General features: G+C 35.0%; 5 protein-coding genes, 1 long non-coding RNA gene and 2 pseudogenes across 8 annotated transcripts; 1 reads left to right on the forward strand and 7 right to left on the reverse strand.

Annotated features, from left to right (window-relative positions):
- Positions 1–16,898: 16,898 nt before the first annotated feature.
- On the forward strand, positions 16,899–21,835 carry LOC120212031 (probable 1-deoxy-D-xylulose-5-phosphate synthase, chloroplastic). 2 transcript variants are annotated; one of them, XM_039210466.1, is made up of 11 exons: positions 16,899–16,937; positions 17,033–17,217; positions 17,749–17,868; positions 17,947–18,111; positions 18,302–18,452; positions 18,564–18,832; positions 19,353–19,635; positions 20,079–20,377; positions 20,555–20,833; positions 20,998–21,282; positions 21,388–21,537. In XM_039210466.1, exons 2-11 carry the CDS (start codon positions 17,077–17,079, stop codon positions 21,535–21,537), a joined length of 2,142 nt encoding a protein of 713 aa, XP_039066397.1. In that variant the 5' UTR covers positions 16,899–16,937; positions 17,033–17,076. The 2 variants fall into 2 exon arrangements, with proteins under 2 accessions (XP_039066397.1, XP_039066398.1); XM_039210467.1 differs by lacking the exon at positions 16,899–16,937 and having other exon boundaries at positions 17,077–17,217; positions 21,388–21,835.
- Positions 21,836–23,901: 2,066 nt separating this feature from the next.
- LOC120212030 (pentatricopeptide repeat-containing protein At2g39230, mitochondrial-like) lies at positions 23,902–26,948 on the reverse strand. Its single transcript, XM_039210465.1, has one exon. The coding sequence runs from the start codon at positions 26,932–26,934 to the stop codon at positions 24,460–24,462; it is 2,475 nt and encodes an 824-aa protein (XP_039066396.1). The 5' UTR covers positions 26,935–26,948; the 3' UTR covers positions 23,902–24,459.
- A 4,570-nt stretch (positions 26,949–31,518) lies between these two features.
- On the reverse strand, positions 31,519–33,799 carry LOC120212001 (annotated as a pseudogene).
- A 1,839-nt stretch (positions 33,800–35,638) lies between these two features.
- On the reverse strand, positions 35,639–44,090 carry LOC120212032 (E3 ubiquitin-protein ligase BRE1-like 2). Of its 2 annotated transcripts, XM_039210469.1 has the most exons (19): positions 43,738–44,090; positions 42,675–42,836; positions 42,497–42,584; positions 42,136–42,366; positions 41,847–42,014; positions 41,417–41,610; positions 41,240–41,323; positions 41,009–41,128; positions 40,743–40,929; positions 40,493–40,653; positions 40,029–40,100; positions 39,746–39,822; positions 38,690–38,884; positions 37,530–37,602; positions 37,263–37,349; positions 36,998–37,135; positions 36,647–36,849; positions 36,013–36,175; positions 35,639–35,910 (listed from the first exon to the last, which is right to left on the reverse strand). In XM_039210469.1, the coding sequence occupies exons 1-19, from the start codon at positions 43,837–43,839 to the stop codon at positions 35,779–35,781; spliced, it is 2,637 nt and encodes an 878-aa protein (XP_039066400.1). In that variant the 5' UTR covers positions 43,840–44,090; the 3' UTR covers positions 35,639–35,778. The 2 variants fall into 2 exon arrangements, with proteins under 2 accessions (XP_039066400.1, XP_039066401.1); XM_039210470.1 differs by lacking the exons at positions 41,417–41,610; positions 41,847–42,014; positions 42,136–42,366; ... (1 more) ...; positions 42,675–42,836; positions 43,738–44,090 and having other exon boundaries at positions 40,743–40,921.
- Positions 44,091–45,332: 1,242 nt separating this feature from the next.
- Positions 45,333–90,314, reverse strand: LOC120212033 (callose synthase 3-like). The gene is made up of 42 exons (XM_039210471.1): positions 90,128–90,314; positions 89,258–89,358; positions 88,338–88,462; positions 88,133–88,226; positions 87,869–87,979; positions 87,661–87,777; positions 87,404–87,496; positions 86,125–86,216; positions 85,671–85,797; positions 77,657–77,794; positions 77,431–77,507; positions 77,277–77,364; positions 76,326–76,451; positions 76,129–76,243; positions 66,706–67,040; positions 66,570–66,622; positions 66,422–66,482; positions 66,057–66,138; positions 65,930–65,979; positions 65,751–65,837; positions 65,210–65,341; positions 65,024–65,118; positions 64,858–64,942; positions 64,620–64,780; positions 64,359–64,482; positions 64,162–64,262; positions 63,920–64,067; positions 63,451–63,602; positions 59,874–59,983; positions 59,668–59,793; positions 59,440–59,508; positions 59,093–59,279; positions 58,842–58,998; positions 50,355–50,474; positions 50,086–50,204; positions 49,764–49,847; positions 48,487–48,599; positions 48,169–48,398; positions 47,264–48,061; positions 47,129–47,179; positions 46,421–46,606; positions 45,333–45,581 (listed from the first exon to the last, which is right to left on the reverse strand). Exons 1-42 carry the CDS (start codon positions 90,312–90,314, stop codon positions 45,333–45,335), a joined length of 5,856 nt encoding a protein of 1,951 aa, XP_039066402.1.
- Positions 90,315–119,913: 29,599 nt separating this feature from the next.
- Positions 119,914–121,244, reverse strand: LOC120212012. The gene is made up of 2 exons (XM_039210451.1): positions 120,674–121,244; positions 119,914–120,611 (listed from the first exon to the last, which is right to left on the reverse strand). Exons 1-2 carry the CDS (start codon positions 121,242–121,244, stop codon positions 119,914–119,916), a joined length of 1,269 nt encoding a protein of 422 aa, XP_039066382.1.
- A 10,647-nt stretch (positions 121,245–131,891) lies between these two features.
- On the reverse strand, positions 131,892–134,570 carry LOC120212034 (annotated as a pseudogene).
- Positions 134,571–139,966: 5,396 nt separating this feature from the next.
- Positions 139,967–141,305, reverse strand: LOC120212019. The gene is made up of 2 exons (XR_005524652.1): positions 141,164–141,305; positions 139,967–140,668 (listed from the first exon to the last, which is right to left on the reverse strand). It is a non-coding gene; the product is annotated as an uncharacterized LOC120212019 (long non-coding RNA).
- Between the last annotated feature and the right edge of the window lie 2,874 nt (positions 141,306–144,179).

Here is a 144,179-nt window from a genome sequence, read left to right on the forward strand (position 1 = left end):
TCAATTAAGTCACTGTTTTTATTGAATAAAAATATTTTTTATTATTTCGGGTCGGTCGGATTTTTAAGTTATATATCGGGCCGGGTGAAAACTTGTTTTGGTCGGGTCTCGGGTGGAGGATTCTTTGTTCTCAGGTCGGGTCGAGTGGATCAAAAACCATGCCATGCCCATCCCTAAATGTATTCCAACAGGGTAGGGTTGTTCTTTTGACCTGTTGGCCTTACAAGTCTTTGAAATTTAATTTATAGGTAAACTAAGTATTTAATCCCCTAATTATTTCTTGTTTTGTTTTGGTCGCCTAATTATTTTTTTCTATAATTATATTTTTTTAATAGTCAGGTAATTACAAGGATAGGAAATGATCAAATTTTTTCTTAATCAGTAATAATGCACACACATTATGCAAATCCAGCTGTTTGAACTCATGATCTTAAGAGAATTAATACTCTTTGATTATTGTTGTCGTTTGATAGATTTTTTTTTTCTTTTAAAAAAATCATACTTGAACTTATTTTTTAAGTCGTTGAAAAATAAACAATTATCGACACATCAATATAACTATTAATTTTTACGGTAAAGTATATAAATTGTCCTCTGATTATAGGTCATTGTTTTATTGAGTCTCTTGACAATTAAAAATTACGACATATCCTCTGACTATTGGGTATTGTTTTGTTGAGCTTCTTGATTACTAAATGTTATAAAATGGTTATTCGACTATTTATATGTTTCAAACTCGTTATTTTACGTTAAAAAATTGATGACAGTTTGAGCATGATGTCGACTTGTTGACTGAGATATGATGATCGTTCGAGATTTTGAAATCAAATTTTTATCATATCAGATTCATCAGTTAATGTCTAGTTTAGATTATCGTTAATTATTTAATAAAAATGACGAGTTTGAAACATATGAATATTCGGATGATCATTTTTAACTTTTTATAGTTGAATGACTAAACAAACAATACCCTATAGTCAATGGATTATTTCGTAATTTTTAATAGTTGAGACTTAATAAAACAGTACCCTATAATCGAAAGATAATCTTATATATTTTACTCTAACTTTTAAATGAAACGAAAATATAAATTTAAATATAATTTTTAAAAAGAATAATTAAGCGATCAAAATGACTCTGTAAAAATAATTGAGCGACTAAATATGTAATTCATCTCGATTTATCGAGAGGGTTTGTTTTATGTTACAACGGAATCCATTTGTGCCGTTGCTTTATGTTTATGTTTTGGATTTAGCTTTGGGAGGGTTACTATTTGACCAAACTAACAGCCAAGCAAAAACATTGAATCATTCGTCCTTTGTTCATTAAGAACAACTTTTTTTAACGTCCCCCAAAAATGGATTTAATTGTTTTTCGATCCCTTTCTAATTTGTTCTATTTTTAAGATTCAATTGCTCTTAGTTTTAAAATTAAATTATGTTTTTATATATCATTTTGTATTTAAAATATATTTAGAAAATATAATAAAGTAACAATGATTGTAATCGGTTTAGCTGATTGAGATATTAGATTTATTAAATAAAATTAAAGATTCAAATTCTAATTATGAATAGAAAAAACCGTGTTCAAATGTTACACTTAGGATGGTTTTTTGTAGTATTTTACTAAAAAATAATCTATTAATAAATTAAATATCTATGATTAATTTAAAAATTAATAATAAAATTCTAATAGTTGCAACGATAATAAATTCATTTTACACAAATTTAACGTGATAGCGGGAATGGCAAATACACCCGTTGAGAATTGCCAACAAAAGAAAACCAACTTTAGGCCATTTTTTTTTGGTATAAAACTCTGGGCTATTATTATAAGGTTAATATAAAAATAAATATTTAAATTATACTTTTTTTAGTTAGGTATCTAAGTTTTTTTTATCGATTCAGGTGTCTAAAGTTTTTAATATTACACTTTTAGACGTCTTGACTGCAATGGTTGTTAAATTTACCGTTAAATGACACATGTTGTGCTCATGTAATTTTGAAAATTTTATTTTTTAAAAAAACTTTTAAAATATTGTATTTAAAAAAAATCTTAATTTCTCTAAAATTACAAAAAGAACCTATAAATACCTAAGATCCCTAACCCTAACCTTACCGTCAACATTTTCGACCACGACTATCGTTGCCTCCGCCATCCTTGGCATCTCCCTTGTCGTTCGTCATCTCCCTTGTTGTCACGAGCGCCTTCGAGGTCTTTTGGGTATCAAAATTTTATTTATTGGGTTTTGGCTTTGCTACTATCTTCATTGGTTGTCGTCAAGTTTATGAGTTTTGGGTCATCATGTTCAACTGCTCGACGGGTGAAGGTTCTTGTGGAGATTTGGTCGATGGAAGCGGCGACAACATGTATAGATATAGGGTTGAAATGAAGATTTTTAAATTTTTAGAGTTTTTTTTAGATTTGAGAAACTTTTGAGTTTTTTTAAATATAATAATTTTTTAAAAAACTAAAATTAATTTTTTAAAATTACCTATGCACAACATGTGTCACTTAACGATCATGACGGTCCAGACACCTAAAAGCATAACATTAAAAATATTAGGTACCTAAATTGACCGTAAAATAATTTAAACACCTAAATGAGAAAAAATGTATAGTTTGTACACTTATTTTTATACGAAGCTTTATTATAATTATAATTGATATTTTATTTTATTAAGGGTAAATTAAAACTTTTTGCCAATCAACTGTAACTCTATTTTTATTTAGTCACTCAACTTTAAAAATGTTCACTTTCATAAGTAATTTTTGAATTATTCATGTTTGGGTTATTTCTCTGTTCATGGCATAGCTTCTTTTTTAAAGAAAAATTATGAAGAGCTTCTAAAACTTTCTTTTTCACTTAATACCTATGCAATTTTCCTTAAATTTTAATTTTAAAGGATTTTGGTTCATTTTAGAGAAACATAATCTATAGAAAGCGGAAAAGAGAGAGAAAAAAGAGAGTTTTCTTGTGGTTAAAATGACGACAAAATAAAACCGAAGTGATAAATAATCATGATGATCGTGTCAAAATCTAAGTAGAGGGAGAAAAAAGAGAGAGAATAAAAAATAGGGAAATGAAGAAAAAAGTTTCCGTAGAAGTCCAAAATAATGTCATTTTGGTATAAATTTAACTTTTTTAAAATGATGTCATTTGAGTGTTATCTACCGTGTCATAATACTATTTTTGTTGAGTTAATCGATCGATGGAATCGGCCAAGAGGGAGTGAATTGGCAATTAAAATTTTGGTGGAAGCTTTTGCAGAAAATTGAAAGTAATTGCACAACGATTTAGAGTGGTTCGACTTTCTCAACCAAAGTCTACGTCCACTACCTTAGCTATCCACACTAAGGATTTTCCACAAATTCACTAATTTGTCTTTCTTTTGAGGACAAAGAGTAACCTTACAAATCCCTCAATAATTATACCCCAAATTCTTGAGAACACTCTCTCCCAAAGAGAACAATACAAATTTTGCAAACTTACAAGAAAATCCTCACAAGGCAAGATGTTTGCATAATTCTAGAACAAAGAAAGAACACTCAAGAATAATACAATTGAGCACAATAAGTGTTATTGAAATCAAAAAAGAATATTGAATGAAATAGGCTTGAAAATGCTCAAACTTAAGGTTTGATGCTTTCTCTTTTATTCTCTCTTGATTCTTGTTGATTGTTGTTTCTTGTTTTTGATCAATGACTTCTAAGCTTGTTTAAATACACCTTCAAATAATTTGAACGTTGGGGATGATTAGTGGAGTTAATATGTCGAGAATCGACTAAACCTAGCTCTGATACCATTAACTGTAACACCCCAACCCGTACCCAACCCGAATACGAGTCTGAGGTGTCACATTGACTTTTCAAACCTTGACACTTAAAGAAAAACCTCGAAAAATTTATGTAACACCCCCAACCCGTACCCGACCCGAATACGAGTCCGAGGTGTCACATTGACTTTTCAAACTTTGACTCTTGACAAAATTCAAAGAAAATTTAAAACTTTCATTAAAGTAAGAGCAGTTTAGTTACATAATTTGACCACAATAACCAAAATCGATCAGAGCATATTTAACTCAATCAATTAGTACATGCCAACTATATTCAAAATAACAAAAAATCATTTAACTCATCTATTTTCTGATCTGAAATCTTGTAAGGGAGATGTTGACATGTATTGCTCCTCACAGCTTCTATATTCACTTTCTGTAACCTGCGTGTGAAACACTCACACGCTAAGTCGATGACTTAGTGAGGCATAAAGAAAACACATCTAATGGAATTCATACCCACTAATCATGCATGACTGTTTTATGCTATCAAATTATACAACTCATTTACATATACATCAACATATATTCATGTATATTATGTAACAGATACCATAACCCCTATCACACATATATCATATCATGCAATTCATATCACACCTCATATACATATATCACATACATTGTTCTCATATCACCAACCTGTTTATCCTTACTAATTCCCTTGTCATTACTTCAATTCCGTCATATGAACATATAATGAATATAAACATATTATATATATTTTAATATGCCACAATACATTACTAATTTCTATAATCATATAATACATAAACGCATAGCATCTCATATCACCATGACATATATGCACTTCTACCATGTCACGAGAAATACACATATAATTATATCAAATTATGTTCTCTTTTCAAAGCCCATGTACACATGTGAGAACTATAGATATGCGAGTCTATAGAGGTTGTGCACTATGCTGTCACCACAGCTCGTATAATTGTACCGAAGTGCTACATAGAATTGCACCATAGTGCCGCGTAGAATTACACCGTAGTGCCATATAATAATGTCCATAAGGACCACATATCATTCCTTAAGAATCATATACATATACTAGGGATCAAGTATGTGTCTCACCAGACTTCACACATGTTCCAAAGAATACATATATGTCCCGAAGGACTACATATCATTCCTTAAGAATTATATACATATGCCAAGGATCAAGTATGTGTCTCACCAGCTTCACATATGTTCCAAAGAATACATATATGTCCCGAAGGACCGCGTAGACCTTCGACTCTTGGCATGCCAACTATACCCCTAGCTCTCATGACACATAACATGGGTATTAATATTTATGTTAACATACATTCACATATACACATAGTCATGTAGTTCTTTCACATAGCTCATCATCATATAAATCACATATCCCATATACATATAAACACATGGTTCACTTACGCGTAGAACATTTCCATATAATCGCATAGTCATATAATATTTCATATAACATATATTTTCTCTTTCATATATCTCATATCATGTATCATATCTTGTGATCATATAATCATGTTACTTATAATCACATAACTTCTACTCATAGGGTTCAACATCATTAAACTTAGTTCACTTTTTCATATTATCATACATTTATATACTCTTATATGTCCTATCAATAACCTATAAACTTACTCATATTCTCATATATATTATTTTAATATAATTTGTATAGTAATATTCTATAATTGTATCATATAATGATTTTACCCAAATACTCCTTTATAAAGTTTATATTACAGGTTCAATTAGTATCATTTTATCCTATAAATAATTTCCACTTATTTTATATCATTTTCCCTTTTTACTCACATAAACCATCTATTTATTTAGTTCAATTTCTTATGACTTCCACAATACTCTTTAATAAAACTTTGTAGCTCTTCACTTTAATACATAAACCATAGTTTCCTTTAATTTATCAATCTTCCCTATATAACTTATGTATCCTTATTTATGCCCTCGAATTTATACTATTCTCTTAGAGTCTCCTAACATTTCTCGTATAATCACTTATACCATATCATATAATAACTTATACTTGATTATCTTATTCTCTCATGCTCATTTCATTTCTTATGACTCTATCATATACTTATTCCATGTTCTTCCATTATTACATAATAAAGTTTTACATAAATCATATAGCATATACAAAGCATATCATTATCATTAGTAATGCATACATACAATCAATGTAATACATATAATCACATATAGTTATAACCAACACATAATCATGTCTATGACTTCATGCATATTACTCTAGGAAATAGACTCATCGCAAGTCTTATTTCCATTAAACACTACATGTCACTAGTATGCACTCACCTTGGCCTCACTAGTCAATTCCAATCTCTTATATTTCCCTTGATCGATCTTACTTGCCAAATGTTCAGGAATTGCTTTACGCGCAGAATCTACATAAATGTACATTTTGAGGCAATCATTAGATACCTGCACCTTGTAATTGGATACTAGCAACTTAAACGAACTTATTAAACCCATATTCATACTTTCCCTTTAGGGGGGAATCGGTTCCCTCCTGTGGGGGAATCGGTTCCCCTATGAGATTCTGGAATTTCTGGTTCGTTTGAGGGGGTATCGATTCCCCTTGAATGGGTACCGATTCCCCTAGCCCAGAAATCATATTTTCAACACGAAATTTACTTCATTTCATCTTAAACACTTCATATTTCAACCTCTTTTATATACTAAACTCAAACACACATACTTAAGCCCATTTGTACTCATTTAACCCATCTTAATTCTCAAAATCCTCTCCTCTTAATGAAATTCAATAATTATACTCAAATTTCAACATGTTCTAAATTCCTTTCTATCACTCCAAATCTCTTAATTCAACTATTGACAAGTCAAATTCAACTTAAAATTCAACTTATCAACTTTATTTCAAGATTTCATTCAAAAACTCAAAATCTTTAATCTCTCATAATTCCACCATCCTTTGTTTTTAAGATGATTAAGCTTTCCTTAAGCTTAATTATCATCCAATAATCATAACCAAATCCTAAATTCAGCTAAATATCAACTAACAAGAGATCTTACCTTTGCTTATGGCTTCACGGTGGAAAAGAAGAGAATGAAGAAAAGAAGTCTGGAACTCTATCATTTTCCCACGTTTTATAATACTCAAAAAGGGAAGATAAAAATCTTTCCCATGAAAAGACCATTTTGCCCCTTTAGTTCATCCATCTTTGCTATTTAATCCAATATTAAAATTCTTTACTTAAATCCCAAGACTTTTAATTTCACTTCTAAATTGAACACAAAACTTTCAAAATTTGCAATTTAGTCACTGACCCTGATTTGGGATGTTACAATTTAAAACTTGGTTAAAAACAAAATACTTTAATTTACATAAAAAAAGTTCACAAAATACAAACTCGACCAGAGTGTTCATAATTAACGACTTATTACATGCCAACACTCTATACACAATAAAATACATACTTTGTCGATTACTTCTGATATGATCTTCTAGTAATAATACGTCCTTGCCACTTCTATTCTTGCTCTTCACGTTTCTTGGTACCTACGTGTAAATCACTTACACGCTAAGTCATAGACTTAGTGAGGCAACAAATAAACATGTAACAGTAGATTCATGAAAATGCATTCTTACCATTTGATCATGATATTTCAATATGCATGGATATATTTCCTATGACATATAATCAAGTCATGCACACATGAAACTTACCTTTTGCATCACTTTCACTTTAATTTATATTTCAATTGTTGTTGTTGTTGCCCATGTATATTGAGAATAGAGGTATGTGAGTACATTGAGGTTGTGCACTAATGCTGTCACCACAGCTCGTATAAATTCCCTCATGGGGCACCGAACATTTGTTCAGTATTCGTCCCGAAGGACTGCTATATATGTCCCGTAGGACCACTACATCCCGAATGACTACAATACCCTCGACTCTTGGCATGCCAACTTATACTTATAGCTCTCGTATCATATACTATGGGCATTTATTATGAATATATTTCTCATCACTTGTTCTTTCTCTTCTGTCACATACCACATATGTGTAACCATATATTTCATATCATATCACATATTGCATATTCATATGTCATTTCATATATTCACATAGCTTATTTCATTTCACATTGGTCATATCTCATAGCATATATCACATATGCATATAATCATGTATATCATATCATATATCTTATGTTTCATGCTCTTATGTTTATGCATGTCATGTATTCATGTACATATAAGAATCACATATCAAATAACATTTTAGGAGTCACTTCTTACCGTAGTAACTCCATCATTGGCTCATCGCAAGCCAATGTTCGTTCAATAATATAAGTACAATTAAAATTGCACTCACCTTAGCCTTGTTTGATTTGAATCAATTCTAATCCTTTGATTATTCCAGAACTTGTTAGGCTCAATATCTACATAAATAAACATTTCAAAACAACTATCAAAAGCCTAACCTTAAACTTGATGTTAACAACTTAAGCCAGATTATTGAACCCAATTTCATTTTTCCTTTAGGGGGAATCGATTCCCCCCCAGGGGAATCGATACCCCCCGGACATTCTGGAATTTTTCGTCCAAGAGGGGGAATCGATTCCCATTCATAGGGTATCGGTTCCCTCTACCCAGAAATTGTATTTTAACCCCAAAAATCATCAATTCTTCACTTAATTCTTCTATTTAAACCCCTATCATGTCATTAAACTCAACTACCATTACTTAAACCAACTTATATCCATGAAAATCATCTATAACTTCAAAAATCCTATCCTTCATATGTAATTCAAGAATCATACTCAAATTTCAATATGTTTAAATACCATTCTAACACTTCATATTCCTTAATTAGCATGATGACAAGTCAAATTTAACTTCAAATTCAACTTATCAACTCTTTTCCATGATTTCATATAAAAACTCGTTTTCTTAAATCTCTTATAACTTCTTCATCTTTTGTTTTAGAACAAATTAAGCTTTCCTTAAGCTTAATTATCATCTAGTGATCATAACCCAACTTTTAAAACAACAAATAACCAAGAAATAGAAAACTCACCTTTGTTGTGGCTTTCTCTCGTATGGAAGAACAAAGAGGAGAAGAAGAGATATTCTTCTTATCCCTTTCACCCGTATATATCCTCAACATAATACAATTTAATCATTTAATGGTTAAATGACCATTTTGCCCTTTAATTCTTTTAATAATTACTAACAATCCTTCTAGATAAATCATTGAATTATCCAATTATTCTACTTTAATCACCAAATTCTAAAGTTTTACAATTTAGTCACTAACCCGTATTTTGGGGTGTTACAAATCTCTCCCCCTTAAGAAAATTCGTCCTCGAATTTTCATTGTATAAAGAGATGGGGATATTGAATCTTCATGTCCTCTTTGCGTTCCCACGTCGCTTCTTCCACCTTGTGATTTTTCCACAACACTTTGACTAATGGAATAGTGTTGTTCCTTAATTGCTTGACTTCGTGAGCCAATATTTGAATAGGTTCTTCCTCATAAGTCAAATCTGATTGAACTTTGATATCTTCGGTAGTCACAATATGATATGGATCGGATCGATATTTCCTAAGCCTGGAGACATGAAAGACGTTGTGGATTTTCTCCATTTCAGGTGGCAAAGTCAATTGATATGCCACTGATCCTACTCTCTTAACGATTTCATATGGTCCAATAAACCGAGGACTCAATTTTCCTTTACGTCCAAATCTCAATACTTTCTTCTACGGAGACACTTTCAAGAACACTTTATCTCCGATTTGAAACTCAATTTCTTTCCTTTTTAAATCAGCATAAGATTTATGTCTATCAGCTGCAGCTTTCAGATTATTCTGAATGTCTTGGACTTTCTCTTCCATTTCCTGAATCAACTCAGGACCAATAACTTCTCGATCTTTAAGTTCATACCAATTTAAGGGTGTACGACATCTTCTCCCATATAAAGCTTCATAGGGAGCCATTTTGATGCTTGACTGATAACTATTGTTGTATGCAAATTCAGCAAGTGGCAAATATTTTTCCACGATCCTTTAAATTCAATAACACAAGCTCTTAACATATCCTCCAAAATTTGGATAGTTCGCTCAGACTGACCATCTGTCTGAGGATGAGACGCTGTGCTAAAATTCAGTCTTGTACCCAATGATCCATGTAAAGACTTCCAAAATCGTGACGTGAATCTAGGATCCCGATCAGAAACTATGGAAACAGGTACACCATATAATCGTATAATCTCTCTGATATACAACTCAGCATATTTATCCATAGAGAAATCAGTTCGTACCGGAATAAAATGAGCTGACTTAGTCAACCTGTCTTCAATCACCCATATTGAATCTCTTTTGTTTGGAGTTAAAGGCAACCCCGTCACAAAATCCATTGTTACATTCTCCCATTTCCATAGAGGAATTGAAATTGATTGTAACAGTCCCGACGGAACCTGATGCTCAGCCTTAACTTGCGACAAATCAAACATTTTGATACAAATTCCGTAATGTCTTTCTTCATTCACAGCCACCAATATCGACTCTTGAGGTCCATATACATTTTGTTTCCTCCTGGATGCATCGTCAATGGACTACAGTGAGCTTCCATCAATAAATCATTCTTTAATTCATTAACATCTGGAATCATTAGCCTCCATTGATAATATAAGTTCCCATTAGTTTTCATCTCATAATATGTACATTCTCCATTCTTTATTTGCTGCAACTTCTTTGAACACTTTTCATCTTTAGCTTACAATTTTTAATTTGATCTAACCATGATGGTTGATAGTCAATTCCGCACAAATTGAACCATCTCCACCTAATGATAGTTTAGCATCCATAGCTCGTAAGGCTACAAACGTCTTCGGCTTAAGGCATCCGCTACCACATTTGCCTTTCCGGGATGGAAATCAATCACAACATCATAATCCTTGAGAAATTCCACCCATCTTCTCTATCTTAAATTTAACTCTTTCTGAGTCATCAAGTACTTTAAACTTTTGTGATCCGTATACAAGTAGCATTTTTCACCATACAAGTAGTGACGCCAGATCTTAAGAGCAAACACTATTGCAGCCATCTCCAGATCGTGTGTCGGATAATTCTTCTCATATGGTTTTAATTGTCTCGAAGCATAGGCCACCACCTTGCTTTCTTGCATTAATACATCCCAAGCCATTATGAGACGTATCACTATACACTACAAAGTCCTTGCCAGACTCAGGTTGGACTAACACTGGAGCTTCTATCAAAATCTTCTTTAATTTTTCAAAACTCTCTTGACATTCTTGAGTCCAAACAAATTTTACTTCCTTTTTCAACAGTTTAGTTAGGGGTAATGCTATGATCGAAAAGTTTTTAACGAACCTTCGATAATAACCAGCTAACCCCAGAAAACTTCAAACTTTTGTCACATTCTTTGGAACTTCCCACTCCAGAATAGCTTTAATCTTTTGAGAATCCACTCGAACTCCTTCTGCATAAATTACATGTCCAAGAAATGCCACTTCATTCAACCAGAATTCACATTTAGAGAATTTAGCATAAAGCTTCTTGTCTCATAAATTCTGCAAGACAATCCTCAAATGAGAACTATGCTCTTCCTCTGACTTTGAATATATTAAAATATCATCAATGAAACCACCATGAACTGATCCAAATAGGGTTGAAAAATTATGTTCATTAAATCCATGAAAGCAGCTGGTGCATTCGTAACTCCAAACGGCATTACAATAAACTCATAGTGACCATATCTTGTTCTAAACGCCGTCTTTGGAACATCTTTCTCTTGAATCTTTAATTGATGATAACCCGAACGTAAATCAATTTCTGAGAACACTGAAGCTCCCTTTACTTGATCAAATAAATCGTCAATTCGGGGAAGTGGATACTTGTTCTTGATGGTCACTTTATTGAGTTGTCTGTAGTCAATGCAGAGACGCATTGAACCATTCTTCTTCTTAACAAATAAAACTGGAGCTCCCCAAGGTGATACACTTGGTCTAATAAAACCTTTGTCCAACAATTCTTGTAATTGAATCTTTAATTCTTGCAACTCTTTTGGAGCCATCTTGTATGGTGCCATTGCAATGGGCGTTCTTCCCGACATTATCTCAATCTAAAATTCTACCTCTCTGTCCGGAGGTAAACCTGGCAATTCTGCAGGAAATACACCAGAGGAATTTCTTCAATCTCTTTGTCTTTGGCTCTTCCATCCAACACACTAGCAATGAACCCTTGACATCCTTGTAACAGTAACTTCTTTGCCGTCATCACTGAGATCACATTTGCCAATGGATTCCACCTTTCACTAAACACCACGATTTCTACCTCTTCTGGACTTCTCAACGTTACTCTTTTCAGTCTACAATCGACATTAGCATAATAACGATATAACCAATCCATTCCTAGTATCACTTCAAATTCTTCAAAAGGTAATTCCATCAAATTAGCAGGGAATTCAATTCCCTGAATTCGTATGGGACACCCTCGACTCACCATATTTACCCGAGTATTGTGTCCTAACGGATTCGTAACTATCACCTCATTGTTAGTAGCTTCTAATTGAATGTTCAATTCTCTCACTAACTTACTAGTAATGTATGAATATGTAGAACCCGTATCAATCAATACCATAACCCATTTATCAAACAACAGAAAGGTACATGTTATAATCTCCGAGTCATCCCGATCCTCATTGGTCCTGAGATTATACACTTGAGGAGTGGAACGTATCTTGTTGAGCACAGGACTTTGATTGATTTCTTCCTCTGCCTCTACCTCTTCCCCTTTGGCCTGTAGGAATAGACCTCTGCTGTGCAGATATCGACTACTCTAGGATAATCCCAAACAAAATGTCTGGTCTCCCCACATCTAAAGCAAGCTCCAGAAATCATTCTACATATCCCAGAATGATTCTTTCCACAATGTTGGCATTGTCTGTCTTGACTCTGGTTAAATCTCCCAGCTCCAGATCCTGTTGATTGAGTTTGTCTGCCTCTCATCGGATTTGATCCTCTAGCTGAGGATACCACTGATTCCGATCTAGCTTGAGGTCGAGAACCAGCATCTCTGCCTCTTTTTGACGGTGCGAAACTCGAAGAAGCACCCGTTCTCTTGACTGTTTGAGTCCTTGAATTTTCAAATATCTCATTATGAGCTCTTTCCAAAGCTTTGGCACGATTGACTACCTCTTGAAACGAGGATAGATTCAATACAATCAACATCTCCTTCAACCGAGGACGTAACCCCTCTACGAACCACTCACAAGCATCATTCTCAGTAGGAACAAGCTCGACAGCAAAGCGACTCAACTTATTGAATTCACACTCGTACTCATATACAGTGTGATTCCATTACTTCAGATTCATGAACTCTTGCTTCATTTGACGAACAAATTGATCTCTGATGTACTTATGTTTGAATTCTCCTAAAAACAATGACCAAGTTACTTGGGCGTTAGTCATCCTCAATGTAACATTGGTCCACCAGATCCTTGTTTGTCATCTCAACAAGGAAATTACTCCATCTAGCTTCTCAGCATCGGAACAATGAAGTCCCTTAAGCATGACCTTCACGTCATTAAGCCAAAGGTCCGCAGTAACATGACCTTCATCAACTTCCCCTCTAAACTTTGGAGCTCCTAATCCCTTCAACTCTTTCGCAACATTCATTTTTGGAGTGGAAGTAACAGGAGGTTGAAAACGCGTCAATACCGCGTCTAAAGTTCTAAAGAATACATCTTGATCATTCACATGCACTCCAGAGGGTGTCTGTTCTTCACTCTGCCTGGCCAGGGCAGGTGAATTAATGCTTTCAGCGGGTATATCATCTCCCACTTCATTTCTAGAACTACCTTGTCTGGACATCTATAAAAAATACAATCATATGGTTCTATTAGCACAACAGTATACTTAGTATTCCATCATATCAGAAGTTTTCACTATTTTGTTGGCATGTATACCTTATAAAACACTCAAGACTCCGGTTTATGTCGAGAATCGACTAAACCTGGCTCTGATACCATTAACTGTAACACCCCAACCCGTACCCAACCCGAATACGAGTCTGAGGTGTCATATTGACTTTTCAAACCTTGACACTTAAGAAAAACCCCAGGGAATTTAAAACTTGGTTTAAAACAAAATACTTTAATTTACATAAAAGAGTTCACAAAATACAAACTCGATCAGAGTTTCATAATTAACGACTTATTACATGCCAACACTCTATACACAACAAAATACATACTTTGTCGATTACTTCTGATCTGATCTTCTAGTAATAATATTGTCCTTGCCACTTCTATTCTTGCTCTTCACGTTTCTTGGTACCTACGTGTAAATCACTTACACGCTAAGTCATAGACTTAGTGAGGTAATAAATAAACATGTAACAGTAGATTCATGAAAATGCATTCTTACCATTTGATCATGATATTTCAATATGCATTGATATATTTCCTATGACATATATAATCAAGTCATGCACACATGAAACTTACCTTTTTGCATCATTTCACTTTAATTTATATTTCAATTGTTGTTGTCGTTGCCCATGTATATTATTGAGAATAGAGGTATGTGAGTACATTGAGGTTGTGCACTAATGTTGTCACCACAGCTCGTATAAATTCCCTCATGTGGCACCGAACATTTGTTCAGTATTCGTCCTGAATGACTGCTATATATGTCCGTAAGACCACTACGTCCCGAAGGACTACAATACCCTCAACTCTTGGCATGCCAACTATACCTATAGCTCTCGTATCATATACTATGGGCATTTATTATGAATATATTCTCATCACTTATTCTTTCTCTTCTGTCACATACCACATGTATGTGTAACCATATATTTCATATCATATCACATATTGCATATTCATATGCCATTTCATATATTCACATAGCTTATTCATTTCACATTGGTCATATCTCATAGCATATATCACATATGCATATAATCATGTATACATATCATATATCTTATGTTTCATGCTCTTATGTTTATGCATATCATGTATTCATGTACATATAAGAATCACATATCAAATAACATTTTAGGAGTCACTTCTTATCGTAGTAACTCCATCATTGGCTCATCGCAAGCCAATCTTCGTTCAATAATATAAGTATAATTAAAATTGCACTCACCTTAGCCTTGTTTGATTTGAATCAATTCTAATCCTTTGATTATTCCAGAACTTGTTTAAGCTCAATATCTACAAAATATAACATTTCAAAACAACTATCAGAAGCATAAACCTTAACTTGATGTTAACAACTTAAGCCAGATTATTGAACCCAATTTTTTTCCTCTAGGGGGAATCGATTCCCCTGAGGGGAATCGATACCCCCGGACATTCTGGAATTTTTCGTCCAAGAGGGGGAATCGATTCCCATTCATAGGGTATCGATTCCCTACCCATAAATTGTATTTTAACCCCGAAAATCATCAATTCTTCACTTAATTCTTCTATTTTAAACCCCTATCATGTCATTAAAACTCAACTACCATTACTTAAACCAACTATATCCATGAAAATCTATAACTTCAAAAATCCTATCCTTCATATGTAATTCAAGAATCATACTCAAATTTCAATATGTTCTAAATACCATTCTAACACTTCATATTCCTTAATTAGCATGATGGCAAGTCAAATTTAACTTCAAATTCAACTTATCAACTCTTAAATCTCTTATAACTTCTTCATCTTTTTGTTTTAGAACAAATTAAGCTTTCCTTAAGCTTAATTATCATCTAGTGATCATAACCCAACTTTTAAAACAACATATAACCAAGAAAATAGAAAACTCACCTTTGTTGTGGCTTTCTCTCGTATGGAAGAACAAAGAGGAGAAGAAGAGATATTCTTCTTATCTCTTTCCCCCGTATATATCCTCAACATAATACAATTTAATCATTTAATGATTAAATAACCATTTTGCCCTTTAATTCTTTTAATAATTACTAACAATCCTTCCAGATAAATTATTGAATTATCCAATTATTCTACTTTAATCACCAAATTCTAAAGTTTTACAATTTAGTCACTAACCCGTATTTTGGGGTGTTACAGTTGGACTCTCAGTGCATCGGTGCACTAAGAGTGCATCGATACATAAAACACATTCGATGTTTTGAAAAAACCTGAGTGCATCGATGCATGGTCTTGTGCATCGATGCATCAAATGCACTGAGTGCATCGATGCATGGTATGTGCATCGATGCATAAAATGCATTCGATGTTTGAAAATTAATTGGTGCATCGATGCATGGATTGGTGCATCACTTTGAAAATTTGATTTTAGGATTGATTTTGGTTCAAAATACTTTGTGAAAATTGTTTCAAAAATAGTTTAAGTATAAAACACAATTTTACACATTTAGTAAGGTTTGAAATTGATCTTGAAAGACTTAGAGTAATTAAATCGAATATACTTAGAAAATCATTTGTGAAATCTTAAAATTCATTTAATTTAATTTATTATATCAAAACATCAAAATGTTTTCAACATATTTACTATTTAATGACGAATTGATCAAAATTGGAATAATTTGAAATTTTAGTGATATAATTAATACGAATCAACTTATCTCATGGTTAAAGGAATCGTTGTTGTACCTAGAGGTCATGGGTTTGAGTTTCAGTGACTACAGTAGGGTAACTAAACGTTCATTGTGAAATGGTTGAGACTATTTAGAACAAATACTACTTTGTAATCACCTTAGTTTAATAAATAAAAGTGATAAAATTAGAATTTTTAAAATTTAATGACCAAAATAAGAGTGAAAAAAAGGTTGAATGATGAATTTTATAATTTAACCTCAATATAATATTACGTTTAAAAAATTAAAATTTTAGTGTACAGATCCCAATATGATTACAATTTTCCTATGCTAACGAATTTAATAAAAATGACATGGTCATAAGTTTTTGGTGGTCTCTCCTTCACAAATTTTCTTTAGGCGTTTTAGCCCCTACAATTCTCATTATTTTACAAGACTGACACTCTTGCAGTCGGTCTTTAATTTGTTCATCTTTTTCATAGGTTCCTGCAGATTGATTCTTTCCTCTCTGTTTCCTGGAACTAAGAGGTTCTATCAATTTTTTTTTTTTTTTTTTTTTAAATTCTATATTTTTCTTTGGATTTTACCGAATTACACTGAGTTGGGTCGTTGTTTTTCCTCATGGGTACTGCTCCAACTCAGTTCCCATCTGGAATCACTGCAAGTTTCCATGCCAAATTTGACAACAGAACTGAGTTATCAAGCTCCAGTTTCCCCTCCACTCTTAATCTTACGAAGCTTAGCATCCACGCCAGTTCCAAGGTATTATATTTTTTTGGTTTTTGAATCATATATTGGATTGTGTATTAATTATCATTTGTTTAATAGAGTCTTGCTTTCCTGCAAACTTTTTGGGATAATGCAATTATGGTTATTTTTGTGTTTGATGTTGTTTTCTTTCTGGATAAGCTTTGTACCTTATTAGAGGCTTAACACATTTTATTGGAAATGTTTATCCATGGATGAACTGGAGTGATTATTAGAAACTGTGGAGGGAATTGGAAATTTTTCTGGGTTGACTTTGTAATTAGAGTACTGAATTTTACAATCTTGTATTTATTAGTCAATGTACTGGGAAAAGCTAATAAAAAACCAGCTGTATTTTCATTTATTTTCGTTGAAAGACTCACCATTGGTAGTTCTTATGTAAGAAAATGCCAAGGAAACTTTAGCTTTATCTAGTTCTGACAAAAAAACCACTGTTTTTCTTCTTCCTATTTCAAGAGTGTATGTGCATTGAATCTAAATTTGCTATGTAGAAAAAGCCATTAATTTGATTTTTTTGAGGTGCAGGGATTGGTAAATAGAATAGGTTCTTTGCCTGATATTGATGATTTGTTTTGGGAGAAAGTGCCTACACCTATACTTGATGTGGTTGAAAGCCCCATTCACTTGAAAAGTTTGAGCATCAAGGTTTGTGCTCTGAGCCTTCCAATGCTTACGATCGATGCATATGGTTTAAGCATACTGAATGAAAGATTGGTTTTGCAGGAACTGAAATTGTTAGCGGACGAAATCCGTTCGGAGTTGTCTTCTACAATGTCAAAAACTCAGAAATCTTTCAAGGCCAGTTTGGCGGTAGTGGAACTGACGGTTGCATTACACTATGTCTTTCATGCTCCTGTCGACAAGATTTTGTGGGATGCTGGGGAACAGGTAACATTGTATTCCATGCAGTTCTTAACCTGCTCCTCTTTCTTAGTTTCTGTATAAAGATGCGTCTATATCTATCTTGATGAATGAATGATGACTGTGTTGAAGAAAGCGTGAATTGTGTATTTGCACCTCAATATTTTGATCTATGGTCTGCAGTTATTTCTTCTACTAATTTTTCTTTTCTTGGCAGACATATGCACATAAAATTCTTACAGGAAGGCGGTTCCTAATGCCTACATTGAGACAAAAGAATGGTCTTTCTGGCTATACTTCCCGAGCTGAGAGTGAATATGATCCTTTTGGGGCTGGGCATGGATGTAACAGTATATCTGCTGGACTTGGTAGTATTTCGTTGCCTATTGTCTGCCTATTATTTCTTTTAGCTTTTTATGGCATATTATTTTTATCTTCAGAATGAAACTTGGAAAACTGAGATTCCTGCTTTGCATTAGGTATGGCAGTGGCTCGGGATATTAAAGGCAAGCGAGAACGTGTAGTTACAGTCATTAACAACACCACAACTATGGCTGGTCAGGTCTATGAGGCCATGAGCAATGCTGGATATTTGGATTCAAATTTGGTTGTGATACTTAATGACAGCCGCCATTCTTTGCATCCAAAGATAGAAGAGGGCCCCAAGACATCTATCAATGCTCTATCGAGTACCCTTAGCAGGATCCAATCAAGTAAATCTTTTCGCAAGTTTAGAGAAGCTGCTAAGGTAACTTTTATGTAGCGGTCCTTCCTACATACTTGGGACTTGAGTAAAGTTAGAGGAAACCTCCTTTTTTTTTTGTCCCTTCCTGTTTGTAAGTGAATACTCAAAGATGCCTCACATTGAAAGTTGTCTCAAATGCAAGTGTATTTTCAATGTTACCGCTGGTACTGCCATTTTCGTTCATACATTTTCATAAAATCCATTTGGACGTAATGTACTCTATTCTATCACACAATCAATTATCAGTCTGTCTTTTGTTGGGGGTGATTGGAATTTGGAGTTCAGGAATTCGGAGAAAAGTGCCTGGATTTTAGAGTTAATAGATGTAGTAAGTAAATAAGGTGATTATAAAATAAATGTTTGGGTAGTTGAGGTCCTTGGACCGCATATTGGCAACAAAAGATTACGTGTTGGTAGTTCTTTCTTTGAAACTTCCATCGAGACAAGTTCAAAAAGGAAATCGTTATGCTCTGTTAAAGGAGTACATAATTTCCATGTAATAAATAAATCTTTATTTTTTCAGGATGTTACCAAAAAAATTGGTAAGGGAATGCATGAACTGGCAGCCAAAGTTGACGAGTATGCACGTGGTATGATGGGTCCACCTGGATCAACTCTCTTTGAAGAGCTTGGGCTGTATTATATAGGCCCTGTTGACGGACACAACACAGAAGATTTGATATGTGTTCTACAAGAAGTGGCATCACTGGATTCAATGGGTCCGGTGTTGGTTCATGTGATAACAGAGGAAAATCAAGGTTCAGGAGCTGACCAAAAGAGAGGGACAGTGGAGCAGCAGCAAGAAGGTATCCCTCCTTCTACATGTCCTTAAACCGTGCTTGTTACAAAAATTATTATCAATTCTGCTTCAATTAATGAGGCATAAAGCTAGTTTGGCTTAACTACAATTAATACATCTATTGTTGCCTACTATTTCTTTAATATGTTGATTACAGGCATAGATGGAAAACATATAATAATAAGGAACTTCTTTTTCTCTATGGTCGGTTTATTATCCATGTATTTTCATGTATCCTAGAGTGCATTCTCAAGGAGGCTCCCTTCTGTTTTATAACAGAATCGGGCGTTTGTCTTAATGCCCTGAGGAAAACAGCTCAGATCTGAAAATGACTAATATATGTGATTGATTTTTGTTTGCAAACCATTAATTTTTTCCATTCTCCTCAGGAAATTGCACATTGCATGTGTACTGCTAACCTCTCCTCACTACACTTGTATTTCCTTACAGGCTTAAGTCTAAATGGCATTTATGCTTTCTCAAATGGTGATAGTTGCCAAACTTACAGTGATTGCTTGGTGACGGCTTTGATTATGGAGGCAGAGAAAGACAAAGATATTGTAGTAGTTCATGCTGGAATGGAAATGGATCCATCACTTAAGTTATTTCGAGAACAATTTTCTGACAGGTTTTTCGATGTTGGAATGGCCGAGCAACATGCAGTTACATTTTCAGCTGGTTTAGCATGTGGAGGGTTAAAGCCATTTTGCATAATTCCTTCTGCCTTCCTGCAGAGAGCTTACGATCAGGTTCTCTCTCTTCCTCCCTCTCCGCATTCACGATCGTCAATTTTTTTTTCATAATGTAGTTCTTCCTCTTTTAACTGAGTACTCATTTATGTATGTGAAATCTGGTGTTAAGTGTTGCGCCATAAGACTGTTCTACTGCGCAGAAAGTAGATGTGGATAAAATTTTTATGCTTCCAGGTTGTCCATGATGTAGATCGGCAGAGTATTCCCGTGCGATTTGTCATTACGAGTGCAGGCTTGGTAGGATCTGATGGTCCTTTGCAGTGTGGTGCATTTGATATAACCTTCATGTCATGTTTACCAAACATGATTGTCATGGCAGCATCGGATGAGGATAAGCTGATGAACATGGTTACTACTGCTGCCCAGATTGATGATCGACCGGTTTGCTTTCGGTATCCAAGGGGTGCCCTAGTCATGAGAGATTATCCTATACGTGGTGGAAATGCTCTTGAGGTTATCATCCTTTAATGCCCTTTGTTTCTAATTTGTTGGCTCGCTTTTTTAGTTTTATTAATCGGAAAAAGGCTTTTAACTCTTTAGATGTTTTCATACGTGAATTCCAAATGCTAAAATTTTACGATACTGATTCGTTATATGAAATTTTGACCATAAACCAGATTGGAACAGGTAAAGTTCTTGTTGAGGGTAAAGATGTTGCTTTACTTGGGTATGGGGCAATGGTTCAAAACTGTCTAAAAGCTCAGGCCCTTCTTTCCAAACTCGGCATTAGTGTAACTGTTGCCGATGCAAGATTCTGCAAGCCTCTCGATATCAAGCTTCTCAGGCAGCTTTGTAGCAATCATGACATTCTGATAACCGTCGAGGAAGGTTCCGTTGGAGGATTTGGCTCCCACGTTGCCCAGTTCATTGCGCTTGATGGACAGCTCGATGGAAGACTCAAGGTAATATAATCATTTGCTAGTTAGATTTTGAGCATAGGGTTGGGGCGAATATTCTGTTAAATATTGCCTCGTAATACTGATGATTTACTGAAAGAATTTCAACAGTGGCGACCAATTGTATTGCCGGACAACTATATCGAGCATGCATCGCCCGGAGAACAGCTTGTTCTTGCCGGGCTAACCGGACATCACATTACTGCAACCGCATTAAGCCTTCTCGGACGTACCCGTGAAGCTTTACTACTAATGTGCTAGAATGTGGCCGGGTTCTTCTTTATCGGATTCTTGATATACCGGAGAGTGCTGGAGAACGCTTATATTGTTGCATTGATGATCCCTATACCGTGTATACTTCTCTTAATATGTTATAATGTGAATTGTCAAATTACCCCAACAGTGGAGTTGCATTGACGATACTTGTAGTTCAATCCTGACTCCGTCTGTGTCGATACCCTAGAACAAATATAGATACCAAAGGTTGAATATAGATATTAACCCATTGGTATCGATACCGACGAATCGTAAAGGTATCGATACAGATGATGGACTCAGGCGGGGGAGTATGGGGTAGTCGTCTTCAAAAAAATTTTAATTTTCTAAATATCTGGGATATTTCCGTTATATTTTTTTTATCAAAAGTTTATTTTCGTCTCCTTAAAATAAGTTTTTTTTCTAACATATATTATATTATAATTACATCAGTTTAATAAAATAAATCAAATTCATGTTATGAATCTGATTAAATTTTAAAGTATTGTATAAGCTTATATATATATATGATAGATTGGTTTTTTTTATTATGTCAAGTTTATTATAAAGTAATATTTGTTTTACATATAGATTCTCAATCATTTGTTAATAAACGTTTAATCACCCATGATGTAGTCGTTGATGTTCGAACTCGAGATCTCTAGAAATAACAATCATTCCTTTAACGATCGAGTTAATTTGATTTGTGCTATATGATGGATTGTTTATTTTTTATTGTTTATGGTTATTATCTTTAGCATTTTGTTGAAAGTATCTTAGCTACGTCTCCACACATGAATAATATGTAGTTCTCTATGCATGGTTATAGGTTAAAAACAAATTTATAAAATTTTAGAAGAATAAAATTATAAAAATTAAAAGGTATAAATAAATTATTAATAAAAAATATATTAAATTTTTTAAGAAATGACCAATCATTTCATCCCTTGTCTTCAATGGCAGAACAAAGTGAGAATAGTGGGGCCGTGGCTCCCCAAAATTTTAAAAAAAATAAAACTTACACTTAAATTTTTTTTTAAAATAATTTATTCTATTAAATTTTTGGAAATTCAAATTAAATTTTAAAATTTTGAAGGTTCTTAATTAAACTTCCTATATTTTTAAAAAAAAAAATCATTGAAGCTCTCAAAATTTTAAAAAATATAATTAGACCCTAATTTTTGTTTTAAAAAATGCAAACTAAAACCTTTTAACTTTTTTTTTTTAAATTGAACCTCTGAATTTTTTAAAATTTTAAGTTAACCTTCAAATTTTATCATCAAATTTCGTCACCGCTCGTCATAAAGGAAAAATCAAGAAAAAGTATGCTAAAATAACAATGACCTTGTGATTAGATGAGTATATGTTTAATTTGACCCAAATAGTAAGGATTCAATAATACCTTACTAAAATTCTAGGATGAATATATTGCCACGTTTACACTGGGGACCCTTCCAGAAGAAGATAGAAAGGAGACAATCATATAACCCAAACTAAATCTCAAGGCTTAGAGAAGAGAGAGGAGCCAAAATGTCGTCGTTTTTGAAGTCATTCCTCGATCCGAAGAAGAATCATTTGACACCGACTAATCCAGATCGGATATTGCAAAGGCGATGACAATCCTCCTAACCCAGTTTACTTCATTCGTAAATGTCAAGATTCGAACCCCGACCTTGCTTAAGAGACCTAATGTCTCATCCCACTAGACCAACTTATTTTTTGTTAAATACTATAAATTTTAATTACACGTGAAGAGAAATAGTATATATATAACAGACTCTATTATGTTTTATATTGACTATGCACATAGCTTTAAGAGATGTATTTAACCAAGAATAATGACAAAATTGACAAATTTAATAAATTTGTTTTGACGGTTATAAAACAAGAACATATAAGAGTGAAAAAAGAAATATAAAAATTATTGTTCGTTAATTTTTTTAATAAGATATTTTGAATGAGATAATTTTAAAAATTAAAAGAGACACATTTAATGGGACAGAGAAAATAAATGATTAGAGATAATCATTTAAGTTAGAACAAATCAATAATATAATATCATAAATTTTAATTACACGTGTGAAAAGGTATATGAAAATATATGGTTAGAGATAATCATTTAAACTAGAATCAATCAACATTACTTTATAAATAATTACATTTAAATTTAAACAAATATATTAGATTTAAATTTTATAAACTCGAATAAAAAATCGAATAAAATTTCAATGATAAAATGTTACTCTTAAACTTATTTAACTCGGATTTTTTTTACTCAACTCGATCCCCTACCCAGAATAATTATCAAATGCTTACCATCAAGCCATGCAGATTTCCCAAGTCGAATGTCTTACATTTACATAAAGCATGGAAGAGAAACTTTTAACACTGGATTCCAAATTTGGAGTTTAAAGCAAGGGCTAATGTACAGGGAACATAAGCTCACAAGCACTGCAGCTCAATCTTTTATCTTCCCTAGAGAATTCAGATCATATCTTTGCCTAACCATGGTGTTCATAGCCAAACTACACCCTCTTCTATCCATGGTGACATCAACCAGATATCAAAAGTAAACAGGAAAATAACAGGAGGATTTCCGGGCGGTACTCGCACACCGAAACCGAACATTTTATCTATGTAAGCAAGAAGGCAGGCGTAGAGAAAAAAAGTATCACTAGTCCACGGCATAATTAAACAAACTGATCGAGAAGAAAGAAGATGGACTTGTCAAAAGTTATTTTCAAGGGAAGGAATTATTACCATATCGTTTGAAGATTGCAGCTTATTATATAGATCTGATGTGACTCGACAACCTGGGAGGTTGATGTAGTCATACACAAACCTGGAGTTCCCTGTATGCTTCTTGTCAACAGTCTTCGAAATCCATCGAAATATAGAGCATTTCAATAGCAGAAATTTGTTGGCTAATTATGCGCATGAAACTCCAGAAGGCGTATTTTCACCCTTGACTTTTCCATTTATGAGTATATCATAAGTCATGTCGTCGGGTACAAGACCTCTGTCAAGCATTTCATTATGCAATCTTGAAGCCTCTTCGAGATTCCCTTCTCGGAAGTGTCCCACAATCAAAGAATTATATATAAGAACGTTAGGAGTAACGCCCTGTCGATCCATCTCTTTCAAAATCTTGTGAGCATTCTCGAGCTGCTCTTTCTTACAAAGACCATTTAACAGAACAGTATAAGTGACTATATCAGGCACAATACCCTTGGCAAGCATCTCTGAGTAAAGATCAGAGGCAAGAAGTAACTTACTCTCTCTCAGAAATCCATCAATTAGTGTGGTGTAAATATGTAGATCACAAGGAATTCCGTCACTTATCATTTTCTTGTGCAACTCATTAGCTGCTTCCATATTATTTACATTCCTAAACCCACTAATCATGCTGCCGTAAACAATTTCGTTAGGAGATAACCCGACTTGCTGGAGTTCGGAAAAAAGCTCACCTGCTCGGACCATGTCACGCTTCTTGCAAAACCCATCGATGAGGGCACTGAATGCAGGAACATCCAATTGAAGACCCTTGCTTTTCATCTCGTAATGCATTTTCAAGGCAAGATCCATGTTATCGCATTTGCATAATCCATTCACCATTGATGTATATGTGATAACATTGGGAGAAATTCCACTTTCACACATTTCTCTATAAACTCTCAAGGCAAAGTCCATGGCACCCTCTTTAACAAATCCATTGATAATGCTATTGTATGTCATACATGACGGGATAAAACCCTTTTGGACAAATATCTTCAATATATCCCTAGCCTCGCATGTACGACCGACTTTGCTCAAACCGTTGATGATTATATTGAATGTGTAGTCCGAAGGGGCAATATGCACACCCACCATTTCATAAAACACGTCTAATGCCCGTTCAGCGTCACCTTTACTGAAATGCCCATCAATTAACATCGAATAGGTGATGACATTAGGTTTAAAGCCCCGTTCAACCATCTCCGAAAATATAGTATGTGCCATATCCATGTCCCCCACTTTACAGTAGGCAAGTATCATGTTATTATAAGTAACATTACTTGGTACAAGGCCATTAGTCACCATTCTCTGCCATAAACCGCAAGCTTCTTTCACTTTACCATCCTTAGAGAAATGGTATAAGAAAATATTATATGTATAAACAGTGGCAATGCCGGACTCAACTGCCTCATCAAACAAACTCGATGCCTCATTTAGTGAATGGACTTCTAAGAACCCGCGAATCAAGGAATTCACATTGAAAACAGTAGGTTGTATACCCATGGTTTTCATTTCTTCATAGAGCTCATATGCCTTTTCAACAGTCCTATTCCTACAACACCATTCAATCAAAACTGTATAGGTAACCTTGTTAGGAGCAACCCCATCCTCCTTAATCTTATTGAACAAATCCAAAGCCCGATCGATATCACCTTGCTTGCAATACCCCTTCACTAAACTAGTCGCAACCACCACGTTCAATGGCATCCCAGAACTCAACATCTCATCCTTGAGCCTCAACGCCTCTGCCAACTTTCCCTGTTTTACGAAAGCCCCGATAACCGTTGTTAACGTACCCTCAGAAGGCAGCCATCCCCTTCCCTGCATTTCCCTCAATAACTCTCCAGCCATGTTCAAATCAGGTTTCTGACAAGCAGCGAGAATAGCAATACTATAAACCCCTGCATCAAGGTCTATCCCTTGAGCCTTCGCCTCCCTAAAGAATCCCTCAGCTTCCCATGGCTTCCCTTCTTTCAAAAAAGCACGAATCATCGCATACACCGTAAAAGAATCGCCTCTAGCTCCGATGGAAACCATCTTACCATACAACTCCCTAGCTTTATCCATCAAATTCCTCCTAAACAATGCTGTTAAAAGACTATTCATAAAGGGAATCCAAGGAACCACATCACGCTCAAGCATTCCATGAAAACAATCCACGGCATCATCAATCCTATTGACTCTAACATAACTGTTCAATAAGTAATTAAACGCTATCGAATTCAACTCGAAATTGAATCTTTTCGAGGTAACAACCAAATGATCTAAGAAAACAGAAGGAGCGGGCCCTGAACGGTCAGAACCGAAATTATCGTTAAGCAAATACTTAGCTTGTTTTTGGGTCTGTGAAGAACCAACCAAAATGTGAAGCAGAACACAAAAGACATCAATGCTTTCAACAAACCCTCCTTTCTTTTTGACGGAACGGAAGTAGTTCAAAGCCGATACGGGGTCGTTTTTGTGACATAGAAGAGCGTTTATCACATGGGTTTGGGTCAAGCTTGAATCTGAGGTGATTTTCTCAGTGGGAATTGGGGTTTGGGGCTGAGAGCATATGTGTTTGGGGATTGGGAAACGACGGAGAAAGAAAGGTGGAATGGATGAAGGAGTTTTTAATGGAGACTTCATTTGGCTCACCACACAACCGAACCAGAGCTTGATGAATAAACCCTGATTTTGAAAGGAAAAGACAGAAAAAAGGGTAATCTACACAAATGACCACTCATCTATGGGTTTGGTCTCTAAATGATCATCTTTTTTAAATTTATATCAATATGACCACTAAAATATTTAAATGATTTCAATATAGCAACATGCCGTCAACATTTAGAGAATGCGTTTAAGTGACAGCTAAAAAAAATTGGTATAAATAAGGTGCAGATCTTTGTAAAGTTATGTATTTACATCGTTGGCACCCTATTTTGTTTTCTTCTATTTTGGTCACTACTTGTATATGATTTGTTCCTTTTGATTTTCATTTAATGCAATTTGATATTGATTCTGTTTTTAATTTGTCTAATGCCTTAATTTAAGCATTAACTTTAAACTATTTTATTCTAGTAATATATTAAATTTATAGATTAAATTCCCTAGATTTTAGATTTAATCGCTTAGCCAATTCTCACACTTGTTATCAAGTTAATACATATGTTATATAACTTGTTCAGGTTTAGGTAAAAAAATAAAACTAAAATAACTTAATTGCATTTGAACCCAATATCAGTTAGTAACCAAGCAAAGCCTTAACCAATAGGCTAAATCTAATATTTAGGAATCAATTAAAATATTTTTTTATAGAAATAAAAATAAACGAGGACTTAAATCTAGGCCAATTGAGAACATGATAACACTTAAATTGCTAAAAATCTAATATATTTTTTATAATTAATTTAATATTTTAATATTTTTACAATTAAAATTATTAAAATTATATTTATTTATTCATGATTATATATATGAAATTATATTTAAAATTAAATTAAAAATCTATTTAACATACCCGAACTCACGAGCACAGTTTAAAATCAAAATATAAATTTATAATTTGAATATTAAACTATCTTTTAATGATTTCATATATATAATCATTAAAATCTTAAATCGATTATAAATAAATTATTAGATTTATTCTAATGATTTAAGTGTTGTCGTATTCTCAATTGGTCTATATGTATGTTCTTACTTATCCGTTTTTATCATTAACTATAATATAATATTTTTATATAATATTATAATTGATTCCTAAATACTCCCTCCGTTCCATAAAATCTGTCTCTTGTTGACATCTAAAAAGTCAAAAAATTTAAACTTTAGCCTTGATTATTTTAAATATTTTAAATAATTAAATTTTATAAAATATATATTTAAAAATACTTGATTGAAGGTTTTTAAAACATATTTTTATCAATTATAAATTTTAAATAATAATTAGTCAATTTTTTTAAAAAAAATGACCAGAAAAAAAATCAATAATGGACTACTTTTATGGAACATATGAAGTATTAGCTTTAGCTTAATTAAGGCTTGCTTGATTACTAATTCATTTTGGGTTCAAATCCAATTAAGTTATTTTAATTTTTTTCTACCTAAACTTGAAAAGTTATATAACATATGTATTATCTCAATAACAAGTGTGAGTATTAGCTAAGTGGTTATGGCATAAAAACAAAATCGGGATCAAATTGCATTAAATGATCATCCAAGGAAACAAATCAAATGCATATAGTGACCAAAATGGAATAAAACAAAGCAGGGTGTCAACGCCGTGAATACGTAACTTTACAAGGATTCATACCTTATTTATACCAATTTTGTTAAAACACTTCCGTTAAATGTTAACGGCATGTGGCTACATTGAAACCATTTAAATATTTCAGTGATCATATTGACACAAATTGAAAAAGGTGTCATTTCGAAGCCCCTGGGTTTAATGATCATTGAAAAACTCTATTGTTTAATTTATGTTTAATAAAAAAACAAGTCTTTAAATTATATCTTTTATTTATATTAGGTGTCTAACTTTCTTATTTGAAGTAGGTCTTAACCTTTTCAAAGTTATCATTTAAGGTATTTAAGGTTTTATTTTATTTGACCCATCAATGATCATTAAAAAAGGAAAATTCTACATCGTTCGAAGAGCACCGATGAACACCACTAATTTAATTCATAAAAATTTAAAATTCTAAAGGGCTCAACGTATAATTATAAATTAGGTGAAAAGTTATAGGTAAATTATTTAAAATAAAAGGTAAAATATACAAGTGACCACCTAACTATTAACTCTTTTTATTTTGACCACCGTTTTTTAAATTTAAACTCTTAAAAAATAATCCAAAACAATTAGATTTTACTTATAATGTCACAAATTTGGTAAAAATAAAGTTATAATACGTGGATAACTGACTAATAAAAAATAAATATTTTTAAACAAACGGTCTAAAAGTAATTACAAAATAAAATAAAACACCTAATTTAAACTCCTAAAATCATTGAAAGATATAATTTAAACACATGCATTTGTCACACTAATTATTTTACGTGTATCAATGTAAAATATAATATTTTAAGCTAAAAAAGCGAAGAACATGGAGACATGCAGGCACTTATCATCACCAAACATTGACATGTTTATTTTACTTTATTATTAGAAATTATAAAAGTCGATAAAGAAAAAAAGGAAAAATTGTACTGGATGGCATTAAATTTCTTCTCCAATTAACTACTTTGGTATATTTGATTTATTAAAATTAGGACCAAATTGATTGAATATATAAGTAATATTAATCAAATGTGTAATTATACCAAATATTTTAACTTCCACATTTGCTTTTCCGTTAAATATTAACATCAAGTGGTTTAATTGAATGCATTTAAATAGTTGAGTGGCATGATTGACAAAATTTTAAAATTGATGGTCAAAATAAAAAAAAGTGGCAATAGTTAGGTAGTCACGATATAATTTACCTTTTATTTTAAATAATTTACCCTTAAATTTTCAATTAATTTATAATTATACATTGATTCCTTTAGAATTTTAAATTTTTATAATTAAATTAATGATGCTCATCGTCGATCGTCGAGCGTTATAGAATCATCCCATTAAAATCATTGTTTGACACGTAATATTATTTGTTTTTACTATTAATTTTCTAAATAATATTTATGGACTACAATGATATATGTTGTATTTTACATTATAAATAATAATGTAATTTATATTCAGTTGAATGGCTTGATAATCATAAAGTCAAATATACGCAAGAGATAAATAGATAGATGCAAAAATTTATTGAATGGATCAATTTAAATGAATATAATAATTAAACAAAACAGTTACTACACTATGACACAAATATATTAACATTGTGAGTAAAGATTCATAACGAATGGCAATAGGGATTGGCACGAAACTGAACTCGACGGGTTTCGATCGGATTTTATCCAGGCGAATTTAAAAAAAATAGGTTCATGTCAAATTTTTTTAGAGATTATATTTGAAATGGGTCAGATCAGATTTCAGTTGAAAAGTATCCAACCCAACTCGATCCGAAAAAATATAATTTTATCTTATATATTTAAGGATAATTACAATAAAACTTCTCTCTCTATATATTTTTTTTCCAAGTAAATCTCTATTTTTTATTGAATAAAAGTAATATTTTTAATAAAAATATCATTTTGAGTATTTTTTTATTGAATAAAAGTAATATTTTTTTATAAATATATTATTTTGAGTCAAATTGAGTTTGAGTTTTATCTCAAAAAGGACAAATCGGGTGAAAGATGTATAATTTTAGAGTCTAGTTTAGGTCGGGTGAAAGGTATATAATTTTTCGGATCAAGTCGAGTCGACCAGAAACCCAACCGACTCATGCCCATCCCTAAATGACAATGACCCATGATCATATTTATTTTCACAAATGCAAATACATCAAGTATGAGTATACATCATTCATCCTTGACATTTATAAGATACAATTATAATCTTTAATTGAGTTATGATTACATATCTTCAATGCAACTATCATGAGTTACATACACATTAGTCTTCAATTTTCTACTCCGGTGTACAAAAAATCCAAATATCCGATTTTGTGCAAAAAATATCCGAAACCGGATTTGGGAAAAACCGATTTTTTTAAAACCAGATCGGATATTTTAAAACCGGATAGTATAACCGATTTGAGAAAAAATTGGACGACCGGATTTTTTACCGGTTTGAAAAAAAACCGGATAAAAAACCAGTTTTTTATCCAGAAAAAAAATCCGGTCTGGGGTTTAAAAATCCGATCTGGGGTTTAAAAATTGGATGACCGGATTTTTTACCGGATTAAAAACCGGTTTTTTAAAAAACCGATTTTTTTCAAACCGAAACCGGTTACTCCGGTTACATCATCCGTCTCTCCAAACCGGTTATGATCCGAACCGGTTTTTTTATAAACCGATTTTTTGGCTTAGTGAAAAAACCGGATCGATTTTTATCCGATCCGAATCGGATTTAAATCCGGCTATGTGCATCTCTACTCCTTACATCAGAGCATGCAAATCATACATAAATAGCTCTAAATTTACTCAAAATCAAAGATTATTTACTCAAAATTGAAGTAAATATATAATGAACCTCAAGTGATTTTAATCTATAATCAAATTTAATATTAATTCAACTTGGGTCTAATCCAATGCATTGTCTTGTTCAATCAAGCACATCTATGTTCTTACTTAGAAATCTATTTACTCCGATAGTCGAGACAAATTATTTCGTTCGTCGGATTTAGAAAACACAGGAAGCAACTTCCTTTCTTTGCAATTCAGTTCAATTAGAAACTCCCAACAATGTAGTTCTGGTTTAAACCCGGTTTCGGCCAATCCCGACATTGCCGTAACCGCATCGTTTACAAAGTCGGATTAACAGCTCATTCGATGTTGCATAATGCAGAAAACCCCCCCGCAACATCAGACCCAACAAGCTAGTTGCCTTCTCCATTTCATCATTTTGGCCCAATGCATTCAATACAATTCTGTAATTTGCTTTGTTCAAGTAAACACCCTCATTTGGCAGTTTCTCGAGCTGTCGAGCATCTGAAGCGCCTCTTCGAACCTACCTTCTCTGCATAATCCCCCAAGTAATACATTTAAAGTAACAATATCTGCTTGGCATTTATATTTCTTCATTTCCTTAAGCAACACCATCACCTCATCAATTCGACTTCCCTACAAAGCAATTAATCAATGTGGTATAACCAGTTGTATCAGGTTCAGAACGGAGTTCTTCATCTCAACAAAAAGCTCCTTGGCCTCTTGCCACCTTCCTCCATCACATAGCACCGGCAGTGTAGTTGAATAAATTAGGGCTGCATCCATTGTTCTTCATAAACTCCATTATCTTTCAGGCCTTCCTTTGCAACAGAAGCCATTAATTAACACGTTATAGGTTAGGGCATCGGGCAATATCTGATTCTTACCACTTTCGCAGAGACCACCCATCAAGGTTGAGTAGGTAATTGGTTTGGGATAAGAAACCCGGGACATTCCATCTCCTCTACGACCTCAAACGCAGATTCGAGATCTCCATTACTACAATGATGTTTAACTAAGATGTTAAAAATGCACGTGTTGGGTCTCAACCTGAGAGATTTCTTGGAGTTCAATAGAAAACCTCAGGCCAAATCAACCTGGTTTGATTCAATCAGGAGAGAAGTACAAATAGCTTTCAGAGAGGGCTTTTCACGAACAATGGGCTGAATTGCATTGAACATCTCAAGCACCCTATCATGTAAAGAAAACTTTGAGAGATGCTTCATGAGATTGAGGAATATACCTTCACGAAATCTACGAGTTTCATAAGTCATTTGACGAAGTAATGAGTCAATGGCCTGAAACTTCTTTGATTGTGCGAGCTTGTGAAGGATGGTTCCATAAGTGGCACTGTTATGACTAAAGCGTTTCTGCTCTGACACCCTGTTATTTCTAAAGCCCGTTGCGGATCTTTCTCACGTTTAATCAAGCTGATGGCAGTTTCGTCAGAGACAAATTTCGGTATCCTTTGAGACTCCATAGAGGCATGTGAGGTTTCCAGAGGAGGATCTGCTTTTCGAGAGTTGGCTTTTACGAATTGTAGAGGGGAGATCCATTGAAGTGAAGAGGACAAGGTTGAAGAGAAGTAGCACTGCTTATGGAAAGAAACTCTCACTGGATTCATGACAAAACGCTTCCACTTTACAGACTTCATCATCCAAAATCATTAGAAAAGAATCGACGATGAATCAATGCAGGCATAAAAGCACACCACCTTTCCAAAGTTTCATCTCGTTTTACACATTACAACAACAAGGAAAACCGCCGGCATCGGAAGTCACGCATATTTAGCTGCAATACAGTTGAAAAGATTAAACAAAACCCAAACGGTCAGCATAAGAAGCTTTCATTCTAGAGGTATAAATGGACACTCTTTAACAGATTTAAAAAAGTCATAAACGTAGTTATAAAGTAAATTAATGAACATCCAACTTCCATTATATCTAAGATGAAACGAGATTGACCTATCTGAACTCGGTACCTGATAGGTGATGCGAAGTCTCCGGCGCAACACTTCTCCTCTTGCTCGTTCACCTTCATCGGAAGACAAGGAAATCAGGCGGCGCATGCAATGGCTTTAGAAGGCTCCAGATACTCAACGGGTCGATTCTGGGCAGAAAACGCACCAATTAAGGCTCTCCAAGCTACAAACAGTGACAGAAGATTCACACCGATCCTCCGTGAGACAAGGACAATTCCTCCAATTTTTTCAGGGGTTTAAATTACTTCATCGGCTAGAAACCCCTGCTGCTCCATTCATCAGCTGTTCTTTACAAGTGCAAGATTCTGAGATGCTGAAGAATCTTTGCCGATTGATTTTCCTTTTCTTCTTTTGGGTTTCATCTTTGCAATGTTTTTGCTAATTTTGTTCTCGACAGTTGTTGCTATTAGATGGGTTCTGCTCCTTGTTTTCCCAGCACAAACGCCGCGTTATAGGGGTTTCCTAATAAATTTTAGGGTAAACTGTATTTTTATTTTGACTAAATAGAAAAATAAGTGATTGAATTTGGACTCGAAAAATATTTTAGTGTTTAAAAAAATTTCGTTAAAAATAGATGTTTAACGTTTTTATTGTTACATTTGTAGGTATCCGACATCAATCACCATTAAAAATCACTGTTAAGTAATACATGTTATGTTCTGAAAAATAAAAAAAATAATTTAAAAAAACCTAGATTACTTTTTTATTCTTAAAATCCTCAAACTTTTAAAAAATTCATTTTAATTACTTTATCATTGTCGGTCACCACCCACACGTCAATCGACTGTGGCCAGCCAACCACCCACACAAAAACCCATACTTTCGTAACCTATCGATCACGCAAAAAACTGTGTAATTAAAATTTTTTATTTTAGAATTCCAAAACCATAAAAATTCTTTAGATCAATCATAATAATTGATCATTTAATCAGATGTGGTGATCAGTCATTCGCCCTTTGGTCGGTCGACCGTGACAACTGGTCTTTAGCCGTGGCAGGTAATAGGGATAAGGTAGAAAAGGAAAAAGGTTGGGGGTACGCGATTGGTATTTTTTTTAATCTAAAATATTTTTAAAAATTTTAAAAATATCAAAACATGATACATGTCACATAACATAAATTTTTAACTGCACGTTCAAATATCTAAAATGCTAATAGAGTTTTAACGAAAAATTATTTAAATACTAATATTTTTAAAAATATAATTTAAACACTTATTTTTGTATTAATTTTTTAAATTATATATAATATTTAGTTTAAATTTTAATTTAATATTCCATCATTAAAAAATATAATTGTTAATGTGAAATTTTTAAATTTTTTAATAATGAGACATTTGTGTTGAATAAGACTGATAATGAGTTTGTGATGCAACATATAGTGAATTATGTGGAAACAAAATTATGAAAAATCAACAAATTCCCCCACTATCAAAATTAACCCCCAATATTTACTAGGACTAATAATGAGTGACATCGTACTCTCGAATTCTTCACCTTGAAAGCTTGATTAGAATACAATTTTGGTATAATATCAAAATTAACCCCCAATATTTACCAAGACAATCATTTTGGCATATATATTTTTGGAACATTTCGACCAGCGTTTGAAGGCCAAAATACTCTATCAAAATTAACCCCCCAATATTTACCAAGACAATCATTTTGGCATATATATTTTTGGAAAATTTCGACCAGCGTTTGAAGGCCAAAATACTCTAGGAAAAAAAAGAACAAAGGTCAAAATGACTACTCAATCAAATGTTGGGAACTTTTTTACCCTAAAAATAAAACATTAAGAGTCAAAATGTCTTAAAAAAAGGGAATAGGGTCCAGAATGAAACATCACTATACATGTCCTTGACACATGTACTTGGCAAAGCTAATGGTAGATAAAAAAATCACTCGATAAAAGTGAATGGAAAACTTTTCTTGTAAAAACTGTTGATGGTAAAACAATAACATGCCCCATGAATTGAATCAACCAAAATCGATTAGATATCCACATCATGTCTTCCTACAATGAAAATGTTTTAGTGCATGGTTGCTCAGCATAACATGAGCCTTCAACTAGCATGAAAATATAAGTTTGTTTTCACCTTATACCCCTGCCTGCACTACATGCTCGTTTGATTCTAACACTAAACACGACCTGTAAGAAAGTAGACAACCAACAGATCCAGAGTTCCAAAGGAACAATTTCCTGATGATTTACCTAGTTTGATTTCCATTTACAATTGACATACATGCCATACTATGCCGATCAAATTATTACCATATGAACAAGGAAAAAAGTAACATATTTATATCTATAACTATTAAGTTCGGGCCCAAAGGGGCACCCATGGTTTCCAGATGCTAACTCTGACTAACCTAAATCACAATCAAAATACAAGGGCCATGGGAGGGACAGACCTCTTCATATTTTTACAAACCGAACGTCATTCTGACCAAATGCGGTTCCACAGCCGGGGCATTTGCGGTGCCGCATCTCTAAATTCCTCTGTATACATGGATTGCAAAATAGGTGATAACATTTCACAATTACAACCTGCCCAATATGAAAAATAACACCACACCCATTAGTGCAATCTGAAAGGCCAAGGAAACAAACATATACAAGTAACAAATTATGCCAGCATAACACACTCACCTCCTTCGGCCGATCGAAACATACACCACATTTGAGAATATTCTTGCAATTCTTGATCTCATCCTGAAGCTTCTGTATTGCAGTCTCTCCAGTTTCAGAACTCAACTCGGCAACCTGACTATTCAATTCATTGAGCTCTTCCTCATGCTTCTTCCTCTCGCTTCTGGATTTAGAAAGGGGGAAAAACATTTCAACAGAGAGAGTTAATTTGAAGATCACCTAAATAATTTAATTAAAACATGAAAATAAAATAGGTATGTATTCTGCAAGGAAACACGTCTGAAGTCCTGAAGGATACATTACAATACAGGGAAAGCCTAAGATGAAACGTGCCAGCAAGAGCATAGGCTAAAGCATTGTTACTGTAGCAATTGTTGACCATTATGACGTCTCTAAGACTCTTGATGGCTATAACCTCTAAGGACCCCCAAAAAACATGGAAAATGTTACCCATGTTGTACCAATAACTCACAACCGAGTCCGAGTAACGTAGGAGCAGAACAATGCTTTTTGTAGTCGGATAACATACATATAAGCTTTTCATCTTCTAATTCCACCAAAACACAATACAAATGGGCAAGGAAAAAAATATAAGCCTGGGAAATCCACCAAAAACAGAGAAAAGAAAACTCACTGTTCCTTATCCAACTTTGATCGGAACTCATCCACCTTTCGCTGGAGCTGCTCATAGTCCTTCTCACAAGATGCTGCAGAAGATTTAAGCCATTTGAACTCCTTGTCAGCATCAGCTAACTCCGACTTTGCAGTTTCAAGGCTAATCATAAAATGTCTATCCTCTTCCGTGAATTTAACAGCATCTGTCAGACAAACTTTCATCTGCAAGGTTTAAATTACAGGTTGGCCAAAAAAAGCTATCGATTGATGATTAAGTAAAGAAATGAATGAATGAATGAATAAAAACATAACTCGTTTAGAAGGTAACTTTTGTGGAATGAATTTTAGTAGCAGTAATGAAAAATTTTACCTGCTCCTCACTCTGTGCAATCCTCATTTTCACAGATTCAATTGATGAATTGACCTGCTTAAGTTGCCTTGCTAATGTCTGCTTTTCAGAGAGCAAGGAACTATGTGTCTGCTTTGTCTTTACGCTCTCAGAGACGAGCTGCATTTAATCCCAACACAATTACAAAAGTGGCCCAAGTTTCAAGACCAGAAAACGGAACTTAACTGACAATATACAGATAGAAAGAATACGGTCGAAATACAAGGCACATAATATGCAATTGGACCTTGATATTGTATTCGTCTCTCTCAGTCATCTGCTGCAGCAGGTGCTGGTTCTGTGCCTGCATATCTTCATATGCCTGGCCAATGGTCTGTAAAAATAAAATAAAAGAGAACTCTCAACAACATGCGGACAAAGAAAAGGCAGTAAACGGAAAACGTAGCACCCAGGGAAAGGCAGCTCAAGCAACTCAATTATTGTGAAAGAAGGGTGACAGAAATAAAAAATGAATAAATACTTTTTTCCCTAAGAAAGAGAATCTCAGAAAAACCTCAATTTCCGAAATATATGTTTCTGACTCTCCATCTTTACTTTTAATAGCCTCCGTGAGCTCCAAAACATCCCTGTGATTTATTTTCGGATAAAATAGTTACATAATAATACTAAATGGAAATTTTGAGAAATGAAAAGAAACAAATCATAAAAACAGAAAGGCTCAAGTAAAAATAAACATCTAAACTACACCCCTTTTTCTCTCTAAGTCTTTAAACTATTATATGTAACCATTTTAAGTCCTGCTATTTTTTCAGTTAATTTTTTTTCCAGCCAACAAGATGTTGACGTCACGCAAAACTATGTACTTGTCTCGACCAAAAGTATAGTTTACGGACTTAAAACAAAAAAGGGGCATAGTTTAGGGGATTATTTTGACCAAAAAATAGTTTAGCTACTTAAAATAGTTAAATATAATAGTTTAAGGATTTATTTTGACCAAAAAATAGTTTACGGACTTAAAGTAAATAAAGGGTATAGTTTAGGGGTTTATTTTAGTTTAAGCCAAATAGAAACCATAAACTTATATATATATATATTTTTTTTTTTGATAGGAACCATAAACTTATATTCAAAAACTACAAATCTTCTTATGCAAACACAAAAATTTTACATTAAGAATTTGGATCATCCTACATATGGAGTTTGGTAACTCATAATAAGCATTCTACCTATTAAGCATCAATTGGTTTAATGTTTAATTTTACATTAAGCTTGATTTGTTTCCTTTCTAAGGCAGATATTCTTTTGTATAAATACCTAATTCTATATGTGACTAATAGCTTCATTCAATCTCTTCCATCAACAACAATCACCTATATGGTGACATGAAAATAATGGAATTTAGCAGTTTTCACTTTTCATACGAAGTAAGAGCATAAATAAATGCTCAAAGGACGATAAAGGCAAACTTGAGAATTCTGAAAAAGGTGCATGGGCTGTTTTAAAATAACCTAAAAATCTAAATGTCCTAAAGATCTGCATAAGTTACAATTAAACCCCTAAAATATAAAATAAAAATCCTATATAATTTAATTTACAACTTGCATATTTGCATCCTCAATCAACGTCCTTTCAGTCAAATCACTATCATTGCAAACCAAGAAACATCAATGAAACAACATTCAGATACAAACCAAAAACTACAAATGTACAAACCTCTCAGAAGCATCCAGTTTAGCTCTTAAGTCGGCTATTTCAGCTTCAGCAACAGAAAGCCTTTCTTGGCAAGCAACCTCGGCCTCCTTAGCAGCTTTCACTCTTAGTTCTAGACTATGTTCATCCAAAGCATTTTTCAAGATTTCAGCTTGTGAATAAGCTTTATTTCTTGATTCTATTATTTCCGTCACATCTCTGAAATTTAAGTCGAGAACCTAAATTGTTAATTAAACTAGAAATGATAGAAAGAGAAGTCATAAGAAGCCAATAAAACTAGAAAATAGTTATGCAAATGATATGATAGGGAAGAAGGCATAATTATTGTCAATGTATAAATTGTAGCTGAAACTATATCACAATTCCCAGGTCAATCTAATAAGATAAAACAACTAAAGAACAGAATTTCAAATTTAGAATCGCTTACAGCTTCTTGCCTTTGTCTGCATGAGAATTAGAAGAAACTGTAAGTTTTAACGCGCACCAACAAGAAAAGAAAATATGTAAACATTGAACTTAAAATATTTTTCTATTTCAGTATCAACTTCCATAAAAATTAAAATTATAGGTTTGTTTAATAGCAGTTTCGCACAAAAAGTAATTTGCTTCTGAATCTAGGGAGCACTAATTATAGATTTGTTTCACGTCAAACACGAAGTACAAACAATGCACAAAAAGGAAGTCAGATGAAAATTTAACAGGAAGATCCACAGCTTGTATATAGAGCTAAGGAAGTAATTTCTTATTTCATTGCATTTTCACGTCCTTACTCTGTGTGTCCAATAAATTCAAAATTAAAATTCGAGGTTTGTTTAATAGCAATTTCGCACAAAAAGTCATTTGTTTCTGAATCTAGGAAGCACTAATTATAGATTTGTTTCACTTCAAGCATGAAGTACAAACAATGTACAATCTAAGGATTTACACAAAAAAGAAAGTAAGATGAAGATTTAACAGAAAGATCCACATCTTGTATATAGAACTAAGGAAGGTTTTTCTTATTTCATTGCATTTTCACTTTCTTACTTTGTGTCTCAATAAATTGTCAAATTAGCATACCTATTATCGTAGCCTTCTTGGCCATACATATCCAAGAAAATTTGCAATTCCAATTTTTCCTTCTGCAATTTCTCAATCTGCATAAGTGAATATTCAATAATAAATATCTTATTCATCATAGAAAATAAAAAACTTATATATAACAAACAAAGGTGGTTGGAATTTCTAGGGAAGCAAGAACTCAAGCCTGGATTCCAGCCCCAGCTGATGCATTTCCCCTTTCCCCAATATTGTAATGAGCAAAGAAGGGGGAACAAGAACTGGATCAAAAGAATAGACATACCAAATCATTGAGAGACTTGATTTCCACAATCCGTTCAGCACACTCTTCTGCCAAGCACTTTTGTAGGTTTGTCTATTGGAAATTTTTACACAAAAGCACAAAGATTAGAGATTGAACATATCCGAGCAACCAATATGTTTAAAAAATTGACAATTAGCAACTAAAAAGCTTCAAAACATTCAAAATTCATATTATAAAGATCTTTCTTCATTCTACACAAAAAGTTAAGAAATATAGATCCATTTTGGGAAAGACCACAATCTGCTTCAAATCACATGCTTAATAATAAAATGAAGAACTAATAAAACAGGAAAATGAACTTTTCTGGATAAACAGCACATAACATTGAAAGAATAAAAGGCAAATGGTGGTGCACAAATAACTTCCAAAATGATATTCTATCCATATTGGAAACTTTCAAACTTTTATTCCCCGAAAAGAACTAATAAGGATAAGATAAAAACCTTATCACTTAGCAAAGCTTTTAGTGTTTGGACTTCTTCAAGCAAAGAAATCGCTTCATGTGCAATCTCCTTCCAGCGGTTCAGCTGAGCTTCCAGCATTCCCATTTCCTTGGACAGAGCTGATGCCATCACACGAATTTCTGCTTTAATATCATTTCTTCCTGTGAAAGGTATCATTTAAATAAACCAAAAGATCCAAAATTTCCACCTTAAATTTATAACTTTAAAATGTACAACCGCACTATTTTACCTGCATCTTGGATAGCTTCTTCCATTTTAATTTCAAGATCATTTCTTTCTATGATACACTTCTGAAGCTGCAGATTTAGCTCTTCAATTCTAGAACCAACATTATCAATTGCATTCCTAACAGAATCTGCTGACTCAACTTTCATATTTAGTTCCTTCTCCCTCCTCGTGACAAGTAACCTGTCACTCTGAAATTATACTTTCAAGACAGACCAAAAAGTTATCAAACAACAAAAGCATGTGAAAAAGGATATCATGCAGCTTAACCTGCAGAGCATCTGAGAGGGCTTTGTATTGTTCCATTTCAGCATTCCAATGCTGAAGTTGATCATTTAACAAAGTGTAAAGCCGAGAAGAATATATGTATTTGTCATCCTTCAGTTCATTCTAAAAGAATAAAAATTTGTGAATTAAATTACTAGAACACAAGGTGTTATTCAAAACAGCACTTTAACTAAAAAGAAAAACAGCTTTCAAAGGTAAAAAATCCAAGCAAACCTGAAGATCCTCAAGTTGTTTTGAATATATTAGGTACTGTTCCTGTGCATCTTGAAGTTCAGAAAGCCTATCTGCTGCCACTATCTGCAACACTTGTTTAGTAACATATCCTACGGGATTAGTCAAACAAAGATAGAGAAGCAAAAAAGAAAAAATTACAGCTACGCAAACCAATACCTTTGTCTCCTCAATCAAATCCTTTATCTCCCGCAAACCCATCATCTTGTCTGCAGGTTTTTCTGGTGACAAGCTGCCATTTGCTTCAACTGTAGTTGATGCATGCAACCCAGAGGCTATATTCTTCTGCATTTTCAGATCAACTAGTTTTCTTCTGCTTTCTTCAAGTTCGGCCATGATTTCTTCCAGTTCACCTTTCAGTATCAATAAATTATAACATAGAATCATGAGACGACCTAAAAAGAAAGGAACAGAAAATCGAGGCAGTGACTAACAACCAGCCAGGTTGCCAGCATACAGAAATTCTGCTGGTACCAAATTTGCTGTTGTGAATTTCATTTATATATGTTAGGTGGTTTCTGGATGCATCTATATCTAATTAATAGTGTATAAAATACAAGTATCTTCTAAAAGTTGAACTAGCAAATACCTTGAAGACGTTTAATTTCAGACCGGTCAGTTAAATGGCTGCTTATATATGTTTGAATACCATCCGCATATTCTTTATGCTTCATATGTAGAGCGTTGATCATATCATGCAAATATTTAGCCTCTTCTTTCATCATATCATCAATCTTTGTGAGATGCATTAGTGTGTCTGAGAAATATGTAAAAATCAATATAAAACTGTGGAAAGAAGCACTGAATAATGAAAAAAAAATGAAAAATCACATAAAACATGCGGAATGAATAATTACTAAGCAACTGAAAAATCTAACCTTCAACAGATAATTTTCCATTCAAAGAAAAAATCACGCTCTCAGTTTTCATCCTCTCAGAAGAGATGCTATCCTCCAGAGATTTTATCAAATCCCTCATGGATGAATGGCGGGCAGATAACACTTGTTCAACATAATTTGCAATCACATCTTCGTCACTAATATCAATAAAATCTGTTTCTAGAAGCCTACAAAGAAACATCTCCTCCACAGGGCATGATGGTATAGAACCTAAAGAGAGCTCAAGTTAATTAATTATTGAGAAAACTAACACTTGACATAATTTTTATTATAGAAGACATAGGACCACCTCTCCTAACTCCCAAAAACACAAAAAAAAAAATTGTTCTATGATCCAAACCTCGAGAATTGTCAGCATGGTCCAAGATTTGTAAAGCATTATGGCCTCCACCAGCTCGTATTCCAAGCAAGACCATATCATCAACCAACTATATAGAAGAGTAACAAAAAAACATAATAGAAAAAAATAATGATAATCACAAAAGATGCAGCAGTAAAAGAGTGCCATGAAAAAGTACCTGATTCCAAAGTTGATTCACAGTTATCAACATATCATCATAGGAGGTTTGATTTTCTTTTAGTTTTGCAATTTTGGTTTCAAGATCATGCAACTCATGTTTCTGAATATCTAACTGCTGGACAAGTTTTTGATTCTGGTACTGCAGAACTGCTGCATCAACCTGGATAAAAAAATCCACTATATTTCAAGTCAAATGGGTAAGAGAAATAAAATACAAATTCATATACATACAGGGGAAAAACCAATCGAAATTGATTTTTGGAATTTTGAATTTGCTTAACATGTTCACCAGTCTTACAAATTGGGGTGTATGTAGAAATAACCTGATCATAGCAAGATGAAAGTCCGAAAAAAACAAAGCATGGATAAAAAGTGAAAGGCAAATTCAATCGGGAGGCAGGAGACAGTACATCTCCATTCACCAACAGGTATGCCTAATATTGAATTAGGTCGTGCAAAGGGCTTATCTTCTCAACCCAGAAAAATGTGTAAACTGGTAGTGGACCAATGGTGCCCATGCATATGATTAGATGCTTAATGAACGAACTTATGATAAGTCTAGGAACGGTTTGAATCAGAAAAGGGACCACCATATAACTAAAGATTAGACCACTCAAGTTGTGATCAAAATGGATTTGCATAACCCTAGCAGACTTCAGAGAAAATGTTTTTCTTTCTCCTCCCCCAGTAAAAACCCACAGGGGCAGGGGAATCGAGTTTCACAGAAAACTACTTCTATCAACAATTATCAATTCAATTAAATCTCGAATTCATAATTGGTCCACAAAAACTTAAATCCTCCTATTCCAGAGGAGAAAGCATTTGAAATCGAAAGTTTCGATTAGTAGCTAAACAAAATAATAATAGCATTAAAAAATTAGGATATAAGCTGTTGAAAGAAATGCCCATTAATTACAGATGAACATTTCTTACTGGCTACAAGACAAAAACGAAATTCATTCCATACCCAATTGTGATTTGAGAATAAATTACAGGAAAAAAAAGATTAAAAAAAGAGGATAAATCAATTTTTTATTAAAAAGTTTGAGAGAGATAATTACAGATTTGACATGATTGGGAGAAGTGGAGGAATTACGAGCCATGGATGGAGAATCCAAGTGAGGTCTCTTCTTCTCTGGTTCTTCAGATTCAAAACTTTCCATTTACTGATGCTAGTATTAGCGATTTGCACACCCTCTTCCCCTCTATTTCACCGCTGATTACTCTTTCGCCACACCATCAAATACTATCATCATGCGTTCCCAAAACCCTAACAAAGTTTTCTCGCTCCGAGAAAGAGAGAATCCAGCCCAGGCATATGCTTTCTACAGAGTAAAGAAGCATCAGCACTCAATACGACAACGTTTACCGTTTGGCTTCGTTTCTCTCCAACCAGCGCTCCCCAATTTGCAGTAGTTCTGTATTATCTCAGCCCTAAATACTGAGAAGAACCCGCCGGCAAGCCCGAGGCCCAATTATTCAGTGATCAATTAGTTCCTGTGTTTATCTTATGGAAATGATTTTTTTTTTAAAATTCAATAATATTTAAATTTTTAAAATGTTTATGTATAAAACAATCTTGTGTTTGAATTTTTTCTTTTTTTTTAATTAAAATAACATGAGAGATTTATTCTTATAATATATCTCAATGATATGGATTGATTAATAAGATAATTATTAATAATTATACTAAATATATATATATATATATTATAATATTTTATTTTTTATAAATACATTAAATTGATATATAGTGTGTGGGTGTGTAAAATTTATTATACACACCTAAACATATATATATATATATATATATATATATATATAAATCTATCTTAGAACCCTAAAATTTAAAACATAAACCTTAAATAAGACGCATGACATTCCCCTCCTACAAAGATTTGGATACATGCAACTAGCATTAACAAATCAGAATATTAGTATTTGGTTATTAAGGACTGATAAAATCAAGAGTAAACTATATACTTAGTCATCTAATTATTCATGTGATTCCATTATGATCACCAAATTATATCTTTTAAATCATACCTAACGTTTTGATTTCATTTTGATCACTCACTATTTAAAACTAACAGATATATCATCATAAGAGAATCACATCATTGATTTTTTTAAATGTATTTAAATTTTTAAGGGGTGATCAAAATAAAACTAAATCGTAATGCCATGCATAATTTTGAAAAAGAAAAATATAGTTGAACAACTAAAACCGAACTGTGTGAATAATTGAACGAGTAAATATATAGTATACACTAAAATCAAACCACCTAAACATTTATTAGTACATGGCCACTGCTTATCAGCCAAAAACTCTGGTCTATGGCCTATGCTTATCGGCAAAAGACACGCCTTGAGAAATTAATCCATCTGCTAAAGTAAAAAGAAAGTAATTCATCACCAAATAAACATCCATTCCCATTTCAACCAGTGTCTAGCTGGCAAAATACATTGATCATCATACATAACATACATGCTAGAGTTAAACAACTGCACCCATACATACCATGCATAATACTTACATTCCAAATGCCAAGATTATCTGCTCCCCTCTTGGATTCCATAATCATGATATAATTAGAACAACAATTGACAAGATTGTCTTCATCAATATAATTACAAATCCAGGTGCCTAGAACGATTACTCCTTGTGACGAGAAGCGCGGTCTTTGCGTTGCCCACCGAGAATACGTGAAATCTGCAGACCTCTGCTGAATGCTTGGTTGAAAAGCATTCGAGTCTGGAACTCGGAGACAAAAGGAAACCAGGCAAGGAATGCAACAGGAGTGAAGAGAAGCAAGCCCATTACAATCTCGTATCCACGAGCAAGTGTTCGAACTGATCCCCAGAAACCAGCTTTCTTAACAAGCGGCCTTAAAGCCTGAGCAATCTGATACATATGAAAACAGCAATGATTAGATTAGGTTGTCATTTTCAAGGGGACTTTAGACTCCTGTAAATCTTCACAAGCATTCAACAAATTATTGGCTTCAAATAAAATGTGTCCCAAGAAGAAAGAAATGTGGGACTGGTGCACTATGATCGAATGCCTTTACCATTTAAGAACAAAATAATTCAAGGTGCAGATCACTATAGCTTCTTGGAGAGGAACAAAAGGCAACCCATAACAGATAAGCACTCTAGTTCAAAAGGCAAATTTTGTTGGCATAATGACGAAAAATGCTCTTGATATTTGATTAAATAGTTGCTTTAGCCTCTATTCTTTTTTTTTGAACACTTTGCCCCCAACATTTTATTTTGAGGAAAAATGACCCCATAATTGGATTGAATAAGGGTCGACGCTCTTCGCTGATGTGACATGTATCCATAGAGCTGACATGGTACATGCCACATTTACATGAATAATTATGTGAAACATGCCACGTCCTCAAAAATTTTATGTGCATATGTCACATCAGCAGAGAGCGTTGACTGTTAGTCAGTCAACTAATGGTTTCCATTCAATCATGGGTCATTTTGCCCAAAAATGAAACGTTGAGGTCAAAACAATCCCAAAAAAATAAGGGTTAAGTGACTATTTAATCAAATGTTAGGGGCATCCTTTTAGTTGTTATACCAATTTTGTTTGGAAAACAACAATGCATAGAAGTTGTAAGATCATGTTTTGAGCTTCAAGATATAAAATGAACATTTGAGAACTAAAAGAAAACCATGCAAGATAACTATTACCATATGATTGTAAAACTGTAAGACAGGAGACGTGCTTACCAGAAGCATTCCCCAACCCGTAGGCATGAAAATAAAAATGCATACTATAATGTCTTGAATTGTCATCTTAGCGAGTGTGACCATAATAACCAGAATGGCCACGAATGTCAAGAATATTAATCCCTTCATGAGCCGGAAAACAAGTTGATAACTTGCACTGAGCTTTCGCCTTCCAACAGATACAGTCTAAGCCAAAAAAAGAAGAAGGATAAAATGAAAAATCATCAAGACAGGTACATTTCAACTTCCAAATTAGAGATCATAAGATCAACATGAGTCATAATTTTATGGAAACATTGACAGCATAAAATAGGAAGATGGAACAGTTGTGATACTGGAAAGGGTCGTTGATTACATCATTTTCTTGTATGCTGCAAACAAATAATAAATTATAACCATATTTTGGAAAATTTGATTGTTTTATCTTTTAAGCAGTATTGTTATCAGCAGTTGACCATGGTCCAGTAAACCACGATACAAATTAATTTAAACCCTGTTTACCAAGCAAAAAGTCCGACTTGATTTTTTTTTCTTGAAAATGTTCTCATTTAGATAAATACATTAGTACAGAGAAAACAAAAGAATAACTAAACAATAAACCTGATTGAGCTGAGAGGAATATTAACAGGAAAAATAAAATGGTTGATGACAACTTATGCCTACTCTAACCTCAAGGAGATACTAAGGAATTATTAACTAGCCACCTACCTTCATTACAGACATGATCAGAACGATCACCAGCCATGATGCACCGTAGACCTGTTACAAGTGGATGAAAATGCCCAACTGTAAATGACGTATATTAGGGGGGGGGAATAGCCATAAAAATAGAGAGGAATATACCAAGAAATTTTGGGTTTTCCTTGTAATATGCAAGTGATAGACAAGCCCGTACTGGTAGCTAAAGAATCGTAAAGCTAACAAAATCTCAGCAATAATACCACGCATCCCAGAATATTGAAGATGCTCTTGCTCTTCCTCCCACCATGATTCCCAACTTTTTTCTGAAAGTACACCTATACCACCTCTATTGTTTATCCATTTATTCCAATCAGTCCAATCATCAACAATCTTCTGCCACTCAAAACCCGAAGGATTGAAAAGGAAGGGAGCAAAAAGCCATGTTCCCACCATAAACCACAATGAAGCAATGATTAATACATAAGCAACTGAACTTCTGTAAGTATGACCAAAGATTTGGTACACTAGAAGCAAAATCATCATCTCAATACCCTTAACAAAATGGCTGCGTGAATAAAGCCGGTAGTTATCAGCAAACTTGGCATGAAACACCACAAACCCTCGGCCTGTAGCCCTGTACTTAGCACCTCCATGAAGCAATGTCCTTCCATAATAGTGGGTTTTTGTTCCAAGAGAAAACGTGAAAAATACTGGTGCCAATTGCAGTTGCATTAATATAAATTCACTCAATGCAGTTTGGAAACCCTTCTCCAATCCAATTTCCATCAACATGGGCAATGCCATCAAAAATCCAATTTGAACAATAGATTGAGAAGCAAGAGCCACTTGGAGAGGTTTATTATCACGAATTGCTGGTTGCTGACTCAATCCTTGTTCAAGGCCACTCAATACAAGATAGAGGCGCCCATAAAGGAACACATAGACAGTGAGCACTGTTACCTGCCAAAGAACACAGAATGATTCTTGGTGTCTATATGACATCTTATTATTATTTTTGAGAGAAGCCTGTATGACATCTTATAAAAGGGAAAAGTTAATAGAATTACCAGAGTACTGAAATAAAAACCAACTGTAGTGAAATAACAAGACAACATTCTGAAAAAGTCAAAACGATGTCCAAGCCGGTACATATCTCGACTCAGTGTCTGCTCACCATTCCCATTAGCTATTTTGGCCTCAAACATAGATATCTGATTTAGACCCACATCCCTTCCCTTCCCAACTTGTATGTATTCATGATGGGTGACATTGCCTTCACGAAGAGTAGAATTGAAGCCTGCGATCACAAGCAAATCACAGAAGTTACAAATTGAAGATGGGCAAAAAAAATAAAACACTGTTACAAAAAATCGAGGTATTCCTACCAGCAAAAATATCTTCACTCAAATTAATTACTCTGGATGCTTTACTGATACCTCCTCTTGTGAGGTGAAAGAGCCTATCAAATACATCTGGATGACCATAATGGAACCGAACCCTATACAAACAGGAAACCAGTACATAAGTCATCTAGCATGTTAAAAGAATGTTATAAAAATTATAAACAAAAACAGATAAAACAATGACCCCTTTGACGCTTCTTTCGCTGTATACCCCCTCCATTCCATCCTTCCCAAAGAACGATGGATGGCAATGGATAGTGCAGATTCGGACAGTTGCAGCTATCCAACTTGCTTATTGCAGATTCGGATAATACTCATCAGATTGAGAGCAGATACTGATACTAATCCCCAAATATCCATTATCCAAATTCACTTTATTTTCACGAATAACATATTTGAATATCCAATCCATAATTCGCTTGACTTTTAAAAGTTCTATTTTAATAACATTTTTTTGGACTTGCTAGATGCAGATTTTAGCAGATTTGTATATCCTAAACATAATTTTGTTTACTTTTGGATTCAGATATGGATAGTAATACTCGAAATTAAGGTGGATAACAAACAGATTCGAATTTTAAAGCAGAATTCTGGGTTCAGATTCGGATTCGGATTTTATAGAAATTGCACATATCCAATCCATTGTCTTCACTAGTATCATAGTAGCATGACATGGAAGATTCATTAGTAAGGGAAAAAATTGATAGTGTTTTGTGACATCTAAATCTGCAAGAAGAGAAACAATAAGGGGGATGAGTTGCTACTAGTAATTTGACAGTAGAGAAACAAGAAGTCAATCAGATGATTAGGTCGTTTTTGTGTTTTTCATTTTCTGTTGAGTGTGATTTCTGGTTCTGTGAAGTGTGTCTTCTGGTTGTATCTTATGTACTTTTCCTATGATTAATAAAATCCTAAGGCACTCTTTTCCTCCTTCCGCTGATTAAGGAGCTTTTCTAAAAGCTCTATTAATCAAGAAGGGGGTTTTTAATGAGGCCTGAAATTCTTATAAAAAAAAAGATGTTTCAGTATATAGTAGTCCTAATTATTTGATAGAAGAGAAACAATAAATGCGCATGTATTTTCAACTAATTAAAATTATTTAAATGTGAGAAACTAACTGATTCTTAAAAAAGCTCATTTCTTGATACTAAAAGGAAATTTCCTATTAAAAACATCGTCAATTTCAATGTTTTAACAAACATATACCCGCTACAACAGTATTAGAACTCTTAAAAAGGTTTAAAGTAATATCAACTTACTTGAGAGGGTTGGCTAACAGTCTCTGACCAATAGTAACAAAGCTGGTCTCCTGATTTGACATGAACCATGCAAGAGAAGAAACACTGCACCAAACAGTAGAGTATTAGCCTATATATATATATATAAACAGCTATAACATAGAGAAATCGAGTCCCACGGTGGGCAATTCATAATTCTGACTGCCGGAGGTCTCCCACGGAAGCTGCTCTCAACCTGGCGTTGGGGGCAGTCTACTATCCTAACTCCCCCTTACCCCATTACATATGGGAATAAGGTCAGCTAATTTTTTTATAACATAGAGAAATCGGGCTGCATTATTACCTTCCAGTAAATATGTGTTCTCTGAGCCCAAGAATTGTTGGGTACCTTACATCATCATGCTTTTTGAGGAATTCTTGCAACAAATTCCTCATTTTCAAGGCCTCTTCCATATAATTATCCTATTTGATTCATTCAGAAAAGAGAAGGCCGTTATCCTTGGCAACCCATTCCAAAAAAGAAAAGGTATTTTTTATCCTATGAGAACTAGCAAAAACATAATAGCAGTGTCCTGAACAATTGTGTTCGCTAAAAACACAACAAATTGAAACCTGGTTCATATCTATTGTCTGCAAGCCTTCTCCTCGTGTGAAGATAATAGCATGGTTTTGATTTTCAGGTTTCCCTTCACCCAAGATAGGAGGTCCAGGAAGCTTTATCCGATAAATTTCCTGTTTATGACAATGATCACAATAAAAAGATCATTTTAAAAAGAAATTCTAGGATGCCGAGAAAGTGATAAAAATCCAATTTAGAAGTGGATATCTAAACAAGACTGAACAATCAAGTTATTTCATGGATTGAGTTTAGAATTTTGGAATACCCAGAATGAAAATTCGAGAACAATATGCTTACTGGAACCAAAACAAGGTCCAATATTTAAAGCAGGTTCTTTTTCACATCTTTGGGGCATTTTTTGAAAACACTAGAACTGCAGGCATATTAAAAGTATATACTAGAGAATTCCTCTCTGTTATTTAACCTATGTTTGATAAACCAAAGAATCGTCAGGCAAAATGCAGTTTTTTTTTTATAGGAAGGGTAGGCCTCGTTAAAAACCCCCTTCATGATTAATGGATCACAAGGTGCTCCTTAATCAGCGGAAGGAGGAAAAGAGTGCCTTATAATTCATTAATAATTGAAAGTTACATAATTCTTAAAAAACAAACATACAGACTCCCTTTACAAAGACCAACAAACAAAATACAAAAACATCCTTAGTAAGACAGTTGAACTAACCAATACCAGCCTTAGCTAAGCAATCAGCCTCATTATTGGCTGACCTAGCAACCCATCTAATAACACCCTCCAAATCTCTTAACCTAGAAACAATATCTTTCACTAGATTTATATATACATAGGGACAACAATCGTTATTCTTAACCCAATCCACTGCTAGTTTACTGTCACTTTCCACAATCAATCGTTCCTTGAACTGTTGTTTAATCGAATCAAAGAAGATTAAGCCTTTCTTAATTGCCATAAGCTCTATCAAAAGAGGACCTGGACAAGCAGCCTCTTGGAAAGAATACATTACCGAGCCATCCTCATCTCTTAGAAAGCCACCGACACCACTTTTCCTCCAATCTCCACTCACAGCTGCATCCACATTCAGTTTTATAAAAGCCTTTGGAGGAGGAGACCAAGACACAACTTTAATAATTGAATTCATGGAAAGAGAGCAACAATCCACAAGAGAGGGATCACTAATGATGGACTCCTTTGAAATAGACACATCCTTGAACTTGGCTAATAATCAAGTAGCAAGTCTAAATCTTGCCATAAAGAATAGATCAATTTGATCTAATCTTCCCCTTTCAAACACAATGTCATTCCTAAATTTCCAAATGGTCCAAAGAACCACTCTTGGAACGAGAGACCAAATAGAAGAGTGAGGCACCATATCCTTCCAAGCTAAAATAAAGCTTTGAGCATTTGTTTGTAGAACCGAATTAAGATTCCAAAATCTCAAACATTTATTCCATAATGACCACGCCACTAAGCAAGTGAAAAATAGATGTGTTGAAGATTCAATCTCCTTTTTACAGAAAGAACATGCAACGTCTACAATAGTCGAAACCCCTCTCCTCTGTAATTCTTGTTTTACTGGCAATCTCTAGTACACCACCTGCCACATAAAAATTTCCACTCTAGGAGGAACTAAACCCTTCTAAATGTTATTCATCCAAAAGGATTCTGCTGTCGAAGCAGTTATGCATGACTTCACACATGATTTAACATAATAAATACATTCCCCATTCCCTCTCCATATTAACCCATCCGTCAGCTCTTGGGAGACTAATATTATGAATTATAGCCATTAGATCAGAAAATTGATCTAATTCCCAATCACTCAAATTCCTCCTCATCTGAATATGTCAAGACCAACCTGATGATCGAAACTCACCAAAATCCTTCCCATTCTTGTTTAATGAAAGAGTAAACATTATTGGGAACACTGCTTTGAGAGGATAATCTAACGCCCAATTATCAAACCAAAATCTGATACTTTCTCTATTTCCCGCTCTGACTTTAAACATGCTGCGAAACTTAATACCGAACTAATCTTCATTAAAATGGTTTTTTTATAGAAGATTAGGCCTCATTAAAAACCCCCTTCATACCCTCCATGTTATTTTAGTAACATGTAGGTCATTGGAAGGAGGAAAAGAGTGCCTATGACTTTTATTAATCTGAACAATAGTACACTGCCAGACCCTAACATACTGCTAAAACACCAGCAGAAATTACATAAGACTGAAAACAAATCTCCGTACAACACAAGAAACATTTCCTACACCTCAACACAGATAACAGAAACCAAGTAATCAACATATCCCATCTTTAGCTAATTTGGCAGTTTCCCAGTTTGCAACCCTCAAAATATGCCTTATAGTAATATCCTTTCCTGCCATAATAGAGACTATATCCTTCACCAAGGATTGAAACATAGGGGTGCATAAACCCGGATTCTTGATCCACTTCAGAGCATTACTTGAGTCCAATTCTAGAATAAACCTCTGATTAGGAACAGAACCTAAGTCTTACAGAATACATAACCCCCTCTTAATCGCCAATAATTCTGCCATGATAGGAGGACCACCCCCAACTCTTTCTGAGAACCACTGAAGCAACACACCACTACTGTCCCTAATCAGTACACCTATACCTCCTTTATCCCAGCCTTTTACCATCGCTCCAACAACATTAAGCTTTAGGAACCAATCCGGAGGAGGAACCCAACAAGTTGGTTGAGAGCAACCCTTTCCTTGTCTTCCCACCGAATCAGCAAGTTTTAAATCACCCACTAGGGAGTCTAAAGGAATATGCACATCGTTTAACCTTGCAGCAAACCAGGAAGCTATTCTAAATTGAACAATAAAGAACAGTCTCACCACATCTAGCTTTCCTTTCTGAATAATAACCTCATTCCTACATTTCCACACTGACCACATCACCGCCCTTGGAATAAATTTTCAAATCAAGGAATTCGGCAGTAGATCATCCCACAAAATAAAAAAAATCAATGTTCTTTGGGATCGCCAAAGACAAATTCCAAATATTCAAAAATCTAGACCACAGGCCCCATACTACCTCACAATGCAAAAAAAAAGATGAGAAACCGATTCCACCTCCCTACCACACAGTGGACATAATGGATCATCAATCCCTGCCACACCTCGCTTCAATAATTCCTCCTTAACCGCCACTCTCTGATGAGCAACTTGCCAAACAAATGTTTCCACACGTGGAGGTGCAAGCCCTACCCAAATATGCCTCAACCAAGTCTCATGATTCTCCTCAATACCATCTTGATCAAAGAAAATCTTGATACAAGATTTCGCTGAAAAACAACCCTCTCCATTCCCTAACCAAATCCAACAGTCTTCCTCACAAAGTGACAGAGAGATATTATTCAACAGAGAAATCAACTGTAGCCATTGTTCAACCTCCCAATCCACCAAATTTCTTCTCATTTGAATATCCCACACTCAGCCAGAGGCATTATTCACCCTAAACTCCATCACTTTACTCGTTTTATTGATCGAAAGAGCATAGAGTCTAGGGAACTGAACTTTAAGAGGGACTTCTCCCAACCATACATCATTCCAGAACTCCACAGATTGCCTATTCCCAGTTTTCAAACGCATATTCTTTCTAAGACAATCCCCAAAACCATCATTGGTAAAGAAGTTTTTAACCACACCCCTCAAATCCATGAGGCACGGGCTGTCCACGAATTCCCCATCATTATGGAATTCGGATCCAAGTTGTACACGCCACACACCACCCTCTTCCACCAAGACTCCTTTTCTGATGCAAACTTCCATACCCATTTCCCCAGTAAGCTCTGTTCAAGAGTGATAAATTCGAGAACCCTAGACCCCCAATCTTTTTGGTTTACTGACCAAATTCCAATTCACCCAGTGGATATTTCTTTTATTTGCCGCACCCCCCATAGAAATGAAGCCATGATAGAATTTAGTTTCTGTAGCACAGAAGCTGGAATTCGGAAGATAGAAAGAAAATAAACAGGGAGAGAGCACAACACTGATTTGACCAACACCACCCTTCCTGCTAACGACAAGGAATTTGCCATCCAACCACTCAACTTAATATGAAATCTCTGCCACCCAGAGGCATTAAAATGGTTTTTGACTACTGATTTCCATATCCAAGATGCAAGTGAAGGTATTTTGCTCTTGAACAGCACCAATTGGGGGTCCAAATTATATTTGTTGCAAATAAACTTCTTCCACACTGTCTCCCTATCATTAGCAAACCTCCAAGTCCATTTCCCTAGCAGAGCTCTATTCATGCAGTTGAGGTTCAAAACTCCAAGACCACCAGAAGTTTTACCAGTACAAACAGTCGACCAATTAACCCAGTGAATTTTTTTAACGTTAATCCCACCTCCCCACAAAAATCCGACCATTATGGAATTTAGTTTAACAAGCACCGAAGATGGAATCTTGAACAGTGACATGAAATAAGAACGTAACGAGTAGAATACTGCCTTCAATAAGACCAATCTACCTGCCATTGACAGTGTTTTAGCCTTCCAGCCAGCTATTTTTTTATGAAATTTCTGCACAACCGGATCCCACATGGTTGAAGAATTTCTCTTAGCACCAAGCGGCAAACCAAGATATTCTGAAGGAAAATTACCTACTAAACAGCTAATAGTGCTCGCCCACTACTTTACCTCTTCATCACTAATGTTAATACCAAATAATTTACTTTTATTGAGATTCAGTTGTAGTCGGACATTACTTCAAATACTCGTAGAACTCTCTTCACATTTAGAATGTCTTCGATGCATTGCAAAAAATAATTAGATCTGCAAATTGCAGGTGAGATAAGTTAAAAGAAACCTCATCTTTGCCTATCACCAAACCACAAAACATACCCGTAGAAACAACCTTAAGAAGCAATAGGTTTAGCAGCTCTCCAATGAAATTAAACAGTAGTGGTGAAAGAGAGCAGCCCTGTCTAAGACCTCTAGTCATAGGAAATTCTTCAGTAGGCACACCATTAACCAACATTGACAAGGAAGCTGTGGAAACACATTTCCGAATCCAGCTGCACCATTCATTTCTGAACCCCATTTTTACCATCACTTTAAAGAGAATATCCCAATCTATCGTATCATAAGCCTTCTTGAAATCCACCTTGAACACACAACCTTTGAGTCCTTTCTTTCTCCACAAGTCAATTCCTTCATTAGCAATAAAAGCGCAGTCCAATATTTGTCTTCCAGGAATAAAAGCAAATTGTGAATCACTGATAATATCATTGATGCAACCTCTTAGCCTTCTCGATAAACACTTGGACAAAATCCTATACATCCCACCCACTAAGCTAATAGGTCTAAAATCATCTAAACCTCCAATGTTGGATCCCTTCGGAATAAGAGTTATGAAAGAGTGATTCATACCATGCTCCCAATCTTTTCCCAAGAAAAAATTATGAAAAAATTTCAGAACATCCACTTTCAAGTAAGACCAAAATCTTTTAAAAAATCCCATATTCAACCCATTTGGCCCAGGAGCTTTGTTACTATCACACGAGTTCAAAGTATCCCAAATCTCTTCTTCCGTAAACTCTTTTTCTAACATAAGGCTCTGCTCCATCGATAATCTTGAAAAATTCAGCTTAATATCCTCTACTTCCAAAGTTGTTCGGCAATTATAAGCTTCGAAGAAATGATCTCTGACACTTGTCTTGATAAGAACCAGATCTTTAATAATTTCACCTTTAACATTGAGTGCATTAAAAGAATTCGTCCTTCTCCTAAATGTAGCACGTGTGAAAGAATTTAGAATTCCGGTCACCATCTTTAACCCACTTCTCGATTTTTGCAACCAGATTTGCTCTTCAATTCTGTAGAGTTTCCACAGTTCAGTTCTCAACGACCTCAACTCTGCTACACTGTCACAAACACTGGAAATTTGCTTCTGTTGAATCCTATTTTCTAACGTCCACTAAGAACCTGTCCAATCTAACAACAGTTGGTATATCCCGATTACTGCTCCATGTAAAATTTCCCCCGATTAATGGCAGATCAATCAGCCTCGTTTGTTGAATAAAGAGCCTAAAATTTCTATCGAATTTATGTTCTGTGATCTGCCTTCCTTCTCATCTTCTTGTAAATAAGCATTGAAGTCTCCTCCCACACAACAAGATAATGTAATGCCATTTAAAAACAAACTCAGCTCCTCAAAAAAACATGCTTTTTATTCTTCCACTGAAGGGCCATAAACGTTGATGAATCCACACCTAAATTGGTTGGATTTAAATTTTCCAAAAATTGCAACAAATCTCCTTTGAATATACTGATCTTCTAACTCAAAAATGATGTCATCCCAACAACGTAAGATACCTCCTGATGAACTGTTGTTGGCAAATTAACGAATCCTTGCATCTTATTCAAACCACTTCTTCGCAAAATGAAACTTGGGATAATCTCAAGTTTTGTTTCTTGCAGAAAAAGGAACGTCAGGTTCTTCTCAGAAACTAGTTTTTGTACAGCTCGTTTTTCTTTTTTTCCCAATCCCCTTATATTCCAGGACAAAATGACTATCTTTGGCATCATATTTTAGGTCAATAATACCATATAGTCCCCTGAGTTACCTACCAACTCATCTAACCCCACTCAAGCCTTTCTCCAAATTCATAATTTTTTCCAGAAAAGCCTTCTTTCCTTCCTTGAAAGATATACCCAATATCTTGCTAATTTCTCATGTAGCCAAAGCTTCCTCCAACAACAAAGGAAAAGTTGAGCATGATAATGTAGAAATGCTAACTTTATCTAAAGCATCCCTAAAGAGGGATCTTTTGAATCTCCTTTTGATTCTCCTCCTACTCAAACCATTAGTCTATGGTATTTCAGAATGACAACCTCTTGATATTAAAGCCCTTCCCATCTTATTTATCAATTCCCCCTCTGATACATTACTAAAATCATGCACATTTGGAAGCCAAATATTCCTCTTTCTAGACCTGCTATATACTCTCTTATAACTTCTAATCAACCTTCTTCCAACCGGGGCACTCTTCATGGACAACGAGCTCACAGAACGATTTTGAAACCATCTCTTAAGCTAATCACCTGAAAACCTTCAACAGATCCCTCTGCATCTTCATTCTCTGCTGTAACCTTTAAGCCAAAATCTGCTGTTAAATTATTATGGCATTCCGAACCTTTACCAAATTCACCTGATTTGCTGGAAAAAATCTGCCTTGTTTTTTTACTTGCATAACCAAGACCCATAAGGTTAACTGCTGGACCAGCAGGAATTATTTTCATTGTGGAAGATGCAGGTTCAATGCTCCCAAATGAGTGGGCATGAATGCTACTTTTTGAATTCTCTTTATTTCTAATGCCCAACCCAGCAAAGTCTCCTTTTTACTACTCCCAAAGAAGGGAAAAGTTGGCACCCCTTCATCAATGCCTTGACTTTCCATTCTACTTTTTGAAAATTTGAATCCCATACCAACTCCAACAAACCCTGAAGACAATCCTTGATCAATCCACGTGTCCACCTTTTGACGATCTTCCTCAACTTGCCGGATAGAACCTGACTTGCCAGAATAGTGTATATTGTCATCTCCCTCCTCCGACAGCTCTATGACAGTAACTCTATCATCGGAATCTTTTTCTGGCGTGTTGCCAAGAAAAAAATTTGAAACCGTAGAAGTCGATCCCAACTTAGTGCTTACCTTGAAAGATCTTCCATATAACCCTAAAGTTATCACTTCCGGGACATCAAATGGACTTGCTACCCTTAACAACATTTTCACCGTCGTGAGATCTTCCTTGGTTTTTGTCGAATCATAAATTCTATCCAAAATCCAGGCAAAATGAAGTTTAAATGCCAATATTGTATTTCTTTCAAAGATGGCAATTAATCTTCTTATGGGCTCGTCAAAGGAGCCCTACTGAAAAAATGTTGAAACAACTTTTTTTTTTATAAGAAATATGCCTCGTTAAAAACCCCCTTCTTAACCGTTAAGCTACAAAGTATCTTAACGGGCATTGGAAGGAGGAAAAGAGTGCCCAAAATTTATTAATATCAACAAAGAGTACAACCTAGGTAAAAACCCCCTATATTACAACCTTACTCGTAAACACACCTATCCCATGAAAGGATAATAACACTCCCCACAAAAACCAGAAAACAGAACACAAAACACAACAAACATTACCCAATTCCCGCCTTAGCTAAACTATAAGCTTCCCAATTATTACTTCTCTTCACAAACCTTAGTAACACATTGGAACCCAACACAGTCTTAGCTAATTCTGTAACCAGAATGCTAAACACAACAGGACAACACTCTGGATTTTTAATCCAATTCACAGCAGCCAAAGAATCACTCTCCAAGATGAAACAGCTTCTTAAATCTTAACTAATAGGCTAAAATACTAAAAAAGCCTAAACAACTCCACATTTCTTAAATAATCCCCAAAAACAAATTAAAAATACATTTAAATAGCTGGTAACATGTGGTATTGGAGCCAAAGTATGCATTACCTGGTCTAGATTTTGCACTGGCTCTGAAGAATCACTAGATTTTGGCACAGCCTTCACCAGAACAGAGAAATAATTAACCTCGCCATTAAGCTTCTTCAACCTATCCTCATTGCGTTGTTCAACCTCATCAATGTATGCTACACGAAGTGATGGATATCTGCCAATAAACATATATCCTCCTTATGTTCAATACATGTCTGATTGTTAAGCAACCGATACCTTCAATTCATACTAAAGATTTGCATGCTTACTTTGTCATAAGTCTCAAAATGCCCTGTGCACGCTCATTACCAGACCGCTTCTGAATGCCATATTGTTGACAAGACACCACATGGGTAAATTTCATATCAGCTACAGCTTCACACTGTGCTTTCAATGATCTGTTCTCTTTACTATCCTCTGTATTTAATTCTATGGCCTTGTAGCCTTCCATCAAATCTAATCAGGTTGAAATTAAAACAATTGAGAGTTTAAACAAATCTCAGATCACCAACAATTCACGCAAGCAGATATTTTGTAATGAAGATGTACCACTAATCAGTGATTAGCCGCATACAATCAATTCTACTGGAAGTTCAGTGGAAAGTGAAACATATACCTTCATGTTTGGCCATATCAAGGAAAGCCTGAAGCTCCAATGCTTCTCGATAATACATCATACCTCTAACTGACATTCATTTATAATGAACTATTAGTCCAGAAAAACAGAAACCAATTCGCAAAGTTGCAGGAGCCCAAGCAAGCAAGCAAGCAATCGGGCGCGAGCGAGGGCTCGCGCGCGCGCACACACACACATAGAGAGAGAGAGAGAGAGAGAGAGAGAAACCAGTTCTTGTTAAAGTTTGGCCCCTATATGATGCCCATAGACGAAGTTCTTCTTCTAAATCGGGAGATTCTTTAAGTTGTTCTTCACTCTTTTTTTCCACCCTTTCAAGAAAGTTATTCCACTCATCTGGAAATTAGTAATGTCAATCAGCCACAAAGGAACAACAAAAGTGAAATATTTAACATTTTTGGGGTACAAGTGTAAACCTGGATAGATTTTTTGCAAGTAAAATCGAATGGAAACACCATCTTCATTTTCCTCTTCCAATTCTTGCAAGGAGAAGAGAACTTCCTCTGTGTAGTAAGGAGTCAAAATGCTGCAAAATAAAAAAGGAGAAAACAAGGATTGATAATTTTAACATGTATTGGAAACAAAATTAGTATTAAACGAAATATCACAGATAATTGCGGAACCATAACTCATTTTGGAGCACTTGAGCAGCAGTTCAACAATTAAAGATATAGCAACTTATAATGGTCAACTCAAATTCTTTAAAAAGGAATTTGCCTCGAGTTAATGATTTCATGAAGAAAACTAAAAAAAAGCTTTATAATCATGAGTAAAATAAAAAACTAAGAGTTCATAAACTTTTTACATTTCATTTTGTTAAGTAACCCAATTTTTCATGCAATTACATTATTTAATGCAGGAATTAAATCTATTCGTATGTCTTTAAATTTTACCAATTTCGTTTATGTTAAGTTTTTTTAATGCAATTACGTCATTTAATGCAGTTCAGAAATGCAGATTTGATTACCAGAGAATATTCATGTCAATAGAAGAATACCAAAGATAACATTTAGGGGATTAAAGGACCTTGTTTTAATACACCTACTCAGAGTGCAGTCTTAGATTGTTCAAAATTTTTAACCTATCATTCTTTCAAATTATACAATTTTCCGTACATTTACATCATTGAAGGCAGTTTAGAAACTCATATTGGAGAAACAAATACCACAATACGGAAATTTTATTTGAAGGTGGGATATCAATGTCAAGATAAGAAATTCAAAAAGTATGTGGGAAACTAAATAAGGGACGATGCAATGTGTTACACATTTCATTACACCTGTTAGAAATACAATCTTAAATAGTGAGACTGATGCAATGTGTTACACATAGCCAACCCTAACAGTCTAACATAGGTAAAAGACAGACACTTTGAATGTGTTACTACGTTTTTTTATTGATCATTCTTGGATTTGTTATTCTAGAACAGTTAGTGTGAGTAATAGCAACAAAACAAAGAATAGGGTAAAAAAAGGAAGTGTGAGAGAATAAAAAGGAAAGACAGAGACCAAAAGATTTTCCATTCCATCAAAGACTGATGGAAATATAGAAGGGTAAAGCATAGCTTTTTTTTTTTGATAAGAATGTGGCCTCGTTAAAAACCCTTTCATAACCATCAAGCTCGGATAAACTCAATAGTCATAGGAAGGGGGAAAAGAGTGCCTGAATTTTATTACCAGATATAAGGATTACATCCAGAACCAGAATAGATAAAGTACATAGGTCCCCGTACAAACACCCAAAATAGACCCCCTAAATAACCGAACCAAACACCTCTCATAACACTATCCTATACCCGATTTTGCTAAACCGTCAGCTTCATCATTAGTACATATCCTAACAAGGGTAGTAATAACATTGAATTGCAACACGGTCTTCTGAATAACTCTAACCAAATCAACATAGCGAACCGGACAAGTCTGCGGGTTGTTTATCCACTTTAGAGCAGTAGATGAATCACTCTCTAAAATCAGACTCCCTTTATCCCTCCACACCGAATTAAAAAACAAGTTTAAGCCTTCTTGGATCGCTAAAATCTCTGCAAGTATCGGGAGGGCGGGACCGATCGCTCATGAGAAAGAATTTTTTTTTTATAAGAATTGAAGGCCTCATTAAAAACCTCCTTAATTAATGGAGCTGGAAAGAAAGCTCCTTAATCATTGGAAGGAGGAAAAGAGTGCCTTAGAGTTTCATTCAACAATTTAATTACATAATATACAACCAGGGCAACACCCCTAACTAAAGCAAAAAACCACACAGAGCTCTCAAACAGCGACAAACAGCAACACTAACTTAGACTTGACCTCCTAAACTAGGTCCCCATCAACTGATGGTGAGTCCTGATTGTCAAACCGGCGAAATTAATACAAAGTAAGAACCTATACAACCCAAAGATCAGACAGAAAATAAACAACGAAAGGCCATCTATACTCAACCAATTCCCTGCTTAGCTAGCCTATCAGCCTCCAAATTACAGCTCCTAGGAATCCATTTAAGAACACAGCCCTTATAAAAAATTGCAGCCCCAATTTCCTCCACCAGATCACTGAAAAAGACCGGGACAGAATGCAGTTTTAAAATCCAATCCACTGCATTTTTGCAATCACTCTCTATAAATAGCCTTCCCTTATTAGCCCAATCAGATGAATAGAAAAAATCAATTCCTTCCTTAATAGCTTTCAATTCTGCCAAAGTAGAAATAACATGCCCTACTGCAGAAGAGAAAGAGGCTAAGGGACAGCTGAAGAATCTCTCAAAATACCCTCAATCCCACCTTGCATACCGTCTCCATTGATTGCCCCATCCACATTAAATTTAAACGCACCCGTCGGTGGAGGAGTCCAGCCAATAATCTTCTTTGTAGTAGAAGGACGATGAACAACATCAGCCCGCGTAGGATACCCTACTAATAAGTCAGTTTGAATCTGAACAGTAGGGTGCTTAGCTAAATACCATTTAGCCAACCTGAATCTAATTATAAAAAACAGACCGGAGCTGTCAAGTTTCCCATTTTCGAACACAACCAGATTCCTTGCGTTCCAGATTGACCATAAAACAACAGCCGGGATAAACTTCCAAATGGTAGAATTCTGCCTTAGGTTCGGCCAAGAACAGAGAAGAGAAGAAGGATCTTGCAGCAGAACAGACGAGATTTCCCAAAGCCTTAGAAATTTAGTCCAGATGTCCCTAGCAACAAAACATAAGAGGAACATGTGTTCTATTGTTTCATCATGGGAATGGCATAAGGGACAAAGAACATCCACCATAGGGATCCCTCGTTTTACTAGTTCCACTCTCACTGCTAACTTGCGATGACAAAGCTGCCACAAGAAGGTTTGAACTTTGGGAGGGGCCAACCCCGCCCAAACCCACTTATTCCATTCAAAACTAATATTGTTTCTGCAGCAAATCAACCTTTTCCAAAGACTATTCTTTTCATTAGCAAATTTCCAAACCCATTTCCCAAGCAGTACTCTATTAATCAAACTTAAATCAAGAATTCCCAAACCACCCTCTTCGAGAGGCAAAAAAACATAGCTTTTTCATTTATTTATTATTATTATTATTTGGCGTTTGAGTGGGGTGCACCAGGCCCGAGCTTTAGTGCACACTTGGACGATGCATGAAAGGCCCAATATCAACCCACTGGACCCGCCTCTCCCACTAAAAAATTAATATCAAGGTCTAATTTACTGCAACCTTTTTATTTCAAAATCAAAGAAGAAACACAGAAAAAGCTTTTCTTAGTTCTTTTTCTGAAGTTTACCAAATTTGTTTATCCCTAAAGGTAAAACTGCCCAAATTCTGTATTTATATCACAATAATACCATAATTATATATCAATAATTACAAGAAAAAGAATGCAAATGAGCTCTCCCAATTTCCAATCTAATCGACAGTACAAAATATTCTTTAATTAAAAAACAATCAGATGTATAAGGAAGAGTAAACAATATTATTAGAAAGAAACAATGAATCTAGGAGAAAGCTTACGAGAACGAAAGCATATTGCGAACTTTAGGTGCAGCAGGCATGTCCATAAACAAAGAATTAGAGAAAAAAGAAATTCGCCTCCTAGCCTCCAAATTAGATGGTACATCCATTGCAGATTCCTTCGTGGTAAGTAATAAACAAAGCCTGTTGATCTGCAAAGAAGAGAAAGGAGAAAAAAACGCAGGCATTAAGTATCCAGCCAAAAACCAATTGTGAATAGGTGAAGGAACATAAGACCGTAACCATAGACAACCTCATCAAGGGTTGTCAACCTCACATATATCTGGTAAAGAACTGATACCATATTCAGCATCTAACCTAAAAACCAATTGGCAAGAGGTGCAGGAACCCAATTTCAATATAAAACCACAAGGGATAAGACCACTTAACAAAAAAAAGCGCACAAGATAAAATAATAATAGGCCCATTCAGAAAGCTCTTTAAGCTTTAATCTCCAGCAATGGCTCACCTTTTCTCTCCATGCTTCCGTAAAAGGATTTATTGGAAATTTGATAGCTCCAGAAGATGCAAATAGCTGATCCAATTTTTTTGGATCAAATAATGGATGAAGTGGATCTATATTCATCCCATCATGTCCAGACCCTCCGTGTTCCAAACTTTTAGAGGAAAAGAGATGAAATAAAATAAAATGAGTGTAAGTTATGGCACTAGGGCACACGTGTTCGAGACAATCACATGAAGATGCCAAACCTGGAGAATTCTTCCTCAGCCATTATGTCCTTCGTCACAATTTCCAACATGTCCTGGAAACAAAGTACCACTTGACCCCTTTCATCCGGCTTATTATCCAACTACAGAAATCAGGATGTTTATATTAGGACTTCCTACTACAGCCAACTGCAATGGGTACGGAATCTTCTTAAAGCAAATCAGGTTTCGAATATTACCAGAAGTTTTATCAACTTCACAATGTGGTCATAGAGACTAGGAAGAGCACTCATTTTGTAAGTCTTAATTAGACTACCATCTGTTATACGTTTGTCAACCTTGGAAAATATGTCGTCTATAACCCTGGAAACGCATCAGAATAAACAAAAATGAAATTAAGCAACAATATGATTCACAAAATAATAATTCTAATGAGAGGAAATTGCAGCTTGACTAAACAAGATTTGTTGCTTTGGCTAACAAGTTAAGGAGAAGCTTACTTTTTCTCTTGGTGCCCTTCAACCAAAAACCTAATAATGCTTCTGAATGAAGCATAACATTCACAAATTGCACAGAACATGTAAGGGTCGGCTAAAATTCTCTTTTGCAGCTCTTTGTCCCTACTATCACTGTCCTTGGCCATGTCCAACGCTATCGGGATCTACATGAACATTCACAGCTAAAATATCAAGATACTCAACTCTCAAGATCACCAGAGAAAAATAAGTTGAAGCAAACCTTGCTGGCAAGCAAAAAGGGTGGCCACTGGATTTGTTCTAAATCACGGTCTGCCCAATAGGGAACAAGCAACAGGTTCATCTCCCTAAAAATAAAACAAGCTCAATACGTAGAAAGAATATGATAATGTAGCACATATATAACATAGAGCACAGCGTGTAAATACTTATTGCTTATAAGGTCTTCCTCCCGAAAACTACTGATTATTTTGTTCCACAACTGAGCAAATTTTGCAGCCTCTTTCTCTTTATTAGAGAATGGCTGAGCAAATAGAACAGTATTAGATGGAATGTATAAGCGACAAAATCAAAAAGATCAAAGTTTATGGCATATAATATTAAAGAGGTTTTACCCCAAAGCTGCGAGAGAAAAAACCCCGGAATCCTCTTTTCTTTTTCTCGCTGTTATCCCCCGGAATTAAGCGAGCATTAAAAGCACCAGGCAGTGAATCAAAACGAGATCTGAGCATTCCCAATGTCCGAATCTGGGGTTCATAGACAAAAATATCACAATAGTATAAACATCACCAAAATAATAATAATAATAATAATAATAATAATAATAATAATAATGATAGTGTAGGTTCTGGAGAGATTCTATCATAATTATAAAGAAGCAGAGAATGAAAGGACTTGCATTATCTCTTATTTAAAAAGAAATGCCAATTTTCATTAGCTGAAGTATACAAAATAGAAATATGTTCTATGTTTTACATCATCTACAAGTAACGAGTGAAGAAAGCAAACAAATGGTAAACCACCACATAGTACCTGTTTCATGAACATGCTTGGTCAAATCAAGACAATTTCATTGAACACATTGGAAAACGAGCACTCTAGGAAAAGGTAATAGAAAAACAATGGCAATAACTAGTCATATGGAGCACAACTAACCTCTCCAAGGCGTCGAAATGCACCATAAATACCTCCAAATAATGTAGAGAATATTGCGTACCAAATCTGGGTATCCATAAAATAGACCTAGAAGATAAGATCAGTAAATTAGACCTTGAAACATCACAGTCAAGCAATGAGAGAAAAACATTGAATTATGAACATGAGATGAGCCATACAAGAATGATAGGAGCCCAGAGAGCAATCACCACACCAATGTTGTTCCTTGCTGCAATACAAGAAATCAAGAAATGAACTTTCTGCCCTGGAAAAGATAAGAGAATGACATATTTTAATGTTCATTACCTTGGGGAAAAAATTCATGCCATTGAAATCTCCTTATTCGAACATTCATTACAGCTTTTGTGGGACCAACTAAAGGTCTTATCTGTAACCATGAAAGGAAGAAGTGATAGATTATTCATTCTCTAAAAACATATCAAATCTGTCATGCTGATCAACAAAAGGTAGATGCAAAAGATCATTTAGTAATTAAAACAAGAGAGACACCAATTGAAGTGATTCTGGGTAGCCTTAAGCATAGCTTCATAAGCATCTTAATCATGGCCTACCATTTGATACCAATATTATAACTGATTTAATGACCAGTGCAAAGTTAAAAATGAAGTATTGAGTGAGACAGTCCAGGATGAAATCAATGGAAACCATACTTCAATATAATAACTGAATGCCAACTTAGTGATGATAAGTAAGACCCAAAACATTGTATACCTGAAAAGTTCAAAAACAAGTAGAAATGAGATATTTCAAATGGTTGCCACAAAAGAAAATATTTAGATCCTATAAACATTTACTTACTTGAAGAGAGAAAATGTGCTCTCATGCATTCCCCTACCAACATAGAGACGGGGCTGAAAGATTCAGGAAAGTAATAAGTGAACCAGAGAAGAAACAAATTGGTAGAAGAAGATCATAAAAGACAAGTTATCTATACCTGTGACCACCACATCATAAGCATCACAATCTTGTAGTGTGAATTTTCAAGGAATCGACGAATGAAAGGAAAAAGAAACAATATCGCAGCTAGCATATTTGGTGACAAGTAAATCACAACAGCTAAAATGAACAAGGAAGGTGAACTTGAGGTACTGCCAAACCAGCCTTGGATGGTTCGTGCAATTCCTGAAGGATTGTCTGAAGTATATGCATAAGTAACTGGCAGAACAATCACCCATGCAGCTGCTGAAACAACTTTCAATATGTATCTTAACTTAACATGAAATGACATGCTCTGCTGCGCTTTCCAACTAAGGATTACATCAAGGACAGCTGAAAAACATCAAATAAATCAATAAAAACTTAAACATAGCTGACATGCAATAAGATTAAAAGGTTTTCACATTCACATAAAATGCAACAACTTCATTATCAGGTTCAAATAAGCATTAAACATTCCTATAATGGGTAAACGGCAGGCAACAAGAAAGTACAGCGACCAAATTGAGAACAAAAATTATTAAGTGAACACATTGTTTGATGAGGTATAGTTCAGTGGGCAAGTTTCCATTTAACCCCTAGGATTGTAACTGCATTAGTAACCCTAGTATAAACAAGCTGTAAATATATTTACAGCCACAACTTTCTTATTATTTTCATGAATTAACAGAAAGAAACTAGAGGTTTTTATAATGTGTTTTTAGTAAGAAGTGGAGACCTCGTTAAAAAACCCCTTCATGATTGTTAAGATAGCATAAGGTGTACCAGAAATCAGCAGAAGGAGGAAAAGAGTCTCAAATTTTATTTATAAAAGAGTAATACAAAGCCGAAGATTACAACCAAAAATTTCCAACACAATAGATACAACCACAAAAAGAGAAAGGAAAAAAAGCAAACCCCAACCCCACTTCCTAGCTTAGTCAATTCCAGACTTTGCAATTTCTTTTGAAATTGAGGCATACAAGCTGGGGCATTTATCCAGATTCTTTTTTTTTATAGGAATAGGAGGTCTCATTAAAAACCTCCCTCTTAGTGGACCTTACCCGTAAGGTAAGGCCCAACTTCCAACTAGCGGAAGGAGGAAAAGAGTACCTCAATTTATTAATGAAAACCAAGTTACATAAGACTTAAAAACACTCATACATACAACATAAGACCTCACACACTCCTTAATCAGTGGAGTTTATATGAACTCCCTTCTTGATTAATGGAGTTTATATGAACTCCTTAATCAGTGGAAGGAGGAAAAGAGTACCTCAATTTATTAATGAAAACCAAGTTACATAAGACTTAAAAACACTCATACATACAACATAAGACCTCACACACTCCTCTAGCTTCTAATCTCAGAAACAGACACCAACTGAAACAGACAAAATAATCACCCGATACCTACTTTTGCCTTGGAATCCACCTGACTATAAAATTTCTAAAGGAAACAATAGATACAATTTCGTTAACAAAATTTGAAAGGGGAAGAGGAACCAAAGCTTGATCTTTGATCCAATCCACGACAAGCTTGCAATCACATTCAATAATGAGTCTGCCCTTGAACAACCATTCTGAAGAAACAAAGATATCAATGCCTCTTTTTATAGCTTTCAATTCTGCTAAATAGGGATGAGAAGGACCAACATTTTCTGAAAAAGAGATAAGTGTAACCCGATTCCAATCCCTGAGAAGACCCCCTATTCCAGCAACTCTCCCAACCCTACTAAAAGCCCCATCCACATTCAATTTAAAAAAAATCTACTGGAGGAGGAATCCACCCGCACCCAGATCTAAGTATTTCCTTAGACGCAGAGATACTATCTGCCAAGGAAGGATCACCAATTAAAGAATCCACCTTAATATAGAAAAGAGGATATTTTGCTAGAAACCATCTTGCTAGCCTTAAGCGAACAGTGAAAAACAGTGAAAGCTTGTCTAGTTTACCATTATCAAAGATAATTTCATTTCTGATTCTCCAAATAGACCATAGCACTACGCCCGAATAAACTTCCAAATAACCGAAGAAGGCCTCAAATCAGACCAAGAACTAAGTAAGGAAGGAGGGTCACATGGAAAAGCTAGACTAATACCCAATAACAAATTACTTTATTCCACAGCTCCCACGAAACATGACAGAACAAAAAAAGATGTTGGACTGATTCATCACATAGGTTACACAAAGGGCAGAGAGAATTCTCCCCTATAGTAACCCCCTTTTCATCAATTCCATTCTAACAACAACTTTTTGATGAGATAGCTGCCAAAGGAAAGTCTCCACTCTAGGAGGGACTAATCCCAGCCAAACACAGTTTCTCCACTGAAATGTATCCTCATAAATTGTCTCTAGAGATTTCCTGCACTCTTTGACAGAAAACAGCCCGTCCCCCAAGCCATCCCACAGCAGGCAATCCTCCAAAGATTCAATAAGGTTAATGTCTTTAAGGGTGTTCAATAACTCAACCAACTGCAACACTTCCCAATCACATAGATTCCTCCTCGTTTTAATATTCCACTCCCATCCATTCAAGTCAAAACTACCAAAATCAGCCACATTGCCACCTTTGTTAGTAGAAAGTGCAAAAATCCTAGGAAAAAGAATTTTTAATAGACAATCCCCAAGCCAAGTATCCTTCCAAAAAGAGACAGATTTTCCATTCCCTATTTGTATTTTTGCATGAGATCTAAGGCACCCTCCAATGAAGTTATTCTTTGAGAAGTTATTGACGATTCCCCTCCAAATCCACGAGTCTTTATGAGATAGGGCCTTAGTGATATTCAAGGACTGACAACTCACATTATGTTTACTACAAAAGAATTTCTTCCATATCGAGTCTTTCTCATTTGCAAACTTCCATACCCACTTCCCCAACAACGCTCGATTGGTGAGATTCAAATCAACAACTCCTAAGCCTCCACCACTCAATGGCTTACAAATTTTTCCAACTAAGCTAATGCATTCTCTTCTTCTCGCCCCCTCCACCCCAAAAAAAATTCGACATCGAAGAATTTAACTGTTGAGAAATAGTAGATGGCATCTTGAAAATAGATAGGTAACAAATGGGTAAAGATGAAAGTACCGACTTTATAAGCACCAATCTGCCAGCCATGGATAAAGATGAAGCTTTCCACCCCGCCAATTTTCTACTAAAATTCTCTATGACCGGCTCCCACAACTTCTCTGAATTCTTTTTTGCACCCAAAGGAAGGCCTAAATAAACTGTCGGGAAAGAACCAACAGAACAACCAATATCCCTCGCCCATTCGTCAAGTAAGTCATTCTCCATATTAATACCATAAAGTTTACTTTTGGCTAAAATGAGATGGAGCCCCGTCATTAGGCTAAAAATCCTCAACACTCTTCTAACATTCTTGATCTGGGTAATAGAGGCTCGACAGAATATAATTAAATCGTCCGCAAACTGCAGGTGTGATAAATTAAAGGAATTTTGATCATTGCCGAACGAAAACCCTTGAAACAGACCCAAATCCACTGCTTTTGTATGCATCTTGTGAAGCAATTCCCCAACAACATTAAATAGAATAGGAGAGAGGCTACATCCTTGCCTTAATCCTTTATCAATAAGAAATTTTTCTGTAGGGGACCCATTGACTAGGACCGATATAGAAGCTGTGGAAATACATTGTGTGGTCCAAGAACACCACCTATCACCAAAACCCATCTCTTTCTTTTTTTTGATAGGAATAGAAGGCCTCATTAAAAACCTCCCTCATAATTGTCTCTTTAAAGGAGACAAGTAGCGAAAGGAGGAAAAGAGTGCCTTAGTAGATTAATAACCAACAATTACATAAGATTACCAAACATTACAAAAGATTGCCTAAACAAAGAAACATAACCAAAATAAAATGCCAAAAGCACAGCTCCTAAAAACAACCTCCACACTCACTAACCAATTCCTGACTTAGCTAGACCATCAGCTTCCTCATTAATACATCTGCTGATATGCCTAATAACAACATTATAAAGCCCAACTGACTTCTAAATTTCTGTAATAAAATCAACAAGGTGAACCGGCAGAGATCCGGGCTGTTGATCCATTTCACTGCCAGAAACGAGTCACTTTCTAAAATCAGATTTCCTTTGTCCCTCTAAACTGAATCAAAAAACATATCTAACCCCACTTTGATCGCATAAATATCAGCTAGAATAGGAGAACAAGGTCCTAAAGCTGTAGAGAATGAAACCAGCTTGTTATTACCAGCATCTTTAAGAACTCCACCAATACCACTCCTTTTCCAATCAAAATTGACTGCCCCATCAACATTCATCTTAAAGTACCCGAAAGGAGGAGGGCACCATTTTAATCTTGACAGTCGAAAATTAGAGAGGGATTTGTGCTTATCCGCCAAAGTAAGATCTCCCACAAGGCTGTCCAAATGAATAGACAAATCCTTATTTTTTGCTAAAAACCATGATGCCACCCTATACCTCACCAAAAAGAACAAATTATCTTTGTCCATCTTGCCATTCTCAAAAACAATCTGATTCCGGCACAGCCAAACAGACCACAAACTGCTCCTGGAATAAATCTCCAAATATCCGAGTAGGGTCTAAGATGCAACCATGAAAGCAAGAAGCCTTTCGGATTATTAGGAAAGACTGAAATAACTTTCCACAAACGGAGTAGTTTTATCCAAATTTGCCAAACCTTGACACAAGAAAAGAATAAGTGACTAACAGATTATGGTTCCTCTCCACATAACACACAAAGAGGGTTTTCGATATCTTTAACCCCTCTTCTCAATAAAACAGATTTGACAGCCATCTTCTGATGAATAACTTGCCACAGGAAAATCTCTACCTTTGGTGGGACTAAGCCCTTCCACACAATCTCCAACCAAGAATTGTCAGATTCTGCTAAACTTGAAAATAATCTTGAGCAAGAATTAACCGAGAACTCACCATCCCCACTACCTTTCCACACAACACGGTCTCCACCCTTCAACAGCGGGCGAAAATTCCACTGTGTCATACGCTCTGCTGAAGTCTACTTTAAAAACAACCCCTTTAAGCCCTTGTTTCCTCCAACTGTCAATTCCTTCATTGGCCACACAAGCACATTCCAACAATTGTCTCCCCGGAATAAATGCAAACTAATTAGGACTGATAATATCTTTGACACAAGAAATAAGTCTCTTTGAAAGCACTTTTGATAGAATTTTATATAGACTGCCCACAAGACTAATGGTCTATAATCTTCTATACTCTCCGGATTACCTTTCTTTGGGATCAAGGTAATAAAAGCGTGGTTAACCCTGTGTACCCACTCTTTTCCTTCAAAGAAATCTGAAAAAAACTCCATAATCTGCTCCTTCAAATGATTCCAATATTTCTTATAAAAACCCATGGTAAAACCATCCGGACCGGGAGCTTTAGCACTATCTGAAGAAGAAATTGCATTCCACACTTCTTGCTATGTAAATTCCTCTTCCAGATAAGCCCTTTGGACTACTGATATTTTCATAAAATCAAAATCTAGACCCTCAACCTCAAAAGCTGCTTTTGTATTGTATGCAGTCTTGAAAAACTCATAAACACTGTTTTTTATCTTAACTGGATCCGAAATTACCACCCCTTCAATTTTCAGAGAATGAATGGTATTGACACTTCATTTTCATAGCAGTAAGGTGAAAAAACCTCGTATTTTTGTCTCCGTTTTTGATCCATCTATTTCTTGAGTTCTGACACCAAATGCTTTCCTCGATCCTGAACAATCTCCACAACTCATTCTTGAATTCAATCAACTGATCCCATTCCCCCTTAGACAACATTCCACCTTGTGACTTTAAATCCAATTCGTTTATTTTCACTTCAAGCAGCGAAATGGAGTCTGCCAGCCCTAAATGACTGCTGCCAGGCCAATTTCTGATCTTCTTCTTCGCATTTTGTAACAACCTGAAAATCCCCCCTCTATTCCTCTTTTTCTTCTCATCAACCACACAACCTTCAACCAAATCATCAAACCCTTTCTCCTCTAACAGGAAATTAAAGAGCCTAAAGGGTTTGGGGGCCCAATTGTGACTAACATCCTCCAACAAGACCGGATTATGATCTGAAATTGATTTTGGTAAAAGGCATTGTGAGATCCTAGGAAAGTTGTTCAAAAATCTGCCACAAATAAGAAATCGATCTAGTCTAACCCATGTTGACAACTCTCTGTTACTACACCAGGTGAAAGTTCCTACTGACATAGGCAGATCCATAAGGTTAGCTTGTTGTATAAATGATCTAAGAGTTTTAATAGCATGCCAATTTTGTGATCTCCCTTGCTTTTCTTCCGGAACAAGATACACATTGAAATCACCCCCAATACAAACTGGCAAATTTGTCAAATTAACATAACTCGGCAGCTCCCCAAAGAATTCCTCCTTTTCAGCTTTAATCACAGGTCCATAGATATTAATGAAGACAAACTCCTTTTGGCCATTCAAAAAATTCCCCACTAATGCGATAAACCTACTATGAACATGATGGTTGGTGACGTTGAAAACGTTTTCATTCCACATACTAATCAATCCACCCTTAGACCCCTGTGCAGGAGAAACCACCACTCCCTTCAGCAAATTTCCTCCAATCCTCCTTATGATCGACGCATGACACTGATCAAGTTTAGATTCTTGAATAAAAATCATTACAGGTTTTAACTTCTTAACTTGCCTTGCCACTGCTAAAGATTTTTCCCTCCTCCCTAACCCTCTAATGTTCCAAGTAAGGATACTAAATTTCTGCATGTACCGACTTCAAAACCAAACACCAAAAATATACCCTGCAAACCAGCATATCACCCTTCCCTTCCTACCTCCAAAACATTTTCATGTCTCACAATTTTATCAATAAAAGCCTTCTTCCCTTCCTTGAAAGAAATACCTAACATCTGACACACTTCCCATGTGGCCATTGCTTCCTCTACCAGCTTCGAAAAATGAGATGGAGAAACAGTAGAAATATTAACCATTTCCAAAGCTTCACTGATTAGAGCTCTTCTCTTCCTTCTCTTGTTAAATCGTGACCCTGAAGCAGTGTAAGAAGTTGCTGCCAGACTCTCTGAATGATTACTACCAATTAATGGGACGTTCGGTGTCTTCTGAACATCTATTGAACAATTGACATCCTCTTCCTGTCCATTTCCCCTATATTCTGAAAAACTCTGTTGAAAATATCTACTTTCATTTGCCTTCTGTCCTTGATTCGGATTAACCTCTAAACAAAATAATTTTGTTTCGTTATTTGCACCTAACCAAATTCGTCTATTTCTTGACCTTCTATAGACTCTAGCATATCGACCTCTTTCTCTCCTACCACCGGGTGCACTTCTAATTGACAGACTAGCATAATTTAAATGTCCCATTCTCCAACTTTTAGAGCTCTTCATAAATCCTACCTTATTATCCTCCTGCAAGAAACTTCCTTCTGCTATCTTACCACGAGCAGAAATTTCCTCACCCTGGCCTTCCTCATTATCCTCTTTTAGAATATTGCAACTATCTTCCTCCATTAGTTCATAAAGAGACTGGAACTTGTTTTGTTTATCCAGTCCATCCCACTTAATTTTAACAGCAGGCCCAGCTGGAATTATTTTAAAGACTGGTGAAGCAGATTCCCCATCAGATTGGGCTGGATGAAACTGATCCACTTCCTTTCGCAGCCCAAGCCCCGCATAATCTCTATAGGAATTAGACTCAAATTCAAATTCAAAATTGTCTGACAGGCCATTAATGAAAGGTTTCGTGTGGGACTTATGTTTCAAAAATTGTTCCCTGCCACCTTCTAACCTCCCACTTTCTTGACCCTGTTGTAGCCACGTGTCCACCTTTGACCCTACTTCCTCTACTGACTTCTCCCACTTGTCTTCTTCCTTCTCTGAGTTAACTCCTTCATCCTCCTTCGAAAAATCATCACTACTCCCATCATCAAAATACTTCTGCAGCTCATCTCCGATTCCAGCTTGGAAATTGTTACACTTCGGTCCCGTATTGATTATGACTTTAAAAGATCTTCTATATGACCCTACATAAGTATATTCGGGTATATCAAAAGGACTTGCTACCCTTAACAGTAATCTCGCTGATGAAAGATCATATCTATTCTTTGTCTCCTCCGTGATACTCACAAGCTCTCCCCACATTCCTGCAAGTTTCTCCAGAAAAGGTACAGACCAACTTAGAAATGGTAGCCCCACCAACTCTACCAAGCAGTACGCCAATGGAACTCCTTCGTTTAACAATAGAGATAACCACTTAAACCAGAGGAACAACTTCTCTCTAATGTTCGACCAAGCCTTTAAGAAATCTTCATTAGAACTGAATATAATGATACAAGCATTCTTAACATAACCCCAGCTTACTATTTTGACCTCATAACCCTCCTTCGCCAGGGCCTTTTTCACCATATCAGACTGAAGGGGATATTTCAAAACCCCTGTTAAAGAATTCTTCACCCAGCTTGAATCTTCAGAAGGAATGTGCATTTCCCATACATTCCTTATCCCAGTTGCTTTCAAATTTTGTCCTCCCTTAATTCCCGCTCTATCATGCTCCGCTCTTTCCTCCACATTCACCACCTCCTTATACGTTCTGCCATCCCTCGGACTGCTCGGCTTTCCCATTACCACTTGCTGCCTACCTTCCTCCCCTCGCACATGCTTATTTCCTTCCACCTGGAACTTTTTGTCATCGGTTGCTCTTCTCCTTTCCTTCTTATACTTTGCAACCCCCACTGAGACTCTCTTCCCGTCTATCAGCGTTCCATTAACGTTCTGAATCGCTCTTCTACAACCTTCTTCCATCGCATATTGCAAAAAGGCAAACGTTGATGACTTATAGTTTGGTTTCACCATAAAACTTGGAATATAGACCCTTAAAACACGACCATAAATATCGAAGATCTCTCTTAGCTCTCTTCTAGTAACTCTCTTACTAAGATTGTCTACGAAAATAGTCCATTCCTTATCGGAAGATAAACGACCTGTCACAAGCTCTCTATTTCTCTCTCTGCCTTTCTCACTCATGTTTTTAGAGGACTTGACTGTCAGGTGCTTAAGTTTCCAATCTTTGATTCTAGCTTTCTTATTGTGCAGCAATCCCATTAATCCAGATTATTAATCCACTCCACAGACATTTTACTATCACTCTCCACAATCAACCGTCCCTTAGAGCACCATTTAGTTATAATGTTAAGTATTCTAAAGTTTCATCTTTCTGACTCGTTTATTCTGAGGACTTGAAATTAATTCACAACAGTAATCACAGAATTCAGAAAGGAGGACCAATAAACTTACGTTTCTTTTTATTATCATAGAAATAGTTTCTCTACCACTTAAAATGGTTGTTCCACTTAATCAGGAAAGGTTGTATTGCCAATAACTGACACTATAATGACAGAAAATAAGCAGAATTTACTATATTCACTCACCTTGGCCAAGCTTTAATATAGCAGCAGTAATAAAGACAGACATTACTTTCTTGAACACATCACCCGTAAAGATGGAACTTGGTTGACCGCCATTCCAAGCAACAATGATCATTACCTTACACAAATCAAACACTATCAACACCATGCCAAAAAATCCGCAAAGAAAGAAAATCATTTGAAAATGGAGCAAGTTCTACCTGCAAGCAGAGAATGAAAAAAACCCACATTCGGTCGAAGCTTCTAAAAACATGCCAGAAGGAGCGTATCTCAACAAAGTTAACCTTCCCCACCCATCGATCACTCTTAGCTGGTGGAATGTTATCCTACACATAAGCGAGAAAGTGTAAGCAGTAAATATGATAAGAGAAACCATTCTTGGTAAATAACAATTAGACAGATGTCATTTATTGCAACCTTCCAACTTGTTTTTGGTAACCAATACAACTTCTCCAGTCAGTTTTAGTTACAACTACATACTCCAATTCCCTTAAAACATACCATCAAAACATTGACATCTTACCATTATAGGAAACAGAACAACTGAGACTCATTAGAAATAGGAGATTGAGATTTCTTCAACTCTAATGTCTGGCACAAAATCAATGACTTAACTCTTAAGTAAATTAAGCAAATGCAAAACATGAAAGCTAGGACAAACAATAGGACAATTTGCAAAATCACTTGAATTGCCATAATAGATTTCGACAAATTACAAATCTCCAGTCAATTGGGTTACAATTCTATACTCCAATTCCCAGAAACCTTACCATCAAAAGACTGACTTATATACCATTATAGTAAACAGCAAACAGAACATTTGAGACTCCATAGAAATAGGAAATTGAAATTTCTTCAACTCTATAGTCCACTACAAAGTCGATGTTCTATGTAAATTAAGCAATACAGAACACGCAAGCCAGAACCAACAATGAGACATTTTGCAAAATTACTTGAATTGTCACAACGGATTTAATGATCCAAACCTCCAGATGCAATGCAAGAGCAGAGAATCATAAATACAACAATCTCCTCACTCCCAAATGAACATTCTTCTTTTGTTTAACAAATGCAAGGTCAGTTCGATATCCAAGCTCAGAAACAATAGGTGGTGGGAAAGGGCAAGACTAGAGATCCAAAAATATGCTTACCCCATTTTTATCAGTAAGTTCATCAATTGGCAGGCCAAAATCAGCATCCCTACGCATCGGCCAACCCAATCGGAAGCAATCAACAGACCTACAAACATAAATAACTGAGTACAACAATGTGGGGAGATCAAACTTGTAAATTAAAATTTCATACCAGAAGTATTCATTTAAATCATCATAATTTCTCCATTGTGAATGCTTTGATCTCCCTCGTTTACTCTTTTCAGCTTCCTACGATGAAAGTCATTTATTCGAGTCAAGAAGACCAATTCTCCAACATAATCACCTTTTTTACTTAAATGACACAGACTCCCTGTGTGTGTGCGCGCACGAGCGTGAGAGAGAGAGAGAGAGAGGGAGGGAGGAATTGCATATGGTACCCTTCGAATAACTTTATAGATAGGTGTAATAACTTTCTTCAAAAAAGCTTCCTCCTCGCCTCCATAGGCTGGCCGGATATTTTCTCCTGTCAGTGGACTGACATTTCCAGCTAGCATACCATAAAGCTCAAATGCCATCTACAGTAAACAAAGGAAAGAAGCATTCACCATCTACAAAAGTAAAAAAAAAAATCCATGACAGCAACTATCAAAACACATTATTTCTAGAAACACTGGTCAATGCACAGAATTTACGTAACTTCAACCCAAGACAAGTAGAAGAAACAACATTGAAAATGTCACTATGTATGGCAACAGATTACAAGGCTAAGTCAACAAGAACAAATTAGGAAAAAATTAAATTCAGAATAATTTTCTTTTATTAACAATGACAAGGTACATGTTGATGTGTCCATAGATCAGGCCAGGTCACATACACTAAACCTGTCATTTTAAGAGCCGACCAAGCCAGGCCTATCAATGTACATAATGGTTATTCTTAAACCAGTAAAATTTAGTTATATTATCGTTCTTAAAGAAGAATTTCTAATAAATTTCAACTAAAATTTTTTTACTTAAATAAAATATTTTATTTAGGATAGCCTCAGGCATAAAAACCTATGTCCAATCCCTTAAGTACAATGCAGGCTTGGCCAACAGCAAGGACAGAATCAACCCTACCACACCAATGTCAACGTGATGGCAACAATGTCTCACTAACACTATTGGAATATGCACGGACAGAATCTTTGTTAGTGTCTTGAAGATGACAAGGCATATTTAACTTAAATTCAATACGGATAACGAGACCTCAACCATATCAAAGAATCCCCATGAGATCCCAAACTTAATCATTATGAGAGTCACTTTAACTAATCTAGATTTTTCTTTATAAGAATTGAAGGTCTCGTTAAAAACCTTTTTCATAATTGTCAGAAACCGAATAGGTTTCACGACAAAAAACGGAAGGGGGAAAAGAGTACCTCAAGTTTTATTAATAGAGAGATTGAAAAGAACCCAGGATTACAAACTAAACAAACAGGGTACAATACAAACGCATATCCATAAAAAACTAAAAAAAATTTATAAAAATGGGAGGTCTCATTAAAAACCCCCTTCATATTCATAAAAAACTAATTACAACCACAAACTATCCTAGAATTAACCAATCCCCTTTTTAGCTAATTCATCCACCATCCAATTTGCACTTCTTTTAACACACCGAATAATGATCTCATCTCTTCTAACACAGAAACAATTTCCTTAACAAAGGATTCATAGGACAAAGGACACACCGAAGGATCCTTAATCCACTCCACAACATTCCTGCAATCACATTCCATAATCAACCTTCCCTTATCACTCCATTCATTCAAGAAAAAAAGATTGAGACCAACTCTAACATCCTTTAATTCAACCAAAGAAGGGGGATCAGGACCAATGGATCCCGAGAAGGAGGCTAAGGTCTGGCATCGAGAATCCCTTACTAAACCACCAATACCTCCCTCGCTCCAATCCCTATTCACAACTCCATCCACGTTCAACTTCAGGAAACCTTCTGGAGGTAGGGACCAAGACAAAGAGGCTGAAGAATACAAAAGACTCTTCCTAGAGAACGCACTGGAATTTGCCAGGGACGGGTCACCAATCAAGAATCGAGAGGGATCGAAAACTCATAATACTTGGCTGAAAACCACAAAGCTAAACGAAATATTGCAAGAAAAAAAAAGAGGGAGATATTTTCGGTTCCATTCTCAAAGACTACAAAATTCCTTAATTTCCAAATTGACCACACGATTACCCCCAGAATGAAAGGCCAAATGCTAGAATGAGGAACAAGGGAATTCCAAGTTGACAGGAGTCTAGATAAGTCCTTAGAAACTGTAGTGGATATTTTCCAGACCTGAAAAAGATGTTTCCATAGTGCCCAAGCTATATAGCACTCAAAAAACAAATGGGAGATCGATTCAGGAAACAACCTACATAAAGGAAAAGACAAATCAACCACACCCAGGACACCACGTTTAAACAGCTCTGTTCTAACCGCCACCCTTTGATGAATAACCTGCCAAAGAAAAGTTTCCACCCTTGGTGAAGCTAAGACTGCCCAAACAAATTAGTTTCAAAAATGGTTTACTCTCTCCATACTCGAAATTAAATTCCTACAGGATTTAACAAAGTAAATTCCTTCACCATTCCCAGTCCACAACAAACCATCGCTAACATCTTCTTGAAGGATGCAATTATTTAATCATGAAATGAGATTTAACCATTGATCCAGCTCCAATCACACAAAATTCTTCTTACTTGAATATTCCAAATCCACCCCGAAGAGCCAAAACTACCAAATTCTACAATTTTCTCGTCTTTATTAGTTGAAAGAGAGAAATCTCTAGGAAACTGATTTTTTAAAGAGGCACCCCCAATCCACAAATCATGCCAAAAGGTTATAGTTTTACATTTCCCCATACAGGCTTGAATGTGATTTTGAAAACAAATCCCAAACTTATCCTCCTTCATACAGTTATTTATAACTCCTCTCCATATCCATGAAGCCTGCGAGAAATGAATATTATTAAAGACCATTGACTGGGTGTTAATATTATAACTACAACAAATCATCTTCTTCCATAGATACTCCCAATTCGTGCCAAACTTCCAAGCCCATTTCCCGAGCAGTGTATCGGATATTCCTAAACCACCACACTCCTTTGAAAGGCATAACGTTGACCACTTAACCCAGTGAATCAGATTTTTCTCCAAACTGTCGCCCCAAATAAATCTAGCCATAATGGCATTCAACTTCTTGTATACATAAGATGGCAACCTAAAAATTGACAGATAATAAATTGGCAATGTAACATCCCAAAATCAGGGTCAGTGACTAATTTGCAAATTTTAAAAACTATGTGCTCGATTTCGAAATAAGTTAAAAGTTCATGGATTTAATTGAAGGAAGTTGATGTTGGATTTAATAGTAAAGTTTGGAAATAACAAGGGTATTATGGTCTTTTCTAAGAGAAGATTTTTATTCTCTTTTTAAGGGATATAAAATGTGGGAAAGGAGATAATTTCTCCAGAGTATTCTTCAGTCTTCTTCTTCCTTCTATCCACTGTGAAGCCTTGTATAAGGTAAGTAGGTCTTCAGTTGGTTAATTCTTTCGTTTTAAAGTTTGTTTTGATTCTTGGGATGTTAAGAAAGATTAAGGAAAGCTTTAGGTGGCTTAAAACACAAAGATTAGCAAGTTATGAGAAATTAAGAAAAATGAGTTTTTAAGTGAATTTTTGAAATAGGAGTTAATAGATTTTAAGTTTAATTTGACTTGTTAAGGGTAAAATTAAGAGATATGAAGTGATAGAATGAGTTTTAGAACATGTTGGAAATTTAGAGGGATTCTTGAATGCCATGTAAATGAAAGAATTTTGAGTTTAAAGAAGTGATTATGGAGTAGAAATGAGTTTAAGTATGTGTATGAAAATTAGGAATATTAAAGGGAGTGAAGTATGAAGTTTTAAGCTGAAAATGAAGTGATTTTCGAGCTAAAAAATATGATGTTTGGGCTAGGGGAATCGGTACCCGTTCAAGGGGAACTGATATTCCTTCAAACGAACAAAAATTTCCAGAATGTCATGAGGGAACCGATACCCCCATAGTAGGGAACCGATTCCCCCTAAAGGAAAATTGTGAATATTGGTTTAATAAGTTTGTTTAAGTTGCTAGTATCAAATTACAAGGTGTAGGTATCTAATAATTGTCTTAAAATGTATAATTATGTAGATTCAGAGCCTAATCAAGTTCCGGAATCATTGACAAGTAAGATCGATCACGGTGAAAGATAAGAGGTTGGAATTGACTAGTGAGGCCAGGTGAGTGCATACAAGTTAGTTTATGATGTTTAACGGAAATAAGACTTGCGATAAGTCTATTTCCTTTATTAGAAGGCCTGAATGTATGATCATATGCATATGTTTGATTTGAGTATATGTGATATATATATTATAGTATGTATTAAATGATTTGTGGGAATGCATGCAGTGTGATAAGTTATAGGAATTAATATGAATGATCTATATGATTACATGAGAATGTGAAATAGGTTATAGGATAAGTGACCATACATGTTATATAGTAAATGTGATCAATTATAAGAATCAATATAATAGATTTATATGACTACAGGAGAAGGGTGATGAGTTAAATAAGATTAGACTATAGAGTAATATGAGAATAATATATTAGTGAAGGGAATTGAGTATAAATGATGATGTCAAACTATAAGATAAGTGTTACAGAGAAAAAGTATATTTAAATAGAATTATGGTATAGGATTTAAGTAAAAATTTAACTAAATAAATAGATTAAACTGGTATAAATGGAAAATGAGATAAGTTAGGTAGCATTTACCTATGAGATAACATAAGATTATATGAATAAGTAGCATAAATGACATAAGGAAAGCTTATGTTATATGATTTAAGCATTGAAATGAACAAAAGATATATTCAGGTGAAGTTATTCGGTGATATGAGTATATGCCATATTTATACGGTTTAGATGAAATACTATACATGAATAAATATGATTGTGTGAGAAATTATAGAAACTATATGAGAACATGTATATGTGAAAGTAATCTATGTGATTATATGTTATATGAATACAAGAACATGAGATATGTGACATTCGAATTATATGGAAATGATCTACGTGTAAGTGAACTATGTGACTATGTGATTATATGAAAATGTGATAATGAGCTATGTGCAAAAACTATGAGACTACGTGCCTAGGTAATATGAATATGTGAACATGTGAAATGACATAAATGATAATGCTCATGTTGTGTCATGAGAGCTAGGGGTATAGTTGGCATGCCAAGAGTCGAGGGTCTACGCGGTCGTTCGGGATATATATATATATTCTTTAGAACGTGTGAAGTCTTGTCAGACACATACTTGATCCCTAGTATATGTATATGATTCTTAAAGAATGATATGTGGTCCTTATGGACATTATTATATGACACTACGGTGCAATTCTACGTGGCACTCCGGTGCAATTCTACGTGGCACTTCGGTGCAATTATACGAGCTGTGGTGACAGCATTAGTGCACATCTCTATAGACTCACATATTTATAGTTCTCACATGTGTTCATGGGCTAATAAAAATGATAAGATAAATAAACTTTGTATGATCATATGTTTATTTCGTTGTGAAGTGATATATGTGCTATGATGTGATAATTAAGGATATTATGGATAAGAGTATAAAATTATAAGGACTAATGTACAGATTGATTATAATAGAAATGATTATACATAAATATGTATGTTTTGATATAATGATGTGTATTTCTCGTGACATGGTACAAGTGCATATATATGTTAATGTATATGTAAATGAGTTGTATGATTTGATAGCATAAAACAGTTATGCATGATTAGTGGGTATGAATTTCATTAGATGTGTTTGTTATATGCCTCACTAAGTCATCGACTTAGCGTGTGATTGTTTCACACGTAGGTTACAGAAGTGAGAAGAGAAGCGAAGAAGAGTAAGACAGGTCAGCACCTCCCTTACAAAATTTCATATTAGAAAGCCATTGAACAAACCCGCATTAACAGCCTTTGCCAGCATGAGATTTAACACCTCTCGTACCAGGTTGAACAACAAAGGAGAAAGGGAACATCCTTAGCGAAGACCTCTAGCCATCGAAAACTCCTCCGTAGGCGAACCCATTAACTAGAACTGAGATGGAGGCTGACGAGATGCATTTAACAATCCATGATATCCAACGATCACCAAACCCCATCTCTTTTATGGTTCGAAACAAGATTGGCCATTCCACAGGGTCATACGCCCTTCTCAAGTTAACTTTCAACACTAACCCTTTCAGGGCTTTCTTCCTCCAAAAGTCAGTCCCTTCATTCGCTACAAAGGATCAATCAAGGATTTATCTTCTCAGAATGAAGGCAAATTGAGTTGGGCTTATAATAGAGTTGATACAAGATCTCAATCTCCTAGATAACACCTTTGATAAGATCTTATAAAGGCCTCCCACCAGGCTGATAGGTCTATAATCCTCCAATCCTACCGGATTAGTTTTTTTGGTAATCAAGGTGATGAACGCATGGTTGATCCTATTCTCCCACCTATAGCCCGAGAAGAAATCCTTGAAACATCCCAAAATAATCATGATAAAAATTTTGTTTACCACCACCTTAATTCGCCTCACATTTAGGAATAATAGGCCTATGACACTGTAGTACTTGATGTTTAAGCAGATGAACTTCACATGTAGGCAGATGAATCCATCTTGGAGAGGTATAATGAGGGACAACTTGTTTTGATTGTGCAATAACAATGTTAAATTCATTAACTAAAAATAGATGCTATATGCATTTATAATGGCAATTTCAAACACATGAAAACTTGAGTGTAGCAGGATGACTTAACTAATTTTACAAATATATCAATTAATTGGCAATCACTATTCCAACCTTGGTTTTTAAAGGCGCAAGGCGCACTAAGGCGCAAAAGGTCCTTGGAGCCTAGGCACAAGGCGTAGGCGTGCGCCTTTCGTATATGAGGCGCACTCTGTATACTATATGATATAGATCACATGTAAAATATATTTTGTACTCAAAATAACATGATAAATAATATTATAGTACTTTAAAGATCAAAATATTCATTGTCATTTCACTATCAAGTATCAACTAACCACTAACAACACACAAAGTAGCATAAAAAACATAGTTCAAATAGAAGAAACAAAAAAGCAAAACAAATATCATCATCTTAATGTTCCAATTTGTGACACTTAAACAAAAAGCAAAACGAAGTAGCAAACATATAGTTCAATACATCATCACTCCAAATCATTTAAGAAACATTAAAAAGAATTAAATGAAAAAAAACTGTAAACATGAAATTGAATAAATATATAAATATGATATATGTGGTTTTTGTAATGGAATTTGAACCTCAAACACAATGCCACTGTGTATCTATTAAGTATACCATTTCTTAAAGGGGCAGTTTGGTTTTACTTACAAATACAACCAAACAAAACAATTTAAAGGAAAGGTACATTTTACTCATAAGTTTACACTTAAAAAAACTACAATTAGAAAGGAGCTTTAACAGAAACAAAATAAAGACCCAACCTTTTATTTTCCATATATATAAGATTATCATTGAGTTATTGTTTTTAGATTGTTTTGAACAGAGACCCAAAATCAGTAATAGCTCAAACAAGAGAATTTTAGTGAGAAAAGCTAAGAAAAAGTTTCCAAAGATTGGTTCTATTTGTTGGTACTCTAGGATCAAAGTTGTGTAGTTTTAGTTGGGGTTGAGAAGATGAAGGAGAGAAGTGAGGGTGGTGGAGGAGGGTATGTAAAAGTAGATCAAATAGATTTGAAGTGCTTGGATGAGCAACTCCAAAGGCATCATAATAGAGCATGGACGCTTGAGAAAAGAAGTCGACAGAGGTAGCCGAGGAGAGCAGTAGAAGGGCCTTTGAAAACCCAGATTCCAACCAACACCAAATGCAATTAAAAAATTCAATAGCATATTACTTTTTTTTGCCACAATGAACCCAACAATTGGTCACCTCACATTATGCATTAAGTTTGATAATCACTTATCAATGGCAAAAAGAAAAATGAAATACTATCAAAGGATGACATATTCTAACTTAACATCAACTATCCAAGGAACCCATGAAGATATTCAAGTTATGCCTAATTCTACAAAAACAAGATTTATTACAAATAAAAACAAAAAGACTCTTTAGAATAAAATTTATATCACTTGCTTATTTTTTTTTCATCTTATAAAGTCGATCTAAATAACGACAATAATAAAGGAAAGAGAAGTTGGGTCAAAAGAAAATGAATATTATCTCTATACATGTTATGGACAAGCCTGATCCCGTTAGGGTAAAACCGTAAATGGAAAATACATGAGTCGGCAAATTGATGGGGAAAATAAAGTGTTTAGAGCATACATGATGATAGATGTAACAAAGGCATTCTGGCATGAATCTCAAGTTTGCAGCTTCACCCCATATTAAAAGGTACAAACCCATGTATAATAATTTTCTCTGTTGCACTTCCTGCTGAATGGTTGGCAACCTGCAGATTTAAATATCAAGAAGAATTAAGACAGAAAATATGGGAAATCTGTTCCTTAGAACTTGATTTAGTTCAACATCATGAAAATTACAATTGAACAGCAAAAAGAAAGATATAAAACAAGCATCTACACAAAAAAAGTGTGCATCCTTTCCCAAAGTCATAGAGTGGAGTACACTCTTCTATGTTGGAACGCCTATTTATTTTGATATTAACTTATTTCATAGATGCATCTCTTAAAATATATCCTAAAAAGCAGCATAACAGGTTCTATAGGCGCCAAGTAGTCTAGCAAAATGTTACAGCTTAATAATATTAGCATCTTACCAGAGACTACTTTTGCGATCCAAGTACTTGCACCACTTTTTGTAATTCTTAAAAAGTTTCTTCATCACTTCTGTCAGTGCATGGTCATCCAACTGTGCAAGCAAAAGAAGTCACAATTTTTTTCCGCATAAAAGCACCATATTTTCAAAGCATGAAGATAGAATCAAAGACATTTTAACAGGCCCAGATCAAGAACTGTGCATCTTTTCTCTTCAACAAGTTAGCTTGTCCCCGAAGAATTTGCTAGTTCTACGCTTTCCAATGAGTCATGACAGTTAATAAATCTACTACAACGACAAACCTTTACAAAAATGAAATTTTCAAAGAATCAGTTGTCAAAAAGCATTTATAACTCATATTTGGAAGCGACTTGATGAATGATCTAATAATATGAAAAGGTGGAGAAAAACTTATAGTATCAAAAAACTACTTAATGTATTAAGTAATTTTTATTCAATGAATTTTTTATATTCAACTACATTAATGTTATATTTTCCTTTTACCCGCAATTGTTTTCCCTTTAAACTTTTGATCAAAGAAAGATGTCAAAGAACTCTCTCTTTTATAAGAGGTCAAATATTTTCCTTTTTCGATAAGAATTGGAGGTCTCGTTAAAACCCCCCTTCATAATTGTGAGAATACCAAACAGATAAACCGACAAAAAGCGGAAGGGGGAAAAGAGTACCTCAAGTTTTATTGAAAAAAGGGCTTAAACCAACCCCCAGGAATTACAACCAGATTATAGAAAGTGCACCATTACAAAAATCATAGACAACTAGATTCAAACCCCTTTCTTCCTAACATTAGCCAATCCTTTTTTTTTTGGCTAACTCATCCGCCTCCCAATTTGTGCTTAAACATTCAATTTTTAACTTCTCTTTTCATATCAATGTTAGCGATCTAAAATGCTGGGAAGTTACGTGGAATAACTCAAAAATGACAATGAACAAATAAATACAAGCATTGGTAAATATGGATCCACTTTCCACAACACCAGTATAATTAATCAAAAAATGTCCGACCGAAAATTGAAAAGAAAAAATGTGCATAAAAGATACATTTACAACTAAAAATGCCCTTCTAGTTAATTGATCAAATTCAGAAGCACCATATACTAATTTACCCCAGTAGAAGTTTAGGGACATACCCAAATTTTGGACAAAACCGCATATGAAATCGACAATAAATAAGATAAAGGGGGGATAAAAGTAACCATCACCTCGCTACATTTGTGATAGAAAGAGCATGCTCACAAAGAAATACAAATTAACAAGCACACCTTGGGTTGTTGATCAGGCTTTGGAAATCGTCGTATGTGAACATTTGCAAGCAATAAGATTAGATGTTCCCTTTGATTTGCCACATTATCTTTCTGAAGAAATAACAACTGAGATATGAGTATAGGTCCCAAAAGCAGATTGAACCAACTCTCAACATTGTTTTACCAGCAGATTTAAAATATTTGCAAGGGAGCATACAACACTAAATTTTTTAAATGGATAAAGCAAAAGTATTTCTAGTTTGTTTATTTTTCACCTGAAACCCAAACATTTCTTGAAGCCAATCAAGAATGTCTCCATCTTTCTTTCTCTTGTGATCATTGGGCCAAGGTAGACCCCTTGTGTTACGAAGAGCATGAACAGCTGCTTGGATCTATATTAAGATAAATATGTCAAAAAATGAAGGAAAAGTAAAGTATTAGTTCCAAAAAGATTATCAGAAAATATACAAATTCAAAACATACCTCGGGATATTGCATAATAGCCTGGTTTGCACTATCAGGATCAAGAGGAAGGATGTTGTAGGGGACCAAAATCTGTGTTTGTTCTTCAACTTTAAATTGAGCTTCCAAAATCTGCACAAACCTTAATAATTATAACATCCTTCACATACAAAATTTAGAAATTAGAAGTTCCTTTCTAGTAAATTAATCGTAGCTTGAGAAGAATATATATCAAACACGACACCATTAGAAAAGACAACCAGTTATGATATCTAAGAGCTCCACCTCTTGGTCGACTTCAATAGATTGTGTCATATTAACGGCCCTTAAAACCTCAAAGAGAACATTCGCAGTCTGGTATGCTTTTGTGAGTTGTGCCCTACAAAGGAACAAAAAGTTTACCACCAAATAACAAACTACAATAATTTCCACAATAAGCATCCAAATAACTTAAATATTAAAGACATCACCATATAATATGAGGACTTACCGATCAGCTTTATCAGCAGCATTAGTCAAGGCCTCGATATATTTTTTGTAATAGTGTTGATAAAAACTTTGCATTTCACGAGCATCACTTGTCTTAACCCTTCCCTGTAGAGTTGGATCATTCTCCTGAAATAACATCATGTCTCCTCATGAGACCAATAACAGAGAAGGGAAGCAAAGAACTAGAAGCATAAACATGTACAGATGAAGACATGTGAGGAAGTTCTGATAATCTAACTCAGTAATGTATTAAACTATATAAAATCAAACAAAATAATATGCTTACCTAAAACAACTAAAATAAGTATCTCAAAATTGATGTGAAAATTCCAGCCCAAGATAATTTTCAAATAAATATTCCACGCCCTTTCCTAAATTTATAAGCAACTTGTCATGGACAAGCGAATAAACTCATTCTCAGTTGGCGAAATTTAGGAAAACCAATTAAGGTGTATGATCTCCTACCCCGCCCACAATCCCCTTCCCACCAGGAGAAAAAACTGAGGTGCAAGAATGGTAAATCAGATTTCCAAGAAATATGCCAAAAGCCTTGAACCAACTTTCAACCAATCCCAAAGTTCTAAATAAAAACTCTCATAATAAGAAAAAACTTTTAAAAAGGATTTACACCCAGTTTATTTCTGTTTCATTCTTTACCTCTTGTATAAAGCAGCTTAATTTCAGTATAGCAACTCTAAGAACAACAGGTTTAACAAAATACAAATTCTTTAAAGCATCATAAAAGTATATAGTAAATAGATGATTCATTATCTTCACATAGATTATTAAACCCCAATGTTTATAGACCATGCCATTATTGTCGCACTACCCTACCCAGATTGCAAAATCATTTATGCATTTCAAAGGCTTTTAAAACATATGCTAATCAAAATCTTTAGATGAGGAGAGAAATATACTCACTCTTTCAAGACGTTGTAGGAGTGCAGTTTTAAATTGGCGAACACCACGTCCACTAGAAGTGGGATCCAACCTGTGAGCTTTCTCAAATGCATAGAATCGGCCTAAAAAGAAGACCAAATGTTCTATTTAAAACTGCAGACAATATGACCAAATCATACAGCAAGTACCATGAAGCAAGGAGCACATCTTAAGCAAGAATGACAGGAAATAAGAGATACCAAGATGGTTGACACCGAAAATAGACAGACAAATACACATGATTATTATTGATGTGAAAAATATGTCACAACCAGAAAAGATGGAATTTCAGATATCAACCCCCAAGAAAGACCAAGTATGTAGAGATGTCAAAAATCCACTAAAATACAGCACTCCGAAAATGTGGAATGTCAGATATTAAAAGGCAAAAAGTTATTGGTTCAGAGTTTCAATTCCAGCTCCTTATTTTACAAGAGACCACAGGGAAGCAAATAAATTTTCTTTTCGAGATACTCTTAATGTCACAAAAATAGGAAGACATAATTCCATTTTTATGCAATATATAATTGGAAACAACCAAGAGCTAGCCAGCCATATGTCTCTACCCAGAGTAAGCGATGCTAATGAAAGCGGTAGTAGGCAAAATAATTAACTCAGTGAAGTAGAAAACAGTGTACACCATAATGTCAAGAGACACAACCCTAAGCATATCTTCACCAGCATGTGCAAAAACATAACATGTTTATCCAGCAGTGCACAAAGTACATAAGGAGCCGGTTAGATTCTTGTTATTTCGAACTGCTCCAGAATAAGACTAGCACACAGTAGCAGCAAAAACTCACATAAAAACCATAATCATATATGAAAGCAAATTAAAGGGAAAAAACTTACAGAGGTAAGCCACCCTTGGGTTGCTTGATTCGACCTCATTAGCAACACGGAGAATGGGTGCAATCTCGCTAAGAGAAGATGGCACCACCTCACTGTCAAAAGCAGTCTCTCCTAGGTTACCAGCAGTCTGTGTCCGTGTGATCCGCCTCACCGGCTGCGAATTATCTGAGCCCCTGCTCGAGGACATTTTTGCCCTCGTTTTCCACCCAAAATCTAGACAGAAAAAAAAGGAAGGGGGAAAACACTCACTTCCCAGCAAAACAAAAACAGTCACTTCCCTGCAAAACAAAAAAACGTTATTTTCGGATACCAAAAATAATAATAAGAAATTTCCAGAAGCAAACAAAGCAAAAGCATGTAAATCTAGCATTCAAAAGAGGAAAACAAGTCTCTTGTAAGCAAAGACGACAACAGTCTGTAAAACCATGTAAAAATCAACTGACCCAGCAAAGTACAACACTAATCGAAGATCGAAATAGAGAAAGCGAAGTACCAGGTCAGTAGATAGCAGACTCTAAGCTACTACATCATCTGCAAGAATAGCAACAGCTTGAACACTGGAACACTAAAGGTACTGTGAAGAGAAAAATCAGAGAGTTTCACCGAAAGAAGGAAAACCCTGAGAAAGAGAGAGCGATAGGCATCAAAAAAGCAAAATTGGAGAGAGAAAAGAGAAGAAAAAAAGGAAAAGCAGAAATCACACTCAAACTTTACTTTAAAGCCTACGACTATGGTTTTATCTTCTCTTCTTTGGTAGAGAATGTGGTTCCAAGATTGATGGAATTACGATTCTGCCACCTACTGCTTAAAGCATATTTTTCTTTGGGCTTAAATGCATATTTTCTCCGAGTTACCACTAAAAGTATTTTTTAGGGTGTTTTATTTTTTCAATTAAAAATCGTTATTCTGATTATCTCAAATTATTAACACCTTTAAAAATAATATGAATAAATTATATATTTAATCATTCAATTATTTTCATAGTTTTACTTTCATCACTTAATTATTTTTTTCAGAATAATTACTATTTTTTCCCTTTTGTTTAATTTAAACAAGGTTTTTTTCCTCTATTGCCATAATATTCTCCTTCATCAAACTCATCTCGGAAAATTCTACGGTACGATACCCTTAATATACGACTAAAAAAATATGTTACCGGTTTTATTATTATTTTTTAACAAAATCGATAAAAATTACCTAAAACATTATTATTTTTACCTAAAACATTAATATTTTTAACAATTCCGGTAAAGTGTCCAATAATAACAAAACCGGTAGAAAAAATAACAAAACCGGTAGCGCTTTACCAGATTTGTTAATAAAACTGGTAAAGTGCCAATAATAATAGAACCGGTAGAAATAATAATGTTTCCGATAATTTTTTATCGATTTTATTCAAAAATAATAACGAAATCTATAGTAAATTTTTTTTAAACTCTAACTCGAACTTAAACTTTAATACATGAAAATTTGATATTGCATATTTTTTAAACAAAATCAACACATAAATATTATTATTAATAATAATTTATTTTTTAAAAATAAAATCTATAGTAACTTGTTTCGGCTCGTTAAGAACTCGAGTCAAATTCTCGAGTCGAATTCGACTCGAGTATTTATCGAGCTTTGATCAAGTAGATATTGAGTAGCTCAAGATCTGTTTAGTCTCATTTACAACCCTATGAGAAATACAGTCAAATACATATTTTACACACTAATTGTACCAATATGAAGTGACGTATCTAAAAAATATTTTTTAAGATTAATACATATATATTGATAATATACATTTTTCATATGGGGTGGACACTAATGAAATTTTAAGATGAACATTAACAGTAAAATAGAAAACTAATATAAAAAAATTTAATTTCATTATAGACACATACCCACGATAAACAAACCTTACATCCACCACTACTAGTACGAGTCAGATCATGAGGCAACAACGCACATGTATTAATTTTATTTTCAATATATATATATATATATTTAAACACTTGAAAATCTTTATATTTAAACAATATGATATTTGAGAAGCTCCTGTGGTTTTTAAAGGTTTCTTAAATCTCACATTGTATAGAAATAAAGTTTTTTAAAGTGTTTAAATATAATCTTTTAAACATGTCTTTATTGATTAATTGAGATAAGATCAACACATGCACGTCGTTGCCACCTTACTCATACTCTTACTTGTGCAATTACGTGTCTAAGACTAGTGATTTAGAAATATTTTTAAGGTGGGTAAACTTATGTTAACAATATAACTTTTTTGAATGAGGTCGACACAAATAAATTTTCAAGATAAAAAATTTAGTAAACTAAATAATAAATAAAAAAATTAAATTTCAAGATAAACATGTATACAACATGGGGCTCCTAAAACATATACAACTAGACATATTTATTGTCACGGCCTAAAACACGTACAACAACACGTTTATTCCTTTATTGTCACTGCCTAATTTTTTTAATTACACAATTTATATTATGTGGTAAAAATATTGAATTTAAAAAACAATTTGAAATGGATGATATTTTTATAATTAATTTATATTTGGGTAAAAAAAAGTCTATCGATAATATATTGTTTTTTTTTAAGAAATATAGTGTTGATAAAAGCTAAAAGGTTACCAAATGGCTAGGTGAAACGGACCAAAAGGGACAAACGTTGAACGGAATATCAAAATAATACCGAGGGGCGTTTGGTTGGAGGAATGTGGATTCTTATGAGAATGAAATCTACATTATCTCGTTTTGTTAGCATGAGAATCTTATTCTCGGTAATGTAAGATTACCAATAGTAGATTTTTTGGGTATATTACTGGGAATGTCATTACCTCTCTTTCCTTAGGTATTGTTGGATTACCGACGTTTTGGACTAAAATGCCTTTAATTTTTTTTCAAAAATATCATTCTTCTGTCATTGAATAATAAAAATTCTATAAAAGTTAAATTATAAATTTATCCTTAAACTATTTTAGATTTACAAAAAAAAAACTATAATTAAAATTTTATATGAAGTTCAGAGATTAAAATAAAATTTTACCCTTTCATTAAACATTTTTATATTTTCAATTTTGTAAAAGAAATTATATAAATTTTATGAATTTAAATTTTTTAAAGAAAATATATAAATATTTTCCAACTTGTAAAAAAATAAATATATAATAAGGACAATTTGGTCAAATATATATTCTAATAATATTTTATTCCTTTAACCAAACACGATAATCTTACATTCTTGTTAAACCAACTAAACACAAAATACAATATTCTCAGTAATCATATTCCTTGATAATCTTATATTCTCACTGGTAATCTTACATTCCATGAACTAAACGCACCCCAAGGGTATTATCGGTAAGTTAATTTAAATTTCAAAAGAGTGGTGATTGAGGGGCCGTTTATTTACTGCTGAATGCTGAACCGTTCAGCATTCAACGTGTTTGATTCTCACCTATGAATGAAGACTATGTTGAATGAAACATCAAAACAATGCTGAATGATTCAGCATTAAAGTACATTCTGAATCATTAAGCACCCGATATTTTACTATAATACTTATTTTTTCACATGTTGTATTATTAAACAATCATATCTTATAATATAATAAATCATTATAAAAGTAAAAATAAAAATATTCATAATTCAAATTGTACATTCAAAACCATTATCAAACAACATATCACATTCAGAGTCAATTCATACAGCCTTTGAATCATTCATCGATTAATCATTTTATTTTATCAAACAGTTCCTGAATTTTCATGTGGTCCCAATCCACAGGTTACCGATGAAAGCGAAAAAGACTATTCTAACCTTAATAAATCCATTATTAACGGTCAGGTCGGGTGTTAAAAAATAAAAATAGAAAACTATGACGTGTAAATTCAAAAGTCTACCTTCAAATAATTAAAAAAGAAAAAAAAACAAAAGTCTATGTAATGATTAATCCCTTTTGTTTGCACATATCCCCCAAACAAAAACAAAGACCTTTTATTTGGTAGCTGGAAAAATAAAGGATTCGGGTGGGTGGCAAAACGGAGATTAAATGCAAATGAAGGGGTAAAATTTTCAGGAAAAAAGAGAGGAGGTTTTTAAGTACCGGAGATAAGTGTGGGTTAGCTTAGGATAGGAACGGAGGCTAGTCTTGTCCCAAAATAGTTATATTTTAATAATTTTAACTCATTTTCATAGAAAAAATATCAATTTTAAATGACTCGGTTTATAAATAAGTTTGTTCGTAAACATATATAAATTTCTATTCAATTTTGTTTGTTTAAGCAAATGAATGCACATTCATTTATTTAGCTTAACAAACGAATAATATGCAAACGATTCATAAATAATTTATCGAATAATTTTGTTTATAACTCTAGTCATGTTGGAAACTTAAATGGTTCGTATGATAAATTATAAGTTTAAAGTATGCATTTAGTCGTCAAATTATTTGTGTGGTTTCGTTATGGTCACCTAAATATTTTTTTAAAAATCATATCCAACGTTACGTTTCGATTTTATTTTGATCACTCACCATTAAGAAAGTAACTGTGATATTGATATGTCATCGTAAGATAATGTCACGTCGTTATTGATTTTTTTTAAATACCGCATCAACAGTTCTGTTAATTTTTTAAATGTCAGTAACCAAAATACAATGTTGTATATGATTTTGGAAGGAACGATAGTTGGGTGACCAAAACGGAATATTGTGAGTAAAATACGTAGTTTTTCTTAATTTATATTATAATTATAATTTTGGGTAATATTATTTTGATAAATATTATTAAAATTTAAAATATTTTTTAGTATCAAACTTTCTTAAAGACGCATCGTTCACATAATGTAAGATTATATCTAGAAATATGATTCTCGAAATATCACTTTATCAATAATGTGTGCATAACCTGGTTTGATTCATTTAACAACAATGTGAACTTGCAATGTTTTGGTTGGGATAATATAAAATTTACTTAATTAAAAAGTAAGTGTTCAAACTATGTTATTTACTCACTTTAAGTATCTAAAGTATTTTTTGCTTAACGTTATGCATCTAACATTTTCGACGTTATCATTTTAAATATCTAGTTCGTTACAACTGTTAAAAAATATAAAGTAAAATCAATAGTCAATTTATATAAAATTAAAATAAAATCCATTAACACATGTTACATTAACATTGACGGGACAATAAAAAGATAAAAAGGGCCGAAGATTTTTGTTCATATATAATTGTGTTACACCATTTAAATATTAAATAAAAATAGTAAATAAATTCAAATAATAAATAATTAATTACTTAATTGAAAATACAATAAATAATTCATATAAAAAACGGTTAATATGATCTAAAAAAGAAAAGAATTATGGTTTGTCTAAGATATTGATTTCAATTGATGTGAATGCATTAAGTGGTCTTAGTAGTAAAAAATAATATTGTTGTTCTTAAAAGATCTGTGTTTGAGTAACTCTATCTACAGACTGTATGTGTTGTTAATGACTAATAAATATTTTGAACATATATTATATTTTAATCACTCAAGTTATTAAAAGAATATTATAGTTTTTTAAAAATATATATTACCTCCTACAAAAATTATATTAAACTAATCATGAAAATATAATTTAAAAACATTTATGATTCGTGAATCAAATGTCCTTTAACGATATGAGTCAATTATGGCTGAAAGTCCCGTTGAGGCAACATGCTTGCTTATGGCATTGCCAAATTATTGTTATTATTATTGGAACCGGTATCAGACCCGTTTATGTTAGATTATGCGTACGAAGGATGTATACATAATTTTATATTAGATGGGCGAAATTAAACTGAAGGAGATGATTTGAAACTTATAAAATTACATGAGAGCGAAAAATTGTAAGAGAGTGAAAATATATTTTCAATAAAAAATTTAAATTACATAATAATTTTAAATTTTAAGTGAGATAATTATCTTCACTTGCTCCTTTCGGTTTATCCCTGTCCATACTTGGTGTAAACTTGTTAAAACCTAATATTACATCTGTTTGTGTACAGTCCGGTTTATCATAATAAAACCAATATAGATTGGGATTCGACAAAGCCTAGTGGGCAAGATTGTGCGTCGTACTATTAGCGTCTCGATTAACATAGACAACTATGAGTCCAATATTTGATGTTGATAGCCTTTGGGCTTTGCTGAGTAGATATCCAATGGTCGAGACATCCTCACTTTTGTTGGTAAGTTAACAACGGACACCGCGTCCCCTTCAATAATAACATTGGGCCAACCACTATCGATGGCGAATTTAAACCCCTAAGTAAAGGCTTCCGCTGGCTCAACAGTGAATGGGACAGGAATTTGCTTACACATCTCATCCACCACCAATCCATTTGAATCCCTTGCTACGACTCCCACGACATCAACTTTCTTAGATATGCAATAAGCCCCATCAACGTTGATCTTGAAACTAGAGTCTGGGGTTTAGACCATCTCTTGGATCGGAACTTGCCAATACTTTTGTGTGCCTAGAGTTCGTTGATATAAAAAAATTTGGTGCAAAGAATTGAATCTGTCATAACCACTTCCTTGTCCTCTTGAGTGTAGCCATTGTGGATGAAATTATTCCGTCGGTTCCACAAATTCCACGAGAGAACCACTAACTTCGCGATGTCGAAGTGGTCAAGTTGAGTGGTTGTCCAATCCAACCATTCTTTGTAAGTATCGTCAGCCACTCATAGATGCAATTTCTCAGACCTGAGAGTCTCAAGGTGTTTTTTCTTTTGGGCAATCTTTCATAGCGTGAAGTGGCGTTTCCAAAACATCCCCACAGAAGGGACCAACTTCATCTGAAATATGTGCCTTACTAAATTTCACTCCTGTAGGGATGGCATCGTGGCAAATCCTCCACCCAAAAATCTTGATTTTTTGTATAATTAGCAACTTTGTCAAAATTTTCCATATTTTTTCACTATCCCTAAGAATCTCTTTCCGTAGAAGAAGCCAATTGTATCCCGACTTCACCGAGAAGCAACCGAAAGAGTGGTGACTTCAAATGAGTTTATTAAAACTAGTATGGGCAATAAGTACACTTAAGACTTTGTCAACGTCAACAGGTGATATAACACTCTTGACTATACTCTCGTCCCAAAAATGAACCCCAGAGATCATGAACTCACAACATTAACAGTGTTATTTTCATTGTCATGATAGATTCCTAACCAAATCATAGGTGATGAATTCCCCATGCATCCTTAAACATTCTCACATGCCCTTCGAACCCCACTCTCAAGAAAAAACCTTCATTGAGCACTTTATTAGCTTTGAATATGCTAGTCCAAACGTACGAAGCTTTCTCACCAAGTCTAGCATCAAACAAATTATGATTAGGAAAGTATTTTGCTTTCAAAACCTTTCTGGCCAAATAATTAGGATCATGAAGAATTATCCAAACTTGGGTGCCCATAAGATCTATGTTGAATATTTTAAGGTCCTTAAACCCTAAGCCACATTCTCTTTTAACTCGACATATCTTCTCCTACGAAACCATGGCCCAACCTCTTTTATCCTATTTTTCAGACCAACAAAAGGAGCGAATTTGGAAAATGATATCATCAATGATGCTTTCCGAAAGAAGATAACAAGACATTGCATACGTAGGAAGCTCTTGAGCCACTGATTTGAGAAAAAACTTCCCTCTCTCTCCAAATGAAAGAAGATTCTTAGTCCAACCCTGTATTCTCTTGGCTGTTTTGTTTCAAACTAAGCCAAAAGTAATCATTTTTCCTTTACCAACCGAAAATGGTAAACCTAAGTAGGACCCTGGTTCATCCCTCTCGGTAACATTAAAGAAGCTGAGAATGGTGTCTCAATGATCACATAGGGTATTGTAGATGCTCGTTTTTATCCGGGGTCGAGTCGAAGCAGACTCGAAACAATCACAACCTAACCCGACCTTGAATCAGTTCCAGGCCCAATTCAAGCCCAATTCAAGCCCAATGAACGACAGTTGACTACAGAGGAAAACAGAGAGGTTAATGTTGGTTTTTAGCAGTTTTTTATATATACAGAGAGGATTAACGACTGGAAACGTGGGGGAGTGGGGCATTTTTTGGAAATTCCTTTCTCAACACAAACAGGGCAGGAAACTAAAATTAAACAGAAACAAACAGAAAAAGATCATCCTCAGTCATTCGACATTAAAATTGAACAAACCAAACAGAGCAGTAAACAAAACAATTAAACAGAAAAAAAAACAGTAAAAATCATCCTCAGTCATCGACATCACAATTGAAGAGGGAGGAATTTGATCGTTACTACCTGAGTTCGAGGCCTCCATTGCATGAGATTTGCCGCTGGTTTCGTTTGGCTTTGAGGGAGTACCCTACCACTTAAAGGTAATACTTTTAATGTTCAGCCGAGGGTTTTGTTAGGTGTCAAGGGTTGTATTTCGGGGCTAGGTTGGGATATAAGGCTAGATAGTGTCTGTTGGCTATTTAGGTAAATCTTACACAGATTTAGACCCTCGTCGGAGCTTCTAGGTGGTGGTCGTTCATTTTGGTCGAGGGCTAGAGAAGGAGAAGACATGGTGATTTGGGTTCTTCAAGGTGGTAGCGTAGTTTGTTTGAGTAGGGGTTTTCACTTCTATTTCTTTAGGAACCTTAACTCTTCGTTGGAGCGGCTATAGGGCAGAGGCCATGGTGGCCTTGTGTGGTCGCTGGTTTGAAGAAGCAGAGGGCAAAGGAGAAGAGAGATATGCGGCTGGTAGAGATGAAGTTAGGTTTAGTTTTCATATGAAATTACATATATTAGCGAATTAAAACGGTGTCGTTTAGGGGATTTAGGGTTTCTGTTTCTGCGTGGTTTATTCTTAATCTGGGTCATCTAGATTTTCAATTTCATGTAGTTTCGTCCCTAAATCAATTTTTTCATATTTCTAATTTTATCTCTTTATTTTACTTGTATTTAATTTCAGTCCTAAATGGTATGTATTTAGTTTCTGCTTGTTTATACATTTGACTTATACTTTTACGCACTTTATATTTTAGTCCTCAGGCTGTTTTCTTTTGGGTTTCTGTTCGTGTCCTCTAGGTTTATGTATTTCCTTTTTTCGTCCTAGATTAGGTTGTCTTTAATTCTATTTTGTTTTTACATTTAAGCTGTAATTTTGTGAATTTGTATTTTAATCCCGGAGCAAAGTTTTTTTTGGGTTGTGTATGAATTTCCGTATTTAACCTTTAGTTTTATTTCTTATGTATTTTAGTCTTTTGAGCATGACTTGTTGTTGTTGTTTTATAATTTCATTTTTTCTTATTACTCGTTTTTATATAGGTTCGTTCTGGCCTTAGATGTTCATAGTTTCCTTTTTTAATAGTAATGCCTATATTTTTTAAATAGTTGATTTTAGCCATTACATTGCTTTCTTTAGTTTGTATGTGATTTATCTTGGTTGTATTTTGGTGTGTTAATCACGATTGTGGCATGTTATTAAATTAATTGGTCTAGGAAGTGTTTATGTAAGCATGTTTGATCATACATATATAATTAGATGCCATTAATTTTTACATGACATACATTTTTTGCATAGTTTGCATGATAGCCTCACGCGCATAACTCGACCTATTACATAATTGGACTAAGGGTAATACCCTTTTAATTTAAAATTGTTGAAGTGGGCAGTCATAACTGATTTGAGGTCCGCTTTTAATGATTTTAAAATAAAAGTGTATCCCGAAAGTGAAACTCAAAAAAAAATGATTCGTCGCCTAAAATTTGGGAACGAGAGAAAAAGAAATGTTCGTTTATTTAAATATATCGAGAAAAGGTTGTTATATCTTTAAGATCTAGTCTCGATATTTGTAAATAATCGAACATTCTTTATCTTTCTAAAACGACTTGGTAATTTTAATTTAATTATTTTGAGTGCTTTTGAATGTTTTAAATTTACATTTGTTTTTGATGGGATCAAAAATCAAAATAAATCCGAATTTGTAAAGTTCATTGCAAAGACGTTAATTAATCGATTAGGTACCGATTTAGGGCGTTGTGGGGGTGCTAATCCTTCCCCACACGTAATCGACTCCCGAACTCATTTTTTTGGTAACGCAGACCTCAATTTGTTGTTTTAATTAAAATTAATTTTTACTTAAAATGACGAAACGTTTTTTGGTGCCCAATCACACCCTAATCAAAGATTGGTGGCGACTCTTCGAACCGTATTTTTCGATCGTAAAGAAAATTCAAAATTTTTCGAAACGAGAGGTCTTTTAAACTGCATTTTTTTAAATCATTTGAAAGAGAATAATTCAAAAATTAATGTGGTTTTTTAAAATCTCACCCTTTTCACCTTTAAGAAAAAAATCGTTTCGACAGCTTGGCGACTCTGCTGGGGACATTTTTTTAGAGAGTCAAGCCGATAGTCGAATAATTAATTGTCTTTGCAATTGAAAATTTCAAATTCGTTTTAATTTGATTTTTGATCCATTATTTGGTTTTTAATAATTTTTGTTTGTTTGTATTTTGATTTTTTCAACAATTAAATAGTTGTACTAATTTGTTTGTTAATGATTTCAGATTAATTGTGTGAATTTAGGAAATTTTGAGTGTTTTTATTGTTTGTTTTTTCGCTCTTCCTCACACACTGCACAGTTGCATTATCATAACATGAGCTAAAACCCCGCTCTGTCCTATTTAAGTAGGAGTGAGAGACTATGCCCTCGTGTGGTTTTCACCTCCGCATGGGATAGTGGATTGCTCCTGGAGCTCACGCCTTATGGTCCTCGTAATGGTAATCACCTCCGCATGGACATAAGGAGGTGTGTTCCCTCGAAATTGAACTCGATCCCCTAAAGCCTGTGATGGGCCAGGATTGAGGGTTCGGCAGCCCAATGGGGCACCGGCAAGGACAATTCGAGAACCTATTACTTTAGAACCTAACCCAGCATATAGTGAACGTAGAGCCTGAACTTAGGTTGAACCAAACCCGAACCTTAAGAATCCCGTGAGGAGGGTACACAAGGAAAAGCTTTGTTGAGTCATTTATTTTCGCTTTTTCGAATAAATGCATGCGAACTAGATATCATGCGGTTAGGTTTATTTTTTGAACAAGCATGCGAATTAGATATCATGTGGTTAGGATTTCTTTTCGTGGATAACAAAGCCTGGGGTAGATATCATGTTGGGTAGAATCTGATAAAGCATGATGGGGTAGCCAGCATGTGGGTAAGATTCTTGAATAAATTATTATCCCGACTTAATTGCTTTATGTTTACTAACCGATCTTTTGTTGTTTTTGCCTTGTTTATTTTCTGTGTTGCATTGCATTGTCCATTACATGGTGTTGATTTGGGGTCGATGTCCATATAGAAGGCCAGTAATATGGAACGAACGGTTCGGAAAGAGGTTGAGGACAATGCAGATGTTCTGAGGTGGTCGGAACAGTCCCAGTTGACCAATGGAGACAGCGTGATGCCTGGATATGTGTCAGAGTTATTTGGTTACACCCACATCAACGTACGTCAGAATGATCTGAGTGAGCTAAGAGAGATATGGGGAAGATGGGAAGCAGTCGATAAAGAGATGTTTTATCAGTTGTACGGTGATATTCCCTATCTTCTGGATGTTCCTATTGACCGAAATCTGTTTAGAGCATTGGCGCAGTTCTGGAATCCATCTTATAGTTGTTTCACATTTGGTAGAGTAGACTTGACACCAACAATAGAGGAGTATCAAGCTTTGGTCCGTTGTTCGAGATCACAGATGGATAGAGTATATACCAAGCTTCCAGTCACTCCTTCATTTAAGAAGAAATTACTATTGATGACCGGAATGAGTGAAGATTGGGTAATCAGAAACATTAAGAAGAAGGGAGAGAGTGAGTGCATCTCTTGGGCTGCTCTGAAAGAAGTAATTGCTCATCATCCTGATAAGAGAAAGAAGTTCGACTTGTTTGCTTTAGGGATTTATGGGCTCGTTATTTTTCCAAAGGTGCTAGGATATGTAGACGTATCAGTTGTTAACCTGTTTGAAAGATTAGACAAGCGCGTGGATCCTGTTCCAGCTATTCTAGCTGAGACGTTCCGGTCTTTGAGTTCTTGTAGGCGCGAGGGAGAAGGACGATTTATAGGATGTGCGCCTTTGCTGCTAGTGTGGATTCTGAATCATTTTAAACATGTTGAAAGAGCACCAGGATGAGTGTTTCTAGAGGGGTTTTCGCCTTTGAAAGATTTTCTTTCTAAAGAGTGGCCTGGGGGTTTTACTGAAGAAAAATGGATGGTCATCTTCAAGGATATCAGAGATGGAGATATTTTGTGGCGAGCTTCGTGGAATACCTCTTCGGATATACTTTACCGATGTGGAGAGCGAGATTGGGTTCCTTTGTCAGGTATATGGGGTTCTGTTGGGTATGCACCGCTACTAGTTTCCAGACAGTATGGATCGAGGCAGTTCATCCCAGCCACGTGGGACTTGGTAGGATCGGATTTTGCATTCAAAGGAGACCAGTATAAGGTTAAAGTTAAAGGGGTTGCTGAGGCTTGGAAGCAAACTCGTCGTGTGAATCTGTTCACTTATGATCTCGAGTTATCTCAAGAGTACGAGCAGTGGAGAAGCGGTCGAGTAAATGATAATATCCCGATGGTGAATCCTGAAAATATTCAGCCAGTGGAGGAATAGTTGAGAGTGGTGCCATCTCCATTAGAGTTAGCCAAGCGCGATTTCGAAGCAGAACGAAGACAATGGAGAATGACTTTGCAGAAGCTAGAAGATGAAGTGTATCAAAAAGGATTGGAGATTGACATTCAAAAGAGTAGAGCAGATCGAATTGAAAAAGTAGAGAAGTAACTTCGGCTAGACTTTGACGATCTTCGGTCAACTTATCAGCGAATGGTAAAAGCTCAAGTAGGTTCTAGCTCGAGTAAGTCTGTCGAATTGAGGCAAGAGGTGGCGAGCCTCAAAAGAGTAGCCGGAGAGAGTCAAGAAGAGCTCAAGCAAAGCAGGCACCGAGTTAAGATTTTATCGAAGGAAAATGATTCTTTAGAGCAGCGGTTACAAGAGAGTCAAGCCCAGAATGAGAAGTTGAAGGAGAAAATTCCAAGTTTAGAGATTGCATTACGACGGTACCGAAACAAGGAAGGTAGCTCGAGCCAGGGAGAGGTTGAAAGTCTGAAAAAACAAGTGAGTGAGCTTGAAGCCATGGTTCAAGATTTTCAGAGGCAAGCAAGTGAGTTATCGATAGTTCCCTATGAGGGGGATATACAGTGGCGTTTTTTGTGGGAGCGAGCTCAGGCGAGAGTTAAGCGAATAGAGGATTTTATTGCTTGTTACCTAAACCACGCGCGGGGAATAGCTCAGTATTTGGTCATTCTATCTGAGGAAGCTGCTGATGTGACTGAAGAACTGGATCCCGAGGCTGAAGAAAACCAGAAGATCGTGGAGTTGCTAGCACACGTACAAGAAATAGGAGAGATGGTGCAAATTTATTTGTGATATGTTTCAACTTTGTAATTGAACGTCGTTCTAATATAAAGAGTTGTTCTAAGGAGTCGTTCCAGGATCAACACCCTGCATTTTGCATATGCATTTTTAATGCATTTAGTTTTTGCATCGCATTTTATTCATTCATAATCATATATTTTATATTCATTAATAAATATCAGCGATAACAAAATGACTCTGTGACAGAGTAATACTGGAAAATCCCAAGTATATCTACAGAACCAGGAAGAAAGTTATGGAAGACAAACTTGCCCAAATTGAGAAGGCCCAGTCGGAGTTACAAGATAATATCAAGAAAATGCAAGAAGATATGATGAATGCCCAAAAGGAGATGTTTGCCAAGTTTGCGAGTATGTTGGAAGGAAGAAATCCAGAACATGGGAAAAGCCCTATACCAGAAGGTGTAACTGAAGACCCACTTCATCATCCAGGGTTAACCCCAGAACAATCTCATAATGTTCAAGTGACCCCTGTTCATGTCGGGAAGGTGCACATTAATCCAGTCGGTGCTTCTGTTAACGTACAACCTGGATCTAGTTCGTATCAGGAAGAACATCAATATCATCAAGTTCCGGACCTTGATGAAGAAGCCAAGAAGGATCAAAACAATCTGTTGGAAGAGAAATGGAAGCAGTTAGAAAGAGAGGTCAGAGCCATGAAGGAAGATACCAGTGTCTATGGATTTGACGCAAAAGGAGTTAAGTCTAGTTCCCGATCTGGTCTTGCCTCCAAAGTTTAAAGTTCCTGACTTTGAAAAGTTTGATGGTACCAGGTGCCCCTCTGCACATATCACAATGTTTTGTAGGAAGATGACCGGATATATAGGGGACGATCAATTGTTGATACACTGCTTTCAGGAAAGCTTAACTGGCTCGGCAATCCGGTGGTATAACCAGCTGAGTAAAGCTAATATTAAATCGTGGAAAGACTTGGCTAAGTCCTTTCTTGAGCAATACAGACATGTGAAGGATGTTAGGCCCAACAGGATGATGTTGCAAGGAATGGAAAAGAAGTCTAACGAGAGTTTTAGACAATATGCTCAAAGGTGGAGAGATGTAGCAGTGCAAGTCCACCCGCCATTGGAAGAGGAGGAAAAAAATATGCTTTTTGTCAACACCTTAAAGGCTCCTTTTTTCTCACATCTTATCGGTAATCCTTATCGAAGTTTTGCTGATGTAGTTACGGCGGGAGAAATGATTGAAATGGCTGTTAAGAGTGGGAAGCTCGAGGGAGGAGAGTCTAGTAAGAGGCCACCAACGAGGAAAAAGGAAGGCGAAGTCAGTAATGTGAGGCAGTACGATTCTAATAACATCATTGTTTCTCGTCCTCAAGGAGCAGGGTCATCGACACAAAATGACAATAGACAAGGAGCAAGGGACCAGAGGAGAGAGAGGCCTCAATTTGACCCCATCCCGATGACTTATAAGGAATTATTTCAGATTTTGTATGATCGGCATGTGGTTTCGCCGTATCACGTGACACCAATGCAACCCTCCTTTTCCCAAATGGTATGATGCTAGTGCTCAGTGTGAGTACCATGCAGGGAACCCTGGGCATTCCATTGAGAATTGTACTGCTTTTAAGAAGGTTGTCCAAGCTTTGAGAATGAGGAATGTCATCAACTTTGGTGACAGTGAGCAGCCAAATATAGCTCAGAATCCGTTGCCAAGCCATGCAGGGGCAGGAGTTAATGCGATTACTGAAGAGAAAGGAAAGAGAATTGTAAGGAATGTTGGTGAGGTGGTATCACCCATGAGTTGGGTGTGATGCCAGATGGTCAAGGTAGGATTGTTGAAGCCCAGTTTGATGGGTGAACAGTTTAACAGTGGAGAGGTGTGTCAGTATCATAACAGTGAAGGACACAGTATTCAGCAATGTCCTGATTTCCTATCTTTGGTACAAGACATGATGGACAATAAAGAAATTGAGTTCTTTAGAGAGATTGCTGAAGAAGAGGAAGCGGAAGTTTGCGCTTCAGAAGGATCGTCTAAAGGGGTATACAATGCCAGTTGCCCTCTAATTATTACTCCCAAAAATCGAGTTGCTGAGAAAATAGCCCCGAAAGTGGTTATTACACCTCCATCTCCATTCCCATATCGGGATAATAAACAAGTGCCTTGGAGATATGATTGCCAGATGGGAGATGTAACAAAGGAGAATGAGGAAGTAGATGAGGTGGGACGCTTTACTAGAAGCGGTAGGTGTTATTCTCTTAATCAACCTAAAGAGTCTGAGAAGAAGGTTGCAGCTGATAAGGGGAACAAAGTGGATGTGCAGATAGAAGAGGATAAGCCTGTTATTAATGAACCAGTAACCGAGAGTGAAGCGGTAGAATTTTTGAAGTTCCTGAAACACAGTGAGTACAGTGTTGTGGAACAGTTACACAAGTTGCCTGCCCGTATTTCTGTTTTATCATTACTTTTGAGTTCAGAGGTCCATAGGAATGCTCTGTTAAAGGTTTTGAACCAGACTTTTGTTCCGAAAGAGTTACCCATTGAAAAGTTGGATCGGTTAGTTTCCAATATACAAGCTGCTAATTTTTTATCTTTTTCTGAGGATGAAATCCCTTCGGGGATGATGGGTAGTCAGAAGGCTTTGCACATTACAGTTAAATGTAAAGGGTATGTGTTGTCCCGGGTCTTGGTTGATAATGGTTCAGCTTTGAATGTGATGCCCTTAGTGACTCTGAAGAAACTTCCATTAGATAGTACACTTATGAGAACCTGTCAAAGTGTGGTTCGAGCTTTCGATGGGACTAAAAGAGAAGTGTTGGGTAAGATTGATGTTCCTCTGAATATTGGTCCAGCAACTTATGAAGTGGAATTTCTTGTAATGGACATTATGCCTACGTACAATTGTTTGTTGGGAAGGCCTTGGATTCATCAGGCCGGTGCAGTTCCGTCCACATTGCACCAGAGACTGAAATTTGTGATTGATGGAAGGTTGGTATGTATTCATGCTGAAGAGGACATTATTGCTTCTGTTTCTACTACTGCTCCGTATATTGAAGTTGATGAGCAAGCCGTCGAGTGTTCTTTCAGATCGTTGGAGTTTGTCAATGCTACGTTTGTAGCCGAAGGCAAGAAGATACCAAAGCCTCGATTGTCAGACTGTACCAAGATGGGGCTCAAATTGACTCTTGGAAGAGGAGCGAAAGTTGGAAAGGGGTTAGGTCGACAGTTGCAAGGACCGGTGAATCCAGTATGCCCTGTTACTAAAAAAGATCGATTTAGTTTGGGGTATCAGCCAACTTCGAGGGATAAGATGAGGGGAATTAAGAAGGGCCAAGAGATCAGAAAAGCCAGATTGGCTGGTGAAGACCTTAGTTGGGAACCCATGACCTTCCCGCCGTTGAGTAGCATTTTCATGTCTGTGGGGCATATATTTCAAGGGAATTCAAGGAATACTGAGACGATGGTTGAGAATGCCTTGGGAGATTTAGGCATTAATGTTATAACTGATGATGAATCCGAGGAAATGAGAGTTATGGGCATTTATCCTGCACCGTCGGGCTTTGTGTTGAACAATTGGACCGCGGAAGAACTGCCTGTAGTTTACAAATCTTTTACAGAGTAATGCACTGGAACTTTCTCCCTGTTGTTCATACCCTGGGGCAATAGGTGATTTTATGTAAAGGGTTAAGCTGTTTGTTTTTTCTTGCTTTCAATAAAAGATGCATTCTGTTAGTTCCAAATGGCAAACATTCTCCCATGCATTTCATTCATTCATTCTTTGTTGTATATATGTATGTATTTATTTCTTTCTATTTATTTATATGGGAAAAGATCCTCCCATATGTATATATGTATATATATCTTCTCTTTCATTATTTTTTCAGGAGCTCAGATATCAATAATATGAATGCCAATGACTCTGACCCGGAGATTGATTTCGAGAAGCCTATATGTCAAGGGGAAATCGAAGATTGTGATGATGATGAGGGATGTGAATTACCTTCTGAATTGCTGAAAATGGTGGAGAATGAAGATAAGCAGATTCTACCTCATAAAGAGTCTACTGAGATTTTGAATTTGGGGACAGATGAGAATAAGAGGGAAGTAAAGATTGGTACCACTCTGTCAGTTGGAGGTCGACAAGATTTGATAGAATTGCTTCAAGAATACAAGAATGTGTTTGCTTGGTCATACGAAGATATGCCCGGGTTTAGATACAGAGTTGGTTGTTCACAAACTACCAATAAAGCCTGAATGTAAACCGGTACAACAAAAACTGAGAAGAATGAGACCCGAGATGCTGCTCAAGATTAAAGAGAAAGTGAAAAAACAATTTGATGCCGGGTTTCTTAAAGTGGCCAAATATCCTGAATGGGTAGCTAATATTGTCCCAGTACCGAAGAAGGATGGGAAAGTTCGAATGTGTGTTGACTACAGGGATCTCAACCGAGCTAGTCCAAAAGATAATTTTCCTTTGCCACATATAGACACTATAGTGGATAATACTGCTGGAAATTCTTTGTTCTCTTTTATGGATGGTTTCTCTGGCTACAATCAAATTAAGATGAATCCTGAAGATATGGAAAAAACGACATTCGTTACCATGTGGGGAACGTTTTGTTATAAAGTAATGCCGTTTGGACTGAAGAATGCAGGGGCAACATATCAAAGGGCCATGGTAACGTTATTTCACGACATGATGCATAAAGAGATAGAAGTTTATGTCGATGATATGATTGTCAAAGCCAAGACAGAGGAAGAGCATATTGGGAATTTGAGAAAGCTTTTTAAAAGACTAAGAAGATGCCAGCTAAAACTCAACCCAAATAAATGTACTTTTGGGGTGACATCTGGGAAGCTGTTGGGATTTGTAGTAAGCCAAAAAGGAATTGAAATAGACCCAGATAAAGTAAAAGCTATTCAAGACTTGCCAGCCCCACGAACACAAAAAGAAGTCAGAGGATTTTTGGGGAGATTGAATTATATAGCTCGGTTTATTTCACAGCTGACTGAAAAGTGTGATCCCATATTCCGCCTTCTTCGCAAGAATAACTCAGGAGAATGGAGTGAGGACTGTCAAAGAGCTTTTGAAGCAGTGAAAAGATATTTGTCGAGCACTCCAATTTTTAGCGCCACCCATCTCAGGCAAACCCTTGATTCTTTATTTGTCAGTTTATGAAAATTCAATGGGATGTGTGCTGGGGCAACGTGACCAAACTGAGAAGAAAGAAAGGGCTATCTATTATCTCAGCAAGAAGTTCACTGAATGTGAGACAAGATACTCACCCGTTGAAAAGTTGTGTTGCGCTTTAGTATGGGCTACCAGAAGGCTTAGGCAATATATGTTGTATCATACTACTTGGATTATATCCAAGCTTGATCCCTTGAAATATCTAATGGGTGTGCCTGCATTATCTGGAAGATTAGCTCGTTGGCAGATCTTATTGTCCGAGTTTGACATCCAGTATGTAAACCAGACGGCAATTAAAGGAAGTGCTATAGCGGAATTCATTGCAAGCAGGGCTTCGGAAGAATATGAGTCGTTGAGCTTTGATTTCCCAGATGAAGATTTAATGGCTATTTTGGTAGAAGAAGCAGTGGCATCCACTAGCAAATATTGGAAGTTGAACTTTGATGGTGCCTCAAACGCCTTGGGACATGGAATCGGGGCGATTTTGGTATCACCAGAAGGAGAGCATTATCCTTTCACCAGTCGGCTTAATTTTGATTGTACAAACAATATGGCCGAGTATGAAGCTTGTGTCCTGGGTCTTAGAGCTGCTGTTGAACGCAAAGTAAAAATGCTCAAGGTGTATGGAGATTCAGCTTTGGTAATATACCAGCTCAGAGGAGAATGGGAGACAAAAGATCCCAAGCTTGTAGAATACCGTAAGTTGGTTATGGAACTTGTTGAAGAATTTGATGAAGTAACTTTCAATTACCTCCCCAGAGAAGAGAATCAAATGGCAGATGCCTTAGCCATGCTGGCAGCAGCGTTTAAGATGAACGAGCATTCAAATATGATGCCCATTGAAATGAAGGCTTATGAGTATCCAGCCCATTGTTTTAATATCGAAGAGGAAGAAGATGGAAACCCCTGGTATTATGATATCTTGCAATATATAAGGTATCAGAGTTATCCAGAACAGGCTACCGAGAATGATAAGAGAACCATTAGAAGAATGGCATCAGGGTATGTGCTTGATGGTGAGACTCTATACAAGAAAAGCCTGGATCAGGTTTTGTTAAGATGTGTGGACGCGAAAGAAGCCAAATTGATTCTTGAAGAAGTGCATGAGGGAATATGTGGTACCCATGCTAATGGGCATGCTATGGCTAGGCAGATTATGAGATTTGGGTATTATTGGTCAACTATGGAAACAGACTGTATCAATTATGCCCGAAAATGTCACAAGTGTCAGATTTATGGAGATAGGATACATACTCCTCCTCATCCGTTGCATGTAATGACAGCTCTGTGGCCATTCTCAATGTGGGGCATGGATGTTATTGGACAAATTTCGCCCAAGGCTTCAAATGGTCATCGCTTCATTCTGGTAGCCATAGATTATTTCACCAAGTGGGTAGAAGCAGCTTCTTACACAAATGTTACCCAGTCTACAATATGTAAATTCTTGAAGAAAGAGATCATTTGTAGATATGGTTTGCCCGAGAGGATTATCTCCGATAATGCGTTGAATTTAAATAATAAGATGATGGACTCGGTCTGTAAACAGTTCAAAATAAAGCATCATAATTCCACTACTTATCGCCCAAAGATGAATGGGGCAGTAGAGGCGGCTAATAAGAACATCAAAAGGCTCATAGAGAAAATGACTGAGACTTATAAGGATTGGCATGAGAAGTTGCCCTTTGCTCTGTTCGCTTATCGAACTTCAGTACGGACTTCAACTGGGGCAACTCCGTTTTCTTTGGTTTATGGGATGGAAGCTGTCTTACCTATTGAGGTGGAAATTCCCTCACTTCGGATTTTGTCAGAGGTAAAGCTTGATGAGGCAGAATGGGTCCAAGCTAGGTATGACCAGTTGAATTTGATTGAAGAAAAGAGATTGAAAGCTATTTATCATGGTCAGATGTACCAAAAACGTATGATAAGGGCACATGGTAAGAAAGTTCGCCTTCGAGAATTCCATGAGGGAGATTTGGTGCTTAAAAGGATTTTGCCTATTCAGAAGGATTTCAGAGGAAAATGGATGCCCAATTGGGAAGGACCTTATGTTGTCAAGAAGACCTTTTCTGGGGGAGCTCTAGTCCTAACTGAAATGGACGGATCAGAATTACCATATCCAGTAAATTCCGACGCTGTTAAGAGATATTTTGCTTGAAGAAGAAATAAAAGAGAAAAAATGAAAAAATGAGAAAAAACAAAAATGATGAAAAAAACAAAAAGAAAGAAAAAGAAGAAAATGGAAAAGGGAAGAAAAATGAAAAATGAAAAAAGAGAAAAATGGAAAAAGAGAAATAAAAGGAGGGTTCAAGATGAAAACCCGAAAAGGGCGTCTTGGAACCAAAGGAGGTCTCAAGTTGAAAACCCGCAAAGGGCGACTTGAGTTGAATTTGAAATTCAGAATTCGCGCATGGTGGAGGTTCTGAATCAATTTTGGAAGTGGAAAAAGCTCCTAATATGGATAGTAACAATGACAGTTGGTGATCAAGGATGAGACTAAAGATTAACGAGTCTTGATGAAAACAACCAGAAGAGAAATTGAATGCATATGAGATTCAATACTGGTTTAGGGCATCCAATGATAGAGATTTGGGGAGTTTAGAAGTAGCTTCATACTCTTAAGCACCACAATTTTGGAAATCCTTCTGACAGAAGCTACATTCGAGACATTCTAACGGCGTGCCAGTTCAAAAGCATTTGCATTATTGATATTTGAAGACGCCTACTCTTTTGTTCTTTTGCTGTTTCCAGTTAAAAGTTTGTCATTTAGTTGCCTAAAATTCTCTGTATTTATACAAATAAAGAGATGTATTTTCTTGATAATTTCCTTTTTGCAAACATCTTATTTTGAAAGGTTAAAACATATGGCTTAACTTGAAGTACATGAGATCATTTTGTATTATTGTGCAAAAGGTTTTGGAAAATGCAGGTATTCTGAAATTGACAATGGTTTAAACATGTAAGCTTGTGTGAACATGGGAAACTAAAATCCTCAAATTCAAAGAAAATCTAAGCCATTAAAAGATGACCCAAGGAGATTATCATTGATCGAGAAGTTGGTCAGGGATACTGACGGGTTCCAAGAAAGAAATAAGTCAAGGTACTGTGAAGGTGAGAGATATGGAATTGAGATTGTCAACTGGGGTGAACTGGTCAAACGTTCTGGGCCCAAGATGAAGCCGAGTTCCATCGAGATCAAAAGGAGATAGAATTCCTTCAAAGAAGAAAACGCATTGAATTGCATAATTGCATACATTTTAGGCATGAGTAGGATCATGGCATTCATAATTGCATGATGACTTAAGCATTTTGCAGGTTTCCCAATGATAGTTGAAGATTGAAGATATTGAAGCATCGGGATGAAGGATTTTGAAAAGAATGATGTTTATACCAAAACTGAGCTAAAGCAGATTCACATATCCAATGGTTTCCAGACAAGTTTTCGCGATGGAGATGGATTTTCAGAAGTTTTATCAAATTCTAAATTTGTGAATATAATATTTTCAAATATACATTCATGATGAATAATGTTTGATTTTCAGGTTTGACCTTTGAAGCAAATCATCTATAAGCCTTCACGAAAGAGTAGTGAAGCAAATTCGTTTATTGAAGATCGAGTCTTATACTCCCTGAACGGATAGGGAGCGGACCCGTTTTATGAAGATTGTTCGAGTTCTACTCCTCGAAGCAAGAGGGAGCGAACCCGTAAGCAGAAGATTGTTCGAGTTCTACTCCTTGGAGCAAGAGGGGGCGAACCCACTGGTTGAAGATTGTTCAAAGAAGAGTGAGCATATCCCTCATCAAGTTTCAAAGCACGAAGATGGAACTGGACAAAAACGCACCATCTTTTGATCTTTGCTCTATTCTCGTTTCACGATAATGAACAAAGAGGGGCAGCTGTAGATGCTCGTTTTTATCCGGGGTCGAGTCGAAGCAGACTCGAAACAATCACAACCTAACCCGACCTTGAATCAGTTCCAGGCCCAATTCAAGCCCAATGAACGACAGTTGACTACAGAGGAAAACAGAGAGGTTAATGTTGGTTTTTAGCAGTTTTTTATATATACAGAGGGGATTAACGACTGGAAACGTGGGGGAGTGGGGCATTTTTTGGAAATTCCTTTCTCAACACAAACAGGGCAGGAAACTAAAATTAAACAGAAACAAACAGAAAAAGATCATCCTCAGTCATTCGACATTAAAATTGAACAAACCAAACAGAGCAGTAAACAAAACAATTAAACAGAAAAAAAAAACAGTAAAAATCATCCTCAGTCATCGACATCACAATTGAAGAGGGAGGAATTTGATCGTTACTACCTGAGTTCGAGGCCTCCATTGCATGAGATTTGCCGCTGGTTTCGTTTGGCTTTGAGGGAGTACCCTACCACTTAAAGGTAATACTTTTAATGTTCAGCCGAGGGTTTTGTTAGGTGTCAAGGGTTGTATTTTCGGGGCTAGGTTGGGATATAAGGCTAGATAGTGTCCTGTTGGCTATTTAGGTAAATCTTACACAGATTTAGACCCTCGTCGGAGCTTCTAGGTGGTGGTCGTTCATTTTGGTCGAGGGCTAGAGAAGGAGAAGACATGGTGATTTGGGTTCTTCAAGGTGGTAGCGTAGTTTGTTTTGAGTAGGGGTTTTCACTTCTATTTCTTTAGGAACCTTAACTCTTCGTTGGAGCGGCTATAGGGCAGAGGCCATGGTGGCCTTGTGTGGTCGCTGGTTTGAAGAAGCAGAGGGCAAAGGAGAAGAGAGATATGCGGCTGGTAGAGATGAAGTTAGGTTTAGTTTTCATATGAAATTACATATATATTAGCGAATTAAAACGGTGTCGTTTAGGGGATTTAGGGTTTCTGTTTCTGCGTGGTTTATTCTTAATCTGGGTCATCTAGATTTTCAATTTCATGTAGTTTCGTCCCTAAATCAATTTTTTCATATTTCTAATTTTGTCTCTTTATTTTACTTGTATTTAATTTCAGTCCTAAATGGTATTGTATTTAGTTTCTGCTTGTTTATACATTTGACTTATACTTTTACGCACTTTATATTTTAGTCCTCAGGCTGTTTTCTTTTGGGTTTCTGTTCGTGTCCTCTAGGTTTATGTATTTCCTTTTTTCGTCCTAGATTAGGTTGTCTTTAATTCTATTTTGTTTTTACATTTAAGCTGTAATTTTGTGAATTTGTATTTTAATCCCGGAGCAAAGTTTTTTTTGGGTTGTGTATGAATTTCCGTATTTAACCTTTAGTTTTATTTCTTATGTATTTTAGTCTTTTGAGCATGACTTGTTGTTGTTGTTTTATAATTTCATTTTTTCTTATTACTCGTTTTTATATAGGTTCGTTCTGGCCTTAGATGTTCATAGTTTCCTTTTTTAATAGTAATGCCTATATTTTTTTAAATAGTTGATTTTAGCCATTACATTGCTTTCTTTAGTTTGTATGTGATTTATCTTGGTTGTATTTTGGTGTGTTAATCACGATTGTGGCATGTTATTAAATTAATTGGTCTAGGAAGTGTTTATGTAAGCATGTTTGATCATACATATATAATTAGATGCCATTAATTTTTACATGACATACATTTTTTGCATAGTTTGCATGATAGCCTCACGCGCATAACTCGACCTATTACATAATTGGACTAAGGGTAATACCCTTTTAATTTAAAATTGTTGAAGTGGACAGTCATAACTGATTTGAGGTCCGCTTTTAATGATTTTAAAATAAAAGTGTATCCCGAAAGTGAAACTCAAAAAAAAAATGATTCGTCGCCTAAAATTTGGGAACGAGAGAAAAAGAAATGTTCGTTTATTTAAATATATCGAGAAAAGGTTGTTATATCTTTAAGATCTAGTCTCGATATTTGTAAATAATCGAACATTCTTTATCTTTCTAAAACGACTTGGTAATTTTAATTTAATTATTTTGAGTGCTTTTGAATGTTTTAAATTTACATTTGTTTTTGATGGGATCAAAAATCAAAATAAATCCGAATTTGTAAAGTTCATTGCAAAGACGTTAATTAATCGATTAGGTACCGATTTAGGGCGTTGTGGGGGTGCTAATCCTTCCCCACACGTAATCGACTCCCGAACTCATTTTTTTGGTAACGCAGACCTCAATTTGTTGTTTTAATTAAAATTAATTTTTACTTAAAATGACGAAACGTTTTTTGGTGCCCAATCACACCCTAATCAAAGATTGGTGGCGACTCTTCGAACCGTATTTTTCGATCGTAAAGAAAATTCAAAATTTTTCGAAACGAGAGGTCTTTTAAACTGCATTTTTTTAAATCATTTGAAAGAGAATAATTCAAAAATTAATGTGGTTTTTTAAAATCTCACCCTTTTCACCTTTAAGAAAAAAATCCTTTTGACAGGTATTAGATCTAAAGAAAATGCTAGATTTTTCATAATTGATCTTCTGCCCCGAGGCTTCTTTATAAGTAGAAAGAATATCTTTTATCCTTAAGGCTTCCTCAACTGAGTTTTTGAAGAAAATGATGCTATCATCTGCATAAAGAAGGTGCGTGATTTTTGGACCTCAGATGCTCGCCCGGACACCTTTCATTAACCCATGATGGCATGCATTGTTAAGTAATGTTGACAACCCCTGCACTTAGAAAAGAAACAGATATTGGGAAAGATAATCCCCTTGTCTAAGTCCTCTTTTCGGGGTGAAGGAATTTGAAAGCTGTCCATTGATTCTGATTCGGAACATTACATAACAAATGCAATTCTTAATGATCACAATAAAAAATCATTAAAACCCAAACATTCCATAATGGCAAACACAAAATTTCATTCTACCCTAGCATATGTTTTTTTTCATAACTAACTTAAAGGCGACTCCTTTATTAGGACATTTCTTGATCCTTTATGGTAGTGAATGAGTTCATAGGCCACAAGGAAATTGTCAGAAATTCTTCTTCATGGGATGAATGCACATTGGTTGATTGAAATACACCTAGGCATTAAAGGCTTGAGTCAATTTACGAGTACTTTTGAGACCACCTTATACACGACGTAACACTGGCTAATGGGTCTAAAGTTTTTTAGAGTTCGAGGGTTTTTATTTTTTGGGATTAGAAAAATGATAGTTCTATTGACCGTTCTAAAATCATTTTGACCATTCAATAGTTTAAGGCAAAGAAATATAAAATCAGATCCAACAATATCCCCAAAAGAACGATAAAGGAACCAGAGAGACCGTCAATACATGGCTCTTTGCTGGGATTTATTTGGGAGAACGTGAGAATAACTTCATTAGCGGTGAACTCCCTGCACAGGGTGGTGTTGTCATCCATTGTAACACATCCCTCCACTGCGTTGAGGATCGAACTAGGCAGGTCCGCTCTAAAAGAGGTAAAGAGAGATGTTAAGTAATCAGAAGCAATGTCGAAAACTTCATCTGGATTCTCGGTCCAATTTCCTTCAACAGTCTCTAACCCTTTAATTTTATTCTTTTTACGCCTATCGTTAGCCCTAGCATGGAAAAAAGTATTTTTATCCCCTCCTTAAGCCAAGTCACCCTCGACCTCTGCATCTAATAAGTCTCTTCCTTCTCGATCAGGATTCTCAAATCCTTTTTTTACTTGCAACAAACTTTCAATTGATTGATCGGATATGAAGTTCTTCTCGAGGTGGTTTATGAGAGAACGAAGTCTCTCCTCCTCTATCTTAGCTTTCCTTCTTCTCTCATTATGCCAAGGACCTAATCTCTGCCTAATAGCTATAATCTTCTCCTTAATCAAGCCCGAAGAGTTCTGCCAAAGACCTAATCTCTGCCCAATAGCTGTAATATTCTCCTTAATCGAGCCCGAAGAGTTCTGCCAAGTTTCACCCCCTAATTTCCTATACAAATCCTTCTTTGCCCAACACACATCAAATTTAAAATAGTCTTTGTGTTTACTTCTACATAAAGTAGTTTGAAAAAGGGCGAGATCCAAATGGACAACCGAGTGATCCGAGGAGCACGTGAACACTGTCGTCACCGTACAATGTAAAAAAATACTAAGCCAGCTCTGAGAGGTCACAAATCTGTCAAGTCTCTCTCTAATGTGACTTATCCCCATTTTCCCAACTCCAAGTGAACCAAACCATTTTGGGTTTAACATCCCAAAGATCAGCTCTGATGAGAGTATGGTGAAAATATTCCATATCAATTCTTGGTCTCCTTATTCCCCCAAACATTTCATCTGGATGAATGATTTCATTGAAATCACCTCCCATCACACATGAGAGGGTGGAGGTACCGGTGAGCATGTCAATAAGGTTCTAATTATCCACTTTCCTCCCCCGAATACAGTTCCCATAAAACCCAATAAAACAAAAAATGAAAAGAATTCCAACTAACTTCAATGTCAATATGCAAACTGAGTAACCCAAAAGAGAGATATTGATATCATTTTTCCAAAATAGAATAAGGCCAGTACATGAAATATTCTTTACAACAAAACAACAGTCATGCCTAACCTAATCCTAACATGCTCCGCTTTGTACTTAAGAAGCCTGGATTTCGAAATTAAAACAAACAAATGGTCCTTAGAAAAGATTAACCACTTAAGTTCTCGAACTGTCATCGGGTTCCCAAGCCCTCGACAGTTCCAACACAAAATACTCATAGTTCTCGGCGGGGTTGCTTTGCAACCTTCATCGTTGGTACATGCTCATTACCCCCTCTCAGCAGAGGCTTCACTTGGATCCTCCTCATCCTCCTGCTCAGCTCGTGAACTTGATGAACCATCAGCTACGGCCTTACCACTTGTCTTATTGATCCTCTTCTTCCTGTAGTTAGACTCTCCATTTTCCGCTTAGCCATGCTTGAAGATACTAGGTCAACCACATTATGTACTCGTGGCTGGTTCGATTAGACGTTCCCCTCATCCTCAATACCTGGACAGTTTTGGTATGGTATACTATCTTTTTTCCCTGTTAGTTGAACTTCGTACACAACCACGTTCTCTGCCACTTATTGAGGAGTAAAATCTGAATCATCAACAGCCGACAGAGACACAGTTCGTGGTGACCTTCCAGTGCTCCCAAAGGAGGAATTTTACCCCTTGGAGCTCGATGAGCCTTCACTCTCCACATAATAGATAAGACCTCTAACTTTTGAGGTGAAACCACTAGATTGCTCTTTAGGTTCGTAAACTCGTAACCAATCTCCAAATTGAAGAGTTTCAGGACCATTAGCATAATAGGATGGACACTCAATGATCATATGTCCAACAATGGCACACTAATGACAAAAGTTCGACAACCTCTTGTACTTCAAAAGACACCTTCTTAGTTGTTTGTCCTGCTCGGTACCAACATTCAGACATCTCCTAAGCGATTTCTTAATGTCTATTCTAACTCAAATACTAAGATACGCACCAAGCCTACCCTCTCAATTTCGAAATTCCACAGCCACTATCATTCCAACAGTGTTAACTATAACTGAAAGTCATGTTAAATCAATATGCTGATTTTTTTCCATATTATTAATATCGAAATCAGTATCAGAACCAGTTTTTGGCCTCGTCTCCCCTATCTATTCAAAGTATTCTTAACCGTTTTATTTTAGGGTTTTCGTACATAAAGACAAATACATGATTTTATATAGATAGATGGGCAAATTTGAACTTGGGGGCAAACTTGAACAGGTGCTTAGATTTGTATTAAGATAAATATGTAAAAAAAGGAAAAGTAAAGTGTTCATCCATCTCTTAGTCGGCTTCAATAGATTGTCATATTAACGGCCCTTACAACCTCAAAGAGAACATCCGCAGTTCGGTATGCTTTTGTGAGTTGTGCCCTACAAAAGAACAAAAAGTTTACCATCAAATAACAAACTACAACAATTTCCACAATAATCATCCAAATAACTTAAATATTAAAGACATCAACATGTAATTTGAGGACTTACCGATCAGTTTTATCAGCAGCATGTGTTGAGGCCTCGATGTATTTTATGTAATAGTGTTGATAAAAACTTTGCGTTTCACAAGCATCACTTTTCTCAACCCTTTCCTGTAGACTTGGATCATTGTCCTGAAATAACATCATATTTCCACATGAGACCAATAACAGAGAAAGGAAACAAAGAGCTAGAAGCATAAGCATGTACAAATGAAGACACGTAAGGAAGTTCTGCTAATCTAAGTAACTTATTAAAACTATATAAAATCAAACAAAATAATTGTTGAAACACTAAAAACCCAAAGTATAAATGAAGAATAATATTGTTTTTTTTTATAGAAGTTGGAGGTCTCATTAAAAACTCCTTTCGTATTCGTCCACATACAAAGAAGTATTTTAACGAACATCGGAAGGAAGAAAAGAGTACCTTATATTTTATTGAATGAAACACCCATTACATATGAAAACACGAAATACCCTCAAACGGGGATAAACACTATTATAAAAACATAATCACCTAAAGCTCTCGCCTTCTCGACCACAAAAATCAAGAGGCAATCACCCTATACCTAAGATAAACCTCCATCAAAAGGAAAAACAACCCCACAGTTTTGACATGACATACATAAAAACAACACCTGAAACAAAACCAACAAGATTCAAAATCACCAAAAAAGTCAGCTCGATAAGTTATCTTCAATGAAACAAAACCAGATTCCCTTCCCTTCAATCATGTATCCTTGCCACTTAATTCTGGAGAATCATCGACTTCCTCAGGGATCCAAGAGATTGGTTTGAAAGAAGGCTCAACTTCATGCACCATGATTTTACAAAAATTAGAACCGACCCTCAAACTCAACAACTCATCAATTCTCACTCTATTCTCTGTGAGGATATGAAGTTTTGCACGATCAAAAGATGAAGGAAACTGAGAGCTTTCATCAATTGATATTAACTTGCCCCACCTAGCCGCAATGTTCTTGAAAGTACCCTAATTCCACGCGTGAAATGGAATCCCTTCGCAAACTACCCATACTCGACGGCACTCTACAACTAGACTCTCCGACCAAGCTTCAACTCTGGAAAACCACTCGGCAAGAGTCTGTAATTGTTCATTCTTCACCCTATTCAACATATCAGAGTCCTCGAATATCATGAGAACTACATTCCCAGCAGCTCTCATTAACGAGAAACCATTGAGTCTTTTATCTTGCATTTGGCTAGCAAGATTGCCGATCTTGGTATAGTCCTTACACCACCCCATTAGGCAGTTATCCAAAACTTGAAGTTTAGTTTCGTCAACAACACGTCTACTGAATAGAGATTATTTCTTGTAACATCTTCCCTCTCAGGCTTTAGATGAACAACTGACGAAGACTTTCTCCAAAAAGAATGTCTTGGGTTGAATTTAGCAAAAGAGACTCCAATTTTTCTACCATCAATGCGAGCTCCATTCATCATTGAGATCGCTTTCCTGGCTTCTCCAATTGTTGCAAAGCGAATAAATCCGAAACGAAACCCCTTCGAATTTATTTTGGTTGGAATGAAAGCATCCATAATCTGACCGAATGGACAAAATAAAGATCCAAATCTCTTCCAATGGTTCTTCTCTGGTAAGTTCTCAATGTATAACGTAAAGCAACCAGATCCATATCCATTACTGATTTTTGGATAGTCTTTCTTCCACCAATAATTAAAACTGTGGCGATTGGGTGATTGGTTAACCGCCTCAGAACTCTGTGCAGATGTCTCTTCCACGTTCCTTGTTTTAACCAAGGAATCATCCCTATTCTTTTTTGTCACCAACAGCATCCTCTCAGACTCTTCCTCCGCCGCAGTCATACTATGCTTCTCCTTCTCCACTTTCTTCAACGTCGGCGCCTGTTGCTCCTCTCTCTGTTTATGTAGCTCCGCTTCCGTCACCTCCGGCACCAAAATCTCCACACGATTCACCTTCTTAACTGAATTTTTCAAAGATTTTTCAAAAAAATTTCAATCTCGTTTTCCCCAGATTTGGATTGACGGCCAGACTTAGCCCTGTGAGCTGCGGCTTTAGCCCGTTTCTCAGCTTCTTCCTCTCGATTCTTGGCTACTTTTTTTGTAACCAGAAGCTGTTGATGTGCAAGACTTTTGGATGGATTTCTCTCCAGCTCATAGACATCGTAACTGGAAGGAAGAACTTCTTCGGGGACAGCAGTTGAAACTACTGTCTCCCTCCCAGCTGCAAGCCTTTGAACCTTATGGGAGCCTTCAAGAGTTGCTTGAAAATCTACTGCAAGCTTGTCATCGACATATTTCTTTAAGGGTTCTGCAACTTGATCAGTTTCTCTTGATTCCCTTAGTTTAGCTGAAGACTCTTTGACCAGCTGCTCAATATCAAGCCTTGTCTTATGCAATTTGTCACGTAATTCAACGGTATCTTTAAGAGTACCAAGGTAATTAACAAGGCTATCAAAAGCCAAAATAGCAGTTCTTAAATTGAAAATCCCCGTCTCCACAGACTGCAAAACCGAAGCCTGTTCTGCATCTTGCCTTGGTTTTTGCCGAGAGGAAATGTAATGGTGTGGGGTAGCAACACCCACCTGGTAACTCATTCTTTAGCTTTTCTTTAACTCAGGAGGAGGAGGATGGGTTAAGTTGAAAAAAAAAAGCAAAGGAAGAAAGGGTGATGGAAAGAGCAAAAACAGCAGCTAAAGATCGACGGCGAACGTGGCTGACTTGGTTGCTTTGTGGAGAGACGACAGTAGCAGCATAGAGAGGAAGATAGAAAAGATTATGGCTTTACTGCTGTGATGGTTCGCGCCGTCGTCGGAAAAGAAGCGTCGCCGACAAGCTGTTAGTCGAAGGGCCTCGTCCAAGATCCACTGAGTTTTTAGTCTCTCCTTGATGAAACGATGCATAGATCCCTGATGCTGAGTTCGTTGGTGAGGCAGTGTTGAGCACGGACGGCGGAAAGCGGTATGGGCCGACGATCTTCCAAGAAAAAACGACGTCCAAAACGGAGGTCAGAGTGAGGCGGCGGAAGGCTGACGACGACGGCGAACAACGAGTGGATGACGGAGGAGAGAATAAATTTCAAAAATGCCTGGGCTCGTGAAATTTGAAATTTGAAATCTCCTGGGTTAGAGAGAAGCTAGAGCTTCTCTCACTAACACGTGAATGGCAACGGTTGATAAGAATAATATTGTTTTCATTCAATAAACTTAAGTTTACATGTATTTATAAGCTATTCATGTACACTAATTGTCTAACTGTCAGTTAACAACTTTAATAACTATATAACTAACTACTCCCAAAAGATGTTTTTAACCCCCAACAAGCCAATTATATATTCATGCTGCTAAACTGTTAAAGCCTTCGTCATAATATTTCCCAGTTGCTCCTCTGATTTCACATGCCCTGTTTGTATCAACCCTTCTTGTATTTTCTCCCTTACAAAATGAAAATCGATTTCAATTTGTTTAGCCCTCTCATGAAATACTGGGTTTGCTGCAATCTGCAAAGCTGCTTGATTATCACATAACAACTTTGATGGTTGAATGTTCTTTACTCAAAGCTCTTCAAGTAAGCCTCTTAGCCATACAATTTCTGCTACAGTCATGGCCACACTTCGATATTCGCTTCTGCTGAAGATCTAGCCACAATACTTTTCTTTTTTGACTTCCAAGAAATCAACGATTCACCCAGTTTAATGCAAAACCTAGTTGTTGATTTTCTAATCATAGGACATGACGCCCAATCAGAGTCGCAAAAGGCTGTCATATTCAAATCACCTTCAACCTTCATCAAAATGCCTTGTCCATGACTTCTTTTGATAAATCTCACCACCTTGAGAGCAACTTCCATATGTAACTTCTTTGGCTGATGCATGAATTGGCTCAAGGTATGAACAACATACATTATATTTGGCCTTGTATATGTCAAATATATCAAATTTCCCACTAATCATTGAAAAACGTTTGTCTTGTAATAATTCATCAGTCATATTCATGGCCTGACCCTCATCATACTCCACCGTGGTAAGTTTTTTATTCTCCTCTAAAGGCGTAAGAATAGGCTTCGCACCTCCAATTCATATTTCTTCGATCAGTTTCAAGGGATATTTACACTGATTTAGCAATATGCCCTCCTTAGACCTTAAAACTTCAAAACCCAAAAATACCATAACTCCCCTAAATCTTTCATCTTAAAGTTCTTGTTCAACATCTCCTTCAATCAAGTTACCACAATCATCAGTAATAAGCAAGTCATCTACATGGATGAGTATGATCACGATACCACTTCTCCTTTTGACAAACAAAGAATAATCGTGTTTACTCTGTTGATAACATTCTTGAATCAAAGTCTCCGTCAACTTAAGATTTCATTGCCTTGATGCTTGTTTCAAGCCATAGATAGACTTTTGTCGTTTACATACCAGAGACTCCCCCTAACTGCAAAAGCCCTCAAGCAAATCCATGAACACTTCAACTAAATCACCCAGAAGAAAAGTGTTATATATATCCATATGGTATAACAACCAATTATGATGTGAAGCTAAAGTAAGAAAAGTTCGAATAGAAACAAACTTTGCAACTAGAGAAAATGTATTGACAAAATCCACCCCTCCTTTTGAGTGTATCCCTTAGCCACAAGACGACCCTTAAAGCGCTCAACCTCACCGTTAGGTTTATACTTGACTTTATACACCCACTTACAACATATTGGCACTTTTTCGGATAGCAAGTTAACCAAAAACCATGTGTTATTTTGCTCCAAAGCAGAAATCTCCTCTTTCATGGCTTAAACCCACAAGGGATTTTGAATAGCCTCGAAATAAGTTTTAGGTTCAAGAATTTTGGAAATGGATGAAAGAAACAAGTGGGTATTGACATGCAAATGATCATAGGATAAACACAAGGAAATAGGGTACTTACATGGGATGGAAGAGGACAGGTAAGAGTGTATAAAATCATGCAGCCATGATGGGGGTTTAGAAACACGAGAAGACTTTCGAAGTGGAACAACAAATTTAGGAACCACAGACAAAGATTAACTACTACTCTGGTAAAAAACAGAAGACTCATGATGTCCAACATTATGCAAAAAATCAGTGGAGAAACATTATGCTAAAGGTTGAATCTACAATGGAAGAAGATTAAGGAATTGGTGAATGTGAAACATTATGCAAAAAATCAGTGGATGTAGAAGGAGTACTCGAATGAATATTAAAAACTAAGAAATCTGAATCTACAATTGAAGAAGACTGGGAAAACAAAGGAAAATCTTTTTTGATAGGAAATCGAAAGGAAAACAAATGCTCATGAAATTTATATCCCAACTCACAAAAAATGTGTTTGTCTCTAAACTAAACATGATATAACCATTTTGAGTTGAGGAATAACCCATAAAAACAGATGGTACAACTTTAGGAGAAAATTTATCAACATGTTTAAGTTGAGTAGCATAACCAAGAAAACCAAAAACATTCATATGGGACAAATTAGGCTTCTTATTATAAAGCATTTCAAAAGGACATTTCCATTGTAGAACAACAGAAGGAAGTCTATTAATGATATAACAAGTTGTTTTGACACATTCTCCCCAAAATCAAATTGGAACATTTGACTGAAATCTTAAGGCTCGGGATATTTCTAAAAGATGTTTGTGTTTACGTTCTACTACTCCGTTCTGTTGAGGTATCCTGACACAAGAGCTTTGATGAAGAATTCTTAAAGAAGTGAACAAACTAAAACCCTCTGAACTGGAAAATTGTGAACCATTGTCACTCCTAATGGTTTTGACAGTAGTTGAGTAATGATTAATAACAAACTGGAAGAATTGTTTAAGGTAGAGCAAGGAATCACTTTTAAGTCTCAACATATAGACCTAAGTCATCCTGGTTTTATCATCCATAATTGTCAAAAAATACCTCTTGCCATTTTGTGTAGGAATATGATAAGGACACCACAAATCCAATTGAATCAACTCAAAAGCTATATTTGCCCTAGATATACTAGAAAGAAATGGTAACCTAGGTTGTTTTGCAAGAGGACAAACAAAACATATATAAATCTTGTCACAATTCAACTGAGTAGATTATATAAAAGATGTTTTATTCAATTTTGTAAGACTAGCATGGCCCAAACGGGCATGCCACAAGTCAAAATCAACAGGAAATTGTAAAGACTGACCGGCAGAAACAGTAGAAACAACAACATTATTTATTTCATACGACACACTTTGACCATGAGTAGACTAGCCAGGAAACAGGCTTGAAACATTGATGTAGTATATACCTCGAAACTGCTTACCAATTCCTCTCACCTTCCTATTGTAGCGATCCTGAAGAACACAAAAATTTTGGGTAAAAACTCACACAACAACCAAGTTCTTGTGTCAATTTGGAAATGGAAAGTAAATTGTGTGTGAATTGGGGAACATGAAGCACATTACTGATATTTGTGTCTGCATTAAACGATAAGGAACTAATGTGGGAAATTGGGGTTATTTTACCATTTGGCAAGTAAACAAGACGTGACTCCTTTGCACATGAATTGGAGATTTAAGAATGTGGAGATCATATAACATATGATATGTGGCACCTGTATCTAGGATCCAACGCACATCATTATTCTTAGTTGCAAGACAAGCAGAGATACTACCTGCCAGATTAGCTGAGACATCCTTGACTGATCCTCTGTTAAGCAACTCAAGAATCTGATTATATTGCTCACGTGTAAAGCTTGGTGCATCCGTCAATCCTTGATTGTCATCTACCTTGACCTCCGACCCATAATTCTCATCTGACTTGTTAACCACCAACGCAACCTGTGGATTCTTCTTCCTGGTGAATTTAAAATCAGATGGAAATCCATGTAAGCGATAACAATTCCCACGCTTGTGGCCTTTGATTTTACAGTGATCACTAATTCCATTAAAGCGACAACGTTCTTAATTTTTTGAAGTATTCATGTACATGGATGTGGAATCTGACAGAGGTGATAAACCAGTCGACCCAATTGATTGAATCGATGCGATTGTTTTTGTGTGATCATTGAATAAGTCTGATTCACCGTAGATAACGGTTGCATTAGCAAGATTTAACTTCTCACAGCTGTATAAGTCTCATTCAAACCCATAAGGAACTGGAATAACCTCTATTGAGCCACATGCCTTCGATTCTGTTGTGAGACATCACATTCACAAGAAAAGGGCACCAGTGAGTTATACTCATCCCATAACAATTTTAGTCAAGTGAAATATGTTGAGACTGAGGAATCCTCGAGTCATCATCGCACTTTCATGATAAAGCCTTGACCCGTTGACGTTGTCGAATCTCTCCTTGAGATCTTGCCAGACTTGTGCCGCTGTGGCCGCAAAAACTATTCCAGACAAAAGATCGTTGATTACCGTGTTAAGAATCCAGGATAAAACAAATGCATTTCAATGCTCCTAATGTGAGTGCAAGATCTCATCATAATCCTCCCTTCGACATTCTTCAATAACAAATCCCATCTTATTCTTAGATAACAATACAATCCCCATCGTCCTACTCCAAACATTGTAGTTTTCCACTCTGGTGAGACGATGCGACACTAAAACTCCTCATGGTGTATCTAACGGATACAAGAAAAGTGGGTGAGTGAAATCAATCTCTTGATCACCGATGGTGGGTGGCATGATGGTAGATCGAGAAGAGGAGAAGACGAAGAAAGAATTGGTATAAAGAAAAATATGAAATGTCTAGATCCTTTCCTTTAAAAAGCCCAAAAGCAAACGACCCAACAAAAAAAACCTTATCAACACAAAAGAAGTCTGTTTGAGTAGAAAAAACAGATCAAAAACAACGAAAAACTCAAAACAAAAATCAACGAAAAACAGAAACAACACAATTTTCATATACTCGAAAAAAATTGAGTTGTAAATCAAGAGATTTCCAGCTCTGATACCATGTTGAAACATGAAAAACTCAAAGCAGAAATGAAGAATAATATTGTTTTCATTCAATAAACTTAAGTTTACAAGTATGTATTTCTAAGCTATTCCTGTACACTAATTGTCTAACTATCAGCTAACAACTTTACTAACAATATAACTAACTACTCTCAACAATAATACGCTTACCTAAAACAACTAAAATAAGTATCACAAAATTGATGTGAAAATTCCAGCCCAAGATGATTTTCAAACAAATATTCCATGCCCTTTCCTAAATTTATAAGAAACTTGTCATGAACAAGCAAATAAACTCATTCTCAGTTGGCCAAATTTTAGAAAACCAATCCCAAAGTTCTAAATAACAACTCTCATTAAAGGAAAAAAAATTGTTAAAAAAAGGTTTACACCCAATTTCTTTCTGTTTCATTCTTTTTCCAATGGGATAAAGCAGCTTAATTTCAGTTTAGCAACTCTTAAGAACAACAGGTTTAACAAAATACAAATTCTTTAAAGTTTCATAAAAGTATATAGTAAATAGATGATTCATTATTTGCACACAGATTATTGAACCCCAATTTTTATAGACCATGCCATTATTGTCGCACTACCCTACCCAAATTGCAAAACCATTTCTGCATTTCAAAGGCTTTTAGAACATATGCTAATCAAAATCTTTAGATGGGGTAAGAAGTATACTGACTCTTTCAAGACGTTGCAGGAGTGCAGTTTTAAATTGGCGAACACCACATCCACTACAAGTGGGATCCAACCTGTGAGCTTTCTCAAATGCATAGAATCGGCCTGAAAGGAAGATCAAATGTTCTATTTAAAACTGCAGACAATATAACCGAATCATACAGCAAGTAACCATGAAGCAAGGAGCACATCTTAAGCAAGAATGACAGGAAATAAGAGATACCAAGATGGTTGACACCGAAAATAGACAGATAAATACACATGCTTATTATCGATGTGAAAAATAGTCACAACCAGAAAATATGGAATTTCAGATATCAGCTCCCATGTAAGACCACAGGGAATGTAAAAAATCCACTAAATTCCGGAACTTGGAAAATGTGGAATGTCAGTTACTAAGACTCAAAAAGTTATTGGTTCAGAGTTCCAATTCTTGCTCCTTATTTTATAAGAGACTACAGGGGAGCAAATAAGTTTTCTTTTCGATATACTCTTAATGTCAGAAAAATAGGGCGACATAAATCCATTTTTAAGCAATATATAATTGGAAACAACCAAGAGGTAGCCAAACAAATGTCTCTACCCAGAGTAAGCGATGCTAATAAAAGCAGTAGTAGGCAAAATAATTAACTCAGTGAAGTAGAAAACAGTGTACGCCATCATGTCAAGAGACACAACCCTCAGCATATCTTCGCCGGCATGTGCAAAAACATAACATTTTTATCCAGCAGTGCACAAAGTACATAAGGAGCCGGTTAGATTCATGTTATTTCGAACTGCTCCCGAATAAGGCTAGCTCATACTAACAGCAAAAATTCACATAAAAACCATAATCATATATGAAAGCAAATTAAAGGGAAAAAACTTACAGAGGTAAGCCACCCTTGGGTTACTTGATTCGACCTCATTGGCGACACGGAGAATGGGTGCAATCTCGCTAAGAGAAGATGGCAGCAACTCACTGTCAAAAGCAGTCTCTCCTAGGTTACCGGCAGTCTGTGTCCGTGTGATACGCCTCATCTGCTGCGAATTATCTGACTCCCTGCTCGAGGACATTTTTGCCTTCGTTTTCCACCCAAAATCTCGACAGAAAAAAAGGAATGGGAAAACACTCACTTCCCTGCAAAACAAAAAGCGTTATTTTCAGAAACCAAAAACAATTTAAAAAAAAAAAAAAAAAATTTCCAGAAGGAAACAAAGCAAATGCACGTAAATCTAGCATTCAAAAGAGGAAAACAAGTCTCTTGTAAGCAAAGACGACTACAGTGTAAAACCATGTAAAAACCAACTGACCGAGCAAAGTACAACACTAAGCGAAGATCAAAATAGAGAAAGTAAAAAAGTACCAGGTCAGTAGAAAGCAGACTCTAATCTACTACATCATCTGCAAGAATAGCAACAGCTTGAACACTGGAACAGTAAAGTTACAGTGAATAGAAAAATCAGATAGCTTCACCGAAAGAAGAAGGAAAACCCTAAGAAAGAGAGAGCGATAGGCATCAAAAGGAAGCAAAAATGGGGAGAGTGGAGCAAAGAGAAAAAGAAAAGCGGAAATCACACTCAAACTTTACGCTAAAGCCCCACGGGCCACGGCTATGGTTCTCTTTTCTCTTCTTTGGTGGAGCGTGGGGCTCCAATATTGATGGAATTACGATTCTGCCACTGATTGCTTAAAGCATCTTTTCTTTACTATATTTAATTACTCGTTTACTCCGGCTTAAAACTTTCTACCTTGAGTCATTATTCTATTATTCTTATGCAAGGATTTCAAAATTATTACAACATTTAATAATATAATCACTTTCCGCTCTATATTTTTGAAATATTTTGGTTCTAATATTTTGTTTTCGAATAAAATATTTTTAATTGAATAAAAATTGTTAATTGATTGATTTTTTTAGGGTATCCCAAGGTGTCCCCAGGCTTCGTCTGAGACTAATCCTCCGAGGTACTGTCGGGCACGAAAGGTGGGGACCTCTCCCAAGAAGCTTTTCTGTATCCATAAGGGCTCGAACTTGAGACCACTTGCTTAAGCGAGCAAGTCTATATAGAACTAAATTACTGACGTGATATGTATACGTGTGATGCTACATCAATAAAAGAATATTTTTAAATTAATTTATTATATATAATTATTTTATATTAAATTAATAACAATCAATAAGATGATGAGATATGACATCACCTTGACATCAAGTGTGCATGGACATATGCAGAATTTTATATAAGAGTTGACGAATTTATAAAATTTTAAGAAGAAACAATTTTATAAAATTTTACGTAGGACAAAAACATAATTTTAATAGAAAATATAAACAAAATATCTAAACTATATAAAACATACTACCTATGCTCTTCAACAAGTGCATTGGGTTTTATAAAGTTCTAAAAGTTAGATTTTCGAAGGACCAATTATAAATTTAAAATTAAAGGATATTATATAAAAGATTATTTAACTAATATATTGTTGAATAATCTGGTAAAGAAAACGGAAAGAACACAATAATTTTAACGAGGTTCAGCAATGTGCTTACATCCTCGGTGCCCTATGCGGTGCTAGAATTTTATTGAATGTCGGATAGATTTTGGTTACAGCTCCTTTTATAATAAATGAACCCTGGTACATATTATAAAAATAACTATGTATCGTACTGCGATGACTTTACCGGTATATTTATGAGTCATACCTAACATATATATCTTAATTAAACATGAGTTTAACCTTTGAATGTGTTGGTTATTTTTTAAATTTTTATCATTAAGTGATATGGTGAATAATTTATAGAGTAACTTTCGAAATACAAGTTTAATCTTAAAATAAATAAATCTTAAATTATTTTATTTAAATATTATATAAAGGTACAAAATTAATGTTTTAATTGAATTAACATAAAATTAATTCGTGGTAATAATTTAATTAAAAAATTAATCATAAGTATGGATTAATAAACTTTAACTAATTTATTTAAAAAATATTTTTCTGTTAAAGCCTATTGATATTTGAATTTATAAGTTTTAAGTCGTCAAGAACATTACTAGGTTTTTATCTCAATATCATCCAAATAAATATTAATATCGAAAATAAGACATGTTTTAGATATTTTTTATCAGATTGGTACATTTTGTATCACATAAGATAAAAGTATTTTTTGTAGGAAGTTAAAATTTTTACACACATAATTATATCAACATGTAGTGAAGGATCTAAAAATTTTTTTTTAGGGTCGACACAAATATTAATAATAGAATTTTTTTATCGAGTGAACACAAATAAAATTTTTGGATGGTCACTAACAGTAAAATATACAACAAATATAAAAAAAAATCGAATTTTAAGATAAGCACGTGCTTACTTTACACAAGCCTTACATCCACCACTGTGAGCATGAGTCAGATCAGGAGGCAACAATACACGTGTATTAATTTTATTTTCAATCACTCAATAAATATATGGTTAAAAGTATATATTTAAACACTTGAAAAATCTTATATCTAAATAATGTGAAATTCGAGAAGCTCACGAGGTTTTTAAAAGTTTTTCAAATCTCACATTGTCTAGATATGAAATTTTTTTTAAGTGTTTAAATATAATATTTTAAACATATCCTTATTGATTAATCGAAGATAAGGCTAATACAAGCATGTCGTTGCCACGTCGCTCATACTCATACTTCTGCAATCACATGTCTAAGATTAGTGACAGATTTAGAAATATTTTTAAGGTGGACACACATATATTAACAACATAATACAAAGAAAATATCTAAAATATTTATAAAATATTGTGTCATATCTTTATTAAAAATTTGAGAGATTAATGAATGGTGGAATACTCAAAGCTCTTGATTTTACAGATTTTGATACTTGTGTTGTTTACTTTTTTAGGATTATAAATGAGACGAAATAGATAAAAAAATTTATTTGAATTTAATTTGATTAAAATTCAATTAATATTTAATTTGAATAAATTTGGATCTAGTTCGAATTCGAATCAAATTTTTAACGAATTGAAATAAACTACTTGATACTTGACTCAAAAGATCTAGAATAATTTGAAGAAAAAAATTAATACATTAATTTTTTTTTATATATTTTTAAATTTAATTATGAATAGCATTAACATTTATATGTTGTTTCTTTAAAATACAATATAAGGTTTTTATGTGCTTAAGATTTAGGTTCAAGCTCAAGCTTCAATCGAGCTAAGTTTGAGAATATTTCGAGTTCAAGCTTTTTTTTGAGCTCCAGTCGAACTTCAATTTTTGATTGAGTTTAAGTCAAGCTTAACAATTTTAAACTCGTAAACTTTTGAATTAAGTAGAACTCAATAATGCTCAATTCAACTCGGTTAGTTTATCCCTAATCGGCACAAATTTATGCATCCACAATCCTAAATCCAGCGACTATCGACATTGAACGCTCAAATACTTTTGTAAATGTCATATTCGAATCTAGAACTTATAGAGATAAAATAATCTCTTTAATCACTAAAGTCGTTCGATTCGCTCGTTTTTTACATGTACTTTTTTTACATGTATTAGATATGAGTAAAATATCAAAAATTCTTTTGAGTATATAATTTTTTAAAGAAAAATATATTCTTATGTTAGACAGTACCTTAAATCTAAACATAAAATGAGATTAATAATACAGAAGAAGCCTACTAGCACCCTTATACGTTAAGACCTATAAGGTAGTTACATACTTGAAGCTGAATCTGCCCTTGAAAGAACCATATCAGAAAAGAATTTAAGCTACAATTTTATATCTGCAAATCACCTTACACCTTAAAACCCTACCCCGAACATAGAATCCAGGCATCGCCATGATCTTAACCCGACTCGGTCCATGCGACTTCTGCCTTTCCATGAACATATCCTCCATGTATTGTGGATCAAAGGTTCGATTTTCTTCGACCCTTAAGATGCCCAATGGTGGATTGAATGAGAATGCCAGTAAATGAAGCAGCCATATGCATTTTGCAGCAACAAAGAAGGCTTGAAGCAGTTGTTCTGGCCACGGTCTCGTCCAATTCAGCGTCGAAATGATCAAACTCATCTTCTGATCACAGAACTTACTGAACTCCTCACTGTAATATTTAGTCCCTTTCCTCAGCACTTCGTTCCAACTGAGGTTTCTTAGTGCAACAAACGACGAAAACTGCGCTTGGCGATCTTGTTGAGGGTCCAAGAGCTTCGGGGATCCGTTTTTCTGAAACACGGAGTTCTCGAAATCTTGGTAGAGTGATTGGTTTATGATTGCTTCCAAATGGTATGATACCGCCTTCGAGTACTTTGAATTCAACGAGAGTTTATATGGTTGGAGAAGCGAATTCAAGTTTTCCATTAAAGTACTGTCACTCTCTTCAATCTGAGCAACAAGTGTCTTGCAGAATTGTTTCACCGATACTCTCGCTTCGGATACTATCTGCAAGAAACCCTCTACCATTACCTCTTCGCCGACCGGCATCGGGTCTTCTCCGTCACCGCTGATCGATTTCCCTTTCCCGAGCTTTTCATTGAATTGAGAACCCTTTGTTTGTGTTGCTTGCCTTAAGGCTTTCTTCAGCTCTTCACAATAGGTTTCCAAGTACTCCAGCTTCTGCTTGAGGTCACCTAGTGAAGATCTCATCTCAACAACTTCCATCAATGCAGCATCCCTATTCTCATTTGCTTCCATCAGCTCTCTCTTCAATTTTCGATCGATAACATGCCGAATTCCTTGAATATTTGCGAAGCATCCTCAGATTCCGTTCGAGTCGGCGAATTCTCGTTCTTGTGTTTCTTCTTCAACTTGGGGAATAACCACGAAATCACCCCTCGGTTCTTCGGTTGTGGTTGAACAGACGAGTGGGAGTCGGTTAGCGGCACCACCATATTCGAATTCTTGGTGCTCCTAACAACGTGTTCGGACTCGGCATTTATGATGGCGGGCTTGCATCGATTGCAAGATGACAATGACTTGAAGTCCCCCAAACTGTTTCTCCTACTCCTAGTGGGCTTGAAGAATTCAGTTCCCGGAGATGTCTGTAGGACAGTGATGTGGTTTGCGCAAGAACCGGTAACAGACATTTGATCTTCGGCCGGACAAACGTGCGATTCGAAGGCAGGCATCTCCGGAGAGAGACCGTTCCTCGAACCGGAAGTCTCTCTCTTATAATCTGATAAAACAATTTCAGTGTCATTTCCTGCTTCCAAGCCATATTCATCCCAACTTTCAGATAATGCTTCACCTTCATAACTCTGTCAAAATGTTTCCTTAAAGTTAGTGATCATAAGTAGAAGTGAACAAAAATCCACTACTAGAAAAATCAAATTTTCCGACTTGATTCAATGTTAAAACAATTTATTTGATTCGATTTAACTCGTAATTTCATAAATTAAATTATAAAATAAGACTTGAATAAATAAAAAAAATTTAGTAATGAATTGATTTTCAAATTCGAGTCGAATACTTTAATTCTCTGTGGTATATATATATTACATATGAAAGACATACATACATACATTATTATAAAAATCTATTTAAATTAGAATCAATTAATATCGTAAAATTACAAATACTTACAATTAAATTTAATCATAAACTCAACCAGTTCATACTCAAATTTTATAAACACAAGCTTATAAAAGAAGACTCACCTAGTCCAACTCGAAATTATTTTACCCGACTCGACTTGTTCGAGTATTCATCCCTAATCGTATGCCTTTCCATTTCACACGGAACAAAAACAAGAAAACACTAACAAATAATTGTGAAAAAGCTATCTTTGATCCCTGAATCTATAGAGTAATCATTCAAACAACAAATCTAAAATTAATGAAAAGAGAAGACTGGACATGGATGAACTCACAGGGGTGAAAACAGGGTAATCTTGAGCAGACAACTGAGCGGCAGGGCGAGAAACAGGAGACGAAAAGGAAGCGTATTTTTTATTTGAAGGGCTGTTGTTGCTGTTGTTCCCCATCACCAAAGCTGCATGTAAAGCTCTAAGCTCCACTGCCTTGGCAATGGCGGCCTGTATCTCTTTCCTGCTAACCTCATTGTTACTGTTTTCATCGCTCTCTTTGCTTCGAAAGATTTGGGCGGCAGCCATTAACAGAAGATGAAACGGAGCACCACTACATGTAATAAAATACACCCAATGATGAATTTTTTTGCCCTTTTTTGGGCAATGAAAGAAGAACAAGAAGAAGAAAGAGGATCAGAGAATGGGTATTTAAGGGTTGGATTAGATTTACAGAGACGAAGATGATATGAACCAGAAAACTGAAAGACGAGAGAGAGAAAGGGAGAGATGAATGTGTAGGGTATGTCTCAAATTCAATGTCTGTTTTGTCTTTGGTCTTGATGAATAAAGAGAATGACAGCATGTGAAGCAAGCACTAGTTTTTTTTTTTATTCTTCTTAGATATAGATAGAAATGGTAACGGGTAGGGTTTTTTCAACCGACCTAACTCAAAAAATATGTATCTTTCATATGAATTTGACTCGAAAAGTATATATTCTCCACTCGATTATGATTTGAACCTAAATTTAAAAGTATAAATATGATCTAATTCGATCTGATATAAAATAAAAATTTAATTAAAAAATAATATATATTTTTTAAGAAAATTACATTATTATCCTCGGGTCTGAATTTCTTCACCTCACCCAAATCTATGCTACTTGACCTCATTTCCTTAAAAAATCTTATATGATCCAATTCGACCCTGAAATATTTTTAAAAATATTCAACACTATCGAATTGAATCGGAATCCATCAATTTCGGGTTAAATTGTCATTCCTAGATATGGGGTAAGGTACATAAATGATCATTGATTATATAATATTGAATTTTTTGACTATTAAAAATTATAAAATGATCTTCTGACTATAGGTAATTAGTATGTTGAGTCACTCAATTATCAAAATTTATAAAATAATCACTTAATTATTCAAATATTTTATATTTATCATTTTCTTTTAAAAAATTTGATCTCAAAATTTTAAATCTCAAATGTTTCAAGGATCAAGTTTTATTCTAAGTCGGTCTTGCGATGCTTTCCCAATGCAAATTGTGGGCAGTGGGTAGAGGTGCACAAAAAATCCGAATATCCGATTTTGGGTAAAAAATATCCGAAACCGGATATTGAAAAAACCGGTTTTTTTAAACTGGATAGGATATTTAAAAACCGGATAGTATAATTGGTTTGAGAAAAAATTGAACGACCGGTTTTTTTACCGGATTAAAAATCGGTTTTTTTTCAAACCGGATAAAAAATTAGTTTTTTATCCGGATAAAAAACCGATTTTTTAAAAAAACCGGTTTTTTAACCGAAAAAATCGGTTTTTTTTTAAACCGGTTTTTTACAAACTGAAACCGGTTACACCGGTTACACCATCCGACCCTCCAAACCGATTAGGATCCGAACCGATTTTTTTAAAATCCGGTTTTTGGGTTGAAAAAAAAACCGGATATGTTTTTATTCGATCCGAATCAAATTGAAATCCTGCTTCTATGCATCTCTAGCAGTGGGTATAGGTGGGGGTCAGACATATCCTGTTCCTTCCAAACACTCAATGGTCTTTTTCAACTTTATTTATTTTTACAGTGAAATTTTGTGAGGACATAGTGTCCTTGGCGTTTTCTTGATTATTACATTACACACAAAAAGGAAAAATAATATAAACATGATTGATGGATTGAGTTATTTTCATAGATTATGTTCGGGACGGATCGAGTTCGGATTTAGAGTGAAAAATTTTCGATTTAATTGGACCCAAAAAATATAATTTTATCTTATATATTTAGTTATAATTGTAATAAGATCCATTTATATATTATTTTCAATTAGATCCATATTTTTTGAATAAAAGTAATATTTTTTTATAAATATATTATTTCGAGTTGGATCAATTTATATATTATCTTAAAAGAACATATTAAATTCGAGTCAAATTGACTGAAAACCCGACCCACTCCGTTCATCCCTGATCACAATTTATCTAAAAATTAGAGAGAGAAGGAATACAAAGGTTGATAAGCAATGGATTGCCGTGTATCAGTTTTAGAGTTAATGGTTATTGATGAATTAATACCCGACAGATATGGTTGTTTGATAATAAATTTTAATGGTAATAAATTTAACGATAATTATATCGAGAGAGTGTAATTAAGTGAAGTAAACGACGATATTACTTTCGAATAAGTTTTAAAATATATTAGAAAAAAAACTTTAAAAATCTCGAGATCTTATGCAAAATTATATAAATTTATTAAGTTTAATTTTATAGGTATAATTGTTATTATATTATCTAAAAATAAATTTAAATATATGTTTAATATGCAATATCTCTAATTTATAAGTGAATAAACTTCTGATGTACTAATAAGAAATACAGTTCAAATTTAATCTAAAATAACTTCTCTAATAGTTCTTTTCTCCATGTGAAGTAGGTATGGATTATACATATATTAAATTGAAAATGGAATTCCATGTAAGATTAGGGGAAATGATTTGGATAGAGAGTTCGTTGTTTTCCATAACTACTTTTGTTGGGGGAAATTATTAGTTAAATAAAAATAAAGGGTTTTAAGCGGCTTCCTAGCCAGTGTAGGGTTGTGGGAAAAAATAATTTTTTCATATAAGACATCCATCATATTATTTTTTAAATTAGGGTTTTTTATTGGTCTGAAAACGCCAAGCACTCATGGGATCTTCTCAATTTACCTGAAGGCGTCATGTAGTTATTGGGTCTTCTTCATTTGTCTAAAGACGCCATGTAGTCATGGAATCTTCATATTTAACTTGAAGACGCGTTGAACACCTGGAGTCTTTATGTTGATACTGTTCAATTCACTCTAGATGAGGAAATAGTCCCCGAGCTGGATTATATTGAAAATTAAAAAATCTCATTTACATTATCTAAGTCATTTTTCTGGTTTTAAGCCAACCACCCCTCCCTCCTTTTTCAACCTCCACATGCACAAAACAAGCTTTCTCCTTCTTTAATAACACCACCCCCAACTAATCATGTCTTAATTAAACCCTAAAGATTTAATTATTTTTCCTCCAAAGAATAAATTTAAGCATAATTTTTTTTTTATAAAAATGATGCTTAAACACACCCGAGTCCATGTGTCTCTTATATATTACAACAATAATGATATTAACTTAATTAAAACTTACCAAATAAATCAATTATATTATATATTTGAATAGTATTGGGTGATTACAGTGTATAATCTGTTCATAATTTTTAACCATTGATAATACATACATATTGCAGATGCAACTGCTCGAACTCAGTATCTTTAGAGAAAACAATAGTTTCTTTAACCGATTTTGAATATGTATCATTTGAGATATGTAGACCGTATGCCCGTGACAAGAAAAGGAATTATTTACTAAAAGAAAAAGGAAAGGTTCCATGGTAGGATATAACATTTACCTATTCAGTCTCTGAATTTCACCTTCTAAAAGGAAATGCATTAAATTAGATGGTTGTAGGGTTATGTGTAGGAAGAAGTAGACCAACCACAAACCTTTCGTTTTCATTTCCAGCCTTTAGCACAGAGAAACAAACAAACAAAAAAACAACAACAAAAAGGGTGGCTTCGATGTCTTTTTCTTTGTACTCAAAACGAAATAGACAACACTTGAACAAAGTCCCCCCCCCCCAAATTATTGAATATTAGAGTTCGAGCTCGATTTCAATAAGGATAAATTTGTTTAACTTTTAAACAACAATAATTTATTAAATATTTAAATATAAAAATTTAAGAGAAAATTATATTTAGTCACTTTTCTATTTGATCATCAAATTCTTTTTATCTAAATAATACTCAATTACGTTTTGGTTATCCATTGTTAAAAAATAACGGTAACTTTGACATATCACCATAATATAATGTCATATTATCATTAAAAAAAATAAAAAAAATTATCACATCAACTAGGGACAGACGTGAAATTTTATGTTAGGGGCGATAAACTTATAAAAATTTAGAAAGAGACGAACTTATAAAATTTGTATAATTTTTGGTCTGCCGTGCCATGTTAAATATTCTTCCAAAGGTAAAAAGTAGAAGGGAAAAAGAAAGGATTGTGGGTGGAAAAACTTGGACTTTGTCGTGTCTCGTTTGTTTCATGTCGGTAGAAATGGATTCCAATTGTTTTGTAGTATTTATTATTTAACCACTAACTTTACATTTTCTTAACATATTTTAAAACTATATAAAAAATCAGTAAGTATATTATTATATTATTAGCTTTGTATTGGTTTGGTTGGAACCGTTTTGGAAAATAGTATAGGATTATTGGTTAATAGATTCTATTGTTTTGAAATATGTGATTCTAGGAAATACTGAAGAAGGCCTATATCTTTTATGTGTTACATTTATTAAAAGTTGTGTACATTTATTTAATCAATATACATGTTTGAGATTATAAATACAATTACAAGTGATACCATTCGTATAATTATAGTTAGAGTTGTTCATCAACGGTTAATCGTATTTTTCAATCTAAATTATCGGTTAACAGTTATAACACTTGTAAGATTGTTCTAATAATAACCTAACCGTTAATAAACAGTTAATCGTTATTAACGATTCGATTACAGGTTAACCGGTTAACCTAGCATAACCCAAGTACGTATGTAAGTGACTATAACGAAATTTACCTTTTTGTTCGTTAACACATTGAAGTCTTCATATATCGATCACATGATAAGGGTTGCCACTAAGAGTTTCTTTGACATTTTAATTTGTGGAAAAATGATCGAAAAACTATCAAGAATGATAAGATAGAGGCACTGACAACGCTGATACAAGAGCTGAGGTCAACACAGTGAGATATTTTTCAGTTAATCATGGGACCATATACCACAAGGTGATCCGAGAAAAGACTCCTATTAGTTCGATTCTGATGATATATGAAGAATTGCTCCTATTACTGGTTGAGAGGAACCTGGTGACTCCAGTGAAGTCCAAGCCAAAGGAATCCCCATTTCCTAACGGTTATAATATTAATGCAGTGTTTAGCTACCACATAAGAAGTTCGGGGCATACCACTGAGGATTGTGGGGCATTGAAGTGTAAGATTCAGAACTGATCGATTCAGGGGCATGGCCTTTCGATGAGTGAGGGGACATGCTGATGCGAACAGAGAAGAATCCATTGTGAACAGATGAAATGATTTAAAGAACCCAACTTCATTGGATTAATGACAAATTTAATCTCTAGGGCATCCTTCATATTCATAAGGCATGATCACAACACCTTTCACTCAAAATACATTTTGGAAAGGTCCAAGTTCAAGTTTTTCATTCCCTAAAGTTGCTACTGGGAATTGCATAGAATAATTCTCCCTGAAAGAACATATTAATCTGGAATATGAAGGATTATCACATTGGACCATCTTCATCAACTCTGAAGACATCATCACTTCCTAAAGCAAGCTGATGATGATCACTTGTAATCGATACGACAATATCAAGAAAGCAATCGTAAATACCAAATTATTTCCGATTACAACCATCAAGTAACAAACAAAAGGCGAAGTAATGATATGAACAGGCAACATCAGGCATACTAATGTACTTTTACTAACCATATAAAAAAGGTAAATAAAAGACAGAGATATCTTAGTCATGTTAATATTTGATTTCATGTTTCTTTCGTTGTACAAAAACAAAAGTCTCAACAAATCCTCAATAACAACATTATGACCCACTGATCAATATTTCACTTATAAAAAAATAAACTTAACAACTTTGACAAATATCAATTTTTCCCACACCTCCCATCCTCTTCATATCCAGGATCTCATCATCATCTCATAAACATTATCGATGGAGCTTGTACATTCTTACTGAGCTGGTAACTAGACTTTAAATAAATACATAAGCTATCAATCCAACTCATCAATGGTATATTACTACTCTCCAACAAACACATGTAGTGATACCTTAAAATGATTGATATAAAAACATCACGGATCACATCATGCATTTTAAGATAATTTCGCTAACTATCAATCAACAAACAAGTGGCTTTGAGGTTGCTCACCAATGTCAATATTTCGTTTTAAAATATCACTTTACAATTTATTTAAAATTACCTTCTCCGGCTATGTTTAACTTATATGGCAACTTCTTTAACTTGCATTATTTTTCCTACACCTCCCATTTCATCTAAGTTTAAACTATCGTTTTTCAATGCATCCAAGATCACATTCAAGACTCGACTTCTTAACTCATTAAGAGCTTCAAGAACTACCACATAAGAAACTTATCAATCTGTTTTCAGCAATGGAGCTGACCTCTGACTCTGCTTTCCCTCTGAGCTGAGAACAATACTTGAAATCGAGACAAAAACAGCAGCACACCTCCTCATTGCAACCTCTCATCCTCCTGCAATTTGATTACATCTCATGAGAGATTTTCTCATCGGCCACAATCAACCACATATCAAAGAGATCCACAAACAAAATAAAAAAATCCGGAAAAGTAGATAAGAGCTTCAAATTTTTTACATGTAAATATATGAAACAGAACAAACTATACAACGACCGGAAAGCAAATCACAGTGATCAGCAAAAAGGAGAACCAGAACAACGACTTTATTCACCAAAAGAAATAAGTATCACACCGATAATCAAAGGTTAGAAGGGGGAAGCGAGTTTTTACACACCTCATGCTTTTAGATCTCACAAAGGGGAAGAAGAAGAAGATGATGAACTAAATATGCACCGAAAAGAAAAATAATCGAACGAGAGTGAAAATTAAGCGAACATAAGACAGGATTTAACTCTCTGCTTACTGTTTCAGTCTCATTCTCTCTTGCAGAGAGATAAGAACACAAAAATATGAAGCTACGAATGGAAAAGCAAAAAAGAAGAGTCTTACAGGGAATTGAATCTCGATTTGAGCTCTTGAGATGATCGACCCCTTTTGTCAGCCACTGAATAATTAGATATCTGATTTTGTGTATCGGAGTGAAGGAAAGGTGAGTGCGTGACAGAGGTTGCGGATGGAGAATTGATCTAGGGTTACTATCTCAGTTATATTCAAGCATGAGCATATAGAAAATGGCTTAAATACACCTTCGCTCCTTAACTATACATTTATATCGAATTATCTCTAAAACACCAATCAGCTTATTCTCATATGTAATTAGATAAGGGAAGATAGAGTAATAGACTATCCACAACGTTAGGATGAGAACAACTTCTGTGAAAGACATCCGAAAATTATGAATTACCTACCGTTATCTATAAATCGTTAATTCATTTGTCCTAAATTATTAATACTGATAAAATTAAAAAAATTAATAACCAATTGAAATACACGTCATCTTTTAATTTTTTATTTAAATAAATGAAAATTAATTAAAAGATAAAATAAATAACATGCCAAAAAATACCCTTCAACTAGGGCTGAGCAACGAAACTGAGAAAATCGAAAAATCGACACGAATTGAATAAAACGGTTCGGTTCGGTTTGGTTTTAAACAGTTTGATTTTCGATTCGGTTTAAAGGCTTCATTTTTTTGATTCGGTTCGGATTTTCCATATGGAACCCATTTGTTCCATATTAAACCGAATAGGCAATTTTTGTAAAAAAAAATTATAGTTTCAAGTGATTTTTTTATTGAAAAACCGATAAAACGAACCGAACCGAACCGAAAAAACCTGAACCGTTAAAAAAACCGAACCGAAAAACCGGTTTTGATTTTTTCGAGTTTTTAACTATTCGGTTTAGGTTTAAATATTGAAAACCCATTTATTTCGGTTCGATTCAATTTTTGATAAAAAATCAAACCGAACCAAATACACCCTTACCTTCAACCCCACCACACCTCCCCATCTCCGCCGTCAGAGCCTCTTCTTCCCCAGTACCCAGTGCGAAGAATCACGAACGGAGACAAAGTGCAAATTATAGAGCAAATTACAGAGTCGACAATTCCAGCAAAAATAGTTTCGGACAGTAATCGAAATGACCGTACAATTTCAACAAAACATCGCAACATTATCAAATAGATAGGATTGAACAAATTCCAACATATTTACCTCGTTGATGGCGAGGAAGTGCTTGATGAATACATTCAAGAACACCCAAAAGTGTTAATTAAAAACCAAGGAATTGAATTGCCACTTGCTTATTTTTTCTTTTTCAAAATATAACATTGTTGTTTTTATTTTTCAATTTATAGCAAAACTTACAGTAAATCTAAGAATGTACTGAAATCATGGCGTCTTCACTATTTAAAAGAATATTTTGAATTAAAAAAATTCAGGACGGCAAGAGTAGAATACGTCTAAACTGTTCACAAATTAATTTGAAATAATTTTTTTTTTATATTTTTTAATTAAAAAAAATAGTCAAGAATATATGGCGTCTTCATTGTTTCCATTTCTTTTTAATTTCCTGCAAATTGCAGCGGCGCAGGCGCATGTCAGACGAGACTGGCGGGAAAGTGATGCAACGGTGAACAGAGTGTTTCAGCAGCTTTTTTTATATAGTTATAATTTTATATTACAATGATAAAATTAAACAAAATATATGTTATGTAAATATAAATATGATTTGTTAAGTAAAATAATTATATAAAATACGAGATGAAATGAAAAAAAGAAGAAATTTAAACATGATTTGTATAAAATATTAAAATATTATTTGAATTTATCATCATAAATTTAAAAAATATATATATATGTTATGTATATGAATAAATCAGTATGATCAACAGTGGTTGATTCAAGTGGTAAGTAACTTGATATCACTAAATCAAGGTCTCAAGTTCGAGTATTTATGTATGTAGAAAATCTTTGTTGGGAAACTCACACACCAAAATTAGGTGTGCGACATGAGTCGAGTTCACATTAGTCAGAGCAAAACCTTGAAACCGGAGAGCAACAAAAAAAAATCAGTATGAGAAATTATAAATTAAATTATTATAGATGATTTTTTGTTTGCTTTTGTTTGAATCAGTTAGTTAATTTAGATTATTTTTGATAGAATTGTTCTTGTTTAAATTAATGTTTAGATTAATTGTTGAATGTCATTTGATTTTGATTATTATAAATACATGTTAATTATTACTAATATTTGATGGAAGTTGTTAGGAGAATGGTAGATTAAACTCCTCTCTTGAGATTACAAAATGAACACATCACTAGTCTTTTGTCAAATGAACTTGTATGAATTTATTTATTATAAAATTAATTATGTAGTTTTTTGTATGAAATTATCTTATTTTAGGTTGTTTGTATTCATTGTAGGATACTGTGAAATCTTTTCGACATCAAGGGGTGGAGAATAATGAGCCACACGATTGTATTATTCCATTATTGGATACGACAAGATTTTATTATGCCACATCTATTCGTGGCTACAAAATGTGGTATGTGTTACCAAAATATTCATTTTTAAGAGTTCGAGAGTCGATTACGCGTGAGGAAGGGTAAGCACCCCCACAACTCCCGAAAATAAATACCTAATCGCTTATATGTATTCGTAACAATGGAACTTGCAAATTTGAGTAAAAAATTAAAGTACGATCATTTTTATTAAAATTGATCAAGTTCACTTTTCGTTTGAATATCGTCAAATTACACTTCTCCTATAGAATGATGCTTTTCATGTCCATTCTACGACGAATGTTCTTGAAAATATTCGAGTAAAATATATAACAAATTTGATAATAAAAGAACATTTTATAACTTTTCAAAATATTAGTTAAAAATATAATAAAATATAAAACATACATACATATGTAAGGTACTACATAATATATATATATATATATATATATATATATATATATATATATATATATATATATATATATATATATATTAAAACATGTAACATGAATATTCAAGCTTGAAATAAACAAAATCTAAAATAGGCAATAAATACA

This window comes from Hibiscus syriacus, unplaced genomic scaffold (genome assembly GCF_006381635.1).
Source record: "Hibiscus syriacus cultivar Baekdansim isolate YM2019G1 unplaced genomic scaffold, ASM638163v2 tig00109991_pilon, whole genome shotgun sequence".
NCBI classification, from domain to species: Eukaryota; Viridiplantae; Streptophyta; class Magnoliopsida; order Malvales; family Malvaceae; genus Hibiscus; species Hibiscus syriacus.

What these genes read in the sequence shown, in the direction of transcription:
- LOC120212012 (XM_039210451.1), bottom strand. Translation starts at nt 121,244, where the DNA reads ATGAGTTACCAGGTGGGTGTTGCTACCCCACACCATTACATTTCCTCT. An exon ending in TCACAGGGCTAAGTCTGGCC is followed by an intron (nt 120,612 to 120,673) that starts GTCAATCCAAAT and finishes TGAAAAATTCAG; the next exon opens with TTAAGAAGGTGAATCGTGTG.
- LOC120212032 (XM_039210469.1), bottom strand. Translation starts at nt 43,839, where the DNA reads ATGGAAAGTTTTGAATCTGAAGAACCAGAGAAGAAGAGACCTCACTTG. An exon ending in AGAAGCTATCCAAGATGCAG is followed by an intron (nt 40,654 to 40,742) that starts GTAAAATAGTGC and finishes TACCTTTCACAG; the next exon opens with GAAGAAATGATATTAAAGCA. An exon ending in GAGACGAATACAATATCAAG is followed by an intron (nt 37,136 to 37,262) that starts GTCCAATTGCAT and finishes GATTAAATGCAG; the next exon opens with CTCGTCTCTGAGAGCGTAAA.
- LOC120212030 (XM_039210465.1), bottom strand. Translation starts at nt 26,934, where the DNA reads ATGAAGTCTCCATTAAAAACTCCTTCATCCATTCCACCTTTCTTTCTC.
- LOC120212031 (XM_039210466.1), top strand. Translation starts at nt 17,077, where the DNA reads ATGGGTACTGCTCCAACTCAGTTCCCATCTGGAATCACTGCAAGTTTC. An exon ending in TGTGGGATGCTGGGGAACAG is followed by an intron (nt 18,112 to 18,301) that starts GTAACATTGTAT and finishes TTTTCTTGGCAG; the next exon opens with ACATATGCACATAAAATTCT. An exon ending in AGTGGAGCAGCAGCAAGAAG is followed by an intron (nt 19,636 to 20,078) that starts GTATCCCTCCTT and finishes ATTTCCTTACAG; the next exon opens with GCTTAAGTCTAAATGGCATT.
- LOC120212033 (XM_039210471.1), bottom strand. Translation starts at nt 90,314, where the DNA reads ATGTCCTCGAGCAGGGGCTCAGATAATTCGCAGCCGGTGAGGCGGATC. An exon ending in AGCACATTTTCTCTCTTCAA is followed by an intron (nt 66,483 to 66,569) that starts GTAAGTAAATGT and finishes TGAACTTTTCAG; the next exon opens with GTATACAATGTTTTGGGTCT. An exon ending in CGGGTTGGGGAATGCTTCTG is followed by an intron (nt 45,582 to 46,420) that starts GTAAGCACGTCT and finishes CATATGTATCAG; the next exon opens with ATTGCTCAGGCTTTAAGGCC.